Source organism: Carassius carassius, chromosome 49 (assembly GCF_963082965.1).
Source record: "Carassius carassius chromosome 49, fCarCar2.1, whole genome shotgun sequence".
NCBI lineage: Eukaryota > Metazoa > Chordata > Actinopteri > Cypriniformes > Cyprinidae > Carassius > Carassius carassius.
In genome coordinates, this window is record NC_081803.1 from 15,099,020 (window position 1) to 15,221,968 (window position 122,949).

At 37.0% G+C, this 122,949-nt stretch overlaps 9 protein-coding genes and 1 pseudogene across 11 annotated transcripts in view; 3 read left to right on the forward strand and 7 right to left on the reverse strand.

The window, feature by feature from the left end:
- Positions 1 to 17,071, reverse strand: part of LOC132132194 (protein EURL homolog) — a 17,548-nt gene extending 477 nt beyond the window's left edge. Inside the window, exons 1-4 of one of the 2 annotated variants that reach the window (XM_059544508.1) lie at positions 16,933 to 17,071; positions 14,835 to 14,968; positions 1,094 to 1,591; positions 149 to 211 (exon numbers count right to left, since the gene is read on the reverse strand). In XM_059544508.1, coding sequence (XP_059400491.1) covers positions 149 to 211; positions 1,094 to 1,591; positions 14,835 to 14,961 — 688 coding nt within the window. In that variant the 5' untranslated portion in view covers positions 14,962 to 14,968; positions 16,933 to 17,071. Of the gene's footprint in view, positions 1 to 148; positions 212 to 1,093; positions 1,592 to 14,834; positions 14,969 to 16,877 lie in introns of both variants that reach the window. The other variant, XM_059544507.1, reaches the window with a different exon arrangement.
- Positions 17,072 to 22,083: 5,012 nt separating this feature from the next.
- LOC132132268 (receptor-interacting serine/threonine-protein kinase 4-like) lies at positions 22,084 to 34,169 on the reverse strand. The gene is made up of 9 exons (XM_059544642.1): positions 34,074 to 34,169; positions 31,438 to 31,813; positions 27,799 to 28,090; positions 26,321 to 26,469; positions 26,148 to 26,197; positions 25,219 to 25,377; positions 24,881 to 24,993; positions 24,156 to 24,399; positions 22,084 to 23,775 (listed from the first exon to the last, which is right to left on the reverse strand). The coding sequence occupies exons 2-9, from the start codon at positions 31,617 to 31,619 to the stop codon at positions 22,505 to 22,507; spliced, it is 2,460 nt and encodes an 819-aa protein (XP_059400625.1). The 5' UTR covers positions 31,620 to 31,813; positions 34,074 to 34,169; the 3' UTR covers positions 22,084 to 22,504.
- Positions 34,170 to 52,895: 18,726 nt separating this feature from the next.
- Positions 52,896 to 63,718, reverse strand: LOC132132715 (nuclear envelope pore membrane protein POM 121-like). The gene is made up of 13 exons (XM_059545213.1): positions 63,104 to 63,718; positions 61,958 to 62,167; positions 61,658 to 61,822; positions 61,426 to 61,506; positions 61,151 to 61,325; positions 60,881 to 60,972; positions 60,543 to 60,622; positions 59,684 to 59,808; positions 59,500 to 59,599; positions 59,022 to 59,411; positions 57,292 to 58,689; positions 55,351 to 55,452; positions 52,896 to 55,252 (listed from the first exon to the last, which is right to left on the reverse strand). Exons 1-13 carry the CDS (start codon positions 63,655 to 63,657, stop codon positions 55,158 to 55,160), a joined length of 3,567 nt encoding a protein of 1,188 aa, XP_059401196.1. The 5' UTR covers positions 63,658 to 63,718; the 3' UTR covers positions 52,896 to 55,157.
- A 7,392-nt stretch (positions 63,719 to 71,110) lies between these two features.
- On the reverse strand, positions 71,111 to 86,336 carry LOC132132433 (protein yippee-like 1). The gene is made up of 5 exons (XM_059544801.1): positions 85,862 to 86,336; positions 80,870 to 81,109; positions 73,656 to 73,699; positions 73,462 to 73,570; positions 71,111 to 72,236 (listed from the first exon to the last, which is right to left on the reverse strand). Exons 2-5 carry the CDS (start codon positions 80,975 to 80,977, stop codon positions 72,147 to 72,149), a joined length of 351 nt encoding a protein of 116 aa, XP_059400784.1. The 5' UTR covers positions 80,978 to 81,109; positions 85,862 to 86,336; the 3' UTR covers positions 71,111 to 72,146.
- Positions 86,337 to 86,526: 190 nt separating this feature from the next.
- On the reverse strand, positions 86,527 to 90,023 carry LOC132132249 (nonsense-mediated mRNA decay factor SMG8-like). Its single transcript, XM_059544601.1, has 4 exons — positions 88,460 to 90,023; positions 88,186 to 88,331; positions 87,227 to 88,096; positions 86,527 to 87,115 (listed from the first exon to the last, which is right to left on the reverse strand). The coding sequence occupies exons 1-4, from the start codon at positions 89,982 to 89,984 to the stop codon at positions 86,903 to 86,905; spliced, it is 2,754 nt and encodes a 917-aa protein (XP_059400584.1). The 5' UTR covers positions 89,985 to 90,023; the 3' UTR covers positions 86,527 to 86,902.
- Positions 90,024 to 90,681: 658 nt separating this feature from the next.
- LOC132132548 (proline-rich protein 11-like) lies at positions 90,682 to 93,706 on the reverse strand. 2 transcript variants are annotated; one of them, XM_059544966.1, is made up of 10 exons: positions 93,504 to 93,706; positions 93,320 to 93,429; positions 92,793 to 92,934; positions 92,599 to 92,721; positions 92,310 to 92,507; positions 92,122 to 92,202; positions 91,929 to 92,038; positions 91,792 to 91,851; positions 91,604 to 91,688; positions 90,682 to 91,451 (listed from the first exon to the last, which is right to left on the reverse strand). In XM_059544966.1, the coding sequence occupies exons 1-10, from the start codon at positions 93,516 to 93,518 to the stop codon at positions 91,410 to 91,412; spliced, it is 966 nt and encodes a 321-aa protein (XP_059400949.1). In that variant the 5' UTR covers positions 93,519 to 93,706; the 3' UTR covers positions 90,682 to 91,409. The 2 variants fall into 2 exon arrangements, with proteins under 2 accessions (XP_059400949.1, XP_059400948.1); XM_059544965.1 differs by having other exon boundaries at positions 92,304 to 92,507.
- A 19-nt stretch (positions 93,707 to 93,725) lies between these two features.
- On the forward strand, positions 93,726 to 95,560 carry LOC132132549 (serine/threonine/tyrosine-interacting-like protein 1). Its single transcript, XM_059544967.1, has 8 exons — positions 93,726 to 94,034; positions 94,153 to 94,214; positions 94,328 to 94,427; positions 94,488 to 94,621; positions 94,706 to 94,851; positions 94,977 to 95,074; positions 95,176 to 95,288; positions 95,383 to 95,560. The coding sequence occupies exons 1-8, from the start codon at positions 93,932 to 93,934 to the stop codon at positions 95,512 to 95,514; spliced, it is 888 nt and encodes a 295-aa protein (XP_059400950.1). The 5' UTR covers positions 93,726 to 93,931; the 3' UTR covers positions 95,515 to 95,560.
- A 3,635-nt stretch (positions 95,561 to 99,195) lies between these two features.
- On the forward strand, positions 99,196 to 103,005 carry LOC132132767 (ion channel TACAN-like). Its single transcript, XM_059545289.1, has 12 exons — positions 99,196 to 99,437; positions 99,591 to 99,709; positions 99,792 to 99,908; positions 100,147 to 100,206; positions 100,367 to 100,462; positions 100,660 to 100,749; positions 101,172 to 101,237; positions 101,499 to 101,560; positions 101,665 to 101,757; positions 101,849 to 101,913; positions 102,167 to 102,235; positions 102,634 to 103,005. The coding sequence occupies exons 1-12, from the start codon at positions 99,360 to 99,362 to the stop codon at positions 102,742 to 102,744; spliced, it is 1,026 nt and encodes a 341-aa protein (XP_059401272.1). The 5' UTR covers positions 99,196 to 99,359; the 3' UTR covers positions 102,745 to 103,005.
- Positions 103,006 to 104,535: 1,530 nt separating this feature from the next.
- LOC132132366 (NADPH--cytochrome P450 reductase-like) lies at positions 104,536 to 111,090 on the forward strand (annotated as a pseudogene).
- Positions 111,091 to 113,776: 2,686 nt separating this feature from the next.
- On the reverse strand, positions 113,777 to 117,432 carry LOC132132653 (rhomboid domain-containing protein 2-like). Its single transcript, XM_059545114.1, has 4 exons — positions 117,145 to 117,432; positions 115,305 to 115,709; positions 115,008 to 115,158; positions 113,777 to 114,397 (listed from the first exon to the last, which is right to left on the reverse strand). Exons 1-4 carry the CDS (start codon positions 117,323 to 117,325, stop codon positions 113,977 to 113,979), a joined length of 1,158 nt encoding a protein of 385 aa, XP_059401097.1. The 5' UTR covers positions 117,326 to 117,432; the 3' UTR covers positions 113,777 to 113,976.
- Positions 117,433 to 122,949: the final 5,517 nt, after the last annotated feature.

Here is a 122,949-nt window from a genome sequence, read left to right on the forward strand (position 1 = left end):
GGGAGCTCAACATGAAGATGGCCAGCTGGCCAAAGCATAGATCTGTTGCTTGCCCTATATCTTACATTTTGACATTTACATGTACCTGCATTTTTATACCTCACAAACTTGGTGAAATGTCCCTTTTAAGTTTGAAGATGAGACTCACTTTGTATCTGTAGCAGTAGCTGCTCGTTCAGCTGATGAAGCTCCTCCACACTCATCCTCACCACTGAAAGAGAAAAGCAAACAAAATGTTATAAAGTGGGTATGAAAATCATTCTCTAGCCATCCTTTTCAATAAAGTGAAAACTGACAAACACATCTCCTTTCACAGTTGAAAGCAAATGCCTTCATAACAGTCCTTAAGACCCTGATGACACATCTGTTTTTAACAGAAGCCATTTCACTGGGTGAGATAAAGAGCTGTGAGAGAAATCAAAGTCTAGATTGTGACCTCAAACCTTTATTGGTGCTTTGTGGAATATATTGATGGGAAAGATGCTGAGATACAAAGCCCTAATGGTGGGGATATTGATTTCTGTCCTTCACTTTGTCTAAGATATTTCTGTGGGAATTACACCGAGATAATAAAATAAAAATCAAAGCAAATACCACCATTCAAAAGTTAGGGGGCAGTCGGATTTATTTCATGTTTTTGAAAGAAGTCTCTTATGCTCACCAAGGCTCCATTCACTGTATTTCAAAAGTACAGTAAAAACCATAATATTGTGGAATATTATTACAACTTATAATAGTTTTATATTTTAATGTATTGAATGTAATTTATTCCTGTCACACAAAGCTGAATTTTCAACAGCTGTTACTCCAGTCGTCAGTGTCACATGACGCTTCAGAATGCGTTCTAATATGACGATTGATTTAATGCTCAAGATATACTTTTGTATTATTATTAATATTAAACACCATTTATTTTTTGTTGATTTCAGGATTCTTAAATGAATAGAAAGAAAAACATTTTGATCATTATAAAAGTCTTTACGGTCCCGTTGAATCATTTGAATGCCTCCTTGCTGAATAAAAACAAATTTCTAGAAAAAAAGATAAGATGACCCCACACTTTTGAAGGCTAATGTAGATCATGAATACTCACGCTCTTCTCGCCTGTGTCCTGTGTGTCTCCTCTGCTCTCGGTTCTGCTGTTCTTGTGGGTGGTGTCTCTCTCCAGCCCACAGTCCCTGGCGTGAGCCCTGCAGCAGGCCGAGACCAAGCTCCTCTGCAGAATGGCAGTCCAGCATGGTTTTCCCATACTCTGACTCCACCATCGACGCCTCCTCTGCCCACCGTGGGGCGTAACGGGGAACTTGGGCATCGGACTGAGGCACGAGCTTCCTTCCGCCCTGCTGAGTGTGACACAGAATCTGTTTGGCCCCCCAGCGTCCAGGTGTCTCAGCGGTTACAGAGTCTCTGTTCTGGGCGTATTGTAAGATGCGGTTGATTCGCTGGCTCAGAGCCCGCTTCACGCCCTCATACCTGCTGTGGGAGGCCTTGGCGCGGGAGAGCTTCTGGTTGGCGATGAGATGGTACTTTTCAAAGCAGTCTCTATGCCCACGTAGAGATTTGGAGTGCAGCAGGGTGGCACTGGATACACCTGATATAAAACACAAAGGAGTAGACATTTTGATATTTGCAATTCACTGTTTGCTGTGAGCCAGAAGTACAATCAAATACAAGGTCAAAGGTCAAGTAGCAAATGGTCTTGTTTTTATTCTTTCTGATATTGCATATGACTTTTTTAATGAAAAGACATCTTTATGATCATGACAGAGGTGAAACAAATACACAGAAGACATAAATAATGTCTAAGTACAACAACAAAACTATGTAGATTCGACTGAGTGGCCTAAATAAATCTATCATCTAAAAGATTACATAAAATATACATTACATTTCCAAATCTCAACTTTATTTCAAGCGAAAACTCTTAACATCTTCTAGAATATGAAAAATGAGGAAAGCTCAGACACTGCTCAAATTTTTAAAGATTCGTGTGAAACAAGTGAAAGCAAAGAAATAAGTGGAAGACTCTTCATACTGTTATTAGGGGAGAGTGAGTGTGCCACATTTTACTTCATCCTTTAGGCAAGGACAAATGAGGCCGGTAAAATTAATATACCTAAATATATTTCAGGACGTCTGCTATTAAGTAAAATGAGAAGGACACAGCTTAGCCCTAATGTGGGGCATGTTGAGGGGTAAGGTGAATTATAGCGTAATATGTGAAAGACCTGCATCTTTAATAAAAATATGACAATAAATGAGAAACATTAAATTTAATAATGCAGATTCCCATTATTACTTTGCTGTGCATTAGTCACATTTTCATAATCTAGCCAGTAAAAAGTTTAAAATGTAGAATATTTTAATATAGTGAAATAATTGAACATTTTATAATATTCATCATCACTCTAACTATTAGTGGAACCACTGACACAGCTTAAGACCGACAAATCAGTCATTTTATTCCCCTTTTTTTTTTTCTTTTTTTTTTTTAAGTCTGATAATCAGCCAATTAATTTACATTTACATATTTTATATACTTTGTTTGAGGTCTGTAAGATTTTTTTAATTTGATAAAAAAATAATTTTCTTAGGACAGCGATATTGTGAAAAATGATTACAATTTAAAACAACTGTTCTCTATTTCAGTATATTTTGAATTGTCCCTTATTCCTGTGATGGCAAAACAACATTTTCCACAACCATTACTCCAGTGTTACATGATCCTTTGAAATCATTCTAATACGCTGATATAGCATTGTTATTATTAACGTCACAGTTGTGCTGCTTAAAGTTTTTTTTCCTCTCAGGATTCTTTGAGAAGAAAATTCAAAAGAACAACATTTATTTGAAACAATATTCTGTAATATCATTTTAGTGACCCCAAACTTTAGTGCTTTGACAAAATACATTTTACCTGCAATAAGTGAATTAATGTATAAAACATACTTTTAAATGCTTAAAATGGTCAAAAATGTGATTATTCAGTGTTATATCATGGGCCGTTTCCAAATATAGTCTATATAAATACATAGTGACCCATCTTAACCCCTACAAATTTAATCTGATCCAAAATCAGCTTTCCATCCTTAACTGGACCTTCAACCCTGAACAATATTGTAAACCTGAACTCTGACAAGCTTTAAACAGTTGCCAGTATAAATTACTCGATCTCTGAGCAAATCAGCACATGAAAACATCACTTCCTGTCTTGGGTCCTTATCGAGCAGAGTAAATCACATCTCTGCCTGTAACTCAAAGTAGGCCAAGAACAAATAAAACACACAGACACAGACCGAGTGCAGCTGGGCGCCTCTGTGTGTTGGTTTTGTGTTAGGGTGTGCCTTTTATGTCAGATCTCAATTTTGTTCAAACATGTTTTAAGTTCAAATCATGACACACAGCAGCAGCCAGCACTGTTGAGAGAGAGAGAGAGACAGACAGACCGACAGACAGACAGAGACACTTATTTGCCTCTTAAAAGGAAAAGCTGAAAATTCTGCCATTATTTACAATTCAATTCAATTGTTCCAAACTTTCTAACTAACTTTCTTCAGTGAAAAAATAAATTGGGGTTCAACATTAAGGATTGCCTTAGCAAAAAGAGTGAGGTGATAAAGACGATGGTGGAAGATTTTGTTTCGTAATGCAAAAGCGCCTGTTTGCCAATATTTTAGATTTTGAAAAGCCTGTTGACCATTTATTATGTTTAAGATTTGTATCTTATTTATTTGGTTCCACTGTGTTTGCAGATTTATTCGTTACTTGAACTTTGTGTAATTAATTAATTTTATTTTACATCAAGGTGTATGCCGTGCCTCAGAGGTTTCTTATTCTTTTCTGCTAATAAACAAGGTTTCTTATTAAAAAAAATGAAAACAATAAATATTTAAACTTTGTGTAAGTTATTTGTTAGTTTATATTAGGCCTATAGCATGGTGTATTTTTTATTTGTTTTGTTAATAAAAGTTCTGTGTTTAATAAGTGAGTTTGTCATTGTACTGTTTTGTCCAAATGTTGCATGTGCTAATGGAGCGAACAGCAATCAAAATCATGCAACAGAATTGAAGAACCACTGCTTTATTCTTTTAAATGGATACATTAATAGTGTTTAATATATATATATATATATATATATATATATATATATATATATATATATATATATATATATATATATATATATATATATATATACATACTTTTTATTGAATTAGAAATCAGTTTACCAAATAATAAACTTGACTGACTGCTTCACTTCCACTTTAAAGGGATATTTGTGTTGTTTATTTTTATTTATACTATTTATAAATAACTTTTGTACAATTACTTGTCAGTTTAGTTTGTGGCAAAACCTTCTGCAGTGTTTACATTATGTTTATTACTGCATAAAATTAATTAAAATAGATGCTTAATTTCATAAAGTTGATTTCAAAAAGCACTAGGGATATGCCGGTATCAAATTTTCCTGTTGCGATTAATTGCTCATGCTTTTATCACGGTAAACGGTATTATCACGGTATTGAAATTTAGTTTTTAAAAAAGTGCTCATAATACAGTTTAACAGGTTAAAAAACTGTTTCTCTTATAACAAAAATAACTGAACATTTAAATACAATAAAGCAACACAGAAAAATAAAGTTAAAAGTTTTGCACCGATTAAAGTGCAAAAGAACTATAAAGACCCATAGGTATCATCAAAAAATCAAAACACTTTCAAACAATTTCTATGTCATGTTGTAGTCCAGATTACAATAGCCTATTAAGATTTAATACTTAAGTATTTGGCACTGTGATGAACATCATAGCAAATACACAAATCTGATTGGCTATTTAAAATTATTAAATATGTTTTAGAAAGTAGGGCAGCTGGTTTATTTGTGGTGTTTCAAGGGTAAGGACTGCATTTTCTGCAGTTTAGCGCCATCTGCTGTCAGAGCGTGAATGTGCTTTCATTCAGTGCGTCTCTCACTGTTCCTCCATGTGCTTCTCTTACATGCTTGTTTACATCAGAGCGCACAGAGTCTTTCAAGCAGCATACAGCAGTGTTGTGCATTTTGACCAGTTGATGGGAATAGTATTCTTAAAATGCATTCCATATCTGAATAATTTGTAATATATAATTATTCACAGTATTTCAAAGTGCCCACGATAACAATATTGTGCATATTCATTACCGTGATATAACGCATTACCGAATACCGGCACCTGTGAACCCAAACTCGTGTCTCATTTCGTGGGATAAGGATCTCCTCACACCCCTATGATTTGCTGTATTGTGTAGAAAACCATACAAGTTTAGAACGACATGAGGGCGAGTAAATGACTGATTTTCATTTGCGAATGAACTTTCCTCTTCAAGAACACACCGATATGAAGCAGCATTAAACAGAGGATTAGTCAGCACTGGTGGTTTTATTTTCCTTCAAATAGCTTCAAGGTTATTGTGAAATGAGAAGCCCTCACCACATACACAGCTTGTTTCCAGTAACATCTGCACACAATGTACCACTAAACTCAAAACTTTGGGTATCTGATTGAGCTTGACTCAATGTGCTTTTCTTAACCGAAGCAGCTCACAGCTGAGAAAAGGCAAAAGCCAAATTCATTCACTGTCTTACGATAAACCAATTTCCTGCACTTTACAGCAAAGTCTGAATAACAGGAAAGCACACTGTAGAGTGCGATTATAAATAGAGGTACTGAAGGTTAGAACAGCACACGCACACACAAGACTGTCTCTGACAGTGAAATGTGTGCACAAAGAGTTCGGAGCACTTTAACTACACTTTTCTGAATGTAATGCCTCCAAGGATTACCATAAACCAATATGACCCATAAATCAAATAATCACTCTGGGATACCAAGAGCCAAACAAATGTAAAACCCTGAAAAAGGGTGTGACTTATAAATAGAGAGATTTTAAATGCAACTTTCTCACATTTCATTTTCTCTGTCATCATTGGACTGTTTCAAGCCTCCATTATAAAAAAGATTTTGAGCCAGACCAAGCTAGTCAAAACATGAAATCTGTGTCAGCTTGCAAATAACTGATTTGCATTTCTAGCTCATGTCTGAAAGCAGAAGAAGCACTGTTCTCAAACACTGCAGTGATGAAATACTCAATGGGGCTTGTGTAACTCAGGCCTCAGCAACAAGCACGTGGCTCTTGATAAGAACAACAAGAATAGAGATTGAAATGAGAAAAGAAATGTAATCCATGTTCTACTGTGGTGAAAACAGCACCACAGAGATTGGGTGTACGTGGAAGTCGCTGTCATGGACATGGTAATCTTATCAAGTGCAATCTATGTCATTTGACTTTCCTTCCATTAAATCGTCATTGAAAACTACATGGTATGCATGTTGGAACAAAACTCTGCAGGGCTCCGGCCCTGAATTGAGTTTGACACCCCTAGCGTAGCCTATGTACAATTCGCTAAGGGCAGAAACTATAGCAATGAAGGGCTGTTAATCAAAAAATTAAAAAATGAGGAGTGGGTGGATTTTTATCATTGTAGGGTGGTTGTGCTCACACTGCCAACACACATTTATGTCCAAACACGTTAGAGTGGATTTTGCATAATAGGTGCCCTTTAAAACAACTATTTGTGCTGCATCTGCTTTTGTGTCCTTACATGCAGTAAGGACACTGGATCCTTGACACACTTCAGTGTGTGTGTGTTTGGATATACTGGGAATGAGAACGTGGGGTAAAAGAAGGACCGCTATGCCCAAAACAGCACGTCATGGTTAAAACAGAAGACATGCTTTAAATGTCACCCACAGCAAATAAATATAGCTGTCCATATAAACCCACTCATACAGAAAAAATCAACCAGAACTGATCAGAACAGAGTTAAAAAATATCCCTTGGATTAGGATTCAAATGCTCTTCCAGGCTCAAGCAGAAAAATTTAAAGTAGGGCCTTGTAATTTCACGATGCAAAAACGCAGACAGAAACACTGAATTGAGTCATGAATATGTTGTTTACAGTTTGACATTTTGGATGAATAAATCAAAATGGCTGCTATTTAATATGAAATCTGCATGTTCTCTGTGTCTCTGTGTGAACGAGCCCTGCAATACTCAAGCATGCATGACGCTTGCGGTGTTTTCAGTAACTGCTGTCTCACTATAACGTGGACATAAAGTTTTCACTGTTACATTAAAAGATGTATTTGATTACCACTTTATTTTTCTGATAATTAATTAGTAGGGGTGTAACGGTACGTGTATTCGTACCGGACCTTTTCGATTAGGGGTGTGCACAGATAGTCGAACTTTCGAATATTCGTTCTGCTCTAATTATTCGATAAATAAAAATGATATTCGAATTTCGCTATATTTTTGCTTGCCATAAAAAAAGATTATAAAAAAAAAAGTCCACAATAAAACCTAATTCGGTCACTTTCTGTGATTCTCCACGGCATATTTGAAGATGTATGCAAGCAAAAAATAATTAATGAATGAATAAGAACTGCGGTCTTCTACAGTACTTCAAATATGCCGTGGAGAATCACAGAAAGTGACCGAATTCAAGAACATTGTTGCGGCGTCTCTCAAGCAACGAATAAACACCGCTAACTTGGAGAATGCAGTGAAAACTCCTCTTCTCGCGTCCGCCCTAGACCCTCGGCACAAACATCTCAGGTTTCTCGATGAAAACATGAGAGAAGTAAGAAAAAAAACTTTTTTGAACATTATCAGAACATTTTCCTTGATGCGAGTGGTGCGGATGCAGCCGTCACCAACGATGAAGAGGATGCAATGCCCACTCGTCAGAAAAGGCTGAGCCAGTTCTTCAGCGATGATTACAGAGAGTCCAGCCGAGGCGAGTGGGAACAGTTCATATATTCCACCAGATGAGGATCCCATTCAGTGGTGAAACGAAAACACGAAGCGCTTCACAAAACTTATTCGCTTAGCACACCGTTATTTGTGAGTCCCGCCAACATCTGTGCCGTCAGAGCGTGTTTTCTTCACGGTCGGCCTTATTGTTAACAGACTAAGGAGCCGACTTTCCCCTGATCACTTTAACATGCCTGTGTTTCTTAACAAGAACATGTGAAACAATAGAAAAAAAAAAGCAAAAAAGATTTGCTGACAGTTTAAAAGTTTCAAAGTTAAGTGTAGGCTACGTTCTACAATAGCCTAATTGCTGCAGGCTGCTTTACGTTTTTTCTTTGTTCAAATTTTTTTTTTTTTGCTTTTAATCTGTACTTTTGTTTGTTTGCACGCATTGTTAAAGGTTTTCAGCTACAAAACACGATGTGTAATGTTCAAGCTTATTGTGTGTAAGCTTGTTCAAAAATGACGGAAACAATAAATGTTGCTGAAAAATAACGTCTGTCTCATTAAACTTAATTTAAATAAACGAATATTCGTTTTTTGTGAGCTCAAATATTCGAATGTGATATTTGCTGAAAACGCCCATCCCTAGTTTCGATACAGGGCTTTCGGTACGGTGCACGTGTGTACCGAATGACCGAATGCAATATTTTGTGTGCGGAACATAGGTACATTTTCGTGTTTCCAAACGAACATATTAAGTGGCGGAAGTCTCCGCGTTCAGCGCAAATCCCGCCCTGCAGCTGATTCTAAGGCCGGTGACACACGCTGCGTGGCGTGAGCATGGCGTTTCTGCTGCGTGTCAGTTGTGTGACGGCTGTTTCGCGTTTTCTGTTTCTTTACACACCAGAATCATGCCTGACGCGGCGCTGGCACGCTGCTGCTACTTTAGGTGACATAGAGGCAGGCCGCCGACAGACCAGGATCTTGTCTTCACGACAACAATATCTATACTTCATGTTGAGCATAAATATAAAGCCTACTGATAAAGGACACCGTCAACAGTATTTATGGCAAAATAGACTATGTTTGACAGGTGCAATATGCCAGTGTGTCACCAGCCTAAGGTTTTCAAAAGACATCACACGAGTGTGAACATCACTTCAACTAGGAAAAAATTATTGTAATTCAAACGCAGCTCCCGTCGGCATTTAAACAGACCTTTGCTCTTAAATCCGATCGGTCCAACGCAATAACGAAATCTGAGCAGGTCTAAAAACTGAAACTGTTGATGCTGCACTTTACACTTTGGAAAAGTTATATATATTTTTTAAATATGAGCAGGCATACAAGCTGGGATTGGTAATGCTGCACTGTAATCATATTTATATATATATATATATATATATATATATATATATATATATATATATATATATATATATATATATATATATAAACACACATATAAACAACAGTGATTTGGGGGGGGGGGCACAACACAAGTAAGGGCATTACAAAGAACACAAAGGTTGAGTTTAATAGTGAACTTTACATTGATAAATTAATTTTATGAAAGTAGACCAACCAGCATGCAAACAAGAGCAGTGTAAAACATTCTCCCATGTGCATATCCTAGAATAAACCTGCTGTGAGGCAATTTATGAAGGTAATACAGCGTGATACTGAGACACTGCATTATCTGGAAAACAAGCCTTCATTTCAAAAGGACAGAAATATTGCTGAAAGCCTCCAGTTCTTTTGGAGCATGGAGATGCATTACTGAAATGGAAAGCTTGCTGGGCAAGGGAAGCACAGTCAGCAAATCTGCCCTCATCTACCACACAGACTGCATTCACTGATTATCAGAGAGCCTTGCACCTGCAGGGTCAAAAGTTCACACTAGTGTACTATATTACATCCATCACTTCAGAGAGTCAAAATAAATAAATGAGAGCACCTGAAAAAATAGTAACATCTCGAGCACAGAAGTACATAGTGATTGGGCACACTGAGGTTCAGCATTATATTCGTGCTGCACTCCAATTACTCGGTTATCCAGCTATTCACTCGGCTGATGTACGCAAGCTCACATTCCACTGCTCTTACGTAAGAGGATGAGAGACGGCCTGTGTCTGCTGCGGGGAAACTGTTTGTCCAGCGTAAGTGTGCTCCGCAGGGCAAGAAACCAGCCAGCCGTCAAGGTCTTTCAGGGCCAGTGGAAATGAAGAGTGGACAGAGTCTAATGCAAAAGTGTGATAAAAAGTAAAACCATTAAATGGAATGGCCTTGACAACATAAAAATTATTCTTTAAATTAAACAGCTTGTTGAGGAGAGGCATGTTATGAATTGGCTTTGCAATCCAACAACAGACCTGGTGAGAAAAAACAAATCTCATAGACTCTCATTAACGGTGGAAACAGAGGACTTTTTGCACTTAGCCAATATCCAACACCTTCACAGCCACCCTGAACACACTAGCTACTAGAAATTCTATAATATCTATACTAAATAATTTTTGAATTATTTTATCTGTATTCTATTATTTTTGTATTGCCAGAACTGCATCTGCCAGTGCCAAATCATCCTCTGTTGATTTTTTCCTTTTAAACTTTCTATTCATCAAACAATCCTGAAATAATAATAAGAAATATTTCTTAAGCAACAAATCAGCATATAAAGAATGATATCTGAAGAATCATGTGACACTTAAGACTGGAGAAACGATGCTGAAAATTCAGCTTTGCCATCACAAGAATAAACTAAATTTTAAAAAAGTTCGTAATAAAATGGTTTTCAATTGCAATAATATTTCTAAATATTAATTTAAATCAAATAAAAGCAGCCTTGATGAGAATAAAAATGTAAAAAAAAATCTTACAGAACCCAATCTTTTAAATACTAAATATAACGTAGGAATTTGCATTTGTGTAAAGCTGCTTTGTAACGATTTGCATCGTGAAAAAGTGCTATGTAAATAAACTTGAATTGAATATGTAAATCAGACCATAAAGGCGTACATTCCCGGTACAGCTTTTGCTAATTGTGTAATAAAACATAATATAACTAAAACTAAAGCAAACACAAGGAACACTTCATATCATGCAATAAACCGGATGAAATGTCACTGTAATTCAAAACAAGCAAGTGACGTTCAGAAGCCCCACACATTTCCAAAGCTATTCCATCAGCTCTATACAGCATGAATCAAAGTGTTGTTAAAATAAGTAACTGGCTGCTGCAATCATTTCTTACATAAGGGGGAAAAATGCAGCATCAATTTTGAAACAACACAACCATCCAAGAAGTAAACTTTCAAGTGTACAGTCGTGGCCAAAAGTTTTGAGAATTACATAAATATTAGTTTTCAAAAAGTTTGCTGCTAAACTGCTTTTAGATCTTTGTTTCAGTTGTTTCTGTGATGTACTGAAATATAATTACAAGCACTTCATACGTTTCAAAGGCTTTTATCGACAATTACATGACATTTATGCAAAGAGTCAGTATTTGCAGTGTTGGCCCTTCTTTTTCAGGACCTCTGCAATTCGACTGGGCATGCTCTCAATCAACTTCTGGGCCAAATCCTGACTGTTAGCAACCCATTCTTTCATAATCACTTCTTGGAGTTTGTCAGAATTAGTGGATTTTTGTTTGTCCACCCGCCTCTTGAGGATTGACCACAATTTCTCAATGGGATTAAGATCTGGGGAGTTTCCAGGCCATGGACCCAAAATTTCAACATTCTGGTCCCCGAGCCACTTAGTTATCACTTTTGCCTTATTGCACGGTGCTCCATCGTGCTGGAAAATGCATTGTTCTTCACCAAACTGTTGTTGGATTGTTGGAAGAAGTTGCTGTTGGAGGGTGTTTTGGTACCATTCTTTATTCATGGCTGTGTTTTTGGGCAGAATTGTGAGTGAGCCCACTCCCTTGGATGAGAAGCAACCCCACACATGAATGGTGTCAGGATGCTTTACTGTTGGCATGACACAGGACTGATGGTAGCGCTCACCTTTTCTTCTCCGGACAAGCCTTTTTCCAGATGCCCCAAACAATCAAAAAGGGGCTTCATCTGAGAATATGACTTTACCGCAGTCCATTCACTATACTTTCTGCAGAAGATCAATCTGTCCCTGATGCTTTTTTTGGAGAGGGGTGGCTTCTTTGCTGCCCTTCTTGACACCAGGCCATCTTCCAAAAGTCTTGGCCTCACTGTGCGTGCAGATGCGCTCACACCTGCCTGCTGCCATTCCTGAGCAAGCTCTGCACTGATGGCACTCCGATCCCGCAGCTGAATCCTCTTTAGGAGACTATCCTGGCGCTTGCTGGACTTTCTTGGATGCCCTGAAGCCTTCTTTACAAGAATTGAACCTCTTTCCTTGAAGTTCTTGATGATCCTATAAATTGTTGATTTAGGTGCAATCTTAGTAGCCACAATATCCTTGCCTGTGAAGCCATTTTTATGCAACGCAATGATGGCTGCACGCGTTTTTTTGCAGGTCACCATGGTTAACAATGGAAGAACAATGATTTCAAGCATCACCCTCCTTTTAACATGTCAAGTCTGCCATTCTAACCCAATCAGCCTGACATAATGATCTCCAGCCTTGTGCTCATCAACATTCTCGCCTGAGTTAACAAGACGATTACTGAAATGATCTCAGCAGATCCTTTAATGACAGCAATGAAATGCAGTGGAAATGTTTTTTTGGGATTAAGTTAATTTTCATGGCAAAGAAGGACTATGCAATTCATCTGACCACTCTTCATAACATTCTGGAGTATATGCAAATTGCTATTATAAAAACTTAAGCAGCAACTTTTCCAATTTCCAATATTTATGTAATTCTCAAACCTTTTGGCCACGACTGTACATTCTTTTGAGCATGCATTTATTTTAACATTTCTCTTGGCTTCTTTGAGTGCTGGAGGACATATTTAACACTGCAAGTGACTTCCTGTGTGTTCTCAACATGCGTGCAGCAGAACCGCCCAGCATGGGATACATATGATAAAAATAGCCACTGCAAGTACCTCTTTCTGCTACAAACACAAAACATTTAAACCAAAAGACCTCAAATATCATCAGTTGGCCTGTGCAAAGAAAACTAGAGGTGGACGAATGGAACTACTTTGACTAAATGAAAAAAATATGTGGGTGACGAATGAACGAATTCTGTTACTTTCAGTTCCTTCCAAAGACACAATGTTTTTTGAGGGAATGCAGGTGTGGGCAACTGAGCATTCAGGTCTAAACAAGCACAGTCAGCTTGTTCTTGGTTACCCACGCTGAAAAGGTTGGAGTGTATTGTCAGTGGGAAGAGAGTGTAACTCGGTGAACACAGGCAATCAGCAGAGGAAAGACCTGTGAGCGAGCTTGTCAATGCCCCCTCACAGGGCCACAAGTGCTGTTGTGCAACACTCCAGCATTTAGGTTGAGTGCTGTGGTGAATCACTCGTGACAGAGGTGCCTGGGCGACTGTGGGCTGCCTGGACAGATGTCTCATGCATTCTTCTGTTAAATATTCAAGAGCGGCAACCTTCTATCGCACGCATGAATATTTAGTGTGTCTAATTTGTTAATTCTAATTAAGTCTAATTAATTAGTCTAATTAAGCTCTTCACTGGAGTCATGAATGCTTTCTTCTCCAGCTCAAATCCAGACGATGTATAAACTGAGATTGAAAATCATCCAAACTGTGCAGGCAAAAATTCAGCTTTGCTTTTGAAGGTCAAGGTAGAGGAATGCAAAAATAAACCGAATCAATAGAGGAAGGGAGGTACAGGAAAAAAAAGAATGATGCTTTTTGTTTTTCAAGTGCCATGTGACATCCTCAGGGGTCAATGCTAATATGCCACACTGTGTTACACAATTTAAAAAAGTGAAAATTTAAAAAAGGGAATTTAGGAATCACGACATAATGAAAGTGAAAGAGACATTCAGCCAAAAACTGATATTCAATACTTTGATTTTTATGCTAATAATTATACCTAGTTGTTATTCTTCTAAATTTTTCAAAGGGCCCCTAAAGGTTCATGGCAATGGGAAACAAATAAAGATGAGAGATGAGGAAAACTGCTTTTGCCTTCACTTCCATGTTATATTTTTTCCATCCCAATATCTCCTTAGGCTGGATATGGTGAAACTTGCAAATCCATTTCTACAATTATGAATTTCTTGTTTACAAATTTATTCACAACCTTGAAACCTGAAAATCATACAACTGAAACTGACACAGAATAAAAAAGCAAAAGTAGAAATGCACAATAATTCATAATCCATTATTATTATTATTATGCATAATTATTTTCAACTTACGGCCTATAACCAATATATGGAATACATTCTAAATAAATAATAAAAAACATTATAATAGAGAGCATGAAAAGAAGATATTCATTTAGTTAAAGATTACATTTACAGTCTTATTCAAGTATCAGTGTTTTTAAAAATAAACTTGAAGTGTTAGATGATGGAAGAGTAATATATATGCAAAACAAATAAGTCGCACAATTAAACATCCAATACTGACCCATATGGGGGGGAAAAAATTATATATTTCCAATAGATCTCTAAACAGATTTGCATTTTAAGTTCTAATTAATGTCCGATTGTGCTCCCAAACCTCAGAATCCTCATCTACAACAGAAAACTTCCTTTTTAGCCAATCCTTCCAAACTATGAAACCTGAAAATCACATAACTGAAACGAACGCCACAGAAAATTCCAGACAAAGGCATGGGATTCCAGAGAAAACTCTTTACACACAAGATGCGTACTTTCTGCCATGATGATATAAAACCATTTGAGATAAGCTGATAATAAGCTGAACGTTAATTAGATGCCAAAGTGGCACTTCAAATGCTCCAGTTCATATTTTGAGCAGCACATGAAGCGGAGGAACAGAGCACTTGCTAATACATGAATGGGAGGAGGGAGAAAGAGGTTTTATTAATTTATAATTAGCATAATCTGACCCCGAACTGGCAAGCTGAGGACATTAAAATACTTTTACCTGAGAGAAAAAATATATTTCTTACCCTCTATGCTCAGTTCAAAGCACACATGGCAAAAGGAAAGCGTTCCTGTGTCCGTCTCTAGTTTACAGATGCTGCAGATGTTGTCATCATTCAGGTCTATGTTCACAAAGTGCTCCTCTTCCTCCATGGTGTTTCTGCAAATTAAGGAAACAGAACAAAAACACAGTTATTCAATACATTTTAATCTCACTGTGGTTTCTATTTATATTGATACATATGCAACGGACAATCAATCACTATCAACCAGATCCCTTAACCATGTTTCAATCATTACATTTTTGCTTTTGTATAAATGTGTGATTCAGCATTAATTTCTCAGGAAAAGATTAACATAAAAGTAAGAATGCAGAGAGGGTTTTTCATTTGATACAAACATAATGCAATATCAAGATAAGGGGGGGGGGGACATGCACAAACACAATCAGATTAACAAGACAGATAAGAAAACATTCAGAACTCAATGGCTGTTTGAAGCTGCTGTGCTTCTGCAATTTATTATGCCCAGTTTTACAAGTCTCTTTCATGGGACCCACTTGGATTCTAGTGAAGCCAAAGGACCTTTGTGTGTTTACACAACCTATTTACCTTTGCTCAAGCCTTACATAAACCCAATTGAGTGGCCAAATTCAGCTACAATCTGGAGATAATCATGACTGCTCTGTCCATCACAGCCAAACCTCTATCTGTAATTGCACAAAACTATTTCGTACTGTAAACAATAAGAAAAAAACTTGAAAAAAAGTATATAAAATGTAAAATCTGTGTGTGTGTGTGTGTGTGTGTGTGTGTATGCAAATAAATGCAAGGTATAATTTACTTAAAAGTAAATATATAATAATATAAAATATATTTTGGAAAGTTTATAAAAAAAAAAAAAAAAAGTAATTGAAACTTTTTCAAAACATTCCAAATTTACATATCACAATTTTGACCTTTTTTCATAGTAGCAAGTTTATTAGTTTTTAATTGTAAGTTTTTTGGGGGGCAGAATTGCAAGAAATGTCAGAATTGTGAGATAAATCCACAACTAGCTGTTTTATTTAGTTATTTTATTTGGTAGGGGAAACAGGCTTCCATACATTTTAGTAATATTTATTAAAATAAAAGTTTAGAGCATAACATGATAAGAAAGATCATTTTAGACATTTCCAACTTCAACTTTTATTATTTATTAATCTCATATGACTTTTCCCAAGCTTTTGAAACTCCCCGGTATTTTTCCTTACATTGGGAAGCTTGTATAAACAAATGTATCTGCTCTTCAAAATACTTTAGTTTATTCCAACAGTTCGAAGTCTGTGTCAGGCTTGGGCTCATGTTAAACTCCATTTGATTATGAAGACTACTTTGCACAATAACATAAAGACAAGATGGTGTGTCTGCGTCCCAAAACCTGGTGTGCTGCCTAGTCAGCTAAAAAGTACTGTACGTGCAAATGACCATCACAAATGTTGTCTAGGTAGTCAGCATACTAGGTAATGAGACAGAGCCAAAAATGATTATTTACTTAAAGTAACTGGTCCATGTTGTCCTAAACTTACAAAACACTTTGTGAATATGTGTTTGCATTCATGTCATTTGTTAATTGCTGCAAGTAAACGTTACACATTACTTAAACTGACAACCAACATATTAGTTGGACCAAGCTATCAAAAAATTCCGGGTGGATTTCATACCAGTTTAACCTTTAGAAGTTAACTTTATTTGGAAAGAAAGAGCATCATAACCAGATTAAAGCTAACCACACAACAACAACAAAGCTTGAGGATTTACTACTTTTCCTTATTAAAAACACACATTTTGAAATAACTGTTGACCTAAAGCCTCATTAACACAATATTAGAAGACAAAAGACTTAAAATACCAGTTTTCAAGACATTTCGTGTTGAGATATAACGACGCCACCAGCCGAGAGAACAGCGTAACGTTACCCGTTATCTATCTGTGTAACGTACCTATTTCTCATAATAATAAAAAATCCCCTGAAAACGTCGCCTTCTCGATAAACAAACAACACCTACAGACGTTATCGACGTTTATTACCTTATTCGTTACGTGTCAAGACAATCCAGAGAGAAACAGAGGGAAATCGGCTGACCTTTGAGGTAAGCCACGCTCGCACAGCGGCGGTTGTTGTTATTGAAGCGGACGGCAATCACCTACAAGTACATCAACGACAAAGAACGCGATAACAGACGCCAGTCAAGCCACTCTAGTAATCCCGCCATATTCGATCACGTGCTGTGAATTCGCGTCTATGATTGGTTCTGTGATTTTGATTGCGCTCGGCTGGCCACCAAAGCAGAGTGGACAGGCTAGTCATTACGTTCACTCGTGTAGATAGGGTGGGCGATGGTAACGTTTCAGCACAAAGCATTACTTTTATGAGGGGAATACAATTTTTTCACACATATCGACTTTTGATATATGTTAATTACCTATTCGATTTTGCACAAAATAGACTTATGTACAGCTTTTACTTGAGAGTGAGTTCCTGCTCAATTAAAATTTAAATAATATAATTTAAATTGTATAACTATTATACAATAATATGCTATTTATCATATAAATATTAGACCATTGTATGCCAGAGACGCCAAGTGGCAGCAGAGCGAGGATTAGAAATCTCAGTGGCTACGCTCCACTTTTACGGTGTTTTAGATCAGATTGCTCAGTTTCTGCCAAGCTCGATGCTTTAGCGTCTTTTGAAAGTATTTTTTTGGTCAACAGAATTTCACTATTAATTAATTGTTTTTAGAACTTTAGAATATTTTTTTTCACCCATCCAACCATTTCCCAAAATCAATTTTCCTTTGTAGGGTCACGTTGTTGTTTTAATGTATTCTATTCTATTCTATTCTATTCTATTCTATTCTATTCTATTCTATTCTATTCTATTCTAGGATAGTCTAGTCTAGTCTATTCTATTTTTAGTTGTTTTATTTTACCACATTATTATTCTCGTTGATGAAGAACGCGATCACATTGCCTCGAGCATTTGCTCAAGCGATGAATTCCAGAAAGGAATGTGTGGGTGAAGCCAGGGGCTGCGGATCACTCCAGACTACTTGCCAGTTCATTGATGTAAATGTTAAATAATGAGCTTAAGCAGCAGCCCTGTCTCACTCCACACTCCTGGGAAAGATGCCTTGTTTGTTTGGTGCTGATTTTTATGCCACATTTACTTTCCGTGTACATTGATTTGAAAAGGTCATAGGTTTTACCTCCTATGACACTTTCAATAAGTTTGTAAAATAGTCCTTGGTGCCAAATTGAGTCAAAATATTTGTTAAAGTCAATAAAGCATGCATATATTTTACCTTTATCTTGGTTAACATGTTTTTCCATTAGAGTATGTAATGTATGTGGTCAGATTTGCCAATTTGCCTTCTGCTTAGTACATTGTGTGTGGTGATGAAGTCTAATAGTCAAGCATTTGTTATGCTACAGAATAACTTTCTCAGGTTGCTGCTCACACAGATGCGTGTGTAGTTGTTAGGATCAAATTTATCTCTGTTTTTAAAGATGGGTGTTATCAAGCCTTGATTCCAGATGTCAGGGAAATGACCTACATTTAGAATCACACTGAATAGTTTTAGAATGGCTAATTGGAATTTACTCCTTGTGTGTTTTATCATTTCATTTAATCTCCCATCAGGTCCAGATTCTTTTTTGAGTTGGAGGTTTTTGATTTTTTTTTAAGTTCTTCATCAGTTATTGGGAAAATTTAATGGGTTTTGGTTATCTTTGATTGCTAATTCTAGTTTCCCCAATTGGTTAATTGTTTGATTTTGTTTACAATTTGTGTCTGTTTGTAATTTATTAAACAATGTTTAGAAATAACTCTCCCATATTTCTCCATTTTGGATGGCCAATTCTCCCTCTCTCTCTCTCTCTCTCTCTCTCTCTCTCTCTCTCTCTCTATCTCTCTCTCTCTATCTCTCTCTCTCTCTCTCTCTCTCTCTCTCTCTCTCTCTGTCTCTCTCTCTCTCACTGTCTCTCTCTCCCACCACATCATGTCAAAGTGACTAGATTCTATTGCTTTCGATTCTCCGCCGAAGTCTGTGAAGTTAAATCCTTACAGAACTGAAATGGCTCTCGAAACAGCACTACACATGCCTTTATGAATGTCTAATCAAAATAGCTATTCGTCTGAGTATCCAGTTATTGTCACTCTATTCTGCTTTGATATAAAAAGAAATGGCTTGTGCTTTCATCATGTGCCAGTTTCCATGGGTCCTCATTTGCACTCAGCATCTCTGTCATCCTCATAGACAGACTGTCTGTGAGAGAGTGAGTGAGTGCTCAGGCCAAAATCCCCTGCTGCATTCAGTCTCTTGCCATGTGCAGAAAAGAACTGTTAATGGAACCATGCTGGCAAATCATTTGAACAATACAACTATTAGGAGCACATTTAAAAGATAAAAGATAGAGAGATACTTAATTTTCATGTATCCACTTTCCACATTTTTTTCTCTTGATCAAGGTACACTCACTTCAGCCTAATACAAAATATGACAGATTCATAATTCTATTTGTCTATGTTGTCCATTTAATTTGTTTGTTTATTCATTCATTACAGATTTCCTTTTTTGAAAAACGTTAAGTTTTGTTTTCCTTACTGTTCTAATCGTTTCTGTTTTCTTAATAAAATTAAATGTAACCACCTCCTGCAGTCATAAACAGAGCTTGAGCTCCAACATCTGGCCAGATAAGATACTGCAACTTTTACTGCTATTACTCAACCTTTTTCACATACAGTAGCCTAGACTGTAATCTGGCAGCTGACATTACACGTGACCGGAGCATATTTCCTATTCGGTATTTAATATTCGGTAACATGTGACAGTATGTCTTGCAGAATTACATGCTATATCTTTTTTTTTTTTATGTCTTCTCCTTTCATTATTTTTATGCATGCTATTTTATGACTCCATGTTAATTAAGAGACTATATTTGAACTTAATCAATATAATTTTAACGCCACACCACCATTAAAGTAAATTGCAATAAAAGGGCATTGATAATGGTGAAAAGCCTCTGATTAGTTGAAAGCCATATGATGCTGTGAGGAAAACCCGCAAATTTTCACAACCAACAACTTTGAAATCTGGAGATTTTATCTACTGAACTAATAAACTACTTCTGTGCTGCAGCCTTGTAAACATTCATGCCAAAAAAATTATATATCTTAAGAACAGCACCTAAAATATGCACATTCCTTGTATATTGATATTTTATGTAAAAAAATAAATAAAAAAAATTTAAGTTAATTTTTTGTTTGCAGCAGTTCTTCAAGTCACATAAAAAGCTTTCGAAGCAGAAAGAATTAAATTAGTAATCGATGATCGCAAAAAATAACTTATTACTCTTACGAACAGAACTATTTAATCCGACAGGATAGCATTTCAAAATGCATAAACTGCAAAGCCTAAAGGAAAACAGAATGGTCTTATGGAGTTGCATATTTACTTCTATTTTTCCACAAGGTGGGGCATTTGAATGGGAGAGGAGAGCATCAGGTTGATTCGTGTATTCTAGAAAGAAGAATGCAGTTCAAGTCAGATCTTGCACATAAGATATCCTCAAGGAAACACCTGTATGTTCAAGGCGTCACAGTCTATTACTCACCCTGACATCACCCATTTCAGAAGCTTGTTTTAACAGTTTGCTTTTTATACTTGAATTGAATTCTATCACTTCTCTTGTATATATGATGGAGAACAAAATGACCCCTTGGAGGAATTTCAAAGAGCAATGAAGTCTTGTTTTAAACAATTTTGACCTTTTCTCATGCTTAATTTGACACCTTGCTCCAAATCTGATGAAATCTCAGTTACAGTTTTATGCAACACGTTGGATCTGTACAACAAAAAGTAGCAGATATAGATTAGGGGAACAGACTGTATTCAGTTCTTTCCTGTTCTGAGACCCAGTCAACGTGTAACTTTCCATGATCGCAACTGAGTACAACAATGAGTGTGTCGCATATGTCTGACTGGCACCACTTCTAAATAATTGAATTCATCAGCTTTCCGCAAGCACTGGTTCTGCTATCTGCCGAGTGATGTTTGTACATGTCCATGTGTGTATGCAAGCATGTTCGAGCCTGTGGCTGTGCTTTAAAACATCATCATCTCACAGCCTGTCAGACGAGTCCTACCAGTTTTAAAGAAAAAAGTGGAAGAGGCTCTATATCTCGGCCCCACCGCTGTCTTCTTAAGATAATTAGGTGGTGGCAGTGTGTGTCACACACTTCTGAACAGTAAGCCATTGTCTTAGGTCTGTTGTTTTTGCTGTGATGGATGTTGTCAGGCTTCCTGACATTAAACCAAGTCCATTCTCTCTCTCTCTCTCTCTCTCTCTCTCTCTCTCTCTCTCTCTCTCTCTCTCTCTCTCTCTATATATATATATATATATACACATACTGAATACATTCAGTTAATTAAAATAAAGGTCACAAGTAATTAATTATAAGCTATTTAAATAATTAAAGCTGACTTAGTAAATATTGCTAGTAGAATCAGTATTTACATGAATATATTCAACAATAATATTTTAGTATCAAAAAATGCAACAACAGATGACAGATACTTTATAAATGTGATGCACTTTAATTTTTCATAAAATATAAAAGTGTGCAAATATGTGCAAACACTATGGATAAATGAGACATCTTTTTTGTATACAAAAAGGAAATAACAAGGCAGCTTTATCAACTAATTACAAAAAGTCAAGGTAAAACCTAAAAAAGGTGTTGGCATTGGATTACTGACTGGTTTGCTACAGAAGATTTCATTTATACAAATGCATGGATTCTAACAACAACATCATCATAGAATCACATCTAAAAGACTCAAAAGAGTTCAACAGCAGTTTAAAGACCTAGCAATTACAAGGCTGTCTGTTCCAGACAGTGAAGGGTAATGACGGCTATGCCCCCCTTGGCATAAAATAGGGCTTGGCGCAATGGTTTTACAGAGTGATGAAAAGATAAAGTGGTCTCAGGAATGAGCCAATGGCCTGAACATGAGGGTACATGGGATACAGTCCTCCCCCCTACACTGTCTACCCACACCTGTGATCCTCCTGAGGGCATGTTCCCATGAAACCAGCCAAATGGCTCTATAAATGCACATCTCTATTTGAGTGAACCATTTTAATTACATAACTGGCACCACAGTGTTGTCATTTCTGTTTAAATTATAGCTCTTAAGTGCAATATTAAGCTGATATAGGGTAAGCTAAACAATTTTGGGGTTGCTTTCATTGCATCAATCACTCGGGTAACAAGAAGCAGCAAACGATGAAATCAAAGACATACATCAACAACAGCAAGGGATAAACATGGCATGGAAATGAAAGGAAGTTAAAGGTAGAACAAGATCCAGGCTCTATCTACAGTACAGATATATATATATACATAAATGCCTTTCCAATTACAAAATAACTCTATTATTAAGGGGGAAAGCCAACAAGAGCCCAAACCCTGGAGAAAATGTCAATATTTCGATAACAGAGTAATTACAACATGTACATTAAGTCCCTCTTTTTCAGCATCTGTCAGTTTTTATAAAGTAGAAATTTAAAAAAGGAGGGAGAAAGTGTCTATGAGCATACTGGCAAAGGTTTGTTCCTGGAGTCCATGAGTTCAAACCACAGTAGGACCCTCAACAAAGTGCCGATTCACCAGGGACCAGTGAGCTGTCAGTGTTTTTGTGGCTGGTGAGTTTCAGAACGACCACTTTCCTCTGGAGTTTTGTGGGGGTGAAAGGATTCGGGCTCTCCGGCTCAGATTCCGAGGTGTAGTCAAACGTATGTTCTCCAGCGGGCTGCGGGGACAGCGGTGCAGCATCAGCACCACGTTTGAGCAGGACGCAGATGGCGTCTTTGTAGCCACCGCGTACAGCCAGGTGAAGCGGAGTGAATCCATTCCGGTCTTGAGTACTGGCAATGTCAGGGCAGCTCTGCAGAAGCTCTTTGAGGACCTCGCAGTGGCCGTTCTCAGCGGCCAGGTGACATGCCGTGCGAAGACCGTGGTTAACGCTCTCAGGGTCAGCACCCTCTCCCAGAAGCATTTTAACTGTTGGCAGATGGCCTTTCTGTGCGGCCAGGTGCAATGCGGTGCAGCCGCTGGCTGTTAGGCTGTGAATATCGGCGCCGTGTTTCACAAGCAGCCTTGAAGTGCTGGTGTGGCCGGTTTCCGCAGCCACGTGAAGCGGACTGTGGAGGCCATCAGAGGTCAGGTGCACGTTAGCGCCGAGCTCCACCAGGATCCGTGCCACCCGGTACTGGCCTCTTTGAGATGCCAGATGGAGCGGAGTGCGCCCGTCCGATGTCTGACCATCAACATCTGCACCGGCCTGCTTCACCAGGAGCTTCACTATTCCCAAATGGCCTTTCCAGGCAGCAAGGTGTAGCGCTGTCCAGTCATCTTTACCTTTCACATGGACGTCAGCTCCACGACTTAACAAAACCCTCACCACATTCTCCTGTCCGTGGTGGCAGGCGATATGCGCCGGCGTCCGGCCCTGAGCGTCTATTTCGTTAATGAAAGCATATCGGTCTAGGAGTAAGCGGGTTAGGGCTTCGTCACCGTTCTGTGCTGCAAAGTGAAGAGGTGTGTACTGGTCCTCATCCTTGGCGTTGACATTTGTCGTCTTGCGGCTCAGGAGAATCTCAGACACTCCCTTCAGCCGCTTTTCGGCAGCCAAATGGAGGGGCGTGGCTCCGTGAATATTGGGCAAATTAGGGTTGCAGTTGCTAAGCAGCAGAAACTTTACTGCCTCCTCATTGGCCAAGCTCACTGCGAAGTGGAGAAGGTTGCTGCCGCCCTCCAAGAGCAAGTCAACATCTTGAGGCTGGAGGATCTTCATCAGCTTGGCGATGTCCTCAGTGCGAATGGCTTCACAAAGTTTCTTCCTCTGTAACTCACTGGATTCTAAGTTGTACACAAACACAGTGAACAACAATAAAAATGAGTGAAAATTATTTTATGACACCCTAATTAGACTTTTACGATTGTCAGATTCATCAAGTAACCCCTCAACATATCTCTGATGATTGGTAATATTTGCAAAACCAAATCCAAAACGGGTAAAAAAACAAAACAACTCAAAATAAAACAAAAAACTAAATAATAAAAAACACTCAAACAAAATCAAAGCACAACAAAAAGAACAAAATGAATAAACCTAACAACAAAAAAACTAATAAAAGCAAAACAAAAAGCAACAAAACAAAAAACAAATAACCTTATGCATAGAGTACAACAACAAAAAACAAAATAGGTGGCAAGATGCTACTGTGGTTTTCTCTTACCATTTACAGCATTTTCTTTCTCAAAGGACAATGTAATCGAGCCTTGGGATGAGAAAGCAGAGTCCACAGAGGAGATGCCTGACAGTCTCTTGCTGGTATTGTCTTTACTCTCAAGGGACTCTTCTTTGACATTGCTAAAACTGCGAGACAAGCCGGAGTCAATCTGACACAGCAGCTCGGACAGGCTGTAGTCTTTCTCAGGTAACATGGCTGACTTCGGCCTCACTGGCATTTGGTTGTTTGTCTGTATGTGAAGTAGAACAGACTATAAGAAAACATTCATCAACAATGACGATTAGCAACCACGTTTCAATATTTTAGAAGCAATGGAGGAAGCCATATAAATGAATAAATCACTGACTGTAGATGCAAAGATTTAATTCAAATAAGTAACATTCTGACAGATGAAGGACAGTGTATTCTTCCTAAAATAAACTGTTATACGCTCTCACAGAAAATGACAAAAGGGTTCTGTTAAAGCAATGCAGTTTGGTGGCATTCTCTCTTACTGATGAAAGACTGTCATCTTGGTAAAACATTTACACTATGTACTTAGACTAAAACAAACAAATACCAAAGAGTTGCCTAATAACTGACGGACAGGAAGTCTAAACCTCACTGGAGGTCAATCTAAATGAATCATATGAACATAACTTGTTGGAAAAAGCATGATAACGGAACAAGATTAGTTAAGATTCATGCCTAGCGATGCATAGTGATATTACCTGTTCACTGGAGGCTGGGGCAGGGCAAGGGGAACAGTCTGGTTCTGAAGAAATAGAAGCTCTGGACTCATCATGAGGTTTGGTGCAGAGCTCCTCAGCTTCCGACGTGATCTCTGCCGGAGCAAGTGATCAATGTTTCAATGAACACTTTTTTTTTTAAGGAAACTCTGGTATTTATAGAAATAGTTCCTGAAATGCACTGAAGAACAGTAAAGGCTAATTGTGTCTTTATTGTTCTGGTTGCCTGGGATATGCTGTCATATCAATGTCGAATGCAACTCTGGTTCTTGTGACTCAGCACATTCATTAGTGGTTTGATCGAAGTGAGAGACACTTACCTTGAAAACTTGGTCGGGCTTCAGGGGAATGTGCCCAGCATTTCTGCATAAGGTACAGGAACCCTGAGCAGGCCTGGGGACGACTGCGGGGAATGAGGCTGAGATCTGGGCGAACGCCCTTTACTACCTTAACCATTATGTGCAGGATGTTATTCTCTCCTGTGAAACCAAATAAAGAGCAAATAAATAACATTAGTTTATTTGCCATGCAACAAAAAACAAAACAGAGTTTCCAAATTAAACAGACTGAAACACACAAAGTCATATTTTACCGTAAAATGTTTCGTAAAAAATTTTTTTTGTGCATTTCCCTTAAATCAACAGACCTGAAATGTAATTCTACAGTGATGTGTAAGTACTGCAATTTAAATGATATACTGATATTTTTTATAACATTATATTAAACTGTACTAGTAAACATGGAGAGTACCTTAACTGAAAATTTTTATTTTCTTTATAAAACATTTTTGGGAGAGGTATACGAAATGGAAGAAAAAAAAAATCAACAAGATCCTGAAAATATAATTTACATTAAACCAGAAAAAAAAAAATTATATATTTCATATACTGTGATTTCAACTTTCGTTGTAAATCAGGATATTATTTACATTCCTTTTGGAAGGTTTGTTTGGTAGCCGATTGATTCCATTCACTGATTCCAAACATAACTATTGTTGTCTTGACAATAAAAATAGTTTTTCCATTCTTTCACACTGAATTCTTGTAACTGCTGGTTACTTGAAAAAAAAAAAAACACATTTACCTGGAAATCACAACCAGATAACCACAGAGACACTCCTTCAGTAAGATTGAAATGAATGCCAAAAAAAAAAAACATGTTTACGGGATCTGATCCCACCCATGAAGATAAACAAAAATAAGAGTTTCCAGAAACAATTTCCAGAGTCAGCTTTGACTTCTTGTCTTACCTTGATATGGCTTCTTCTGAGCGAGGATTCCCCAGATAACAATGGAAAAACTGAAACAACACATATGCATTAGACAACATTGACTTAACCAATAAAACGTGGTTTAGACAACTCATATTTCAATTTGATCGGAGTTACAATTTACACAATGACAGCAATCCAAAATGCCTGACCTGTACACATCGTGTTTAGTGTCAGAGATTCTGTCTTTTTCAATGATCCTTTCTGGAGGAAGGTAGGCGATGGTGCCACAAAACCCGTCACGGCTAATATCGTCGTTCCTAGCAAAGCCATTCCACCTCGCCAGACCGAAGTCAGAAATCTAAAATGAAAAACACAAAGTATTTAGCAAAGGTTCATTCTTCATATTTTAATGTTATCACTTTTTAAAACCATGTTAGGACTTATGCAAGCATTATTTACAGTGATTTTTCCAGAAAATCATATTCAATGTCGCCTACAGTTAGGTGGGGAAGCCCTGATTTTACTGTAAATGTGTGCACGCATATGAAGGCGTGTGTGTGCCAGCCCTTCATTAACACTGCCTTGCTTTAGCTTGCTCAGACTGGTCCAGATGCGTGTTTACATCCAGCCTTTTCAATCCGACACGACGATTCCCACCCATCCCTCGTGACACCTGCTTACTCATCTATGGGAAGGCTGGATATAAATGGGATAAAGCATGGGAAAGCTTTTCAACCCTCAGGGAATTTTCTGGAAAAGTATGTGGGGACTGTAAAAAGAAAATGAAAGGTGTGCCCTTCCCCCCATTACTTTTGAAATCCATACGAATTTTCATGATCTGACACGGTCGTCAACACACGAGATCAGGATTAAATCCATCACGCTGACGGGATGTTTTTCTGAACGTGAAACACATAATCTAGACAAATGTAGCTGTTTTCTTTTCTTTTAATTTGATCCAAACATGATAATTGTTCCTTTATGACGTTTAGAACTCCATAAAACAGTTTAAAATAAATGTTAAGGGTTCACTAATTAAACTCTACTAATAAATTAATTTGAAACTGAAATAAAACATTTTAAAATGAAACCATTGTGGGGGGGGGGGGGGGGGGGGGTTGGGAAAAACATTTTTTTGTTTACCTGCAGTGAAACAGGATCATTAATTAATTTTTTATTAATTAAATTAATTAAATATTAATTTATAATCTCTTTATCAAAGGGTTTCAGCTTAACTCCTAATAAATAAATAAATCCATCCAAACAAAACAAATCAATTAATTTTTAAAAAGCAATACATTTAATGAATGAAATGAATTAAAGAACACAAAAAAACAATGTTTTTGGGGAAAAGAATGCAAATTAAATATGCCATTAAGTCATTTTTATTTTTTTTCTGTGTTCCACAGAAAAAAGAAAGTTTGGAACAACATGAGGGTTTGTATTGTAGATAACGGACATGTAAAGGTGCAAAAAACTCGTGGGTGTTTTGTTATTACTGGATCAAATCAGGGCAGTTTACTCAGGTAGTGATGAATCACTTGTACTGAAGCTTTAATGCAATAAATCAGCTGTGATTGATTCCTTGGAAATTCTAAACTATGAGTAATAAAGTCACCACCTTTTTAGTATAACAGCAAAGGAGTCGAGGCCTCATCATGACCAGACGTGGCTCGCTCTGGCTCACCTTGATGTGGTAGTGCGCGTCCAGCAGGATGTTGGCAGGTTTAAGGTCAAGATGAAGGAGGGGCGGGTTCATGCAGTGCAGGAAGTTCATCCCCACCGATGTCTCGTGGATGATACGGAAACGCAGCTCCCAGGGCAGCGGCTCCGAGGCCAGCAGAGTTTCCAGAGAGCCTGTCTCCATGTATTCCATCACCAGTCCCTGCGGATCGCTGCAGATGCCGTATACGGGGAGGATGTAGTGGAACTTAGCTGCCTCCATCTTTTTGGCCTCCTCTAAAAGTTCGGCACGCTCCCTAAATGAAAAAAAAAAATCTAATCAGTTATAATGTCACACCTGTCGTGGATTGCAAATGTCATTTATTTTGTAAGGAATGTAATAACATGGGAGGGATCCAGTTGGATTTCAGCTGGATAGCTAGCAACACACCCCATTAATTAAAAAGAGCAAGAAATCACAGAAAGACGCTTCTACACAAACAAGGGAAGGTACTAAAACCCGTTGGACCTGAGCACATGCTGACTCATTCATATTGTCTGGAAGCATTTTCTGAGCAATAACACAATGTTTTTTAGCTATGGGCTAAATTTCCTTTAGGAAATATAGACGGGGCATCTGAAGCAGCGTTCACGCACTCACAAACAGGTTTATGAGTTTTTCATAATGCTGTTTACAGTATATTTATCTGACTTAATCTTTTTAATGACATTCCAGTCTTTAAACACTGATAGATATGGGATTGTATGAATGGCTCTTTTGTAGTTTGTTCTTACACAAACCCTTTTAATAGTAACTAATCAGACAGAAGTCAGTCATGGAGGTCACATTTTTTAAATAAACTTACCAAGTTTACGATCCGTTTGCTTAGTTAACAGCACCAAGAAAAGGCCAAAAGATCTCTCAAGCATGTCACTCAAGAAATCAAGCAGAAATATAAAAAACTGGCAATATCAAAAAGTCTGCTTTATTAGTCAAATGATTTTTATTACTCATGTGATGGCAACACTTAAGCCAAAGTGGCCACACTGTTCTCCAACTATTTTAGCATGCTCTAAATAAAAGATATTTTCAAGAATATAAATAAAATGCATTTTAATATGCTTTATATTATCTACTGAAAGAAAACTAGTTTTAATAAAGCTGAGGGAAAGCATAACTCCTAATAAATAATGCACATGTAAATTATATATATATATATATATATATATATATATAAACAGTAAATTATAAATAAAATTTTGGTATACTTACTGTTCACATAGAAGATCAATTCAAAATACACAGGGAATGCAAAACTTCTAATAAATAATCAGTCCTAATGCCCCCCCCCCCCTCCCCCCCAGTAATCAGTACTGGTTTTACCCCCAGTCCGACGCCCTGATAACAACATAAAACATTAAATGAGTAAATAATAACATTAATACACTTAATTATCAAACAGAAAATCAATTGAAAAATACTCATAGTGTTGATATTTTCTACTAAAAAAGCATAACTCTAAACAAAAAAAAAAGAGTAAATAATAAAATTTTAATACACATGGTGTTTAAATAAATCAGTTTTAAGCAGGCTGAGGGGAAAGCATAATTCCTAATAGTGTGTGGTAAGAAACAGTGCAGCAATTTCCACAAGGATGGACACGTGGGAGGCAAGCAGTGGGAAGATTTACAGGGAGTTCGGAGGTAAATGTTTAAAACTACCCATTCTACTGCTCCACACTGATCTGTTCTGCCACCCCTTTGAGCTCAACAAAAGCTGTTCTTTTCTATTAAAAAAGGACTGATCCAGTTCGACCGGTTCGGCAACTCTGCAAAAAAAAGCAGAGGCCTGATGGAGCGCAGGAGGACAAAGCCTGCTTTTAAGTCTGCGTCCTGTTTAAATGGGGGAGGCAAATTAGAATTCTTGTACCTTCAGATCTTAGCTGCTGATAACCTCCCGGGCTTGTGAGGGTCACATGGAACAACATTCACTGGATTTCTATCAGATTCTTTTCTTTTTTCCTCCTCAAGCTTGGTGACGTAAAGTGACATCTGCATGAAGAGTTCAAAAGCAAGTTTTGCAGGAGGACGTGCTAGATTACAGCTGTCTGTCACACTTGATGTGACCCTGATAACCATGCCTGATCAAATCTTTCAGCATTAACGACCTGTTGACATATCCCTAAGTCCCATTACATATCAAAGTGCTAATATCAATAGTGCCTATTCTACATTATAGGGCCAGAAAAGACACGCATAATACAATTAGCCTGGGAAAAGAATACATGCACTTGTATTCATTCTTATCCAAAGCCACTGAAACATTTACGGTCAAAGAAAATCAAATAAATTAAAAAACTAAAGCAATTATGTGTGCTTATTACTAGGCTGACTATTGACTAAGACCTCAGCATCGTCAACGACTCTGGAACATAAGTAATTTTAAATTAATTTAACAGACTTTCAATATTAAGGTGAATGAGGAAGAATGGAAAAGGTAACATAAGGTTATATAGTTGTTCATGATTAAAATATGAGGGTGAATTTATATACGTGTACACACTCTACCATTCAAAAGTGTGTCGTCAGTGAGATCTGTCTTTTCTTTTTTCTCAAAGAAATCATTTTTAAAAAATTGTAATAAATGAATCCTGAGAATCCTGAGATGGTTTCCACATAATTATTAAGCAGCACAACTGTTTTCAACAATGTTAATAATAATAAATGTTTCTTGAGCACTAAATCAGCATATGAATGATTTCTGAAGGATCATGTGACACTGAAGCCTGGGGTAATGATGCTGAAAATTCAGCTTTGCCATCACAGAAGTAAATTACATTTAAAATAGATTAAAATGAAAAACAGTTTTTATAGACTGTTTAATTTTTAAATCACAGTATCATTAAGTGGCCTAAATGAATAAATAAATAAATAACATTTCATCATCATAAAAAATATCTGAAATATTCTACATGTCGATCACCCTATATAAATATAACCAGTAGTAAAATGTTACGCGTGTGACTGCAACATCTGTGTGCATGCCAAAGTTCTGGTTATTTCTGTGTAAGGAAGGTTACTGGGAAACAGGCTCACATACAGTCACTCCTTATCATGCCAGGACAGAGTTAAAGTGTAAAATGCTTTAGCGTAAACGTAAGTCTTTATGTTGAGCAATATTCAAGTCTTAATGTGTTTGTGTGTGTATTCAGTGAGGTGGGGGTCATAATCATAGCTTGAGGCAGTATATTATTGTTGTTTCCAGACAACATGTTGAGGGGCAGCGTCTTTTTGCGTACAAGCATAACTTATGTTAATGTAAACAAAATAGAGACTTAGTCCCATGAACATTAACAGACACGCACCTAAAATACATGCACATGGACATAAACGGTTATACTGTATATCAGTTTTGATTTAAAGTAAATCATGGATTTTAAAATAAATCATGGATAAACAAACCAGTGGATATCAATGTCATAACTTATCGTAAAGCATATTCTCAAGACGACAGGATGACATTCTCAAATTAGGGATTTCATGTCACAAAAACACAATTCTCTTGCCATTCAGGCGACTGTGGGTGACAAACACACACACTAAGACACTTTAAACACACTTCCAAGAAGGCTGAAAAGGTAAAATACTCCAAAAATTAACTTACTTGTCATCTGAATGAAGGCTAGGAGGGCACTTGATCGCCAACCATGTTTTCCACTGCATATGTCGTACTTTGTACACCTGTCCGAAGCCGCCGGAGCCAATCTTTTCCCAACTCCCAAACTCTGAAGCTTCAAAAGTTTTCAGAAGTCCCATAATCCCTGGGGAATTTTCTGGGACGTCCATTTTTTAAAGTTGTTTAATAAGATCCTGTACAATCTGGATTCTCGTTTTCACATAAAAATGTTTTCCGTCAAAGACAAACAGGTTGTGAACAGTTCCTTTTTTTTTTCTTCTGTCTGTACAGACAGCTTCAGTCTGGCCCTACCCCTCTGTTCAGGTGAGGGGTGGGAGGGGCCTAATGACATCATTTCCTGAGCCTGGAACACACAAGGTGGCATAGAGTCAATTGGCCAATCTAGTCCTATGACACATGTACCCGTTTGTAAGCTAAAGGACATTGGTGACACCCCTAAAGCACTGTTTGTCCACTGTTTCAACTTCTCTGCATCTAATATAGTGCCAGAAGTTACAAACTTCTCAACTTTCTGCTCATAAAGCCTGGGAACTGTATTTGACACGGTTATCCAAGCTTAAGGAATGCTGGTTATCACCCAACACCTTTATAACCTGAGATCACAAGAATGTTAAAATAGTCTCTTAACCCCCCTGGAGAAATACACAATTCTCTAGGATTACTCAACAATGTCCTAGTTATGTGATACAGCTAAAATGAAAAAAAGGAAAACAATTTCATCAAACTTATTCATAGACAAACCAACGGTTCAAGCATGCGTGAACTCAATTTACGTTAATCTACACATAATAGTTTAGCTGTAGCTTCAGGGTAACATAAACTCATTTTACATGGACTTCACATTTCACTGATGGTTATATATGCTCTATATAATTGTGTATGTGACGAAAAGAAAAATCTTGAATCTATAATCTTGAACTTGTTTGAATTTGCATCCACCAGACCTTCAAAATCACCTTAAACTACAATGTTCCCATGCAATGTCCACATAAAAGTGAGTCACATCGCGTACTTTTCAGATCCATTATGACTCTATGGATTATGAGGTAAATAATTTTACAATAAATATAATACATTTCTCCCTTCAGGTTTTTAAAAGCCATGTAGGTGGTATTTCTGTGATGGAAATATATTTTTTTAATATTTGTGACCCTGGAGTACAAAACCAGTCTCTGTCGCTGGGGTCTATTTTTAGCAATAATCAAAAAAACATTGTAAGGGTCAAAATTATCGATTTTTCTTTTATGCCAAAAATCATTAGGACATTAAGTAAAGATCATGTTCCATGAAGATATTTAGTAAATTTCCTACCATTAATATATCAAAACTTAATTTTTGATTAGTTATATGCATTGCTAAGAACTTCATTTGGACAACTTTAAAGGCGATTTTCTCAGTATTTTGATTTTTTTGCACCGTCAGATTCCAGATTTTCAATAGTTGTATCTCGGTCAAAAATGATCCTAATAAATCATACATCAATGGAAAGCTTATTTATTCAACTTTCAGGTGCCGTATAAATCTCAATTTCAAAAAACTGATTTGTGTTGTGCTCCAGGGTCACATTTGACTTATAAAGTCTGCTGTATCATATTTGATACATGCATTTGTAAGGCCTCTAAATTATCAACATTATCAAAACTTTGCTGAAAAACCTGTCGCACGCAATCTACTACATGCTTTCTGTCATCTGATTAATGGTTCATACTTTTTAGTAAGTAAAATTATTTTTAGTATATAATTCTACATATATCCACCTTCTTTTTGCTGTGAGATCATTAATGATTTTTATAAAGGAATATTTTTTATATTGTTAGTAATAATTCAAAATAAACATTTGGGAGACTAAACCAACCTTCTTTGTTTTGGCCTATCAATTAATCATTTTTTAGAAAAACCTCGATGATCGATGGGTTTCTGTGCGTCTGGAATGGATGCATAAGAAAGGGTCAGGTTTGTAGTAATTTGAATGTGTTTAGGTGGAGATGAAAAATTCTAAATAAAATAAACAGGAAAAACTGCATGGTTCAGATTGGAGACAGTTTCTAGAATATCATATCTTTATATCTTACTAATCACATTTATGAATCACATTAGATTCACTCTTATGATTTTGCAAATAACAATAATTTGTTAAAAAAGTGCATTTGGCTCACCCTAGTGGACATTTATTAGTACTACAGTTATCGTAAGACGTTCTATGATGAGAAAAAACGTTGAGAAAACTAACCAGGCCTAGATGAAAAACGTGGGTAGTGCATTTATTCCATAAGAGTTTGAGAAATTGACTTGTTATGGGTATTAGAGTTAGTTATATGCACATGTTTGAAGTGATCATTTATATCATGGAACTTTACATGAAAGCAGCAGAAGTTGCAAAGTGGAGCTGAAAAAAAAGGTGCAGTGAAAACTGGTTGATGAGAGGAAATTTCAAGTAAGTTAAGTGCTGATATATTTGTACCTCATTGTTCTATAATTAAATCACATAAGGTGTAACTGGGTGTTTACATAACAAATATAGCGTAATTTAACAAAATTCCATCTTAAGCTGCGTACAGTAAAATACAGGTATAAAATACAGTAGTTTTACAAGTGATATGTACCTCGTTTTCTTCACACCTGTCTGTCTCGTGTTCACCTGAAAGACTTAGGTTCGATTAAACTGTTGGGACCAGGTGGAAATGACGTCACGTTTACGACACGATCCGTTCCACCTGCACGATCCGCTCTACGCATGCGTAGTAGACTCTTTAGAAAACGCACATGCGCAAATGATAATTCTGTTTTGTGATGATTTACGACGCTGCACGATACGTTCCACGCATGCGCATATTTGTACCGCCAGACTTTAATTCCCTCACAGCGAAATAAAATGGAGTTCAGCGGAAGAAATAAGAAGTTTGCCCTTTACAAAGCCGTTAGGCAGTATTTGGTTGACGGGTTAGTGGATACGGCGTTAAAGAAGAAGGTCTCACGAATGGCTGCAAATTTCGTAATAAGAGGTAAGTGAGTGTGGGAATTTGAAATAATATTAGCTAGGGCTGGGTACCGAGTTCGATACTTTTTAGATACCGACCGAATTGCCTCAATACTATCGAAAAAATGACTTCTTGTTTGGTATCAGATTCCGATACCTAAAGATTTAACTCGTCAACGTCAGTGCTTAAAAAAATACGTAAGAAATGCACAACGACACACCTAAAACATACTCCTATGAGGCGCACACACACACACACACACACACACTAAAGATGTGGAAAAGTCTATCAAAGGTGTGGCTACATTTCTCCATGCTCGATGCCAACAGCGCGCGATGCAGTTTTTGCAGTAAAATAATTACTCCAAAGACTGAGAGGGGGTAAAATCTTTGCGTGGCCGGGGCAGCTACCACTGAGACCTGTCACTCGACCCGTCACCGCTAGTGGCAGCTGCCACTCGACCTGTCACCGCTATGTGCGCCTGTCACTCAACCCGTCACCACTATACGCGCCTGTCACTCGACCCGTCACTGCTATACGCGCCTGTCACTCGACCCGTCACTGCTGTACGCGCCTGTCACTCGACCCGTCACTGCTGTACGCGCCTGTCACTCGACCCGTCACTGCTATACGCGCCTGTCACTCGACCCGTCACTGCTATACGCGCCTGTCACTCGACCCGTCACTGCTATACGCGCCTGTCACTCGACCCGTCACTGCTATACGCGCCTGTCACTCGACCCGTCACTGCTATACGCGCCTGTCACTCGACCCGTCACTGCTATACGCGCCTGTCACTCGACCCGTCACTGCTGTACGCGCCTGTCACTCGACCCGTCACTGCTGTACGCGCCTGTCACTCGACCCGTCACTGCTATACGCGCCTGTCACTCGACCCGTCACTGCTATACGCGCCTGTCACTCGACCCGTCACTGCTGTACGCGCCTGTCACTCGACCCGTCACTGCTATACGCGCCTGTCACTCGACCCGTCACTGCTATACGCGCCTGTCACTCGACCCGTCACTGCTATACGCGCCTGTCACTCGTCCCGTCACGGCTATACTCGCCGGTCACTCGATCCGTCACTGCTATATATGGCGCTCGCTTTGTGTCATTTCTTTCCTAACCAAGCTTAAAGACGTGATAACGTGCGTGTGGAGAACGTCTGCCCGTCTGAACGTCTGCACGTCTGCCCGTTTGAACGCAAAACGTGCCTTGGCTAATTTAAAAATAGCGCACGTACTTTTATGCAGCTACTTGTTGGATTAATAAATGACTGACTAACTAACTGTATTTTTATATGTACATTTCTGAAATGCATTTTCTGTAAAGCTGTTTTGAAACTATATGTTTTGTGAAAAGCGCTGTAGCCAACAACTAAATTTGAATTGAATTGAATTGAATTGAATTGAATTGAATTGAATGGACTTGTCTTATTTGAGACACTGTTCGAACAGTGTGGGCTAGAAGATTTGAAGATATATAATATATAATTAGAAGATATATATAATATATGAATGAAGAGTTCAGATACAAAAGCCATCTGAATTTTTTTTCTAGAACGATCATTTTTATCAAGCTCATATGTTTAAGTTCAGTGATTTCACTTAAATGATAATTAATAGGTAATTTTCATTGCCATTTAAGTGAATTTCCTGAACTTAAACATACGAGCTTGATAAAAATTATCATTCTAGAAGAACATTTCAGATGGCTTTTGTATCTGAACTACACACACACACACACACACACACACACACACACACACACACACACACACACACACACACATATATATATATATATATATATATATATATATATATATATATATATATATATATATATATACACACACACACACACACACACACACACACACACACACACACACACACACACACACACACACACACACACATGTCATTGTGATATAAAGAATATAAATGTAAATCGTAGCCATAGGTTAAATCTGAAAATAGTGAACACTGTTATATTGACAGCATGACTAATCATTTTGACTCTTGTTTGTGAACAATGACACAAGGACTATTCATTCTGATGGCACTATATGTTCATTGACATAAATACATGACTTTTGAGAGATGAACTAAAGATTTTGAGCAGGTTACAGGCTTTTGCAGGTAATCCATTGTGTGGTGTTACTATGAATTATTTTGAGAAAAGCATTTACTGGTTTGCTAATCTTAAGGATTATTCAAGAAATCTACCAAAGTGACTGAGAGAAACTGTAAAAGGACATTCAGGGCAAACAGCAGGCTATGTGCAAGGGGATTTAGTAAATGTAACATCTCAGAATCCACATCCTTTTTGATCATGGAGCAACATTCCAAGAAGATTTGAGGAATATACAGTTAATAGCAATTTCAGACTATAACCATGGGAGCCTAAGCTCCAAGTCAATAAACAAACCACAGACAACAGCCATCACATCTTTATTATTTTTTTAACACATAGAATTGTCTTTCAAATGACTTGATAACTTGTATGTTTATCTGTGCTGACAGGTAAATTCCAGTTTAGATCTTCTGGTGAATTTTGTGCAATTCCTTAGTTGGAGTGTTAATATTTGAAACTATTTGTAAAACATGAAAACGTAATGCGGGATCGATAAATAAATAATTAGATTTTTAATACCTGGGGTCTGTTTCAGAAAGAAGGTTAAGTGAAAACTCTTGAGTATGTTAACCCTGAAATGAGTGAAACTTTTTTTTTTTTTTGTTTCCTGGACACCTGTGAGATCCATCAAAGAGGAGATTCACTCGAGTGCATGTCAGTGGTGGAGAAATCGATTTAAATGAGGCTAATCTGATTCACTTGATAACATCTTGCTGTGACCTCTGAAAGTAACCTAATTACTAAAAATTGCATAAAATCCTGTGTTTGTTCTGATCTACCGATCTTGATGGAAATTTAAAGAAGCCAAGTGAATGACAACTTTATTAGCCAAGTAGGCCTAAGCATTCTTTTTTAAACAATATTTTGTATCTATTCTGTGTCTTAAGTAGCCTACAATAAAACATTAGCCAATATAGTCTATAGCTTAGTAAAATTACTATGGTAAATCGATAAAAAAAGAAAAGATTAAAGTTAGCATTTAATATTTATTTAATATGGCCGAATCATTCTCCTAAATCTTACAGTACTGCGCATGCTCAGACCACCTGAATCGTCTACTACACCAATGAGATTGCTAGGCAATTCCCTTTTACGGTTGTTTTAAGCATAGACAGTAGGCTATATAAACGTCTCGCCCGACAGTAAATGAAAGGATGTGGCCTCACAAAATGGCGGCGCTATATCGTTTACGTCCCAGAATGCACTGCGCAGTGACGTCGGTTGCCAGGCAATTCGGGCTGGCAATTCAAATGTGTCGCCCCGCCCATAGACTAAAAAATAGGCCCCGCCCCATCGTCCAGACTGCACTCTGGGATATGCCTACTATTTTTTCCATGAACCACCCACAGATATCATATAAAGGCTAGATGTCTTAAGGCGGAGTCACTTCCGGCATCACCGGCGGCCATCTTACCACAGGGCTCTGTGAATTAAGGTGAGTGAGCAGCACGCACACAAATCCTCTTATCTCGCTGAAATCTGGACGGATTTACAAACGGTTTGGTTTCTTACAAACGTTATTAACGTGGCTATAATTCTGAATGCTTAAACATTTTGAACATAATTATTCATATGTATGCAGTATAATAGCTACATCTCTGACGTTTATAACAAACCAAACCGTTTGAAAATCAGTAAAAAATTGAGCAAGTTATGGTTATTTAAAAGTACATGCACCATGTTATGAGTGCGTGGACAAAATATGGTAGTAGGGAAAGAACAACTGCAGTTTTTACTGGAACAACGTTTTCGAGTGCATGAAATCGCAAGGATGTATGGAGTATCCTATTCAACCATTAGGAGGTGGATGAAGGCATACAAAAAGGCGTCCTGTTGTTGTTGTTGTTGTTTTTACGTTGTTTATACTATGTATTGTGTATTGTTTGCTTGTGTTAAAGTAATAATCATATAAATATTACTTTGTATGCCCTAAACCTTGACTGTCTTTTATTCTTTATACCTTATTTATTTTAGTATGACATGATAAAAATAAATCATTACATTTATATAGCGCTTTTCTAGGAACTCAAATCGCTTTTACATATGGAAGGGGGGTAATCACCTCCACCACCAATGTGCAGGTCATTGGTTTTTAATGACCACAGAGAGTCAGGACCTCAGTTTAACGTCTCATCCGAAGGACGGTGCTCTTTGACAGTATAGTGTCCCCGTCACTACACTGAGGCATTAGGACCCACACAGACCACAGGGTGAGCGCCCCCTACTGGCCTCACTAACACCTCTTCCAGCAGTGACCTAGTTTTCCCAGGAGTCTCTCATCCAGGTACTAACCAGACTCAACCCTGCTGAGCTTCAGTGGGCAACCAGTCTTAGGCTACAGGGTGATATGGCTGCTTTTGGATATTGGATAATATTGGTTAATCATATAAGTAATATAAACATGATTATGCCATAGCATTTAGTCAGTTTTATACAATATAACTGCAGTGTTGACTACTAATTTGACTTTTAATTGATGTCAATCTGCTCTTACAAGAATTCCAGTGATGACAATACAGATTGTGCAAATGGAGCAATATGGAATGAAAAACATGTACTTCAATAACTGCAAAATTGTTAAGAAAATGCTTTTTACTGTTATTCTTATTTATGTAACAAACTTTATTTCCCATGATTTAAAGATTTAGTGTTGCATTTATGATTATTGTGTGTGCTTAAGAGCAGGGTAAAGGTATGGGTATCTCGTGTATCAATAAGTAGACAGGAATAGGACCAGCATGCAGACAATACCACAGAATAAATCAGTCATACTCTGACCATTTAAGTCTATTATTCTGTTATTAAAAGATGCTACAAATTACATTACAAACGCCTCGTTTTGACATAAAAATAAATTAAAAAAATCATTCAGTCATACATTTCACTCATTAATTATCTTGTGTTAGTGGAATATAACTTTTCCAAAGACGCAGAACCCCCATACAATACAAATCTGTAAGACATTTAAAGCACTGAAAATATTTTAGAAAAGCAAATGTATACTATATCGAACATTGCTCCTTTATGAAATTGTTAATGCACTGAGCCCTTAATGTACAGGAATAAATGACCCAAAACTTACTGAAACTTCCTTACAAATAGATCAAGGAGTGGACATGGCTAATGAGCAGATAAGTGTCCCTCTGCTGCCACCTACTGACTTTAGTGGTCATTTACTGTCATTTTTGTTTTAACTGTTTGTTTTTCCTGCAGGTGAAAACAAGATGCATCCGTTTAAGCCTGTTACAGTTTATTTATCAGGGCTCTTAACATAGTAGTAAAAAATGTGCAGTATGACTAGGCTCAATTTAATAGAGTGCTAGGCTTTATATTTAGTGTAGCTCTATTAAATAGTATTTATGTTAAATGATTTTAAATTGAATGATTGATAATTTATTTTAGTTTAAAATCCAATACGTTTCTGAATGGTTAATTAAAACTAAATGCAGCATCTATGAATGAACTTGAGGCATGCAGACCGGCTGCTGCAGGGCTTTAACAAATCTTAAACAAACAAATAATGATATGACCCACTTTTTCTGAATTTTACTAGCCCATTTTATTTGTCTCTCATAAGATCGTATATACATGACAATAGACTTGTATATCATTGGGATACCAAATGTATGTAGTCTACTTAACATTCAGCATTATAAAAATAAATAAATCCAATGTAGTTCTAAGTAAACTGCCAAAATAAGATTATCTAGAATGTCTATAACAATAAAAGTATGAGAAAATAAGGAAAATTAGGCGGGCAGACGTTAAGACGTGCAGACGTACAGACGGGCAGACGTTAAGACGGGCAGACGTACAGACGTTAAGACGTACAGACGTAATCCACACGTTAACTTCTAACGTGACTCCGCCGTCACGTCTGTAAAAATCAACAGCTACACGTTATTGACGTGTCTACGTGACGTGATATTTGCGTGTACGTCTCCATATAAAACAAATGGAGACGTACACGCACGTATACACGTGTGTTATCTGTCGTGCTTGTCAGGCTCGTCGCCGAATGACACAAAGCGAGCGCCATACTATACGCACCTGTCACTCGACCCGTCACTGCTATACGCGCCTGTCACTCGACCCGTCACCGCTATACACGCCGGTCACTCGATCCGTCACCGCTATACGCGCCTGTCACTCGACCCGTCACCGCTATACACGCCGGTCACTCGATCCGTCACCGCTATACGCACCTGTCACTCGATCCGTCACTGCTATACGCGCCTGTCACTCGACCCGTCACGGCTATACACGCCGGTCACTCGATCCGTCACTGCTATACGCGCCTGTCACTCGACCCGTCACGGCTATACACGCCGGTCACTCGATCCGTAACTGCTATACGCGCCTGTCACTCGATCCGTCACTGCTATACGCGCCTGTCACTCGACCTGTCACTGCTATTCGCGCACCTGTCACTGCTATACGCGCCTGTCACGGATACCCAGGGGAAAAAAAGTACACTTCTATAATGTATTTAAATTGCTCTGTTTTCGCGCGCTTATTTCGTTCTTTACATAAGCGTGGTAAAGTTAGTTTTAGGTTTGATATTCGCTGGATATTCGCCTAGGCTGCTTTAGGGACCGTCTGCAAATTTACCTCTCAGTACAAAACGAAGTCCAATAATTAATACAAATTATATTTACAATGCAATAGTAAATTTCTTGTGGGCAAACTGACAGAAAATATTTAACCAATATGTCGCTACAGACAATATCTCCCTTATTGTATGTACAGTACACACAAAGTATTTTTTTTTTTATGTTCCAAAGGTTGTGCCAGGACTCGATTAAAAAAATTAATCTAATTAATTAGAGGCTTTCTAATTAATTAATCAAAATTAAATCGCATTTTAATCGCATATAAATATTTGACCTGAGAACAGTGAGAAGTAATTTTTCTTTTAACATGGATTTATAGTTTACCATTGAATAATGACTGAATAAGCTTAAGCAACAAAATATTGCAATTTTAAGTGCAATTTTTGCCATTAAGTGTAGCAATAGCATATTTAGAAACAATTTAGAGGCTCCATGTGCTGCGGTGATATGCAAATTCCTTGTTGCATAGCTTGCACACAACCATGCTCTTTAGCTTCCGTCCGTTCGTTTTTTATAACAAAATATCCCCTCCAAGGGGCCAACCAAAGTGGTCTTGTCTGCTTCTTCATTCATGTTCACTGTTGTGGTTTGTTGTTGTCTGAAGTCATGAACGCTAGTTGGTGCTCCAGTATAATCGGTCCGCCGAAACTCATCCAGTGAATAAGTTATTAAAAATTCGGAATTTTTTTTGTGTAATTAATTAATCTTAATTAACGCATTCTTTTTTGTGTAATTAATTAATCTCAATTAACGCGTTCAAGTCCCGGCCCTAGTTGTAGGACATTTTTAGTTACAAGACTGACTTCCTACAGGTGAAGTTTTGCCAATATCTCCATTACTGTACATACAGTACATAATTATTGTTAGAAAACAATTACTGTAATTCATCAAAAAAGGTTTTTATGTTCTAAAGATTGTAGTACATTCCTAGTGGCGAGACTGAGTTACTACAGGTGAACGTTTGCCAATATCACCCTTACTGTATAGTACATAATTAATTATCGAATACATATACTGTATTTGACCAAAAGGGTTTTTTATGTTCCAAAGGTTAATTATTCTTAGAAAAAAATACTGAAATTCACCAAAAGTGTTTTTTTTTTTCCAAAGGTTGTTGTACATTCCTAATGACCAGACTGTCTTACTACAGGTTACATTTTCACAATAACAGCCTTACTGCTTGTATGGCACTCACATATTTTCATTAAAAACTAATTCACCAAAATTCACCTAATTCACATTTTTCATGTCCTTAAGGTTGTAGTACGCTCATAGTGGCTTTTGGTTCTACAGCAGATTATTTATATTCATATTCGTTAATTTTTTTATTTTTTTATTTTTGTGTTATATATGGTTTATGAGGACACAAATGTGTATAATGTCATGGGTACTACAACATAATCATGGTTTATGAGGACACTTCCTGTGCCCCAGTAAATCTAATGGCAACATTTGAATTTCAGAAAAAAACTTGTTTGTTTTTTAAGCCTTTTAAAAAACAAACAAAACAGTTTTTTCTGAAATTCAAATGTTGCCATTAGTTTTCTGTGAAGGGTAGGTTTAGGTGTAGGGTGATAGAAAATACAGTTTATATAGTATAAAAACTATTACACCTATTGAGAGTCCCCGCAAACCACAAATGCAAGAGTGTGTGTGTGTGTGTGTCTGTGTACAGTGCATTCATACATTTTAGGCAAGTTGGTATTCAGATCATAATTTTAAACCAAGCACATTTTACAAATTCCAAACCACATCAATCTTAATTACTTTTTTTCCTCATTTTATTGTTAAAAGAAAATCTACCTAATAATTATGCACACCTTGATATATGAATGTTTTCACTTCCAGGCTTCATGGACAATTATATATCACTAATAAATTATTAAATATAAAATTAATTGTAGTTATTAATATTAATGTGTTGTGGAATTTGTTAAATGTGCTTGTTAAAATAAAAACTATGATCAGAATATCAACTTGTCTAATAATTAGGCATGCACAATACATACAAACACAAGTGCACACACGCCCACATACATCCATACATAAATGAATATTAATAATTTGCTATTAAATCCAAGGCCATTAGGAGAGTACTACAACTTTTAGAAGATGAAAAAAAGGTTGTAGGTGAATTAGTTTTTAATAAAATAAAATAGTTGTGTGCTGTACAAACATTAAGGGTGTTATTGTAAAAATGTCACCTGTAGAAAGTCAGTCTGTTCACTACGAACATACTGAAACCTTTGGAAAACAAAAAACCCATTTGTTGAATTACAGTAGTTGTTTTTGAATATGAATGACGTACTGCATGTACAGTAAGGGAGATATTGGCAAAATTTCACCTGTAGTAAATCAGTCTTGTAACTACAAACATATGACAGCCTTATGTACTGAAAAAAAAAACTTTTTGGTGAACCACAGTATTTTTTTCTAAGAATTATTATGTAGGCCTACTGTACGTGCAGTAAGGAAGATATTGGCAAAATCGCACCTGTAGTAAGTCAGCATCATAACTACAAATGTATTACAGCCTTTGGAACATGAGAAAATCCTTTAGGTCAATTACAGTTTTTGTAAAGATGAATTATGTACTGCATGTACAGTAAGGTTGATATTTGCTAAATTTAAACTGTAGTGAGTTAGTCTCACCACTAGAAACATATTACAACCTTTTAGAACATAAAAAAAACTTTGTGGTGAATTACAGCAATTTTTTTTAAGAATAATTATGTACTGTATGTACTGTAAGGTTTATATTTGCAAAATTTCAGCTGTATTAACTCCGTCTGGACACTAGGAATGTACTATAACATTTGGAACATAAAAAACCCATTTGTTGAATTACAGTAATTGTTTTCTTAGAATAATTATGTACTGTATGTACAGTAAAAATTTTACCTGTAATAAGTCTGAAATGTACTACAATGTACAAATGTACTAAAAAACATTTGTTGAATTAAAGTAATTTTTTTCATAAATTTGTGTACTATACATACAGTAAGGAAGATATAGCAAAATGTAACCTGTAGAAAGTCAGCCTTGTATGTACAAACATTCTACAGCCTTTAGAATACCGAAAAAAGCGGGACTACTAAAAATTAAAAATATAAATTTACTTGGCCCGTGTTCCATCAAACCTTCTGTCAAAGTCACCAATAAATGTGTTTGGCTTGCCTTCAGCTTTGAATATGTATGCTAATTGGATATTGCCAGAAGGCCTTACTGCTTTTTTTATTGTAGCAAATTCCTTAAGTATGTATACACAATAGCAAATCGAAGTAGTTGGCTAGCCTATAGTCTAGTAGTAGTACTTTTTCAGGATTTAATTATTAATAGAAAGTTAAAAAGAAGAGCGTTTATACAAAATATAAATCTTTTCTAACAATGTAAGTGTTAACTGTCACTTTTCCTCAATTTAAAACATCTTTGCTGCATAAAGGTATTACTTTCTTTCAAAAAAATAAAGGAAAAATTACCGACCCCAACTTTTGAACAGTAGTGTATATTGTTACAAAATAGTTCCGTTTTAAATAAATGCTGTAATTTTTTACTTTTTATTTATTAAAAGAATCCTGACAAATTGATTTATGTTAAGCAGCACAACATTTTTCAACATTAATAATAAATCAGCTTATTGATTCCTGAAGGATCATGTGACACTGAAGACTGGAGTAATGATGCTGAAAATTCGACTTGGATCACAGTAATAAATTACACTTTAAAGTGTATTATGTGTGTGTGTGTGTGTGTGTGTGTATGTATATATATATATATAAACCTATAAACCCATTATTACACTAACCATTATTTTAAATTGTAATAATATTTGACAATAGTACTGTTTTTTTTTTCTTTGAATTTTTTATAAAACAAAAACAAAATGCATGCTAAATGGGCATAAAATACTTATTTTAAAAACATTACAAATAGCAATGCGTGTAAACTTTTGACCAGTACTGTAAATATTTATACACACACACGCACATTATATATATATATATATATATATATATATATATATATATATATATATATATATATATATATATATATATATATATATATATATATATATATAATTTTTTTTTTTTTTTTTTTTTTTATAAAATGTATGTAAATAACAATTATTTCTTAGAATGCTTGCAAATTGCAATAGTGCACATTTTGGAAGTTTTAGCACAACAAATTGTTGGTGAAATACTTCAACTTTAATAAACATTCTTTTTATATACATGTATTGCATTTTTGTGTGATTTTATTATAATTATTTTATTTTAGGTTACTGTTGTATAACCTGGTTTTAAAGCTACATCAGTGTGTATTTCAGATTAATGAACCTGGACTCCTGGAGTGTCATAATTTACACTGTCAATATTGTCAAATCTTGCCCAAACATTGTTAGACTTTAATAACAAAACAGGCCTTTAAAATAAGAATTAGTTTTCCTAGTCATCTTTTATTACGAAGCAGTTACTTAAGAAAATATAACTATAACGGGTTACGTGACAGGTATACGGTGGTAAGAGAGGCGCAAGGCAGATTAATTCAGCAGTGACAGTTCCAGTGCCAGGTGCGTTTATCTGTTGCAGGTCGCGGGGCAGTTGCGTATAGCAGTTACGGGTCGAGTGACAGGCGCGTATAGCCGTAACCGGTCGAGTGACAGGCGCGTATAGCAGTGACGGATCGAGTGACAGGCGCGTATAGCAGTGACGGGTCGAGTGACAGGCGCGTATAGCCGTGACCGGTCGAGTGACAGGCGCGTATAGCAGTGACGAATCGAGTGACAGGCGCGTATAGCAGTGACGGGTCGAGTGACAGGCGCGTATAGCAGTTACGGATCGAGTGACAGGCGCGTATAGCAGTGACGGGTCGAGTGACAGGTGCGTATAGCAGTTACGGATCGAGTGACAGGCGCGTATAGCAGTGACGGGTCGAGTGACAGGCGCGTATAGCAGTGACGGGTCGAGTGACAGGCGCGTATAGCAGTGACGGGTCGAGTGACAGGCGCGTATAGCAGTGACGGGTCGAGTGACAGGCGCGTATAGCAGTGACGGGTCGAGTGACAGGCGCGTATAGCAGTGACGGGTCGAGTGACAGGTGCGTATAGCAGTTACGGATCGAGTGACAGGCGCGTATAGCAGTGACGGGTCGAGTGACAGGCGCGTACAGCAGTGACGGGTCGAGTGACAGGCGCGTACAGCAGTGACGGGTCGAGTGACAGGCGCGTATAGCAGTGACGGATCGAGTGACAGGCGCGTATAGCAGTGACGGGTCGAGTGACAGGCGCGTATAGCAGTGACGGGTCGAGTGACAGGCGCGTATAGAAGTGACGGGTCGAGTGACAGGCGCGTATAGCAGTGACGGGTCGAGTGACAGGCGCGTATAGTGGTGACGGGTCGAGTGACAGGCGCGTATAGCAGTGACGGGTCGAGTGACAGGCGCGTATAGCAGTGACGGGTCGAGTGACCGGCGTGTATAGCAGTGACGGGTCGAGTGACAGGCGCGTATAGCCGTGACGGGTCGAGTGGCAGCTGCCACTAGCGGTGACGGGTCGAGTGACAGGTCTCAGTGGCAGCTGCCCCTGCCACGCAAAGATTTTACCCCTACTGCAAAGACTGGAACCACGACAGATATGATGAAGACCTTGACAGTGCACGGAGTAAACATAAGAGCAGAAAGTTGTTCCGTCTCCGACTGGTAAATGAAGAGATAGCTTGTTGATCACGCTGACAGTGTTTATATTGCAATAATTCAAAAATGTGTTGGTTAGTCAGATGTTTTTTTTTCCCAGTAAGGAAAAGTGATCAAAATTGTGAACTTAACGTGTAATGTTATAAATGATTTGTTTCAACTGTATATTACTTTTCAGCCATTTCCAGTTCAGTCAGATGGACAGAGCTGTGGGATATTCATGCTGATGGTAAACTTATAGAATTTCTACTTGTTTTTTACTGCTTGATTACTAAACCTCCGTAATCATTATTTTTCTCTTTAACAGTATGCCCTCTGCATCTGTACTGGTGCCATGTTTAACTTTTTGGATGTAAGTTGTAATTCATGGAATGTATGTATCCAAGAATGTTAAGAAACAAACAATGCAAGACTCCAATATTACATGTGTATTACAGACTGACATCCCATCTATTCGTAAGTGGTGGTGTATCCAGATTCTGGAGAAATTCTCGATTGCAAGGTAGGACACATTTCAAGCAGAGAAACACTGCTCTGTTTTACAATTATGCTACATTAAAAGTACCATACTTTTGAATAGGCATGGGCAGAACTTTGGGCAGCGCTTTGCTTTCTGGACAGAGGAGGCAGAACAGCTGATGGCAGGCACCCTACCACCTATTTATAGGATTTATCGACCCCAAATAGTCAAGGTATGGCCAAACTAACCAGACAACCATTTTTACGTATGCATTCTATATAGGTAGGTCAAAAAAAATTGAATATTGTGCAAAAGTGTGTGAATTACTGAATTAAAGGGTTAGTTCACCCAGATAGCAAATTTATGTAATTAATAACTTACCCTCATGTTGTTTCAAACCTGTAAAACCTCCGTTTATCTTCTGAACACAGTTTAAGATATTTTAGATGTAGTCCGAGAGCTCGCAGTCCCTCCATTGAAGCTGTGTGTACGGTCTACTGTCCATGTCCAGAAAGGTAAGAAAAACATCATCAAAGTAGTCCATGTGACATCAGAGGGTCAGTTAGAATTTGTTGAAGAATCGAAAATACATTTTGGTCCAAAAATAGCAAAAACGACGACTTTATTCAGCATTGTCTTCTCTTCCGTGTTTGTTGTGAGAGAGAGTTCAAATCAAAGCAGTCTGGATATCCGGTTCGCGAACGAATCATTCAGTTCACCAAATCGAACGGAATCGAACTCCCTCTGAGTTCAAACAAACCAATATCCCGGAGTAATTCATGCACTCAAACAGTACACTGACTGAACTGCTGTGAAGAGAGAACTGAAAATGAACACCGAGCCGAGCCAGATAACGAACAACAGACTGACTCGTTCTCGAGTCAAGAACCGTTTCTGTCAGACGTGTCCGATTCGTGAACCCTCTGATGTCACATGGATTATTTTGATGATGTTTTTCTTACCTTTCTGGACATGGACAGTAGACCGTACACACAGCTTCAATGGAGGGACTGCGAGCTCTCGGACTAAATCTAAAATATCTTAAACTGTGTTCATAAGAAAAACGGAGGTTTTACGGGTTTGAAACAACATGAGGGTAAGTTATTAATTACATAAATTTGCTATCTGGGTGAACTAACCCTTTAAATGTACAACTTGAAACCGATACATTATATAGATTTATACAACATGTTACATCATATGATATATTCAAAAATAGAAGATCATAACAAACAGTTCAAGTCAAGGTGGGTCAGATGTACACCAATAATGCGATTCTTTCCAATGATCAGAGTAAGGAGTTAATCGCAGTAAGATGTTTACATGACTGGAGCAAACCTCTTCACTTCTACATGCAGTTTTTATTTTCTGATTATTCACACATAGCCTAATGCAGAGCACAAATGATGAACTCCTGTACTGTCCACTGTTTTAATTTATGTATATTAAATAACAAACGGGTTCTTATGGATGTATTTTGTTATTCTGTGACGTGATGAAGACCGAAATATTATGTCGGTGCCTGTAACCGTTTTATACACTGCTGTCACATTATCTGAGCTGTTTCTGGATGAAGGCAGACTGCTGACAGCGAGTCGTGTTGACAGAGTTCAGGGAAAACTTCTTAATTTCTGTATTAAAATTTTTGTTTTTTATTGGTTGTGATATTCTAATTTTGTGAGATACTGATTTTGAGTTTTCTTTAGATATAAGCTGTAGTAATCAAAATTAACACACCTAATAGAAATATTTCACACAGTGACTAATAAATCTATATAATGTATGAGATTCATGTTTTACATTTGAATCATTGAAATTGACAAACTTCCATAATATTCTAATTATGTGAGACCTACCTGTATTTACTTTGTGCAAGTTATGGTTTAAATGAGTTAGCAGATGCTTTTGTCCAAAGTGGCTTACAAATAATAACAGTACAAAGGTTCGCAATTAATAGCCTAATGAAAATACAATAATAATATACAACCATAACTCATAATAACTATTTAATTTAGGCTGAAAAGATGTCTTTAGGCCCCTTTTGAAAGAAACAAAACATCTTATGTTGTAGTGTAGTCTTAATTTTTGATATTTTATTTTATCATAGGAGGAACAGGTAGAAGTGGAGGAGCTGCCCCTCACATTGAAACATATGTACGAGGCAGAATACATTGTGAGGAACAGTGTTGGGCTTTTCACTGGCCAGATGCAAGAGCCAACATACATGTTCATGGATCATGATGACCGAAGGGAAGCATGGAGGGTGCTGGAGTCAATGCAGTGCGATGCTATGGAGCCCTTCACATTCATTTTTGAAAAAATCAAGGACATGGAAACCTTTATGATTATTTGCAAAGACACCCTCAACCTGAGAGTAAATGCTGGAGTTGGCCTGCACAGTGACCCACACTCTGTGTGAGTGTGTGTGAGAGGGTGTGTGTGTGTGTGTGTGTGAGAGAGAGAGGGGGGGGGGGTGTGTATGTGAGAGAGAGGGAGGGTAGAACAGTGTGTGTGTGTGTGTGAGACAGAGAGTGTGTGTGTGTGGGAGAGAGAGGAAGGGTAGGAGAGTGTGTGTGTGTGTGGGAGAGAGAGGAAGGGTAGGAGAGTGTGTGTGTGTGTGAGAGAGAGAGAGAGAGAGTGAGTGTGTGTTTGTGTGTGTGTGAGAGAGAGAGAGAGTGTGTGTATGTGTGAGGGAGAGTGTGTGAGAGAGAGGGGGAGGGAGTGTGTGGGTGGGTGAGAGAGTGAGTGTGTGTGTGTGTGTGTGTGTGTGTGTTTGTGTGTGTGAGAGAGTGAGAGTGTTTGTGTGTGTGAGAGAGAAAGCGAGAGATAATTTTTACTCTTAAATAAAACTTCTGTGTGCACATGCTTCTTTCAAGTCATTTCCATTGTCAGTTTGAAATACTCTATAACGTTTCCCCACACTTGTTTGTAGTTCTTCATGTAAGTGCAGATAGTCTTGGCAGAAATGCATTATGTTCCTTGTTGTCTTCTGTAAACAACATTGAAGGGATTATTTTCCTCACTTCGATATATATATATATATATATATATATATATATATTAGTCTATATAGACCCATACTAATACAAAATTACTAACTTAAAGGTTAACTATTAGTCAAGTCTGCTTTATTGTCAATTCTTCCACATGTACAGTACATACATACAGAGAATTGAAGACCCCCGGTGCATACAGATAACATTAACAGTGCAGCCTAAAAATCTAGGTCAAATATAAAATGTAGATACAACTATACAATAAGGGAATGTAAAAAAGACATAATAAAATTAAAAATCAAGTTAAATAAAGCGGCACAAGGCAGATCGAGTGCAAATCAGTGAAGTGAACAAACAGTGCAGATAAAAGATTTTTAGTGCAAAAAGAAGCTTTTTCAGTCTGATTAAATTGACAAAGGGCTCAAGAGCTGTTATTTTATTTAACTGACTGATGAGGTAGTAGAATGACGCCAGTTCGATTAGCAGCTTTTAATAAATAAACTACATAAACGGCCTTTGACAATACTACTGACCTAAGACCAAAACATGGCAAGTTAAGTAAATTAAGCCTAATACCAGTAATGAATCGCAAAGTATGGAGGAAAGTGATCATGTATTTTCATGTAACGACTCGCAAATCCTTTATTATTTTGGATTGGCAACCAAGTAAACACATAGTAATACATAGCGTAAGCTACATTTAAAAGCATCAAACTAGACCCGCTGTTAAATGTTAAACACAATACAACTAACGTTACACAAATATGCCGCAAGTTGTGCCGCCTTGCCGTCAAGTGTTTTAGTAGGTACCGATAGTGTAGGAAAACAGTGACGTTTTCTACTACGTAATAACGCGCATGCGTAGAACGGATCGTGCAGGTGGAACGGATCGTGTACCGACATCGCCCTTAAGAAAACATTTTACAACTGTTTCCAACATTGATATAAATCAGCATATTAGAATTGATTTCTGAAGTATCGTGTGACACTGAAGTCTGGAGTAATGATGCTGAAAATTTAATTTGCATCACAGGAATAAATTACATTTAAAATTATATTAAAATAGAAAACCGTTATTTTTAATGGTAATAATATTTAACAATATTATTGGGCTTTTTTCTATATTTTTGGTCAAATAAATTCAGCCTTGGTGAGCAGAAGAGACGTCTTTAAAACACAATAAAGGTCTTACTGATCCAGAACCTTTGAACAGCAGTGTTTATATTAAGACCGTTGTAAATTCTGCTACTGGTAGATTCTGGAAAGGTTCATTTTTATGTTCTATCTCTTTAGATGATGCAATTCCAAAACAACTCTTGATGAGGTCATCGACAACGATCATCAATGTCATCGATCACATCGATCTCAAAAGATAGGGATTTTTATATCAAGGAACAGCAAGTTGGTAAGATGTCCTCTGCACGTCACAAGACATTTTGAGTAACTTCTCCAGTGAATAGCTTTAGAATGGCATGAAGGAAAGGAGATGACTGAATGTTGCCTGAACTATTTCTTTAACAGTGCACTAAAAGTGATTTTTTTATATATATATTTTTAACCATTATTTCCCATTTCTTCGTCTCTGACTTGAGAATCTCAATTTTCTGTCTGGGAAGGCATTTCTGTGTGATCTTCAACTCCAAGATCTTCTGGTTTTCAGTGCAGAAACAGACTTTCACAATCACTTCCTTTATAAAGCAGGACACATTATATTGCAGGACAAGGTAGAACATTATACTAGACCTACCTACAGTTTGCAAAACATGACATGAGTCGAACCTCATTTTATCTTGCTCCCTTGATCTTGATGCCAAACGTCTGTACACCATGAGCACTCTTCTCCTTCATGCCAGGGTCACATGTCATCAGCTGGCCAATCAGGATTTTCTGAAAGTAGATCCACGGAGCTCAGAGTACAAGGAAGTCCAGCATATTCTTCCGCACCCCTCCTGCAGTGGATCAGGTAATTGTTGTGTATTAAGGAATCATTACATCAACAATGCTTTTTTTGTCTAGACTGAACCTTATATATAATATATATTATTTAAATAACATCTTTTTTCACATTATGTAAGAATTTCTGAATTGTCCTGAAAATGTTACAATTAAAATATTGTCCTAAATATTTTAATACCAGATTTTTTTTAAGTAATTATTTTTTGATTAAAGATTAAATGTTGTTATTTTGGTTATTTTAACTGGTTTTGTTATTGTCACAGCAGAATGTTGGCATCTGGCGGTGAGGAAAAGCAGGACATGCATCAATCTGGTCCCATCTGATGAGGAACAAGAGAACACAGAGACTGCAATCGATCAACTGACAAATCCAAGCTCAAAGAAAAGGAAGAGAAACAGAAAGAAGCACAAGAAGCAAGGGATCAAAAATCATCTCTTCTCAGCTAACCCACCTCGGACACCTGCTTTTATTGAACTGTGATGAATGATATATTTTAAACCAGACATCAAATTCATTATTTAGAAATGTGTGAGTTGTCTGTCATGCACTGAATGCCAGATGAGCAGAATTAAGATCCACAGCAAGTCAACTTTACATTTTTATTGGAAACCAGCATGTCATTATCAGAGCATTAAGCAGACAACACAATCGGTGTGCCGCTTCATTCAGAACTCCATTCACGCTTTGAGGGTTAGTGGGTATGGTTTACACACAAACTGAGCATTCACTAACAGCAACATCTGAAAAACATACAACTAGGTACAACAGCTCTCAAACATTCACAGCTTGAGAAATTCAGCTCTCATCTCAACATACATCTCATCTTCTCAACAGTCTTCACAACTCGCTTGTATTTGGTACAGCTTTCTAATAAACAGAAAGCCTGGGCATATGCCTCCTTGCATCAGTCTGGGCATGAGTATACTTTGAAAATGTCATTAATTACAAATCAAATTATCTCGTTAAGACTGAAGTGAGAAATGCCATGCAAGGGTGGACAGAGATGGCTACATCATTGTAAAAACATTTGCTGTCCCAAATTCAGCTTTTTCAGGTCAAAGAATACGAGGGGAGTAAAAAAACAACAACTAAAAATCAATGTCATTTTTGTGCTTCCATATTTGTGCATTTGAGTAATAATAAAATCCAGTGTTTTATGGATCTAAAACATTGTATATTGAAAAAACACATCATACACAACTCTTTCACGTAACAGACCTGAGAACATGTTAAGACTTAAAATCTTCAGGTATCGGCGGTCTACATAATGCCTTGACTGCATTTCCCAACGGATGCTGATTCAGGAACGTTCTAAAGACATGCTGTTTCAATCGCAGCTTGAGTATTTGCTATATCTTGGTATTTTAAAACACATCACAAGCATGCACAAACCATAAAATTCCTACAAAGCCAGGAATGGTTCATACAAAAATTCAGTAATGGTTTACATACACATTAAAAAGAGAAAGAAAGAAATTACAAATCTCAAGGTTAAATCAAATCTGAATAAGCAGATTTATTTTTAAACCAACAGCAAAGCAAAGCCACATCCTCTATGCTCCTGAAATTCACACATTTTGTGGGCACTTTAGAGTGATTTTTTAAACTTATTTCAATTGATCACTCAGTCAAATGTTTATTTCCAAAGAATATTCAAACGCAAGTTTGCACTTTTACAGAGACTGAAATTAGACTTTTTAGTAACTAATCAAAAATAATTGAAGTTGAGATCATATTCTTTTGAAATCATCTAAATCCTCTTAAGCATTATGGAAAAACAGGCATCCATGTCTCAAAGAGTACAAATCTGACATCATCCATAATACGTAACCAGAAGCAAAACACACTAAGGCACACACATGAATGGGTAAAAGATAAAATGAGAGCTACATCCAGTGCCTGACAGTCAAATACACATTGATGGCAAATGCAACAGCTATAAAATCGTGGTTTTACCTAAATGTTTGCGCTAATTGCTGACTTTAATAACTAGAGTATAATTAACAGTACATCAAATGAGGCAGACTGCAGTAAAACACCTCAGCTGGGACACAGATGCACTTTTAAAATGGAGAGGTAGTAAAACGGGCATGGTGTGACTAAGAGGTGTGCGTGTTGCACTAAAAATCAACTTTGGTTTTAGACGGACACGTCCAACGTATGATCAACTAATACAGGAAAACAGACACGTAAACTTTGCTTACAGAAAAAGCAATGTAAATTTGGATTGTTTATTATGCAGCTCAAAAAAAAGAAAACCAAAACATTTTTTGTAAATGAAACGGGTAAAATATTCACGTTTTGAAGGCTTAACAAAATAAAGATTCTGCTAAGCATGATGGAAAAGCATGACAAATCTACACTAATTTGCAAGGGGAAAAAAAGGTGTATTCCCTGGATCTAAAATAAAGCGAATCTGATTACTCAAACAAAAAGAGTCAAAAATAAGATCGGTTTCTTTCAACAGGACTGGACTGAATTCATGTGTGAGTCCAGATTTGAAAGTCTCTTTTTCTTTCAAGTATAATTCGCTCCTGTTCGCCATCCTTACCAGCCGTCCTCATCAGACATTTACTGACTCCATTAGCAAGGTTGTGATGAGTCTCGGTGGGCGAAACCAACCGCAGAGATGGGGCTGCCCGGTACTCTAAATTCAACATCCCATGAGCCTTGATCCTACACGCCTGACCAGCCCTGACAGTCTGGAGGGTTGTAGAGATGAGGTCTGACTGAGAGCCTTGTTGTGTTTGGACCAGCAGCAGTTTCTGGGGCAGGTGGGACAGCCTGAAGAGTATTTGCAGAGTCCAGACGACAACAATGAAATGGACAGGACTCGCATCAGCCATGTTACTTCTTCCTCGGGTGCTGTCTGCGTGTTTGTAACCGACGAGCCCCAGAGGATTTGGAGCCTGTTCCGATAGAGAAGGTGGCTGGTGAAGAACCTAAAAAGGGATTAAAACATATATATTTATATAAAAGGAAAAAAACGGATACAACTATTATATAATATTTTTAAAAACCAGTAGTGACTGTATTTTACCAAACGGTGAGGCGCCCATTGCTCCAAATCCTGGGGTTCCAGGGCTGCCAAAGGGCATCGACATTCCTGCAGATGCCTGGCCAAAAGCAGGAGTCGATGTTCCTAAGGCAACACCGAACAAACAAGGAGAATGTCAGATGACCGCTTTACTAGGTTTAGTGCAAATCGTTAAATAACTCATCCACTTACTGCTAACCAAGTCTAAATACAAGATACTAAGCACTTGCACACTGTTCTAATATGCTGTAATACTTTGAGTGAAACTGGTTGTGGAATCTTTTTAAGTAGTGTCATTTAGAATTATTTATGCACTATTGTAGTATTTAAGGTTTTGAATTAGCTTTTATTTTCATACTTTTTCCATTTTAAGTTTATATTTTAGTAATTTGATTTTAATAAAATAGTTTTCCATGATCATTTCTATTTCTAATTATATTTCTATTTATCTTATTTTAGTCATTTTATTAATAGTAATTTATTTGTATTGCCATGTTAGCATCTAAGTAGGGTTGGGTACCAAAACCCGGTGCCAATGTCACCAGTACCTAGTAACCAGTATGCACTAGAACTGAATCAGAACGCAGATTTCGGTGCCACGTTTCAGTGCAAGAGCGATCGATTTAAACATCTGTCCTGGTTCTCCGATCTGGATGTAAGAAACATGGGTGTCGCTAGGCCAATTCTAGCGGGGCTATATCGATTAGCTACATAAACTGTACACAACTTCGTGATGGCCTCAGAGTCAGTGCACTTTAAATTTCATATGAAACGGCGGCAGACCTCGTCTCCTCAGTCTTTCAGCGCACTCTTCAAATCGGCAGACCGTGGCGGAGCAGCACGAACGACTCGAACAGAAACAGAGGACACAAGGTGCTTATTTATTGAAAGATTACTATAATATCTGTATCTGTGCAGTTGTCATAAATAGAGTTTACAAAAGGTCACGAGTTAGAAATCGTTTTCCAATCTAACTTACTGTAAAGTTTGCTGCGTTCACCGCTCATCACACCGCAGCAGTTTCCACCAGCGAAAATATAATTCATTCTTTATAAAACAATCATGGTTGCTACTTTTATTTAAAAATTTAAATATTTAATATAAAACATAACAGTGCATGTGACATACCATACAGGTATTCTTGACTTGACGTGACATTTAGCCAAGTATGGTGACCCATACTCAGAATTTGTGCTCTGCTTTTAACCCATCCAAAGTGCACACACACAGCAGTGAACACACACAAACCGTGAACACACACCCGGAGCAGTGGGCAGTCATTTATGCTTCGGCGCCCGGGGAGCAGTTGGGGCACCTCAGTCGTGGTATTGCCTGCATGAGACTCGAACCCACAACCCTAGGGTTAGGAGTCAAACTCTAATCACTAGGCCACAACTTCCCCTTAACAGAACTGAATTAAGACAGTGACAGACAGCACTCCATCAATGCACTAATTTTAACTAAATATCAGAGTGACTGACAGAGATAAGACTACAGTAGAAATGTCACTGGGCTCCAGACTGTGACAGACTATTCTTTCTGCCTGTGCGACTAAATTTTGTGTGCGGTCACTGTTGTTCAACCCATAAGCGCTTTCATTTTTGTTGCATATGAGAAACGGCAAACGCTACTGAAAGCATAACAAAATACAAGCCAAACAGAAATAACCATGATACTTAAATCACAAAATATCTATTATGTAATTTATTTTCAGTTTTATCAGCTTTTACTGTGTTGTGGATGCATTTTGCTGCATAAAACGGAAGTCTTAATATTCTCTTACCATTACTAAACTGTAATTGTTTACAAGATGCATATATATAATTTTTTTTCTTTTACGGTAAATACTGATATGTGAGAGAGCATATACATGTATCATCAGCCACTACAATCTCTCAATGTCAAATACAACCTTTTGACCTTTCTCAATAAAAAAAGACTTACCAAAAGCAGGCTTGTTATCGGTGTTGTTGGCTCCAAAAGAGAACCCTGGCGTTTGAGCGGCAGGTGTAGGGGTTCCAAACGCTGCTGCTGAGAGTGACGTCCCAAAGTTAAACCCTCCAGAGGCAGGAGGCGCAGGAGTACTCGGAGCAGGGTTCTGAGTGGCTGCTGACACCCCACCAAAAGTGAACGTAGGAGCTGAGGCAGGGAGAGGGGCCACAGACTGTGTGGAGGTACCAAAGATGGGAGCTGCAGAAGGGGTGGTGGTGTTTCCAAAAGAGAAGCCAGCTCCACCAAACGTAGGCTGACTGTTAGTCCCAAACGCAGGTGCTCCTGTGCTGGCAGCGGCTCCAAACAGAAATGGTGATGTGCCGCTACCTCCACTGCCAGCCCCAAATGGGAAAGGCTTTGGAGCAGCAGGGGTCTGCTGTGTGGATGCTGGGAAGGTCGATGATGCAGTGAAGGTTGAGCTCCCGAAAGTGGTTTGTGTTGTGGGTGTTTCTGAGGAAGTGGTGGCACTGCTGTTCATGCCAAACCCACCAAACGGAGTGGATGTGGAGTTCTGGTTTGCCGAAACCTGGCCAAAAGTGAATGTGTTTTGGGCCTGTGGGGCAGGGGCAGGGGCAGGTGTAGGCTTTGCTGCTCCGAACTGAAAAGCAGGGGCGGTGCTGCTAGCATTAGTGGTGTTGGTGTTCAGCGTAGGGGCAGCTGTTGTGGTTGATGTGGCTCCAAACTGGAATGTGGTGTTTGTGGCAGGAGCGGACGTGACTGTTGCAGTCCAGCTTCCAAAGAGAGATGGGGAAGGAGTTTGTGTAATTGGGACGGAAGATGATGCGGATACTGTCACTGGTCGGGTACTGGTTAGTCCACCAAATAACATCCCACTGTTCTGTGAAACCGAAGCAGCAGGGGTTGATGTTGTTGGTGTAGCTGTCTGCCCGAAGGTATTAATGCCACTTCCTGTGCCAAATAAAGGCTTAAAGGTTGGCTGGGTGGGTTTGACCTCTGCTGTGGAAGAAGGAGTGGTGCTTGCTGCACCAAAAATGGGCTTAAACCCAGACGACAGGGGGTTGCTAATGCTACTGACTGATGCGACTGTGGTTGTAAGTGCAGTGACTGTAGATTTAGGAAGCTCAGATGCAGCAGTGGCCACAGGTTTAATTAAACTGAACAGGCTGCCTCCTCCGCCCAGGGATGGCATGCTTGATGGGGGTTGAAGAGGTTGGGCCAAGATCTGAGCAAAGGCAGAGGGCATAGAGGTGGCAGGCTTGTAGGCAGGTGATGATATGGAGGATGGGGCAGAGAATGAAGACTGCAGAGCGGCAGGGCCTGATTCAGATTTGACAACTCCGCTGCTCGAGTTTGTGGTAGAAACAGGTGTAGAAAATCTGGACACAGACACTGTTGGAGTTGTACAGAGTGACAAAGACATACAAGGTCATGTTAAAGGTCATGATCAAGTGTACCACAGTACCAAAAATACAATATTAGTATTAAAAGAGCCTTTAGAATATTTATAAAACATAAATTATATATATTTTAAACAAATACTGATCAAATGTTTGGAATCATTAAGATTATTATTAATAGTAGTTTTATTAAAAGATGACACTTAAAAAAATTTAAATGATGATGGATGTGCCATTTTGAACTTTCCATTCAACAAACAATTCTAAATAATAATATTAACAACCACCCCAAATCTGTAAAAACAGTGTAAAAGTTTTACAAACCTGCAGTGGTAGTGCCCATTAGAGTTGGAGCATTGAGAAGCGGATTATTCTTCATGTTTTTCAGAGACTCCAGCAGAGGGTTTGAGATGATTGAAGGAGCAGCAGTTGGGGCAGCTGGGGTGGTAGTGATAGAGGGGGCTGAGGTGAGAGTCAGGTGTGCAGTACTAGCCACACTGGGTGCAGTGATGGTGAGGTCGATAGTTGGAGCAGGAGTTGAAGTAATGGCTGGTGTGCTCTCAGACACTGGTATGGAGAGAGAAATCAGAGAGGGAGCAGAGCTCACAGCAGGTGCAGTCCCAGATGAAGAGGCTGGTGCTGGCTGAGAGAACAGGGTTAAAGAGGGAACCAGAGCTGGGGTGGGTTCAGAAGCAGGAGGAGGGATCTCTGGCTCTGGAAAAAAATAAGATATAACATGGAATTAGATTAAAGAATTTCATTGTGTTTATAGCCAATCCATGTGAGAGTGAAGACAACATACCAGGCTCCTCCAGGACCTTTTGTATCTGGCTGAGAGCTGCTTTTTTCTCCATATCTAGATCTTTCACTGTGATAGTATAGCCAAGTTCAGGAGGTGGTGGCTGCAGACCCAATGTGACATTGATGAAAATTCTTTATGAAAATGTCTGGAAGAAATGTATATCAACAGCAGCCTCATTACTTACCAAAGAAATCTGATCTCCTCTCTTTGTGGTGACCAGCTGGATTTTGCGCTTGCGTTTGCAGCTGCTTCCTCCAGAGTCAGATGTCGATGTTGCAACAGGTGCCTCAGATTTTGGAGTAAGTTTAGCTGGTACAAAAAAAAACTTAAAATTACATATTTGTAAGCATTGCTGGTATAAAGCTTTAAATCTTTAATTTGCACTTATACCACTAAACAATGCTATATTATGTAAAGTAGGGCTGCACGATTAACCTTTATCGCATCGATATTGAGGTTTTAACTCCCGCAATAACCTAACCTCAGGAGTCTGAGGTTTTTTCCCCCGCCTGACATTTGAGTGACAAACCTATTAGCCAATCAAAATGGTCGAATCTCGCGTTCCTGGCTTGCTGGCCAATTAGAAATGGCAATGGAAAAACAAGGTTGTATGCAGTGCATCGGCTTTCTGTCAGCAGAAAAGCAGCTAACACACAACGTTTACCTCGAATTGTGCCAGAAAAAGCTTGTGTAACTGCGCAGAAATGGCCAAAGGCACTTCTTCGGTGACGGGAGAGGAAGCGGGGGAGCACTTGGTTAACAAGAAGGGTGGTACTTCAGCTGTTTGGACTTATTTTGGATTCGCGAAGAACGACGTGGAGCAAAAGAGTGCTAAATGTAAAATATGTCGACGTGCCGTGGCCAGATCCAGATCCGGTTTTAGGCACTTAAAAGTATTGAACGCAAAAATCGAATCGCAATCGCAATATTTGTCAGAAAAACCGCAATTAGGTTTTTTCTCAAAATCGTGCACCCCTAATGTAAAGTCACACTGAACTAAAAAAAAAAAAAAAACATATGACCGAGCTAATATGTTTCCTCACTTGTAGCAGGCACAGGGTCAGTTGCCACCTTATCCGTTTTCATAAAGGATGTAGAACCTGGTGAGGTAGCATCTTCCTCCCTACAGCACACAAAACAGTTTAGGAACATGAGTTACACGAGAAGGTCTTAAATGGACCCTGTATAATCAATAGTTATGTGCTCATCTAACCTTGATCAGACATTTTGCAGTTGTTTACATAGCACAACATAACTCAACCTGCTTTTTTTTCTTTTTCTTTACAATAACAGTATAAAAAATAAAAAAACAAAAACTTCCAATGCCGCCTTGATGAACACACACTTCTTTCCAACACCAGTGAATGATAGTGATGGTTACCTTGCTTTCTTGGCAGCTCGCTCTGGAGTCTGACACCGAGATCCTCCGGGGCTTGTGAAAGGAGAAAGACTGAGACTGGATGCTGCTCTTCTCTGGAAATACAAAATGTAAGGAATTGAAGCAAAAGAATACAAAACACAACAGTACAAAAATTTTTTAAACTAACAATCAATATGTTCACTAGCTACCAATTTTAATAATTTATCATTGCATTCCCTCATTTTCTAAATCTTTCTATCCTCCCTATAAGAAAAGAGTCAAATGAAATACCTGTGGATAACCCTGTGAAGAGCTGTAGGAACTGCGAATGGGATTGCGGACAGATCCAGGCACCCCACTGGGAACAGGAGCACCACTTACAGAGCTGATGGAGGAAGTGCGGGAACACTTCATTATGGACTCTTCATTGAGAGAGGAGTTCATCCCTCTCTTCAGACTGCCAGGTCTAAGGAGAAGAGGAAACATAATCAGAGATAATGTGATGAAACTCAACGTTTAACAAATGTAGAGGCAGATACTACAATGGAAGGTGTACAATCTCCTACTTTGGCACAAGCTGAGATGGAGCTCCATTTGCAAGAAGTGGCTCAAAAGCTGACTGAGAACTTCCACTGCTGTCGTGTCGCCTGATGAGAACAAGACAATTATTTGGTGAAATTACAAAAACCAACAGCAAATCTTCTAAATTGTACATAAGGAAAGTTACAACCTAACTAACTTAAAGAGGACAAGATTGTTTGATGACTTTCATTTGGTCACTTTTTGTCCATTACATACCTCCTTTTGCTCTTCTGCCCAGAGGAAGCACTCCTGTCCTCCTCATCAACCTCCCTCTTCCTGCTCTCTCGGAGCACACTCAGAACTGCCTCTCTGGAGCAGGGGTCTGCCTGAGCTCCAATACCTGGGGATTTGACCGCTCCAGGAGAGTTCAGGTGATTGAAGCTAGAAACAATGTAGTGTTGACATATGAGCAAAGCAAAAAAACTGTGGCAGCTATAGACAAGGTTTTAGGAGAGAAATAACCCTATTTTAATGCTGGTGCATTTAAACCACTTTACAGAATTTGAAGCGACTCACAATGATGATCGTGTGGGGTCTGGTCTGGCGATCTTCACTGTGACCGGACTTTGAACAGCAGGTGAATTGCGTTGGGTGAGAACGTTCTTCTTACAGAATCCATCCCATTTTGCAGGTGGCATCACTCCGATGGGAGATGTTCCCGTCTGCTGAAGGGGGTAATGTCTTTGGGGGGTGATGGTGAACCGACTTGAAGTGCCCACAGGGTCCCTGATGACATTGAAACATCAACAGGTTAGATCTGTTGTCAAAAATGTAAACACCCTCATAAAAAATAAAATTGCCTTACTAATGATTTTATGTTTTTAAAAGAGGTTTGTTATACTCACTTATTGGATAAAAAATAATAGGATGAAAAATAAAGTTTAAGTAGCAAAATTGTAAGATATAACAAATGTAAATAAATTTTTACAATACTGATTTAGTGCTAAAAAAAAATACTATCAATGTTGAAAACTCTTGATCTGCTCAGTAATATGCTTGTGGAAACGGTGATTTGAAAATGTATTTTTAAAAAAAGTAATACTTTTATTAAGGATGCAATAAAAGACATTTATGTTACAACATATGGCTATTTCAAATAAATGCGGTTCTTTTAAACGCTTTTTTATTTCACTCAAAATTATTAAAGCAACAAAAAAAAATTTCAATATTAATAAGAAAAGTGAATGGCCCACCAAATCAATATATTAGAACGATTTCTGAAGGATCATGTGAAAATTCTAATTTGTCATCACTTGAATTCAGAAAATAACTCCATTGTGTTTCCAATTTCAAGTATTAGCCAACATAATACATTCACGAGGCAAGTGTGACAACAAAGCTGTCAAAATGCAGTTTTAGGTTATGTGGAAAGCTTTTTGCATCCCTACACGTGTAGTGTCAGGCGTCCAAACTGGTGTTGGAGGCGCAGTGCGCCTGACCAGCTCCAGGAACTCCCACATTTTCAAATCATGGAGGGAAAACTGGGACAACGTACGTGTTAGAACAACCGAGAAAGCCAAACGTGTACAACCACAATCCTGATCGACGCTAGATGTGTTATATTAGAGCGTAACCAATAGAATCTCTGATGCATCCCAATTAAAAGACGTGAGCTTAAATAGAGAATGCAGGCACAGTGACAAGACAGCATTTTGTGTTTACCCGAATGACAGTCTTCTGTTAGGAGTGTGCACGGCATAATTTGGTCGGGCGAGTCTCTCCCGGAGTTGATCTCTGGGGTGCATGAAAGCACCCAATCCTCCAGCGGGCCTCACCGCTGCAGAGGGGCTTTCTTCGGTCTTGACGAGGTAACTTCCCATGAGTATATCCCGAGGGCTGAACACCGACTCACTAAGCGTGTGGTCTCTTCTATAATACGAGCCCGCAAAGTGTCTATCGATGGGTGACGCGAAGGAATTTCTAGCATCACTTTTACGTATATTGTTTCTTCCGGCGGCCGGGACTCTGCTCAAAGTCCTGCCCGGTAACCAGCGCAGCAGAGCCGACGGGACGCTCAGTCCACGGCGAGGATTGAGGCCTAATCTTTCGAAGAGCTGCAACTCCTCCGCTTTGTGAAAATAAACGACATAAGACACCACACAGATAAAAAGTATGTACAAATAAGCTGGTATGTAGCTCAACACGAGTAAAAGTAGGAATAAAGAGAACACCACAGCGGACAAAACGATTAGCCGCCGTTTATCTTCAGGAGACATGGCGGCACCGCGCCGCTGAGGGAAGATATCCCATAATTCCCCGCGTCCGCGCACGTTGTTTACGTCTCGATGATGTTCGTCATGTTCGTCAGTTCCTGACTGCACGCGTTAATATTAAATCGATTAGTTCTCTAATTTCAGCAACAGGCTGGTTATGTGCACAACTTTTCTCCCTACAAATAAGTTATTTGGAATAATTCGAATATTTTGATCCATGGACAATATTTATTTATTGACAAGTAGTATGACAGAGATATTGTTTTTGTTTGGGATTTATTTAAAAATCATGGTACTATACTGAATTTATGACTTTGTTTAGTCTTCCTTTGACGGCTAGATCGTTTAATTATGTCATCAAAAGCTTGTCTCTAAGTTATGTGCATTTATTTAAAGCATAACTTTGCTTTAATGAGAAAATTATTTTGCCCAAACTTTTTTTGGATGGAGTTTGTCTTCTTGATAAATGTTTTTAACAGCAAACATATAAAGAGAGTGTTACATTATTTAGTATATACATACCCTATATGTACACTTTTCTGGATCAATTTATTTGATAGGCTATCATTGGAAGAAAGCATGGTTACTCCCTGAAAAATTTGTATTTCTAATAAAATTTGAGGTACATTCTGCATAATGTCTATCCATCCAATTCCCAAATTGTTTCTCTCTAATTTGTATTCTGCAAAATTGAGGAAGAATCTTTACTTCATATATTCTATCATTGCAATCAGGTTAAATCTATTTGTGATAGTGACATTTGTCTTCTTTTCTTAAATATAATTTAAAATGTTCACCGAAATATATATTTCTCTGGCAATGACCATGCTATCAATCTTGTTAATTCTTTTGTTTTGTATTGTAAATTTTTTATTCACAAAAACAAAATTTCTCAAGAGTTTACCTAGATTTTGTGTCTTTCTTGCTGAGATTTTGCTTATTCATAAATCTCTTAAACTCATTGATAACAGTAAGAATAACAAGTTTCTTAAGGCTTAATGCAGTGCTGTTTGTTGTTGCTCTTTTGTTCTCTTACAAGAAAAAAATATTAGCTTGATTACAGTATTTTACCACACACTTGTGTTGTAATGTAAAACAACACTACATTTCTGTTTATAACATATTTACATATACAAAGACTAATACTCACTGTATGATAGTTTGTTTTTAGTCACCATTTTCACCCCTGATAATGTGAATTACAAAAAAAAAGAAGAAGAAGAAGATAGATTGAGCATCAAATCAGCATATCAGTATGAATTCTGAAGCATCATGTGACACTGAAGACTATATGCTGCTGAAAATTCAGCTTTCCATCACAGGAATAAACTACATTTGAAAACACACACACACACACACACACACACACACACATATATATATATATATATATACAGTCGTGGCCAAAAGTTTTGAGAATTACATAAATATTAGTTTTCAAAAAGTTTGCTGCTAAACTGCTTTTATATCTTTGTTTCAGTTGTTTCTGTGATGTACTGAAATATAATTACAAGCACTTCATACGTTTCAAAGGCTTTTATCGACAATTACATGACATTTATGCAAAGAGTCAGTATTTATAGTGTTGGCCCTTCTTTTTCAGGACCTCTGCAATTCGACTGGGCATGCTCTCAATCAACTTCTGGGCCAAATCCTGACTGATAGCAACCCATTCTTTCATAATCACTTCTTGGAGTTTGTCAGAATTAGTGGATTTTTGTTTGTCCACCCGCCTCTTGAGGATTGACCACAATTTCTCAATGGGATTAAGATCTGGGGAGTTTCCAGGCCATGGACCCAAAATTTCAACATTCTGGTCCCCGAGCCACTTAGTTATCACTTTTGCCTTATGGCACGGTGCTCCATCGTGCTGGAAAATGCATTGTTCTTCACCAAACTGTTGTTGGATTGTTGGAAGAAGTTGCTGTTGGAGGGTGTTTTGGTACCATTCTTTATTCATGGCTGTGTTTTGGGCAGAATTGTGAGTGAGCCCACTCCCTTGGATGAGAAGCAACCCCACACATTAATGGTGTCAGGATGCTTTACTGTTGGCATGACACAGGACTGATGGTAGCGCTCACCTTTTCTTCTCCGGACAAGCCTTTTTCCAGATGCCCCAAACAACCAGAAAGGGGCTTCATCGGAGAAAATGACTTTGCCCCAGTCCTCAGCAGTCCATTCACTATACTTTCTGCAGAAGATCAATCTGTCCCTGATGCTTTTTTTGGAGAGAAGTGGCTTCTTTGCTGCCCTTCTTGACACCAGGCCATCTTCCAAAAGTCTTGGCCTCACTGTGCGTGCAGATGCGCTCACACCTGCCTGCTGCCATTCCTGAGCAAGCTCTGCACTGGTGGCACTCCGATCCCGCAGCTGAATCCTCTTTAGGAGACTATCCTGGCGCTTGCTGGACTTTCTTGGACGCCCTGAAGGCTTCTTTACAAGAATTGAACCTCTTTCCTTGAAGTTCTTGATGATCCTATAAATTGTTGATTTAGGTGCAATCTTAGTAGCCACAATATCCTTGCCTGTGAAGCCATTTTTATGCAACGCAATGATGGCTGCACGCGTTTCTTTGCAGGTCACCATGGTTAACAATGGAAGAACAATGAATTCAAGCATCACCCTCCTTTTAACATGTCAAGTCTGCCATTCTAACCCAATCAGCCTGACATAATGATCTCCAGCCTTGTGCTCATCAACATTCTCGCCTGAGTTAACAAGACGATTACTGAAATGATCTCAGCAGATCCTTTAATGACAGCAATGAAATGCAGTGGAAAGGTTTTTTTTGGGATTAAGTTAATTTTCATGGCAAAGAAGGACTATGCAATTCATCTGATCACTCTTCATAACATTCTGGAGTATATGCAAATTGCTATTATAAAAACTTAAGCAGCAACTTTTCCAATTTCCAATATTTATGTAATTCTCAAAACTTTTGGCCACGACTGTATATATATATATATATATATATATATATATATATATATATATATATATATATATATACATACACACACACACACACACACACACAGTATTAGCCTACTGTTATTTTATTTTTTATCATTCAAACTACACACACAGAGAGAGACCTCAGGTGACAGACCTCTTCCAGACCAGTACAATTGGATTTGATCTTCTTTAATGACTACTAGATGGCGCAAACCGATCAAAATACATGTAAGCCTACAACCTCAGTACACATGGCTACATTTTACGTCTACATTTATTCGTTTAGCAGACGCTTTAATCAAAAACGACTCACAAATACTCAAGCGAGTCACCTTAAGGCGGCAATAACATGAGATGATCTAGCAATACAAAGTTTTAAAGATCAACCAGAATAGTACAAACTAGAACAGTGCGAGAATAGAAAAAGATGAATAATAATAATAATCATGATAAAAAAAGTTGACACGTTGGAAGCCTACACATATTGTGTCGTAAAACACGACAATTTCACTGTAAACTAAACCATTCAAATCAACAAATCTTTAACATGAGTATGAGATTCTTAAAAAACTTATACATGTTTAAATAGTAACAAACCCCACATATTTTACTATCTAAACTCCAAATGTGTTTGAAAATCCTGATTAGATTCTCTCAGACAGCCTGGAAAGGTGATGCACCTGCAGTGTCTTCATTTACAATGGCCTTTCTCGACGCTTGGCACCTTGTTGCTATGGTAGATTAAAAAGTGCATGGGTAAAGTCTGCACCGCAGGTGGCCTGCTGATGATATCAGCTTAGCATTTGGATAAGCAGCACAGTGGTGTCCCAGCTGCTCCAACATTTTAAAAGGGCAGGTGTGTTACCCAGAGCCTAAAAAGCTCATTTCCATTCAGCATGCTTCAGCTGTTTGTTTCGGACAGTGCGTGTGTGGCTGTTTGCCAGGAGGAGGGTCTGAATCTATTGCACCCCCTCAATTCTCTTCATTGGCCTTATTCTGTTATGAGCTCAGTGCAGATGGTGCAGACCTTCTGTTTGTCTAATGGTTTTAACCTGGCTTGGCTGACTTTCAATAGTGTACTCTCTTGACCTTATTTATAATGTGATGAATGCATTGCTTCATGCATTTTTGCTGATAAATAGAAATATGTGTATATGTATATATATATAATTATGTTTGGTTTTTAAATGATTAAACCAAATTGTATCCAAAAACAGTTTATGTTGGATGTTTTCTCAAGTTCACACAAGTGTCATAGTAGATAAATGTATAGGTGTAGTTAATCAGATCACAGATAGTGCTCAAATATTTTTTTCCCCATCTTAAATAATAATAATGATAATGATAAAATATATAGAACAATAAATGATGATATAAAAAAAAAAAAATAAATAAAAAAAAAAATATATATATATATATATATATATATATATGATCTATTATTCAAAACATTTATAAATTATATATTTATGTAATGTTTTTAATGTATATATTTATGATGTAAAACATAATAAATATAATACACAAAACAATCAATAACTATATATTACTATATATTGTTAGCTCTCTCTCTTTCTCTCTATGTATTTTGTAACATGTTACACTAACATCTGAAGGCCACAAAGTGTCCAAATACATTTTTTTCAAAATTTGAACAGTAATTCCATTTGTGATAAGTTTTGCTTGAAATGTGCAGTCTTTCATTAAAATAAATGACCAAGCAAGTGCCCAAAAACATGATTTGGGACCCCTGTATGTATCCCTACTAATAAAACACATGCCAACTGACAATAAAAGGGTCACAGCCAGGTTTGGATTTTATACGGTGTTCCCATGTTGACAAACAAATGATCTCAAATTTGTAGTGAAATGGTCTGAACTGTTTAAAAGAGGGTGTTTTGGTCATTCGCTGTTTTGAACAAATATTGAGATAAATGGAATAAGACCAATGAAGAGAATGGAGGGGGTGCAATAGATTCAGACCCTCCTCCTGGCTTTTTTTTGTGCGACTTCATGCAACAAATAATGTAATGTAATCTTAGAGTATTGCTCTATTTGGTGGTTTGCTTTGGGTTTGAATGTATATTTGCTTTACAGAGGAGCTGTGTCTCTCATTTATCTCTGTCTCTCTCTTTCTATCTATCAAACAGACACTCACTCACTCTGGATATCACATTTATTTTTAAAAACAAGAAGCTTTGTATACATCATGTGGCTGAGGCAGGCAGCTTTGAGGAGGGGTCGAGAGAGGCAAAAAGGAAGACCTCCAGCCTATTCCACAATATAATGACAATTTCAATGTAAAACAAATGTTTAATTTAAATTGTATGTATAGGCCTTTATATCCGGGAGTATAATGAATTCTCTAACATCAGCTGACAGTTTAATTTGTTTATTCATGACAATTCGATGTGTTTTTTTTTATATCCTGAGAAAATTGCTTAACATCTGAATAAAAACTTTTGCATGAATTTGCTTTTTTGTATCTATTTAATGGAAAGCAGTCTCTTTCCATATTGTGAAGCTGTTGTAATCGATGTAACAGGGTGTTAATTCCCATTGGGAGCTTGAATAAAACAATGGATTCACAGTATTAGTGCTGCCTGGGGGAGAAAAACACAATGTTTGTTACTCACATGGCTACTCCTAGTATCATGGTTATGAGAGGCTGCCCACTATCTGCTGCTGTAAACAATGTTTCTTGGCTCTGCCGCCCTCTCACATACTCACTGCATCCAGAGACAGCGTGCAAGGTTCAGCATAGACAGGCCTTAGGGAACATTTAAACTCTGCTCTCAAAATTCATATCCTAAATATTTGCAGAAACCCATGATTTACTTAAGGCATAAATGTAAAAATAGGAATGAAAGATAACAGTGTTCCTTATTTAAATGCACACTACTGTTGAATCTCTGCACACTAAATTGATCAGAAATGACAGTTAAGACTTTTAAATTGATACAAAAGATAGATATTTTAAACTATTTAATTTTAACTCTTCTTTTGAGCTATTTAATTTGCTCCACAAATGTGTTACTGAACACTGGAGAAATGGCTGCTATTTCATAAAATATTGAGGTTAAAATGTATTTTTATTTTTTTAATTACTTAACATTACTTTTTTTTTTTTTTTTACTATATTTTTGATCAAATAAATGCAGCCTTGGTGAGCATAAGAGACTTCCTTATAAAACATTCAAAATCTTACCAACCCCAAACGTTTGAACAGTGAATAATGCATTCTTTAAAAGATCAATGTTAAAAGGACATTCATAAAATGAGAGCTTTATTGATAACAGATTAAAATATACTGATCCCAAATGATCTCACACATACTTTTGTCCTAAACAAAAAAAGATTTTAAAATTATTAAAAAAATCAAACAAATGCTGGAATAAGTGGAGCATCCCCACAGAATAAGAAATACACTGATGTAAGATTGAGTGCTAAAATATGTGATAACTGATACATACATACATACATAAATACATACTCAAAATAAGACATTACACCTAAATCGAAAATCGACTTGTTCTACACAAAACAATTCATCTGAACCAAATGACACACAATGATGCAACTAAAGGTCCGTTCACACCAAAAACGATAAGAATAATGAAAATATTAGTCCACAGCAGCCAATGCTAATTTCTGTTCATTACAAGCATGCACTGCATTTATGTTGTCTGTCACTTTAAATGCTCATGCTCGTCAACTCGAGTGCTTTCTGATTGGCTGTCAATGTTTTTATTGTTCACCAGCTGCAAAAAAAATAAATAATAATTTGTGAAAGTGATTCCAATAATATCGTTCCTCTGTGTCGTTATTGTTACAGTTGTGGAATCTACTATTCTCATAGAATTACAATGATTTTTACAACTTTATATTTATTCTTACTGTTATTGTCCTTAGCATGAACAGGCTTTAAAGGAACACTCTTTAAAAAAAAAAGTTTTACTGTTTTCGAATCCATTCAGCTGATCTCCGGGTCTGGCGGTAGCTCTTTTAGCTTAGCTTAGCATAGATAATTGAATCTGATTAGACCGTTAGCATCTCGCTCAAAAATGACCAAATAGTTTCTATATTTTTCCTATTTAAGATTTGAAACTCCTGTGACACTCCTTTTCTGATGGAAAATGAGAAGTTGAGATTTTCTAGGCTGATATGGCTAGAAACTATACTCTCATTCTGGCTTAATAATCAGGGAACTTTACTGCCGTACCACAGGTGCAGCAGGCGCAATGACATTATGCAGCGACTGAAAATAAGCTTATTGGAAGTTACCTAGCTGGGACTATTTTCAGGAGCTGCGTAATATCATTGCGGCTGCTGCACTCGGGGTTAACTCTTTGGTCGTTTTTGAGCGAGATGCTAATGGTCTAATCAGATTCAATGATCTATGCTAAGCTAAAAGTGTTATCACCAGACCCGAAGATCGTCTGAATGGATTCAAAAACTATTTAACTTTAGGGGAGTTGTAAAATGAGCCTATTTTAAAAAAAAAGTGGAGTGTTCCTTTAAATCAGAAATCAAACTCAGTTTGGTCAGCGTAGGTGATGAAAGAGTCTTTGGTTGTGCCAAGGCTTTTTATTTATGAGCCCCATCTGGATTATCTCGCTCAGCAGCCACATTTACTAGCTGTCAATTACTTTCTTCCAGAAAACACGTGGTGAGAAACTCTGGTTTATCACTTGATTTGCGATTTAATGGAGGGAACTAATGAGAGTGAAGGAAACATCACGGGTTGTGAAAAAGCCTCAGTTCTTTTTCTGACAGCTGCTTTTCTCAGCTGTTTCTGGGGCTAAAGACTTGGCTCTAGCTAATGTACGCGACCTGTGCCCTATAAATGGCATACGAACGCCTCATTTACTCCATAATCACATTCAAAAAGAGATCACAATCTGGAGAGGAAGTGTACATTGCTACTTCTGCTATACAAGGTCAAAGTAAGACCAGTGTGATTGCTACGGTTCACCATAAACGTAACGTCCCAAAACAAACAGATCAAATAAACAGATCAATAAATACATGTATTAATAAACAACATGCAAGTGAAAAAGAAAAAATAAAGACACAAAAGAAAAAGGGAAACAAATGGATGCCACTTCTGTTTTAGTACGTTTTCACCTCAGATGAGCTAAATGGGTTCGTCCTTCACCCTTCATTACCATGGATCCAGCCATTAGTTAAACCTGAGTGTGGGAGAAAACTGTGACCTTGGCCAGCACAGAGTAAAGCAAATGTCGTTTTGTGCCTTGATTTGCACACACACATACACACACAGACACACACACTCTTGAACTGAATTGAATAGGAAAATACTCACACATAATAGAAACACTTAGCTGGCACACATTTGTTCATACACACAGGAAATTTGTAGCGCTGCTGTTATGAACCTCACACCCTCAAGGTTTAGAGGTGTGTGTCAGCTAGATAGATTTCCAAGGGAGGAAGTTACAGCCAGGTAATGAAACTAATTATTCATATGCTGCATGTCTCTTTCCAGCTTTATGGGTGTGGGTAGATCAGGGTTTTCAGTCCCACCCATTGTCCTTGATCATGTGGGCCATCTCGATGATGAATTTGCCCTCCTTGTACTTCTGACTGCTTTCGAAGGCATGCTCCTGAGGGAAAGAAGAAGAGGGAGGGAGAGAGAAAAAGAGAAACAGTCAAGAGAACGAGCTTGTGGTCACCTCAAAGTCAAGATCCGCTGATCCAAAAATAATGGACAGCTGTTGGGAAGCTTTTCTGGATATGTAATATATGGTAAACCTTGCAAATGTAAGGGTAGTTTAACCAAACTGCAGGAAGCCATTCAGTTGCTATGACAAAAAAAATATAATAGGAAATTATATCTTAGAGCATACCCTGCCTGAAGTCCTTCATGATTTATGACATATTTCTTAAAAATATTTTTTATGATACTGAAAGATGAATTAAGGTTGTCATATATCAAAATGTAATGATTCATTTATGATTCAAAAACCCTTACTACAACATTTTAATAAACATTTTTTAAAAATAAACTACACGTAAAAACACTGATCTGTATTTAAAGTGTTAGGAAAATATAACACAATTATTATTTATATAATATAATATAATATTCGATTATTTTATTTTATTTTAATATTGTATTTTATAATAAACATTACTGTTCAAATGTTTGTGGTCAGGTTTTAATGTTTTTGAAACATGTCTCTTATGTATTTATTTAAGCACAAATACTGAATATTATTACAATAATATTACAAAAACTTTTATATTTTAATATATATTAAAATTCAATTTATAGCTACATTTTGTAATAACATTTCTTATTAATATCAGTGCTATTAATATCATGTTGCTTAATATATTTGTGGAAACAGGCTTTTTTCGGGATTGTTTGATAAACAGAAAGTTGAAAAGCATTTATTTGAAAAATAAATATTTTCTAGAATTGTATATATATATATATATATATATATATATATATATATATATATATATATATATATATATATATATATCACATTGTATGTCTTTTTAAAAATTTATTTAATGCAGCCTTACTGAATAAAAGTATTCACATCTGTTTAAATTTTTTTACTGAGCCCACATTTTTAAACAATAAAGTAAATACTGCATTTTACCTGATGGTTTCTCCATCTGACTTTAAGTAGAGAGATCACTTAGGTTTTTCAAAAGTGACAAGATTTCAAGATTTTCTGAAGTGCTTTTCACTTCTACCAGTCTGTTACAACAAGAAAATTTAAACTGTTTGTTCTTGGAAAGCATAAGGTACTCAAAGGCAGTCAGCAGTAGATTAGTGACCATAGTGTGTGTCCATAGTGATCCAGAACGTACGTATTTCCAGCCCAGAGTGGTTTTACAGTTCTCACAGTAGATATCGGCCACTGCGTGAAGACCGGTCAGCAGAACCCTCTCCTCTGCCGGGCCACACCCCACATTCACCCTGATTGATAAAAAGATGATGTCAAAATGTAAAAAAGAAAACCGTTCTTTTTTTTTGCATGGCTAAGATAAACCAGAGGACTTACACTGAGTTGAAGAGGTAGGCCCTGCCTTGACTCCCTTGAAAAGACTGCAAAGGAAATAAAACAGGAAAGATTACATTTCAAAATTGCCCCAAAACCCCCACATCCTAATAAACCCTGAATTGGCTGACATGTTTTACATATTCACATCAGAGTAATTCAACCTCATTTACTTGTATTGTGACTGCACAATCAGGTAATCTTTAGGAAAAATCGATTTTCCTTCACTGCTTGGCGGATAGGATTTCCCAGGTGTGATGTGAAACAGGGGCAGAGTCTTAATTCCGGTGTTTAAAAACAGGCGTGGATCAAAAGATCATTAAGGTGGTTTCATTTTGGTTGTGCTATACTGGATAGTGATGAAGGTGTATCTTAAGGCTAAATAACCTACAAGACCTGATTGAAACCATGACAACAATGGCTAAACAATACATTAAACATATGAACATAATGATAAACGCTTGTTAATTCGTTTTCTGTGAATCAGTTCAAAGTGCCTGTTTCAATCAATCAGTTCAAAATGGATTAAATGATTCTGTCAGATTCAGATTTAATGATTCTGATTCAGGGATTTAAAAAAAAATTATAAAAAAATAATTCTTCCTTGCCTCAAATATCTCACATTGATTTTTACATGAAACACTGGATCTATTTATTTGAATCTATTATTTTATCTATAAGTGTGTGTTTTAAATAAATTATTTTTTGTATTTAAGAGCTGCCAAAGTAACATGAAAACAGTAACATTTAATTCATTTAAATGTTATCTAAAAAAAAGTTGTAACATTTTTAAAAAACAAATAAGACGTATACATGAAAACTCTCAAATATATTTAAAATGTAAGGAAAATATATAAATATTATTATCAATTTATATTATTATATCAAACACACTACCTTTCAAATGTTGCGAGTTGGTAATATTTGAATGTTTTTGAAATAAGTTTCAATGACCACAAGGCTGCATTTGTTTTATAATAAAATAGTTAAAAGAGTAGTATTGTGAAATGTTATTATAAATTATAACATTTTTATATATTTTAAAATGTTTTCTTCTTTTCTTCTTTGATAGCATAGCCGAATTTTTAATTGAATTTCAATGATTTATTCAATGATTTAAATGAAAATGATTAAATATAATTCTTCCTTGCCTCAATTATCTTAAACAGATATGTTGCTACTTTTGGCTTGCATGAAACACTGAATGTATTTGGCTATGATAATGATGGTTCCTTACATATTTTTAGTGTTTTCAATTTTATTTTTGAATACATTCTTTTTGTATTTAAGAGCTGCCAACATGTTTATAAATATATTGAAAATGTGGTATTTCCATTTTGAATGAAGGCAGGTTACAGAGATTTTTAAAGCTACTCAAATGCTGGATCAAGCTTTTTTTTTAACAAGTTTCACTACCTGAAAGTTAAATCAAAATCACGAGCCTCTTATTGTGCAGAACTCTATTAACCTACTTTCAAGTGATTACAATTATTATGTTCCATTCTGACCTTTATTTAGTTCAGAGGGATTCGAACTAATTGAAATCTACTTATCATTTCAACCTCAACTCCACCCCAGAACCGCCCTCGGTGCTCTCGCTCCCCCTGAAACTCAAGTAAGCCTTGTCAGCTTGGATACCACTGGCTTTATTTTGCAAACACAGTATGTGAACAACTAATGAATGAAGCAAAGACAATCTTTTCTAATCTAAACACAGTGCATTGAAAACCCTGTCTGAGACAATCATGATATCAGACGACCAAAACCCATTGTGCAGACTTTAGTGTAGCATTATGGGTATATGTGGGTGTCCTGGATCATTTGCATTTACTACAAAGACGTGTTTACTCTACAAATTACTCTCAGTTCTTTGGCACACAAAAGCTCAAATGATAACCTGCTTCCCTTGATTGTGTGGCATGAACGTCAGGAAGCTAAGTGTCCCACATTTTGCTCGCACACACAATCCATGCACAGATAACTCACAAGCACATAGTTCACATTATGAATTAAAGATGTTATAAATAATCCTTCACACATATTTTTCCAGGCACGCAATTCATAGCACACACCTCATAAAAAGGCCACATACTGTATGGTGTTTTAAAAGTGTACCATTGGAGCAGTCGGTGGACAAGTTGTACAATTAATTTGGATTTATATGGTTTCATATATGGTTCATAAACTCAGTTTTTATCAAAATCCCTTTAAGACAAGTCATTTCACTCAGGGGCCATTTTTGAAATGCATCTCGGGCATGCCCCTCACGATTAGAATGCTCTGCAAAACATTGTCAAACTAGATAAACGAATTCCAACTTCATCCTTCAAAACTAGTATACCTGTTCACGGACAAATGCAGTTGCTTCACTACATAATTATCTAAGGTTTTTATTATTATTATTTTTTAATTATTATTTTTTTTTTATACAGTAAATAGATTGATGATGTTTGATGTTTTAATATGTATTTATGTAAATGCTAACCTGTGTTTCTAATGTTCTGTATTTATTTTAGCCCTAATTCCCTTTCCCTAAGTGGTCATTCCACTTGTCAGGCCGCCATTGTAAATAAGAACTAACAGTTACTAAATGGGTACACTGAATGGATAAAGTGCAAAAGATTGATAGATGCAAGTGAGTCAGTTGGATGTTACTATGGACTAAATCTTATGGAAATATAAACTGAAGTTTCCTGAAGGGGTAATAAGGTAAACCTTATCCTAGATTCAACAAATAAATCAAGATTATTTGTTATTAACTGACATCAGTTATATAAAATCTAATGCAAATGAGATCATCATAAACTGACAATACACACTAATGCCAGCGGTGTCTGGAAAGAAGTTTGGAAAGAGCCTGAGCTTAAGGTCCACATTTAGAACAGTGTCTTTAATTTTTTTTCTATGCATAATTTACTTTCCAAATCAGCTGCAGATTAACCTACACAATGTGCTGAAAATATGAAGATTGGTTATGCATTCATATATACAGTATTGAGCTTAATAGGTACGGTTGCATACATTGCTGTGTTACAAAAAGCACTCATTAAGTATTTACAGTTCTGTAAATGGATATGAAGAAGGTTTAATTGACATTGTGTCCTTTTTATGTTGATGCATGTGAAGATTGTGTCCAGGGCCGTCCTTAGGGGTGTGCAACTGGTGCGGCTCCACCAACTTCAATATTCCCCCTTGGTGACTGAACCAATACCATTTATGATTAATTTGTGTTACAGCTCCATTACTTTTGTCGTGTAGCTGGATAAACATAGAAGGTTGCTGGTTTGATCTCTGCAGCCACCACCACCAGTGTGTCCTTGAGCAAGGGTCTTTACTCAAGGTTGCTCCAAGGGAACTGGGGGTCCCTGTAAAAAGAGCACTGTAAGTCGCTTTCGGATAAAAGTGTCTGCCAAATGCACAAATGTAAATGTAAATAAATGTAAATGTGATTTTTGTAAAACCTTTTTTGTAAGTGTCTTGGCACAAATGCTCAATAAAGCTATATTTAACTATATTAATAAACTATAATATAAATGTGTAAGGATGAAAGAACCTGAATAACTTTGATCTCCCAAGAAATAGACAATACAAACATACACGTGCATCTTCGAGACACCCCACAGAGTGCAGGAGACCTCCTTCCCATCTGTCCATTTGTTTCATTTTAAATCCCTTTACCCATGCTTCCTTCTACTCAATCTGCTCAAAATGATTACATGAAAATGTCAATGCAAGTGAACTAACAGTCATGCCTGGTATCATTTGAAATGTCTCAGTGCAACTGGTACAATGGTCTCAATCTTACAAAAGTACACTAAAAGATAATACAGATCATAAGAATTAAGAGTCAGTTTAAGTCAGTCAATTAATGGAGTCAGATTAAATAATAAAATGGAGTCAGATTTGAGTTTAGCCTAAAATGAACAACACTACGTGCTGAAAAGACCGAACACGCAGGAAACCTTCATCCAGCACCGGATACCTTCCTTGGACCTAGTGCATGGACTTTACAAATGCATAAATATATTTCATACAATTTTAAAGGGCTAGTTCACCCAAACATATAAATTCAGTCATTATTTACTCGCCTCCACACGGTTCAATCCCGTTTTTTTTTTCTGAACACAAAATGTGATTTTGGTCAAGTTTGTCCTGGTGGTTGCTGGTTTCTGTTTATACAGTATCAGTCAATGGAGCCTGACTTTCAGAAGCTTCATGACATTTTTTGATGATGCTTTTGAAGCTTCTGAAATTTGGGCTTAGAAACCTGACCAAAATCACGTCCTCAATGTCTTTTGGTCTTTCTTTAGATGCTCTCGCTGGCTCAGATGGGCAGGTGTAGTGTTGGAGCGTCTCATCCATGGCACTAGACCATTTCCAGGATGCTGCTGTGGACTCCCCATCCTCAGTGCACACACCAATCTGTGGACATTTCAGATCCTAACATAATACAAAACAGTATCAAGAAGAAAAGAAGTAACAAAATGATCTTACTTTATATTTTTGTTTCAGGTTTTCCTCTTCTTTTTCCCCACAAATGCCGCCGTCACCTTTCCTTGCAGGCCCTGCTCCACCACAAAAGCTCTGCAGCAACAGCACAGAAATCAAGAAATTACAATAATTAAAATAAACTACAACTCAAGATTTAAAAAGAGGTTTTATTAATTTCTGTAGTATACTCACTCAAAGCCTTTGATGGCAGCCTTCCTTCATAAGTCACTCTGCACCGGGTCTCATCTGTGCCTGTAATATCCAGAAAAGACCTCTGTGTTTTATCGGCTCAATACTACATTTACATGTTGAGGTAGTTGCTGAAGTATTAACTCACTTTTTATCCAACTCAAATGCTCCTCAATTTATCAACTGTACTTATAGGCAAATGAAATAGATAACTCCTGTTTAAATACTTATGGTTATTTACATCACTTACATTCAGCTAAAGCAGTGTTGACAACAGTGAATTCTACTACATAATTGCACACATACATCACTTAGATGTCTATTTCATGACTATTAGATGTACTCATCTGCAATTCTTATCAAACATTCTCATGTTAAATAGACATTAAGTAAGGGTCTTTAAGATGTATATGGTGTTTTTGGTTTTTTATACTCACATTTGAAAACACCCGCATCGCTGTTCTCCATCCTTTGCAATTTTGAAGTATCCTCTCCTGTGGCCTACCGGGATAGAAAAGTGTCCATCGGACGAGCACTTCAGAACCTGGGCTGAAGCAGTGGGACATCCATGGATTTCTAGCCTACTCTTTTATGAATACTGAGGTTTCGGACATGATACTCTTTTCACATACTCTTTTTCTTCTACTATATAGTAGCTAAGTAGGCATATTCGAATGCAACTTAAGTATACGCATGTCCGAATCTCATGAGAAATAGTACACTACGCAGGTAATTCTCACCTACTCTACTATGAATACTAAGGATGAGGAAATACTTATTCGTTCGCCTATTTGCCTACTTTATAGTAGGGAAGTATGTGGTTTCAAACACAGCGCACATCTTTATGAATAGGTTACTGAATCAATGACTCGATCCGTTCAAAAACATGAATTCATTCATTAACAAAACACTATGTTGCTGGGAGGAACACAATAGCTCTGCTGTGACTATTTTTGTTTGCGAAGTTGAGCAGAAGTAGTCAATATTGTAAGTCACTTAATTTTGACTTCTTGATTATTGAATACTATTGAATAAAATCAGTGTAACATTGAGATCATGTTGACATTTGGGGAAACATCTTAGTCGTGTAATGTTGCTTACTTATAATTTTTTTTTTCTACCGCAGTGAGCATTTATAACTTTGTGAGTTACTTTGTGTGTGCTGTTGCTCTCATTTGTTTTTTATTTCTGCATAAGTCTCTCTTTATCTCACTTGCAAGCCTCATCTAACACAACATAAACACATTATCAATCGCCGTTTACAATGAATGCGATAAAATCAGAATCATTCTCGTGCAAAAAATTAAAAGGTGTCAGTGCTTCCTGAGTAATGTTTGTTATTAAGGTGTTAATAAGGCTTCTTGTCAGGTCAGGCAAGTAATATTCTCTCTCACTGGTCTTTAAAAAACTACTTGTTCCAGACAAGCATTAATCGAGCCCTGTGGCTCCCCACTTTTTAATTTGGCCCTACAGGTATAACAAATTGCAAACTTTGTGTTTTCTTCACGCACAGTGAAGAACTTCCACACCGACAACATAAACATTTCGCATGTGGATGTGTAACAAAAATGACCGGTTTGGAATCGGCAGATAGACCTTACTTGAAATATAAATCTTTTGAAACATTAAAAATTGTTTTACTTTCGCTTTAGATCAATTTAGTGAGTCCTTACTGAATAAAAGTATTCATTTCTAAAAAAAAAAACTTGAACTGTATACAAAATACATACATAAAATGTAATATACATAAAGGTGATGAATTTAGGATTGACACAGAGTGGTTGAACTAGTTATTGCAGTCCAAATTCAAAATATTGGAGAGGGGTTTTTTCACCCAGCCCCTCCTACTCAGACTTTACACACACACAGGTAGCCAGACTGATGACGCACTTGATGATGAATGAAATTAAATATGCTGTGTTTTCCAGCCAACTGGCAACCCGGGGTGCTGTAATACAATTGGGTAAACTGGCAGTGGGCGGGTTTCACAAACCGAAACAAAGACAGACATTCTGGCCCGGGACGCACATTTTCAAAGGAGAATAACTGACTGTACCATTGTTTTTCAGATAAACAAATATGTTAACTTAGCATGTTTCTTAAATATCTGCAAACATATTATGGTATTTTTATGCTTTAGTAGAGTTAAAATCTTATATACAGCACCTTTAAGCTCATTTTGCAGATACATTTTGACAGTTACAACTGAAACTGTCAAATCTGAAAAACCCAGTGTTCACATAGTGTTTCATAACCCTTTAACCCTTTAAGAAGTCCATTAAAATAGATTGTAAAGAACAGTTTTTACAGAACATACCGATTGTTTAGCTGACAAAACATCTTACAGAAGACTTTCAATTGACCAAAATCCATAAAACAGTTAAAAAAATTACTAGGACCTTTATATAGTGCATGCAAGTGTATAAAATTCAATCTCTCACGGCCTCGTTTCAGCTGCGTAAAATATTATGCGGTGTCTAACCTGATTATGGTCTATGATTAAGTTAAAGGAGCCTAAAATAGACACTACTGCTTACCTTTGAGATGAGCTCATCATGGTTGGCCAGGTGCGCTCGGCAGTGAATGCAGCTGTAGGTGCGATGACAGTTGGGCAGGTAGGCCTGAAAGGTTTTAGAGCGCGTCATGGCGACCGTGGCTGGAGAGACAGAGTGGGGGCGGAGCAGAAGGGGCCGCTCGGCCCAGGACAACTCACAGGAGAAACAGTGGAGCACGCAGGTGAGGGCCGTGGTGAAGCTTCAGGACAGATGAGAGCACACCTGTGCAGAACACACACAATTATTTAGGAAGATAACTAAAAAAAACATTGGTCACTTCTTCTGAATTGTACTAATATTTCACAGCATGAATTTTTTTACCATACTTCTTATCAAATAAATGTTATCGGTTCAAAAACCTAAAAAAAACTTTTGACCAGCAGTGTAGGTAATTCAGAAATCATCATATGCATGACACCGCTACCATAAGAACATTAACATATAACCGCATGCATTTACATATCAAAACACGACATATTGAATTCACACATTGTAGTCTTTAAAACGCAGCTTCAAAAACAGTCAGTTTAACTCTTAAGTACCAAAGAGAGAAAACCGTCATGATTTTTTTTTCTTTTACAAAACAAGCTAGACATGTTGTAGCTAAGTAAAAGAATGTATGAAGATATAAAAGGACGAATAAATATTCAATAAATCATACAGTGTATTCATACATTTTTGGTGTCAAATGATGCAGATTGATGTGAAATGATGTTGAAAATGGAGTGTACGTCAGCGAGACACAAGAACACAGCAGACGTCATTCACAAGAACACGGTGCAAATGCAAGCAAGCAGGCATGAATCAGAGCATCTGTGAGCTGTTGTCTGACAGCTAACTGGTACTGCGTTCATCCTGCCCTCGGGTTAGAAGGGGGGTGCGCTGTATGACAGGCGGCTTTTTAATGCAGAGAACTGGATACCTGCCAATGATGTGGGCTCAAACACAGAGACAGCTAGACAACCAAACTTTTAGAGCTGGTCTTTGCTTGATGGATTCATCCCTAAAAAAAAATGTGGTTAGATTATAAAACAAATCCATATAGACAAAATATTGAGCTGTTCATGCATTATATTTCAAGGCATAATTTCATTTCTGTGAAAACGAGACCAAACTTTAGATCATCGTACACTTTTATTCATATTTTCCCTATATTGCTGTGCTACAATCTTATAGTTTAGGTCAAATTAACTACTTTTATGGTGCTTTGTTGTGTTTTTTTTTTTATTAACAGCCTCTGGTCATCCTATTTGCTTTCATTTTATGGAAAAGACAGTGTGAACATTCTAAAAATCTAATTTTTCAGATGTCACCTGAACTCAGTGAACTCAGCAAATTGAATTAGACAACTCATAAAAGGCTGTAACAAGTAAGGTATCCTGGGAAGCTTTTTGCGATTCTGTGATTATATTTGCTTTGGCACAGATGCAGATACAGAGAGTATTCTAGTCACCAACGTGAGGCTTAAATTTGGACTCTCCTTGGCATAATTAAGCATCATTGTGTTCACTCTGACATTAGAAAAATGCAGTAGAATTTGGCCAAATGATAGAGCAGCATTATTTTCAACATAATTTCCTCATGCAATTTCAAACACAATTATACATGATCGACAAAGGACAGATACGTCACTGGTATAAGGCTAATTAAAGGTAAAACAATTATGGGGGAAATTTATGGAAGATGCAAAGGTTGGAATTCATTTGGATCTCGACAGATGAGATGAAGATAAACGGTTGCCGCCAGTACTGAAGCCATAATCACAGAAAGTGGGCCCAATTTGTCTGTCTGCTTTGTGTTTACCATTTCAAATGAATCTGGAGCAGACCAAACACACACATAATGAAGAGATCTCATTCATCTAATGTCCAAACATGGCTGGTCTTCCTTCTTCTGACCTCACAGTGGACGACTTGACAAACAAATCTAATACAGACTGTATCTAACAAAACCAAGACTGCAATTATGGCCGGATATCAGGAGAAATGCATTTCCCTTAAAGGAATAGTTCAGGCTAAGGTCATCACTCTGCAGTGAATGGGTGCTTCAAGCTGAAAGTAGCAAGAGGGCATTTAAACAGACAAGGAACCCCGGACAGGTGGCGAATAGCCCCTCGTTCCCCCCAGTCCCTCACATAATACACAGCAGGCAGCTCCCATGTTAGAATTTCTTTTGCCGTCCTTTGAAATCTGTCAGCACAAATTAAACAGCTCCTGTTGCGTACACACATATGCTGTGATATAAATACCCATGAATGGGCAAAGCTACTTAAGGCAACGGTGTTGGAAACGGAGTAGGTCAGATGGAGAGACGATGGATCCAGGTCAGACAAGTATGTGTGGGTGTCAGTAAACCAGCTTCTATGTAGGCCATAGTAGATGCCACCAGACTGAGAGTGCAGATGGCAGCACCAGCTCAGCACCTCTGTCAATCATATCCTTGAAAACACCAACAGCTAAACCAAGGCAGAAAATGACAACAAGCCTGTGTCACTGGCTAACTTTTTGATAACAAAACAGAACACAATATAAATACAGCATGAAAATACATGAATACATGAAATAGCCACACTTTAATTTAAGTGATGTAGCCCTCTGAGAACACTTGCCTATGCATAGCATGTTTCATAAAAATGAGCAATAATGTAAGTGTATTTTAGGGCTGCAACTAACGATTATTTTGATAATCGATTAATCTGTCGATTATTTTTACGATTAATCGGTTTATGTACTTATATTTTAGTTTTTTCCATTTTTTCCCCCCAAGTAAATTATTAATAAATGGTCTTTATCCTTCAGCATAGATTTTTAAGAGATTTTAACCATTTTGCACTGTCATATCCTAATCAAAAATATACCTGGAGTTGTTTTATTGTGTTAGTAATCCTTTGTCGAACTCTTCTGCAATCAGAACCCTGACCCATACTCTAGCAAATTTCACAAGGAGATTTAAAATAATGTTTTCACCATGGCAGTCCTTAGAGCTCCTAAAGTAGTTTAACATCCCGAACGAAGCTTATTAAGGAATCTTTCAGAACATATTTTCACGAAGAATAAGGATAAAACAGAATAAAATTGCAGTGCATTGTATTTTATTATTTACTGGGAAACAGCTTTATAGCTTTTGCTGTGAAATTGTAAACAATCCTTCGAATAAAGTGCCAGTGGCATGAAACCTGAATGGAAATCACAATTTAAAGTAAAATTTATCAGAAGGTTGTCCAGAAAAAAAAATTGGACAGTCACACACAAAAAACCTGCTGTGTGAAAAAGAGCAGTGAATACTTAGAAAAAAAGTGCATTTCAAATATCTTTAAACATTTACCTCTCTCATTCAGTCATAATTAGGCTGCACGACTGAATTTTGAACTGGTAAACTACAAACTGATCACAGAACATGTTTGTAAAGCTTTAAATGTTAACTGTTAAAAAGCAATGTTATCAGCTTTTACGACTAAACATTTGCAAACAACATTGTACTGGAGAATCTGCACAAATAAAAATCTTAGGGGCCGTTCACATATCGTGCCTAAAAACGCGTGGAAAACGCTAGGCGCGCCGCTTTCTCCTCCTTTCCAAAGCGCTCGTGCAGAAGCGCCCCTGAGGCGTCTGCCTTTGATAAGCAACCATGACGTGCTCTCTCCTTGAAGACGCGGAAATTTCAGCAAAGGATAAATGGATTTGCAGCTCAAAAAATCGCTTGCAGTAGCTCTGCTACTAAATTTATTTTAAAATGGAAATCCATATACAACTATGATCAGCTGTTACTTTCATCTTGACTGAGCTTTTAACGTTGTTACGGGAAAGGATGAAGCTGATTGGTTAGTTCTTGTCACATGACCCGCGATGCGCTTGCAGCATTCTGAAAAGTTGAGATGTTTTTAACTCGACGCGGTGCGGTGTTGGAAATAACGAACTTGAGCGCGCAAAAGACGCGATATGTGAACATCCCCTTAAACAGTTCAGTAGTGCAGAGTTTACAGGTTACTCTTCTTTTTTGAAGGCTCAAAGTAAAGTACTCCCAGTCTCCCACATCCCGCTAAATGCTGCAGAGACGCTGTTCGGGAAGCACGTGACATAAAACAAGGCCAGCTATTGGCTATTCGCTACTTCTCCTGCTGTACTGGCTGAGTAAAACCTCCGGTGGCTCATTACTGCCACACTTTGGTCACCGCAGATTTGAAATATGCACGAAATGAGCCGCTTATGGCAAATAAAAGTTATTTAGCAACGAATCGATGACTAAATTAGTTGACAACTATTTTAATAATCGATTTTTATCGATTAAATCGATTCGTTGTTTCAGCTCTAGTGTATTTGTGCAAGTGCTGAATAACATAAAATGCACAATAACCAATGATCTTTTGGAGCCGCTTGCAATGTAAATGTTAATTAAATGGTTTATTATGCAATATGAGCAGCATGAAAGCCTTCTCACTATTTTGTAAGCCATTTTCATGCTTTTTCATGCAAAAAAACATGTATTTGAAAATGAAAAGTTTGCTTTAATTTGCAAAATATAAATGCACTTTTGCCTTAAAAAAAAAAAAAATCATAGTTAAATTCCTAAAATAAAATAAAAAAAACCTGACAACATACAACTTGTGCTCAAAACAGATTTTTTCCCCCTTCTTTCTTCTCTTAATGTACCAACATTTGCTGGTATTGTGTTAGTGGCATATAATTCTATAATAGTCTAGATTTAAAGCAACACTTTCGGAACAGTTCTAATTGTTTACATTTTAACTATGCAATGATGCATTCTGTATATATAAAGTTTAAAATCCAGATTAGGATCTATCACTGGCACTGAGATCCAATCTACTACTAAAATATACATCCTCAGAATTTACCAGGTTAATTTTTAGTGCGCGGTCATATATTGGAAGATAATAAATAACAAACGCAATGTTTTAAGAAGACAAACTTCCTATAAAAGGTTGCACTAAAACTATTATAACTGAACTGATGTTACCTTAGAATGGAAAGGTATCGCGCTGGGTCAAGCCGTCTCCCTCTTTAAAACTGCAACTTGATGCAAAACAGCAGGCGACCATTCCTCACAAAAACAAAGTTTTCAGGTATCTTCAGCAGCCACGCTCCTTGAGAGCAGCGCTCTGTAAATAATACAGTCCAGTTGCGCATCTGGCCTCGCCATACAAGTTCCCAATATGATTGACAGCCAGGCCAGCAAATAGATGAGACAAAACGGCCTAGCAACAATAAGCTGATTGGCCAACCTAAAAAGTGGAGGAACCAATGAGCGAGCGCTGAGGATATGCAGGCAAAAAACATAAAAAAATAACAATGTTTTATGTTTGTGATGTTCTAGTTGGATAAGTAATAAAAACTAAAAGGGAAAGCAAGTCTTAAATGACTTTACATTTAAAAAATATGAAATACCTATAAAATATTAGAGTTGTCACTCTGTATTTTCTCACTTGAGAATGTCAAAGATATACCAATTCATAATCACTAAACAGCGCCTCTCTGTGTCGTTTTTAAGAGCAATTTTATGTAAAAAACATAAAAACAAACTGTAATAGACTGATATCTAAAACCACAAAAATAATAGATTGTTATTTTTTTACAATCTTTCTTAAAAAAAAAGAAAAAAAAGAGTTTAAGCATTTTATGAGATCTCATTTTATTTTACTCAGGTAAAATAATTTATAACATCAACTTCAAAAAGTCAACAGCTAACTGAAAATCTAGAGTGGACACTTTTGCATACACATTTAAAAAGTAAATTAAGTTTAAAATATAGTTTTATAATGACATTATTCACTGCCAGGTTTTTTTTCCTCAATGCAGGTATTTATTTACCATAAACACAACATTCCTTAATTTGATAGCTTGTATTTACAGCCATAGATATTTCTAGAATTTGGTTAAAAAAAGAACAGGCACAAAAAAATGAAAACAAGCATGGTGACACCAAAATGATGCTTAATATGCTTAATGTCCTTGTCCTACAGATATATTAACAGTGCTTTCAAGTGCAGAGTGTTTTTTGTTACTGTGGAGTTGAACTAGTCGAGTTGGCACGCAGAATGCCTCTCAGCACCCTGAAGTTTGCCAGTGGCTGGTTCTCCTTCGGAGGGTAGCATGGTCCACGATCTGTCACGTAGGCATAAGGGAAGCGTAACACCCAGAGTCCATCAGGGGGCAACACCATCTCAGGCTGCTCCGGATAGAAGATAGGACAGGGAGGGGGACCTGGCTGGACCTAGTAGAGAACAGAAGCACAAAACAGTCAACTTTAATGGACAAAATGTGGGTAGCAATCATTTAATCAGATTACAAATTGACTGATGTTGCATTTTGTAACATATTATACCTGTGGGTTTAGGACAATCTCAAGAGGAGCATCAGGGATGACAACAAAAAGGCGAGCCAGCTGAGCATAGTGTGGCTTGATCCCTCGTCCTTGAGCTGGAGAGTGAATGTATAAAGGCATATCAGAATTCAAGCATCTAGTTGCTGGCTCCTTTGGTCCACCTTGCCCAAGCACTTTGACTACTTTATCAGGGCCAGAACTAAGGAAGCGGCGCCCTCTGCTGTCCTCATACTCAAAACCAACAAAAGCACGAGCTACATCATCACGTCTCCGCGCTCGTCCGATTCCTCCAGCGCTGCCTCGCTTTCCAGCGTATGCTTTATTCGGTGCCGGCCAAGAGGCTGGTCCTCCCTCCAGAGGCTCAAGCGATCCTACATCTTCCTCTGATCGGCTTCGAATGACAACATCCCAGGGCAAGAGGAATGCAGAGCCCGGGAGGAATCCAGGTTGCTCTAAACCAGTGAGGCTGTTGTAGGCCTTAGCTGGACCAAGTTTAACAAGAGACCAACTCGAGAACTTGGGCAACAGTCCCTTCGGGCATCCAGAATGAAGCATCCCGGGGAGATACTCCACTGTGGAGGGCTGTCTGTCCACCAAGCTTGGCCTCTTCTCTTGTCCTTCTGCTCCATCAGCATATGTTCCAAGGCTGTCAGTTGACTGGCCAAAGCTAAGAGCGAGACTCAAACTTGTGCTATCACCAGGTGTGTGAGTGCTAGTCTCTTTTTCCTTTAGACGATCAGCTTCCCCTGGTGGAGGAAGCTCTCCAGGTCTGGGCACCTCATCAATGGCAGGAGCAGGGTCGGGTGTGCTGGCTTGGAACACTGGGAAATTGATCCTGTCCAACTTTCCACAGCATTTCTCTTCAAGCACCTGAGAATGAAAGACAGAATGACAAAGAACAGATTTAAAGTTTGTGTAGTGAATATTTACGGTGGAAAAAAAAACTTTTAGCTACTGACTTGATAGAAGTCATAGTTGGCAGCCTGGATGTCAAACGGATCTTCTCTTGGAGACTGCTTCCTACCACAGTTACAGGAGCTTGTAGAGCGTCCCCTGCTGTTGTGGTATAGAACTGGCGGGTTGTGGTCCATTTCTGGCTTCTCTCCTGCAATGTGAAGAAAAACAGATTTAAGTTAGAAAGAAGTACATTTTCGTCAATATACCATGGAAAACAATTACTCTTCACATAGAAAAAAACGATCTGTATAGATCTTTTAAAACACGGATCTTTACCTTGCTTTGGCAGCAGATGAAACTTGTGCACGCAGTGCTGATCCGTAAGGCTGCGCTCCTCGCAGAGCTGATGCCCGTTACTCCAGAACTTGTAGCAATCCTCGTGGAGCTGTAAGGCGTATCTTTGAAAGGCGACTCCCCTCGCGTGCTGGCTGTACACTCGCAGTGCCTGCACCAGCTGATTCTTGTGCACTGTGGTGGTGTAATTATGGGGAAGGTTTGACTGGTACGCACTGTGAGCCAGTGGCAAGGCTTTCTGACACCGGTTTTCCGAGAATTTTGCATCTGCATCAAGGAACCCCTCTAGCACTTTGAGCTGACCCTGCACCTTGAGGGAAATCTCGGCTGCGTCATCCTCACAGTTCTCTATCATGACCTGATAAAGTCTGTGCGCCACATGCACCCATTTGGAATAAGTAGGCAACTCGAAGTGTGATGGTTGCGGATTGCGACCTACACTGTCATCAAACCCTTTCTTGGTCAATACGAGTTCGATGTGCTGCCAAAGGAACTCTTTTAAAGTGCAGTCCACCAGCTGCCCTCCCGAGGAAAGACTGCTTTCTACATTGAAAGAGGGCTGTCTATTGGAGTACCTCATCTGTTGGTACCGCCTTTGCCTGGGCACAGGTGTGCCGCCTTCACTTTCTCGCAGGACGCAGTTGGACCGCAGGTGCCCCAGAAGAGAGCCGATGGGGTCCTCATCTGGTCCTGGCACTACATATACAAAAGCTTGGTTAGCAGGCACTGTAAAGAGACAATTACTACTCTGATTGGTCAAAACACGACTTTTCCTGAATATCCTATATATCTGATCTTCCAGAGCATGCTGCAGCCGCCTTCTAGGGGAGTGTTTTTTGGGTTTTTCCCCTCCAGAGCAATCAGTCCCATTCCCACCCGTGCCAGAGGAGCCCACTCTGAGCGCTCCGTTCATCTGGAACACGAACAGCAGACGTGGAGGGCACGGCCGACAGTTTAACTTCCATTCTTTAGACACTGGCAAATCTTTAATCGCAGCGCGCATCAGTGGAAGGGCTTTCTGACGTAGCGCGTCCAAAGCGCGGAACATTCTATCGTACGTGACGTCGAACGAACATGTGGGATGAACCAGCAAAAGAACATGGCACAGCGAGAAGAGATACAGCAGCTGTAAACAGTGATCCTTCTCTGCTACTTTCAAAAACTCATGCGCTTCTGCGTGACCCAAACCCGCCGTCAATGATTCGCACGCGCGAATAAGTTGGCGGTTGTCAAAAACAGATGTTAGTACTAGATACAGCACGCGGTTCTCCAGATTATAATACGCATGAATCGATGTTCCCCCACCCGGACTGTCAGTGTCGTCGCTCCCAAAGAGAGTGAAGACGTGTTTATCTGCTAAGGTGTTTATGATAGAGTCTTTGGCTGATCCCTGTTGCATTGCGCTTTTCCCAAATATGCCCAATACGCAAACACCCTCATCTTTGTCCACGGTGTCTTCGATTATTTCTGACTGTAGCAGTGCACCGATATTCATGGGCATCGCCATCTTTGCTGGACAGAAACAAATGGGCGGGGCTTTGATGAACGCATTTCTCTGAGCGCCAAAGAAGAGTCCGGGTGGATACATTAATCTGCAATTTAATGTCCGGACAAAGTGCATGGGAAAATGTATATGTAAATAGGAATGGTCTTATAAGTCTGCGGTGTTTTTATTGTTCTCCAAACCAAAAACTGTAAAAAAAGAGAAAAAAAAAATTCGGAAATTAAAATAAAATATGATTATTAGATCATTTAATTATGATTTAATTTAATTAGATGATTTAGTTACCTTGGCAGAAAAATAAAATTAGGTTGAAATATTAAAATTACTAAAAGCTAAATAGAAATATTATATATATATAAATGCACATAAAATTACTTAATCTTAAATTAGGCTGAAAACACAATATAGGAATAAATGCCAATTCCAAATATCGGTGAATGCTATAATATAATGCAATAATAGTAAAAAATAAAAATTAGATAAAATATAAAAGGAAAATGAGAAATGCTGCCAGTTTAAGCTGAAGTTATAATGACTAAAAATGAAAAGTTAAACAGAATTAATAAAAATGACAAAAGCACATACCAAATTACTAAAACATATTAATAAATACTTTAATATTATATGAATGATGACCTAACATTTGTCTTCATCTAAATGCACTTATTTTGTACTAAAAAAAAACAGCAAGTAGTACACATTTTCTGTAGATCCAATATTTATTAAAAGTTTGCTATTCATTGCATTTTTTTTTTTTTTACATACAAATAAAAGTGGCTTTAGACAAATATTGCAAAAGACCCTTAAAATATAAAACATTAAGACATAGTAAAATGTACTTGGGTGTTAGACCTCAAGCTCACCAGTAAACATACAGTAAAACCTGGAAATAAAACATCCAGAGTCTCACAATAACAGGTCTAGTTATTATCAGTCACTGTGCTATATGTTTTACCACACACACCTAAGTTATCAATGGCTTATTGAATGTACAGATCAATAACTGACATGTCTCACCCCTGTACAGACTTCAACACTGTATCAAGTACTATATTTCACAGCAGAGTTAGTTTGCAGATTCCACAGTCATATTCAGTAATGCACGTTCAGTTATGTAGTTCTACTAATTATACGGTTAACCATATTGACCACATGCTGATGTGCATTTCATTTTTTTTATACATTCTGCATTTGTAATTACCACGTCTTAAAAGGCAGTTCTGATATAAAAAGGAACAAGAAGCACAATTCACATGCAACAAGTATATAAAATAAAGCAGCAAGTAACATCAAAACACAGTCCTTTCACTAAAATAGTTACTACAGTAACATGATAGTATAGGAGCCAAAGCTATTAGCAGTGTCACAACATGCATATAAAAATAAGCCAAAATACAATGTGCTATAACAAACAGTAATTTTCTTTGTTTAAACAGCCTTGAGTGATGATAGCTCTTTTGTTAAAGCACTCTAAAAGAATTAAAAAAAAAAAAACAGGCCATAAATTCATGAGTTATTTGTTAAATAAAATTATCTTTCGTTCAAATGAAACTAGCGGTCTCAAAGAAAACCTTAAAAGACTAAATTCCGTGATTTATTTTGGGATAAAGCGATTTACATACCAGGTACTGGTTTCCTAACCCTCTGGCCATGTTAGGATCCAGGCTTGAATTCTCTTTGTTAAAAAGCGGTGTGCCACCAGGACTCCTAAGAATACAGCAAATTAGAAGTATTAAGCTATATGTGATGTCTGTAGTTTTAGGCATGTCTTGACTCTATTTCCAACAATACAAAGTAAAAGTGATCTTGCCTCATTAAGTTGACTTTTCGAAGCTGTACCTGAAGATTCATGGGATTTTTGGTTGGTGTCCTAAAGAGAAGATCATAAATGATGAAGCATGAATGTATCACTTTAAAGAATAATAATTACATTTATGCAAGATTTACCTGCCAAGGTTTGATCTAGACTTTAAGGGGATGTCAGAATTAGAGCGTCGCAAGCAGACTTTCTGCAAGTCTGCAAGTGTGACCAGTGGCGATCTTCTCGCTGGAGACACCTGTGAACAAATATGCTATCATAAATATCGAACCCAATGCAGGATACATTGGAAACGTTTTGAGGACACAATCTTTCACTCACCTGAGTTTTTTGGCCTACAGTCACTTTTCTTAGTCGTACTGCTTGAAGATCTTGAAGAGTCAAAGCAACATTTTTCTTCTCCTATTATGGGACAGGTGAAAATTTGTGAAAAACCTAAAATAGTGCAAACCTTCATCACTTGTCTTCTCAACAAGCAAAGTGAAGTGAATAGAAAAATAAACGTTTACCTTCACAGAGGTAGTTTTGGCAGTTTTTAGGGGAACTGAGGCCACTTTCGGAGCAGCAAGTGTCAACAGAATTTGGGGAGGAGGAGGAGGAAGAGGAGGAGGAGGTGGAGGTGGAAGGGAGACAGGCGGAGGTGTAGAGTGCTGAACACCATCAGGAATTTCACACTGACCGCCTGCAGTCTTGGCTTCTTGATACAGCTATAAAGTAATATTTTATATAGTTTACAAGCACTGGAATTTGGAAAATAATTAAAGAACATTCTTTTCAGAACAGCTGATATATTCTAACCTTCAAATTGGAATGCAATAGTGCTATTTCCCTTTGCAGCTCCTCTACTTTTTGGTGAAGGGACTCCAATCTTTCTGAATAGCCTCTCCAGAAAAAGAAGACATTCAGGAGTCCATAACAGGTCTAAAAAAATAAGCTGGTCAGACACTGGAAATCTCTCTCTTTTGAATGCTAATAAAATAAGAAGAACTTACTTGATTAATTGTCTTTCCAAATTTTTGCACAAAACATCCAAATGCAGAAAACAGAGCTCCAATGCTTAGTGTTAAAGACATCTGTTTAGTGGTTTGAACACTCGTCTCCTCCATAGTGTCCACCTTTGTTTTGTTGTCTGGACTGGGTGAAAGCATTACCAGAAAGTAAAGTATATATATACAGTAGACACAGTTAGCTTATAAGCCTTTTATTTTCAAAGTCTTAAAGGGATAGTTTACCCATATTTTGAGAAATGCCTCAGTTTTTATAATGGATGTCAATTTGCAGCAAAACTGTTTGGTCACCAACATTATTCTTCAAATATCTCATTTTCTATTTTACAGAATAAAGTCATAAAGATTTGGAACAACATGAGGGTGAGGGAATGATGAAGAATTGTCATTTTGGGTCAAGAATCCCTTAAAGTCTTAAAAATAAGGATAAAAAGTGTTCATGCTTTACAGCATTTTTCTTATGATTATATGTTAATATCTAGTATGAGTATTAAAATGATGCAGTCACTCACACAGGGGCCGTTGGTATGGCAGGAGTCCCAAGTGGCTTCTTGCTCTTTATGGCCCAGCGTCGACTGCTGCCCTTTCTCTTCCTCCGCCATAGAAAAGAATCGCCGAGGCCCTGAAAAAAACGAATTACACATTGCTTAATGATTGATGATTTACCGATTTAAGTAGCTAATAGTAACAACATACCCTTAATCTAGGCATATCCGCAGCTGCTGACAGCTGTAAACCTGATTTTCAAATTAGTTCCTTATTGTTTACCCTCCAATAGGAGCGCAGCTGAAGCGCGGTGAGGCGGGTTTTAACTTTTGATTGGTTAAGGAAGAAGGAAAGGGATTGCGTCTGGAGCGGAACGCGTTCAACCAATCACTGCAGCGTTTTGTTTGTTACCATAGCAGGAGAATAAACAATCACCAGTGAGCTGTAGAGCGTGTTATTTGAGCATAAGCAATAACAATAAATAAGTCTAGTTTGGTTTAAGAAACTCTTCGGGGCAGTAATATTTCAAAACGCCAAGTAAAATAAGTATCAAGCCAACTTGTAATTTTTAGTAAAACATTTTTTTTGTGAAGAAACATTACAGACAGCCACATTTTTTTGTGCTCAAGCAGTAACTAATGGCTGGAAAGGTTCTCTGTGAGGCTTCAAAACTGTACAACATCCTAAATCAATACACTCATCTTCCAAGACTTGCAGAAAGCAACTATCTTTGTCTGATTGGTAAGAATTAAGAAGTTATTTCTTATAACTGAAACACCGGCTGTACATTAACTGTACTAATTTAAATACTAACAAATTAAAGTGGAAGTATAATAGTTACCATAATCCTATTTTTCAGATGCTCGTGCAGCAGAATCATATAACTTCAGCCACATCATTACCGCCGGAAATGCAAAATGGGTATGTTTCAATTCAATTTTATTTCTTTCCTAAAGTTTATTCTTATATCATGTTTTGCAACATTGTAGAATATAAAAACACAACCTTTCATTAGCCTTTCTTGCTTTTCAAAGGATTCTGATGGGAAGTTTATTATGCCCTTGGATGTTGAGGTTGAAAGTATGAAGCATATCATTGTTTATGACAGTAGTACACATTCTCTGTCAGATTCAGGTAAGACACTACCTTTTCTAATATTCTGAACTACCTCCTAACTGAATGTTTTTCTTATAGGTCCAGCTATAGACTGTGCAGACAGCATAGAAAAAGCGAGCCAATTTCCAGTTCAGATTCTTAGTGGAGGCTATGAGAAGTTTTCTGCACTCTACCCTTTCCTAAGAACGCAAAATATTATTTACACTATTAAGGTATTGTTCGTAATAGATCATAAATTAAGCATTTTTTTGCTCTTTATAAATATATTTAAAGATCATGAATACATATATTCATAGGAATTGGAGAGCTTGAATCCCTATCCTGTGGAAATCTTGCCAGGCAAACTTTACATGGGTGATTACAGGCAGGCCACAAACCTGCAAATCCTTAAAGATCTGAAGATCAATGCACTTGTCAATCTCTCTGATGAATGCAGTCTAGTGTGAGCCAACCCACCATCTCATATATATTCAGATATTGTATAAAATCATAGTATTTAAAAAAAGAAAATCCATTGTCATGTCCTGAAAACCTGAATTAATCTATAAACTGAACTTTGCAAACTAGGTTTAAAAAGGCAAACTGCACTGTCTTACACATCCGAATTGCAGATTCTTCAGAGGCAGATTTGATCGCTTCATTTGAGAGAATGTGCATTTTTATTGGTAGGTACTAGGATTTTTTTTTCAGCTGATGAACAATAACTCAAAGAAAAAAGAAAAAATCTGATGTTCAGCTATGATTATGTGTCTTTTAAACATTTCAGGTTCACATCTCAATACTTCTAGTTCTGTTCTGATATTCTCTACTCTTGGAGTAAGCCGATGCAGTGCTGTAACAATGGCATATATTATGCATCACCTTAAATACACACTAAAGGTAATGTTTTTACTTTTGCATTTGCAGTTTGCATTGATGTTATTGACAGATGCTTTTTTAAATATATGCCACATGTCATTTCTAATTATTTTAGGAGGCATGGAATCATATTCAGCAGTGCAAAGCCAACATGAGGCCAAATCGAGGATTTGTACAGCAACTTTCTGACTGGGAACTTCAGACTGTTGGGAAGAGAATGACAGATATATCTGAACCCAACTACTGACAATAACAAAATTTAACAGAAACATCATGTGCACATTCATATTCAATGACTTTCTACATTATTTAATATTAATATATTACAATTATATTAAAAAAACATTCCCGTAAACACACTATAGACAATATTCGAATGTACAAAATAGGGTAACACTTTACAACAAGGTTCCATTAGTTCGTGTTAGTTAATGCATTCACTAGCATGAACAAACAGTTCATTATTAATCTTTGTTAATATTAACCCTTTCATGCATAGTGGTCACTACAGTGGACAGCCATTAAAAAAGCATTTTCTTGAATTTGCATGGGTTTTTATGGCAAAGTTGCACAGCAGCCTCTTCATTGGACCCTGGTGCATCATCCTATAAATTGCAACCAAGTGGCAAGCTGTTGTGTTTCGATTTTTCCCCCTCCAAATCAAGATGGCCAAGGGTCACACTCAGACATGCCATGTTGCTCCGGAATATCCACCCATTCCTTCTATCCTAGGAGACTCTTGTAGGTAAAAAAATATTGCAGCATCAAGCAATATCTAATGAGTCATAGCACAGTAAAATTTTCCAAGTTTTGATTTTAGATTGAGAGAAAACTGATTAATCACATGTCCACTGTAGTGGACATCATGCATTAATTGCTATATTTCAGCTACAATTCATAATTATAATGTGAATATTGTTTTTGAAATTTAAAAACTTAATCTGCAGTGACTTTTTTACTGTAAATAAATGTATTTGTATTATTAGAATGTAATTTGCATTGACATCGAAAGTCATGTGATTACATAATGTATGACACTTGTAATGCATTACTTTACTTGTTAGATCAAAAAGTAATCTGATTTCGTAATGCACGTTATTGTAATGTGTTTTTTTACTCATAACATCAAAAAGTAATCTGATTACATTATGCATGTTACTTGTAATACATTTCTTTACTCAACATCAAAAAGTAATCTGATTACGTAATGCATGTTACTTGTAATGCGTTTCCGTACTCATAACATCAAAAAGTAATCTGATTATGTAATGTGCGTTATTGTAATGTGTTTCTTTACTCATAACATCAAAAAGTAATCTGATTGCGTAATGCATGTTACTTGTAATGTGTTTCTTTACTCGTGACGTCAAAAAGTAATCTGATTAGGTAATGCACATTACTTGTAGTTAATTACTTGTTAGATCAAAAAGTAATCTGATTAGGTAATGCATGTTACTTGTAACACATTACTTTACTTGTAGCATCAAAAAAGTAATCTGAATGCGTTATACATGTTACTTGTAATGCATTACCCCCAACACTTATAATTTCAGATGAGATTGAAAAAATGTATGGATAGGTTTTCACAGAGGAGGGCTATGATAGAAATGTACATGTCCATCTTGAACATAATCAGAATTATCAGCTAATAAGGGTAAATATCCATACTCTGGTGCACTGGAGGGAGCATCTGAGTGGTTTCCACAGTTGTACCTTGACAGGCTTTAGAAAATTCTGATGGAATCATGTCCTCATGTTCTAATATCAAAGATATGCAAAGTGCAACTTGTATGAAGTTGTATGAAGCCTTTGCAATATTTCGCATTTATATTTTTTGCATATATTTTATAGTTTTCACATGATTTGATATAATTGTATTGATTAGTTGGTTAAATTCACATACTTTATCTGTTTGATTATTGTCTTATATTTAATATAGTATATCTTCAGTTTAAACCATAACTGCATGCTTTCCACTCAAGTGGACATCTGAAGATATCTTTGAAAAATAAAATAAAAATCAATTCTTGTTTTTCATGCCCTAACAGCAATAAAAAAACAGGAAAAAAATCATTTCAAATTCATGCATGAAAGGGTTAATAAAAATTCATTATTAGTTCATGTTAATTCACAGTGCATTAACTAATCGTCCCCTTGGAATTATAAGGTTCTTTATCTGACATTTTTGTCAAAATTAGTTATTCCCATATTGTTATTCTATGACAACTTATTTACATTATCTGATAGATTTTTTATGTTGTATACATTATGGGATTTTTATTTAAAAAACAATAAGGTTTTATCTACACAGTTGAATGGAATGCAAAAACTTTGAAGCTCAATATCTCAAAACTACTCGCAATGCAGATAGAACCTTATAATTCCAAGGGGACTTAATGTTAAAAAGCACAACTTTTGATTTTAATAATGCATTAGTAAGTGTTAACATTAACTAAGATTAATAAATGCTGTAGAAGTATTGTTCATGCTAAGTTCATGTTAATTAAAGTAGTTAACTAATGTACCTTATTGTAAAGTGTTACCCAAAATAGTTAATATACAGATTTATTATATACCACTAAAAAGAGCAGTTTATGTCATAAGATCAATGATAAGTCAGGAGGGCTACTGGTCTGCATTTTCGTCAACTTTGCCGTATATGTTGCTTCAACACATATACTATTTATAATAAAAATGTTGTAATTACATTACATTACATTTATTCATTTAGCAGACGCTTTTATCCAAAGCGACTTACAGATGAGGACAGTGGAAGCAATCAAAAACAACAAAAAGAGCAATGATATAAGTGCTATAACAAGTCTCAGTTAGGTTAACACAGTACACATAGCATGGGATTTTAAATATAATAAATAAAAAGAAACGGATAGAATAAAAAAAAGAATAGAGCAAGCTAGTGTTAGAGGTCTTTACACACACACACACACACACACACATACAATTGCATAATAAATGAAAAGAAAATAGAATACAAAAAGATTAGAAAGGTAGTTAGATTATTTTTTTTAAAGAATAGAATTAGAATAGTGAGTGTTAAAGTTAGAGGGTCAAATAAAGATGGAAGAGATGTGTTTTAAGCTGATTCTTGACGATGGCGCTCAGATTGAGTTGGGGAGGTCATTCCACCAGGGGAACATTTAATTTAAAAGTCTGTAAAAGTGACTTTGTGCTTCTTTGGGATGGCACAATCAAGCGACGTTCACTTGCAGAACGCAAGCATCTAGAGGGCACATAAGTCTGAAGTAACAAATTTAGGTAAATGGGTGCAGAGCCAGTGGTAGTTTTGTAGGCAAACTTCAATGCCTTGAATTTTATGCGAGCAGCTATTGGAAGCCAGTGCAAATTGATAAACAGAGGTGTGACGTGTATTCTTTTTGGTTCATTAAAAATTAATCTTGCTGCCGCGTTCTGAATTAATGGTTTGATAGAACTGGATGGAAGACCTGCCAAGAGAGCATTGCAATAGTCCAGCCTGGACAGAACAAGAGCTTGAACAAGGAATTGTGCAGCATGTTCCGAAAGAAAGGGCTTGATCTTCTTGATGTTGAATGAAGCAAATCTGCAGGATCGGACAGTTTTAGCAATGTGGTCTGAGAAAGTCAGCTGATCATCAATCATAAATCCAAGGCTTCTAGCTGTTTTTGAAGGAGTTATGGTTGATGTGCCTAACTTGAAATAATGATGAAATAATTAATGAAATAAATAATAATTGTAATAAACCTTTTTAAAATTTTCTGCAAATACATTATTCCAATGACCTATTAAGAGGTTCTGTCTACATTTTAAACACTAACCCTGAACTTTGGTTATTCAAAGTTGCTATATTCCTTTTGGCTGAGGAACGTAGCTGTCTTGTCTTGAAAGCGCTCATTGGTCAGATTACGTGGAGGGGCGTTTCATTATGACGCGGGGTTCTTCTCTGATTGGCTAAGCTTGTTGTGAAGCTGCGTTCAGATGACAGACGTGTGTTAAAAAAAGATAGCGAGGTGATCCGACAACGGTAGAACAGACCCTTTATTCTCTTCACTCTTATCTGGGAAAACTACCTTTCATCAAATACACTCTGTGGAAATGTTATTTAACCCGACTGGCTTGAAAGAATGTTTACAAGAATGGGAGGATCTGAAAAAAGACTATCAACAAGTTCAGGTGTGGAGTCTTTCTTTCTCTAGTGCTAATCAGATAACGTTAACAGGACAGCTCTGAAATATCAGACCTTACTCTTCTATATTTAAATGTTTTATATGCATCATAATTGTTGTGACCAACTGCAAATGTCTAATGTCAGTATTTGTTACTTAGGAGACACATCGACTTTACAAACAAAAGCTGGAGGAGGTTTCGAAACTGCAGGACAGCTGTTCTTCTTCAATCGCACGCCAGAGGAAAAAGTTAAAGGATCTCAACGAATCCCTGCAGGAGTCAGTTAGGAGTTATATAAGCTTTGGTCAAAAATAAATGTTGTCGTTCTGTATCTTATACTCATTCTTTTTTCTCTCGTAGATGCAGAGCGGTAGCGAATTCAGAAGATGTAAATAAAATAGATGAGATCCAAGATTCTATAAAGGAGAGATCAAACGTCTTTTTTGAGATGGAGGCCTTCCTGCCAAAGAAAAATGAGTAATACACATTAAATGCATTTACAATTCAAAGCAGGTCATACAGCTCTATATTTGCCTGTTACTAATTCAGTGACCTTAAAGTATTGTAGACTAAAGGTGTGTGTGGTATATATTTTAATAATGATTGACAGTGGTGTGTGGATTTGTAATTTGCCTTGTTCAAACACTTTCAATGATTCTGCAAGCACCAGGTTATTACATGAAATATACTGATGCTAACTCTGTTCTTGTTCCAGGTTATACCTCAGTCTTGTGCTTGGAAATGTTAACGTCACACTTCTTAACAAGCAGTCCAAGTAAGCATCTCAAACAGTCCTGTCTGAATTAAATGTTCAGAAAAAATCTAACACCACAATAACTTGTGATCATCATCTTTAAACAATGTGGTGTCATGAAAAGCAGTCATGTTGATGAGTCATGTGATTTGTTTGACTCTTGCCTGTTTCTCCACTACAGGTTTGCCTATAAAGATGAGTACGAGAAGTTCAAACTATACTTGACTGTGCTTCTCTTGTTCTTCTCATTCACCTGTTGGTTTTTGTTCAGCTACAGGTACATGTTTATTCCAACTAAATATGAACATTTTTGGCTTAGCCTAATAGTGCTTTTAAGAGTGGAAAAGTGTATTTTTTTTAATATCATGTATCAACAGCCATTTTTTAATCAGTGATCATATGTAATTCTGCATGTTTCACTAATACATAACCAGATTAATGTATGTGTTTGTCTTTGCCCTTGTGTTCTGACAGGGTTGTAGATGCACTTTTCAACTTCCTGTTGGTGTGGTATTATTGTACATTGACGATAAGAGAGAGCATCCTCATTAATAACGGCTCCAAGTAAGAATAATCCTATGATTATACTCTTAAAAATAAAGGTTCTTTTAACTGTGTAACATTGACTTCTAATAAAGGATAAAGGTTGACTAAATTAAGAAAGAAAGAAATATTTTTTATTGACATCTATGGTTCCATGAAGAGCCTTAAAGATCTGTGGAACCTTTCCATAGTCCTCTCACAAAAGGTTCTTTATAGTGGAAAAAAGGTTCTTTAGACTATTAAAATGTTCTTTTATGAGAATTGTTAACTGGGAGGATTTTTGGGGAACTTAAAGTGATTCTTATATGGCATCACTGCGAAAACCTCCTGTTGAACCTTTAATTTTAATTTTTTACATTGTATGTAATACACAATTCTTGCCATGTATTAATGCAGTACTACAGACTCTACTGTAAAGTTTCAATACTTGCCTTGTGTTTTAGGATCAAGGGCTGGTGGGTGTTTCAACACTATGTCTCAACATTTCTCTCTGGAGTAATGCTGACCTGGTAAGAACAATGTAACTCTTTAACACAGTTAGATATTACACAATTAAATCTTTGAAACTTTGGCCCTTTAATAAAGAGTATTTAATTATGTATTAGTTTAATCAGATTCATTTATTCTGATTAAATGCTTGAAATGTGTTCAAGTAGGATGGCACACGTTATAGTAATTTTTGAGGGTTAGTAGAACAGAATTAGTGTGAGAAAGCGCGAGAGATAATGTGTGAATATCAGATTTGTGTCAACTGTTCATTTGTCTCACAGGCCTGATGGTGAGCTCTACCAGATGTTCAGAAATCAGTTCCTGTCCTACTCCATGTATATAAGTGAGAACTGCTGCCTTACAGTATTAGTAACACGTTCAGTGTATTAATGATTTATTCATTGTCTTATTTAATCACTTATTTTTCTTGTTTTGTTCTCCATTCAGATTTTGTTCAGTTTCTCCAGTACTATTACCAGAGTGGCTGCTTATATAGACTTAGAGCTCTTGGAGAAAGACACAACATGGACCTCACAGTTGGTGGGTTGTGTGTTCTTTTCTCGTCTTTTTTTCCCCTTATTCTATTGCAGATTTATCTGCTAACACGTTTTCACATGTGCTTTATGATCAGAGGGGTTTCAGTCCTGGATGTGGAGGGGTCTGACCTTTCTCCTGCCTTTCCTTTTCTTGGGCCATGTAAGTTTGATACTATGTTTGTTAATTTTGTAATCATCATAGTAAAGGCTTCTTCTGGTGGCACAGAGGGCAATATGTCAGGTTAAAGGTGTAACATAGTTAGAGACGATGTAACCATTATATTTACATGTACCTGAATGACAGTACCAGACAAAACAAGTTATTAAAATAGTGAAGTGAAACGTTGACAAGTTCTGATGTAATTCTATTGTTGTTATGCTGTGGTTCTAACCATCTTATTATGTATATACAGTTTTTCCAGCTTCATAATGCAGTTACACTCTTCCAAATGACTCAGCATCCAGTATGGAAAGAGTGGCAGGTCAGTTTTTCAAAATAGTTTTGTTTACATCATGTGCTTACACGTATTAGCTAAATAAAATAGTAAAATAAAGATCCACAAGTTATATTTACTATTCAAGGTGTGTATATTGCTTCAATCCAAAAGCATTTATAATATATATCTTACATTATATATATATATATATATATATATATATATATATACACATAATTTTATTATATGCACACACATATATATATATATATATGTATATATATATATATATATATATATATATATATATATATATATATATATATATATATATATATATATAATATATATATATACATATATATACATATATATAATTTTTTATGTTTGATGTTGAAATAATTTGTATTCTAATTTAAATTTTTTTTTACAATTTTTCTTAGGTTCTCATGTGTGCCTCTACTTTGCTTGTTTTGTTCATGGGGAATTTCTTCACCACTCTTGGAGTTGTTTACCACAAATACATGGATCACGACAGAGCCAAAGCTTTATAAATGACCAGCACAAAGACTGCTGAACTCTTTATTAAAAGAAGTTATGTTTTATATTAATGTTTTTTAAATGTCATTTAAATGTCATTCATATTTTTTGATTAAATGTTTTCAAAAAATGTTTTTTTCGGTTTTTTGTTCAACTTGGCTAAGTTATGATTTTTGCAAATGTGTCACAAAGCATTAGGGATAAAATGTATTTTCCCTAAACCTAAAATATTTAATATATATGTTTTTTTTTTTTTAAATTAAAGGACTAAGTGTCATGATGTTTTGCACACCATATGCCAAAGAAAGTCATGACATCAAAATATGATAACAGTTTGTTGTTTTCTTTTTCCACATTTCTAAAACACCTCTGGCCTATAGTTAAAGTTGATAAGAATGGGCAAGTTAATGATTGTTCAAGAGAACTCAAACAGAAGCTAGAAGACATTTATGGAAATCATTTGCTATCAGTGGCGTTGTTCCACAATGTCAACACATTTTGACTTTACCATCACCTTCATGTGCAGATGCATGTGCAGTCAGTTAAATGTTAGGGAAAACTGAATGACTTTTTCAACATTTTCAAGAATTGATTGAGGAAGCCCTGTCAGACAGAAATGGTAAATGAAAATATCCCTCAAGTGCTTTCAGCAGAACTTTAGGTCCAAGGTTTTTATTAATATTGTAAAGACATCTCATCCACTTCCATTTTAAACCAAGATTTAAAGTAAAGAATTGACCTAATTGACCATAACAGTTTTTTTTATTCCCTTATTTTCTTATTTAAATTCAACTGTCATAGCATATATAATTGCCAAATAATCCTACGCTGAGAGACAGGTCAGTTCTAAGTGGGGGAAATTTGCTGCAGTGGGGAAAAAAAAAGAAATGAAAAATCTATAAACATTCTAAGAACACGTTAACGCATTCTAAACATTACAACAAAGCAAAAAGGTAGCATCTGTTCGAAATGGTATATTTGAACTTGGGCCTGGCAACCCGGCGTTTCACTGTGACGTAAGCTCGTGCTGTGCTCCTTGCTCCAGCTAACCGGTCCGGAGGTATGTGTTTTTCTAGTGTGTGTTTTGTTGTGTAACTGTTGAATTATAACAATATCCATCCCTGTTAGTGTATTGTCAGTCCCTTTGTGAAGTCATAAACAAAAAGTGAATATTTGGTGTACATACGCGTAAGTGGTCTGCCCTTACAAAAATACTATGGCAATGATAGAGTGGTAGTAGTATGAGATGGTACACAATGTAACTTTACTACGCGATATTAACATATTCGTGTATGTACGTCAAAGTATTTCAACAAAGCCATACATGTCCAAAAACACGTCAGTACAACAGCCTTCTGCTTTTTAAGAGATGAGGGGTGTTTTGTAACACGTCATAGCTGATATTTAACGATAAAAGTTTCTATGTAAGCAAACGAGGTGAGGAAAATGATATTAATTAGAAATGTACGTCCTTCAAAACAAAGTGTGTTTTGTAACTTGTCATTATTGTGTAATTACATTGAGTCTTCAAAAGAGGGCACAGCGAGACAACTCACCAATTCTATTGTTTTTCAACGTCAACTATATATGGCTCAAACTAAAGTTTTAATCTATACTATCTTTAGATACTGTCAATCTATAGCATTTATCATATTATTATTATTTTTTTTAAATTTTAAATATGATTAATAAATTATATGTAAATATAAATTGTCTGCGTGTGTGTGTGTTTCAGAGTTGATGAAAGCAAGTGATGAAAACAAATCTGTTTTTACAGACATATCTGTTCACTGAATTATGTGAAAATGGAGGACAGTGAATCCCAGCTGCTCTCCGATGAGGATCAGACTCCGGAGCCTCTCCTAGGCTCTCTGGACACCTTTGTCTTCTCTCTAATCGCAGGACTGCTTATCTACTGGTTCTTCTTCCAGAAAAAATCAGAGCCTGTTCTGGATTTGAAGACATTTCCTGCAGTGTGAGTGCCTCATTTTAACTCCCCTTCCCCCTTCATTTGTCCTCAATAGAGAAATATTACACCAACACAAATTGTTCTGCACAACAAAAATGTTGATCAGAGCCTTGAAAGAGTGAAACACAAGCACAATATATATGTGTTCTTCCACCCCACAATAGTGAATGAATGAGGCATTTATATAGCGCTGTAGTGTGTATTGCTGTACACTCAAAGCACTTCACAATCATATGGGGGATCTCTCCTCAGCCACCAGTGTAAATGCAAATAATAAAGGTACAAAATGAGCTTTACAGTCCATGGCAGAAACTGTGTTATAGGGCTCAAATTTGCAATAATATTTTATTGGACGGCCTGTTTATAGTTTTTCTCCCCATAGACCTTTGGGCTTGTTCGAACAAAGCATCGTTTCTCCACCATGGTTCGTTCCTAAAGCACTTTGTGGTCATGGACTCCAACATTGCAAAATGTTGACGTAATGGGATTGAGAGAATGTGTGTACGTTACATTCTGTCTCAGGGTTATGGTCTGCAGTAGCTGAGACACAGTTCATATACACAGTGGTTATGTGTAATTGTGAATGCCAACAGCTACTTCTTTGTCCATAAATTTTCATACATGTCAAGTTGGTAAAAGTTCATTTCCTGTTCAGTTTTCACAATTCCGAACAGACACATTAGTGACTCAGCTGTTGATATCAAACATTAAAGTGAGCCGTGCAGTAAAAAGAAGGATTGCATGAGGTTGAAAATGAGCTATTTGTTCAGATGGAGTCACAGGATGTTATTGTTCCTGAATGTGCCTCATAATCCTTGTTAGTCAGCTGTAGGGTTTTGTGTTAAACTTGTGACCTATACTCACCCTTTAAAACAATGAAAGGCCTGATGACTTAAGCACCAACACCAAGCCAGTCCAAGCCATCAACAACTCCACTAGTCTTTCTTTTTTAGTTGTTCTAATCAAATGCATTTCTTATTTGGAGTCTGCAGTGAAACACATTGCAAAGCGTTTTAAAAATTAATTAAAAATTTAGATGGGCTTTTGTTTTAGTGTTCTCTTGTATTTTATTAGGCTGGGAAAAGGAGGGAATGGACTCCTTGTGTTTGCGTTGGCAGGGGCATTCGAGTATTTTCCATGTCTATGTGCATGTGCATTTAGGATGATGTGAGGATTCAGTAACAGCATTTTGCTGCAGAGATCCATGGGAAATGTTGTATATTCCTGTTGCTTTGCAACCGCTGTGCTCTGGCCAGATGGCAGGAGAGAGACCGAGAGAGACCGGGAGAATGAGCATGCATGGGAGCCCGTCTCAGACCCTCGCCTGCCTCACACCTTTTTTCCTTCACTGAAGAGTGATGTGTTTTCTACAGATTCTCCTAATGATCTTTTACACAGCCCAAAGGACTTTCTCAGGCTGTATGAGGGCTTGATCCAAACCTCTTAGAGACGAAAGTGCTCTGTATGCCGAACCCTAAAGGACAGAGTTCTCTTTGCCTCAGGACAGACTGGCCGCTGCAGAGAGGTTTCATCTGTTGTAATTTGTAATCACTTTTGCTCTTAGGAATTGCTTATTGTCTTAACAGTGCAATGCATTGATGTATGAGTGGTGTGTAGAAACTTTCTAATTTTCATTTGCACAAAGCAATGACTATTTTGCTGAATGTCTTGTGAAATGCTGCGTGGATACTCTATGAGAAGGGGATCATTTTTTTCTTTACTTTGGGGTTATAAACAATATATAGGGGAAGAATTTATTGTTTTGCCAGTGCAATGATGGTTGGGTTTAGTAATTTAATAGTCTGATTATATACAGTATATACCCTAACTGTGATATATGTTTTTGAAAGAAGCCTCTTTTACTCACCAGGGTGTTAATTTAAATAAAAAATGCAGTAAAAACTGTGATATTGTGAATATCATTACAATATAAAAATACTGTTTTCTGTTTTAATTGTATTTTAAATGTACTGTAGTGTATTCCTGTGATGGCAAAGCTGCATTTTCATTCTAATATGCGGATTTGATTTTTTTTTCAGGATTTCTGATGAATAGAAAGTAAAAAAAAAAAAAACTTTTTTAAAAGAGTAGAGAAACTAAGGTTATTGTATTAAACTTACAATGTTCAAGTAATGTTTTTTTAACTTAGCAGACTGCCTTCTGTTCTTTGTTGAATTAAAATGAAAATATATGGTTTCATTAGTAGAACAATGACTGAAAGCAGACGTGTTCTAATGCTGTGGTGCTCTCAGAGGGGTTGTAACGACTGGGTGAAGGAGTGGCAGGAAGCAAGTGCGAGATTTAACGGTTTAATGATGACAATGATACAAGACGAAAATGATACAAAGATGAAGCTGAGAGCAATACATTGTCCAGGATGGTGCCGGTGGGTGAAGTATCCGGTTGACGGAGGTGAGTTGGCAGCAGGAGAGGGTGACAGGAACTGCGGGGAAGTGAGCGGAAGGTAAGTGATGTTGCTTGGTGGTGGTATGCGTGGACGGGGTTCCGGGGAGACACGGACATCCAACGCAGAAACACACAAGAAAGCAACGCATAGGTCACAAACATGAAACAACGCTCTCACGAACACAAGACGCTAGACAAGCCAATTTATAGGGTTGAGTAATGAGTGACAGCTGTTGCTGATGACAATTAGCGGAGACGCCCACAAACTAATCAGTGCTGACGCGTAATACACAGACTTCAACCACAAAGTGCAAAACCCAGAGATCTAGGTTTACCAACCGTGACAGGGGTGTGAACTTCAGGAAGTTCTCCTGAAGCTGAACAAAGGAGGAAACCGGCACTTGATACACATCAAGTTAGATATCATGGATTCTAAAATCAGGTATGCATTACAATTGACTCGTTGGGTGGATCTCACGAAAACATTTCTAGGTCACATTGTACCCTTTAAACAAAAAGGAGAAACAAATTTAGAAAGGGAAATTAAGCTTGGTTTCATTTTTTTATTTAAAAATTATATTCTATTACGTAATATAAATAAAATTTTATTAAATACAAATGAATTTTTTCTACTTTAATTATAATTTCTTATAAATAGAATTTCACTATTGAGTATATATTCATGCCGTGTCCAGAGTGTTTTTTTTTTATATCCTCATATTAATCAGTTGATGCCAAACTTGACAGATATGATGCTGGAGACTATGTTGCCATTTACCCCACAAATGATGCAGTGGTGGTCAACAGAATAGGAGAGAGACTTTGAATATTGGAGATCTTGATACTGCAATCTCACTCAAAAATCTGTATGGTATGTACTAATATCTGAAATTCTTATTGTGTAATTAAACATATCAGAATGTTTTCATTCATAATGTAACATGCTGTGGTTGATAATGGTATTTCAATTCTGCAGAGGAATCTAATAAAAAGCATCCGTTCCCCTGTCCAATCACATACCACACAGAACTGAGCCATTACCTTGATATCAACAACACACCACTACAGTAAAACGTGAATATTTTTATTCCCCATCTGATTGGTCCTTTAAGGATTTGTATCAGTATTACATTTTTTTTTTTTTTTTTTTTTTTTACATTTTTCAGTGTTGGGTTTTGGATTCTGAGAGGAACATATTGGCTATTTTAGAGGATCTACCTTCCCTGAACACTTTAGACCACCTGTGTGAGCTCCTTCAACTTCAGGCTCGATACTATTCCATCGCCTCCTCCAGCAAGGTAAAACCCTGCAGTTTTCGATATTATACCTTGAATTAAAAACTTTGAGGTTGTTATTTTCTAAATATTTAACTACTTGAATTAATCCAAATCCTGATAACGATATGCTACTTTTGTTAACTTTCTGGGTGTTCAGTGGTTATATTTTGTTTCTGTTCATTTTATTTCTTTTTCTTAAAAAAAAAAAAAAAAAAGGGCATGGAGACAAAACAAGTAATGTCCTTGAAAATATTTGCCATATTTGTCTTTTTTTCTCTCTCTTTCTTTCTTTCTTTTTTTAACAAACATGACTGTAGAATCACAACTTGACAAATGTGCTTTGTACCGTCTCATATCCTTTTAATAAAAACACAATGTCAAAAAAAAAAAAAAAACTTTGAGGTTGACGCAGACTTTGTTTGCCCTCATTTCAGGTGCATCCTACCTCTATCCACGTCTGTGCTGTGGTGATTGAGTACACCACAGAACTGGCTTAAGAACAAATAAATGAGCGAGAACGGCCACAAGCACACCGTTCCTATGTATGTTAGGAGATCCCAATTCCCCCTACCATTCAAACCCAGTAATCCTGTAATCATGATTGGGCCTGGCACTGGCATCGCCCCCTTCATGGGCTTCATCCATGAGAGAGCTTGGCAGAAAGAACAAGGTGAAGCTTGAAACTTGCTTTGACACAACTTGTGAATAATAATATAGTGAAGGTATCTCACTCAGTCTTTGATCGTTTTTGCAGGGAAGGATGTTGGTGAGACGATACTTTACTTTGGTTGTCGCCATAAGAATGAGGACTTCCTGTACCAGCAGGAACTGGAGGGGTTTGAGAGGGCGGGTGTGCTGAAACACAGCTTAATGTTGCCTTTTCCAGAGACCAGGAGCAGAAGGTGAGTGACTTAGGGATGCACTGAAATTCCAATTCTGGCCACCAACTAAATTACTTTCATGTTATGGCTGCCAAATTAATTATATTAAAATTACATACTATATTGGCAAAAAAAAGAAATCTATAAAATTATTTGTTTATATTGCATTCATTTTGAGACTTGCTAAATGTTATGTTGAACCGTGTTATTAAATTATTAGTGTTTTAAAAAGTTAACTTGAGTGTGACAGAAGACGGCAAATCTAATGCAAATTGAAAAAATAGGAATTACACATTTTAAAAATCCATATATACTTTTATATATTATTTTTATTCAGCTAGGATGCAGTAAATTTAGTCTCGCGTAGCCAGACCTTCAGACTGATGGTAGAAGGTCTGGGATGGCTGCTTTGAATGGCCAAGGCCCGTCCAAGAGGCCATGATTGACAGATAAATCAACCAATCACATTTCGTGTTGTGATGAATCATGTTTAGGGGTGTGGAATTGTCCCCACAGTAACAGACCAGTGTGTAAAATTTTGGATGTATTTTAAAGATTCTGTCGCAAACTTTAAATATTTCACATACTTTTGAAAATGCAGTGTTTAATAGATCCTGATAAGCTCTCATCGTTACAACTGAAAACACTACAGCTTTTTTCTGCCATGACAGGGTTTGGCATCATTGCATCTTTGTTTCCAGGTGGAACGTTAAAGAATACAATGCACACATCTCCATGAAATCCTGTATAATTCAACCAATCTGATGACGACTTTGAAACTCCTAAAGTGTTTCCAAATTTGTTTGCTGTATGCATCAGACGTTCAGCCAGCGGTCCGTGGGCATGAAGTCTGAGGCTGAGACTACATTGAATTAAACAAAAGGCATTACAGATGTTTATGATGTTACAAAAGATTTCAAACAAATGTTGTTCTTTTGAGTTTTTATATTCATCAAAGATTACTGAAAAATAAATTTATATTATGATTTCTGAAGAAGAATGTCACAATGAAGATGAGTAATGGCTCCTGAAAATTAGGAATAAATTACTTTTAAAAATATATTAAAATCATATTTCACAATATTACAGTTTTTACTATAAATAAATTCTGTCAAAAATCTTACCATATTGGAAAACAAGATTTTTTTTTTTTTAAAAATCCAAATTTAAAGATTCATATTATTATTATTATTAATAAGATGCATAATATTACTATTATTTTTTCCCCACTTATCTTAAACCAATATGAATGGTCTTATTATCACAATAATAGTTTTCACAATATTAAAGATTTCCATTTTTAAGAGTAATTCCTTGGACCGTGCTGTTTTTATTGATCTATGTGCAAAATCTTCTGAAGAAAAACAAGGAGCAGTTGTGGAAGCTCATTCATTCAAATAATGCCCACATCTATGTTTGTGGGTAAGAACCAGAAGTTTATTCTATCACAGATGAATAGCATTCTTTGAACACAGTCTGCACCTAGTTAACTGGCAGGATTTCAGTAGAACAATAAACCGCTTGAAATAATTATAGTGCTTCCATATAGTTATATGATTTTGCTTGCATAAAGTGGTCAATCCTGCCATTCACCAGTATCATATTTTGTCTTTAAAGACCACAGCATCTCTTTCAAACAGCATTTTTGCTTGCCTGTGTAATGAGAATATGTGTCCTTGCAGAGATGCACGTAACATGGCTCGGGATGTGCACACAGCCTTCTATGAGATTGCAGAGGAGGTGGGCGGCCTGACGCACACTCAAGCTGTAGACTATTTCAAGAAGCTGATGACCAAGGGCCAGTACTCGCAGGACGTTTGGAGCTAAGCTAACTGATAAACCAATGTTTACCCACTTTACCTCAAACTACAACCCGAATTCTGGAAAAGTTGGGACGTTTTTTAAATTTTAATAAAATGAAAACTAAAAGACTTTCAAATCACATGAGCCAATATTTTATTCACAATAGAACATAGATAACATAGCAAATGTTTAAACTGAGAAAGTTTACAATTTTATGCACAAAATGAGCTCATTTCAATTTTGATTTCTGCTACAGGTCTCAAAATAGTTGGGACGGGGCATGTTTACCATGGTGTAGCATCTCCTTTTCTTTTCGAAACAGTTTGAAGACGTCTGGGCATTGAGGCTATGAGTTGCTGGAGTTTTGCTGTTGGAATTTGGTCCCATTCTTGCCTTATATAGATTTCCAGCTGCTGAAGAGTTCGTGGTCGTCTTTGACGTATTTTTCGTTTAATGATGCGCCAAATGTTCTCTATAGGTGAAAGATCTGGACTGCAGGCAGGCAAGGTTAGCACCCGGACTCTTCTACGACGAAGCCATGCTGTTGTTATAGCTGCAGTATGTGGTTTTGCATTGTCCTGCTGAAATAAACAAGGCCTTCCCTGAAATAGACGTTGTTTGGAGGGAAGCATATGTTGCTCTAAAACCTTTATATACCTTTCTGCATTCACAGAGCCTTCCAAAACATGCAAGCTGCCCATACCGTATGCACTTATGCACCCCCATACCATCAGAGATGCAGGCTTTTGAACTGAACGCTGATAACATGCTGGAAGGTCTCCCTCCTCTTTAGCCCGGAGGACACGGCGTCCGTGATTTCCAACAAGAATGTCAAATTTGGACTCGTCTGACCATAAAACACTATTCCACTTTGAAATAGTCCATTTTAAATGAGCCTTGGCCCACAGGACACGACGACGCTTCTGGACCATGTTCACATATGGCTTCCTTTTTGCATGATAGAGCTTTAGTTGGCATCTGCTGATGGCACGGCGGATTGTGTTTACCGACAGTGGTTTCTGAAAGTATTCCTGGGCCCATTTAGTAATGTCATTGACACAATCATGCCGATGAGTGATGCAGTGTCGTCTGAGAGCCCGAAGACCACGGGCATCCAATAAAGGTCTCCAGCCTTGTCCCTTACGCACAGAGATTTCTCCAGTTTCTCTGAATCTTTTGATGATGTTATGCACTGTAGATGATGAGATTTGCAAAGCCTTTGCAATTTGACGTTGAGGAACATTGTTTTTAAAGTTTTCCACAATTTTTTTACGCAGTCTTTCACAGATTGGAGAGCCTCTGCCCATCTTTACTTCTGAGAGACTCTGCTTCTCTAAGACAAAGCTTTTATAGCTAATCATGTTACAGACCTGATATCAATTAACTTAATTAATCACTAGATGTTCTCCCAGCTGAATCTTTTCAAAACTGCTTGCTTTTTTAGCCATTTGTTGCCCCCGTGCCAATTTTTTTGAGACCTGTAGCAGGCATTAAATTTTAAATGAGCTAATTAAGTGGATAAAAGTGTAAAATTTCTCAGTTTAAACATTTGCTACGTTATCTATGTTCTATTGTGAATAAAATATTGGCTCATGTGATTTGAAATTCCTTTAGTTTTCATTTTATTAAAATTTAAAAAACGTCCCAACTTTTCCGGAATTCGGGTTGTATCATTTTTCCAAATGCTAGAGCTAAAAAATTAATCAATAATTTGTCTGGACTGATTTATAGAATTTTGATGAAAGCTACTGCCCTCCCAAAATCATAGAAAAGAATGGTTAATTTTTTTTCCTTTAGATGAGTTTGATATTCAACTTACTGCAACAGGAAACTGTTATGAGTGAATTTGAACCCTAAGCTGTATTGAATGTTTATGTATATGCAAATGTAGGTCAAAGATGCAAAATTCTTATTTTTTGAGTGAGACCTTATAAAGAATAATTCATATAAATTTGTCATACTCTTTCTATTGTTTTATCTCTATGTGAAAAGACTGGAAGTATCACTTTGTGATGTACTGTAAATCTTAAGATTTAGTTTTTGTGACACTGTGTATCAAAACATCCTATAATCTGTTACAGGAAATTAACATTTTAGGTCAGTTATGTTTTTTTGATCATGTGATGTTTGTTCATTCTTATTTCTTGTTGTTACAAGATGTTCTGCCACTCTTTTTATGCATTGTTTTTCACTAATGTTAAGTAGCAGTTGAATGAGTAATTATGCACTTCCCACAGGTGAAGTGTTACATTCTGTTAGTCAATTTTTTTTTTACTTTTAGCAAACTGGTCAGGTGTTAATGGTCATAGGAATATATTTAATATATGTATTTTTCTAACATTTTAAAAGGTGCATTTATTAAAAGAAAAGTAATTTCCTCTCTCATTTTCTTAGGATTTTCTTGATCGGTATGTCTGATACACCTTTTTTATACTTATGAATATAGAATTGACTCCTCAATTCATCCCCCTAGTGAGCCAAAGCTGCAATTGCATAAAAATGCTCAGCATTGTGGTTTTAAAATGAAACAAACCTGCATTTGTTTAATTTTAAAACTTAGTTAATTAATATTACTTGGGAAGAGAAATGTCATTGTGATGTCAGATGATTAGTGCAACATTATGATCTGATGCATTTAATGTTTTACAAATATATTGGCAAAAATACTACAGTATGTAAAACAGATAAGGAATTTACTAAAACAAAAATGTTTCACTCAATTCAGTTTTTAATTTAAGGTACAAAATGTTCTGTAGCAAAACAGCAACTGTATAAAATTAAAGACATGTTAAACGTTACCCAGGATGCAAAATTACACATCTGGAGCAGTTTGAATTCTAGGAACAAGACATGAGGTATCAGAAGAATGAACAAAAAAAAAAAAATCCCTGCAGATTAGCCATCAAATCTCTAGGATGACAAAGGCACAGAGGCTTCTGGAGGAGTTGTGGGAAAGGCAGGGACTCCAGAGTTTGGCTGTGAGATCAGAGGTGTGAATGGTACTCCTGGCTGAGGTAGTTTAGTGAAGGGCTGCCCTGTCAGGTTAACTGGAGGCCTGAAATGATGCTGAGTGTATGGGGACATGGGCATCCACGGGCTGCCGGTGTGATGGCTGTGACCATGACTATGACTGTGATCGTGACCGTGACCATGACTGTGATTGTGACCAATGCCGACTCCAGCGTAAGGCAAAGTAAATGAGTATTGCTGTTGAGGATACAGTAAAACCGGCCAACCATCGAATGTGTTGGGAAGACGTCCTGTAACTTGACCATTAGCAGCATTCACTGGAGCGTAGGCCTGGACAGGGTACGACCCTGGTGGAGCGTCTCTGGAATTACAGATATTTTTAAAGTCAGAAAATACACTGAGAAAAAAACCTAAAATTGGTTTTAGGGATAGTCCACCCAAAAATGACAATTCTATTATCATTTACTCACCCTCATGTCTTTTCAAAACTTCTTCGGAGGAACATAAAAAAAGATTTGGGAATGCTGGGAACCAAACAGTTTGGATTCCCACTGATTTAAGTTGGACAAAAATTGCAATGGAAACAAATCTGTTTGATTACCAACATTATTCAAAATCATGTCATTTTGACTTTTGTCATGACTTTTCTTAAGACCTGCATAAATCAAATCAATAACCTCCATATAGATCCGATTGACAGAATCTCAAAATAAATGTTTCTCAAATTCATATAAACAGTCTGTTAAACAGGCTTTTAATAATTAAACGGGCTGTGGCACAAACTCAACAAAGATATAATGCTAAATTGATACCAATAATAACCAACAAAAAAAGCCTGAAATGCATCATCCAGTTGCTCAAGATGAGGAAGATAAATGATGCACTCTTAACAACCTTCTTTATATTGCAATATTAACACAATAATGTGAACAATAGGGCGACCATATGTCATTGTGGCAATGATCACTCACGTGAGGTCAAGTGGCTTTTTGCGCTCTTCGGTCGATGCAGGGATGAATTGGACACCAGGTATTTGCTTTAGCAAGCAAAAAGGGAACTTCTTCTCCAAGACAGAAGCTCTAGATTCGGACATCTCTAATAATGAAAACCACCCATTTCCATCTAAAAGTGTTAAGTTAAGGAATAGATTAAAAAAGACTCTATACACTGATTAAACTACATCAAAGGATTGTCAGCTTCAAAATCCAGGTCTGTATTATAAAAAAAAAAAAACCTGATGTATTCTATACATTTAAGACTAAGGATACATAAAATCCCAGTAACAATGGCCAGGACATTGCAAAGGAAGACAGTGTTTGGAAAGAACAGGGTTATAATTATTAGAATTATCCAGGGGAGAGATGCAGTAGGCACACTGACACCCATTATATACGCCTTCCTCATAGCAGAATTGATGGTCATCATTCCCAGGACAGACAGAGTTAATGGGACGAGCCCTTTTACTGAGCTCCTATTGGATGGGGAGAAGAGCAGTGATTCCAGCAGCACATGAAGGAGTCCACTGATGGAGGACAGCAGCAGTGACTGGTAGAGGAATCTGACCGATCCGATCCCTCGCTCCAGCCCGCTACAGGGAAGCCCCATCAGGACGGCACTCAGGAACAAAAGCATCATATTCTTGTGATAGAGGAAATAGGTGAAGAGTTTGTAGACTGTGAAGAGAGGGGACAAAATTAAGTAACACAAGAAAAAAAAAAGTATATTTACTTATTTTAATGTACAATAACATAAAATAGCAAACAGGACGTGCTACCAAATGCAGTAAACATTAGAGACTTTAAAGGAAAAACTTGTTAGAAAATCAAAAAAAAAATTATTTAATTAGAAAAAGTATGACAAAATAAAAATTATGGCTTAATAGAAAACTATTGATGTTGATTATGTATATTGAAACAGTATATTTAACAAAATACGTAAATAATTTTGTAGTTTACAGCATAAGCCCCTTTCACACTGCCATTCCGGCAAATACACGGGTAAAGTGTTCCAGCAATTGTTCCCGGGTCGCTAGATTGTGCACTTTCACACTGCCAGTCATTATTACGGGATATGTGCGTGCTTTCACACACAACCCATAAAGATCCCGTAATGACACGTGACATCAGGGCGTGACGTGTAATGTACGAGTCGAAAAAGTTAGGCACGTTATACTTTCACTGAAGCAAGCGAACGATCTCGGAGTCAGCGCGGAAAGTGAGGAACAAACTGATCTCTGCTTCATTACAGTTTGCACATATTTTTTCGTCGTGAACGTTGATCTTCCTTCAAAACAGCCGGTAAAAGAGTCGCGCAATAACGCGCGTCATCACTTCGACACACGGCATTAGATCTGGCTTTTGTTCACACAGCACTCGTCCCGGGTTGAACCCGGCAATGTTACTAGGTCCCCGACCCGGGTTCAATGCCGGAATCAATCCCGGGACGTGGTTGCTTTCACACAGAAGGCGACCCGGCAATGTTCCGGCAATATGCCCGGTCCGATGTGCAGTGTGAAAGGGGCTATAGAGAGGTTGACTTGATTATGTAGGAGTGTGTGGGAACTAAAGTTCTTCTGACAGGGTTTGCTTGACTGTTGTTTCCAAACAGGTTTCTCAAACCCCCCCCCCCCCCCCTTCCAGCTGATCCCACCCTGATTGGCTAAAATACGTGAAAATAGAGGCAGGGTGAATCGAAGGACTCTTTGTTTAAATAGCCAATAAACTTCGGTTGTGGGTGGTATTGGACGTGGGACATTCTCATTCTAGCACTTTTATTGGTCAGAAATATTTTAACAATATTGTTGGTCCGTTTTCCCAAAGAGAGACTATATTTTAAATGTACTAAAGTGCATTGTATCAGAGTTTAGGAGTTTATTAGCATATAGCTGGCACCAGAGGTAAAATTACATGGATGACAAACCACAAAACTGTAATTTTGAGGAGTTTAAGGTATGTCCTGCCCAACATAATGTGATTGAAATATTCATTAAGACTGTAGTTGGGGGTCAGAGGCTACATCAGTCAACATACATTATTTATTTATTTGTGAAAGGACAAAGCGAGCTGATGGAGTCATCTCTGTGATTTACAAGATGTAAACAACTCTCACCATGGCCGCTGATGACAGCACTGGACTCCAGACTGAAAAAGTGAGCTGAAATATCAAAGTAATACGGTATTACACTAAAAACACATGACAGCACGATCACAGTCACTACCGCACAGGTCAACTCTATATGCGGGACGAAATCTGCAAACGCCTTCTTCCAGTTTTTCAAAGTGCTATACATTTTCAGGATAGAGAATGTGCATCATTTACAAGACACTCTAAAAAAAAAAAAAACAATGATTCACGGAGAGCGGATCCCTTTCGCGTTTCAGCTCCCAGCACTCAAACCGCGACTTCCGCGTTAGCGGAAATTTAATCAAGGGGATCAAAATGCGCAGGCTTTGCGCAGTGATGAGCAAACGCTATCCATTTTTCAGCCTCATACGGGTATCATGCGCATATTACTTAAAACAGAGCGATTTTCAGTGAAATTTCTTAACTATATTACAAAGTTTTCAGTCGTAACTTATGATTAAAATAAATAGTCCCCTTTTTGTACCAAACAAAGTATGCTCGCAAGTAAGTTTCTTAGCGAAGCTTCCATTAAACAGATAATAATAATAATAATAATAATAATAATAATAATAATAATAATAATAATAATAATGGGAGATATGAGATATTCTGTGTGTGCTGCATATTGGGGAAACACCAGATCCAAATTAGGCAAAATTAGGAATCAGTACGAATTTAAATTGCATTATACATTTTCATAAATATCATAAAACTTATCTTTTGCATATTCACTAAAATGTGATATGATTCACTCATACAGTAAATCGGTTTGATGGGAAACAAATTAATGTGGTGACTTAATGCTTCTTAAAATCAGTTGGGCCTGCCCTGTAATATCCTATTGTTTTGCTAATATGGACTTCCTTTTTCTTAAATCTTATATTGGGGCATTGGCTAATTGCCCAGGTTATTGCCAATTTTATTGCTGTGTAATAAGTGAAAAGGGAATGTACTCTCCTCTATGGGTCAAATGAGAATTTGGAGTTGATAGGAGGAAAAGAATAACAACAGAGGGAGATTACGGACAGATACAGTAATGCTACAAAATAAACACGTCAAATGTTTAAACCTACAGAGAATAAATCTTGCTCTTATGGATACAGGATATACAGCCAGAAACAAAATATGGGAAAGGTGTTGTCAGGTGCAAACCTCACCTGCTCTTTGTTCAGTAAAAGACAGTTATACAAAGTAACGAGTATGATGAAAGTATGGGTGGAACTACTTAAACTCATGCAAAACCCAAAGTGGTTATTATATTTCATTGAAATAAAAGCTCCGCCTGTTTAAAGCAGCTTGACCTGTTAGTCAATGAAACTGATTTATTAGAGGTAAATGAAACAGTAGCCACAATAAAATAACTATGTAAAAAGTTTACCAATGTGTTTTAAGCTATTGCTTATTTCTCAAAAACATTTGTTTTAAATTCACTCATTTTAAAATATCTCTTAATTTTCTCTGCAGTTCTCTGAGGCTCCAAAGTTAACCCAATATGCTTGAAGTGTGCATAACATATAAAGGTATATACTGAAAAACAGGATTATTATAATGATTTATTTGATTTACAGTTCATTTTAGCTTTGCTGGAGGGGAAGCACACTACCTGTGCATGCTTTGGAGGCTGGGTGTGTGTTGAAGTTTTGGGTTAAGAGGGGTGGTGCACATAACATAAGTCTTCCCTGAAACGTTTCATAAGACAGATAAACCTAAGCATATTTTAAGTTACCAAGAATCTTTTGTCTGTTTTAGGTGTTTCTGAAGTCTGGAAGGACACATTCTGGTAGGTGAGTTCCTGTTATTCTGTGGGAAAGCAGGCTGCGGCTGTCAACAGAGACACATTTTTGTGTGAGAGAAGAAAATATCCATGGTTTGGTGCGTCTGTACAGATCATGATGTGAAGCACAGCAGGTTGTCTAAGCAAGTGTCCACAAGGTATGTGGTGTAAATTGAATTTATATTGTCAATGAATAAATAGATATTTAATGGGTTTTTTTATGATTAAAATTTAGCCATGCACTTAAAAAAAAAACCTAAAAATAAAACCTTTTGACTGTACAATTGTTACTTTTTTATCTATTAGTTTGGTAATGTTTTATGGACTGATGCATGTTATTTATTTGTTTTGAGTTTATTTGATACTATTTATTGTTAATTACAGGGGTAGGTGGTACCATTTTTTAATTCAGTTATACATTATAACTAAATTGTTATATAAATGAATTATACTGAATATATAATTTATTATATATTTAATTATATATACTGAAACATTACTTTCAAGTAAAATAAATAAATATTATTTAGTTAAATCACTGGTACCTTATCAAATAACCAAAATACTGTCTAAACTATAACAGCTTATATATGGGATTCAGTATATACTCCTTATTTGAAATAAATTAATACCTTTATTCAGCAGGAAAAAAGTTACAGTAAATACATTTGTGTTACAAAATTTCTATTCTGTTTCAAATAAATGCTGCTCTATTAAACTTTCTATTTATTTATATGATTCAAAAAAAAAATTAAGCAAAACTAAATTTCAACAATGATAAAAATGAGAAATGTTAGTTAAGCACCAAACCAGAATATTAGAATGATTTCTGAAGGATCATGTGACACTGGAGTAATGGCTGCTAAAAATATAGTTTTGAAAAATTAATATAACAGAATACTTTAAATCTTAATATTTCACAATATGTGTCACAGTTTTTTTAATAAGCCTTTTTGAGCAGAAAAGACTTTCAAAAACATTTAAAAATCATATATTTTTTTAAATGGGAACTGCAAAAAATTGAAAATGGGAAAATATGAAGCTATTTAATATTGTAAAATTTCCTTTAAAAATGATATACATTCAAAACAGTGAATTAAAAAAAATATTTAGCATTATTTTTCACTATTTTAGAGCAATATTTTTAACTTTTTTTCACATATTATTTGTTTTATTCTGCCTAATAACTCATATTTTTTTCATTATATCAGTTGTATTTGTTAGAAATGCACACTCACTATGGATTTTCCATCGAAAGCTCTTGACAATCCAGTCTACAGGTTAAGTAAATGTTTGTGAATATTCTGTAGGTTCAGCCTTATGCATTTCTGATGTGTTAAGTTAGGTATTAAGTTATCCATTTTAAAGTGACTAAATAAAATATGAATTGAGTTGTACCAGGAAGCGGATGTGTTGAAACTTCATGAAATTAATTGCGTTACCTGTTCCAGTCTTTTGTTTGGGATTCACGTCATGGCCAGTGTATTGACTGGTCTAATCACTACAGGGGTGTGACAATCACTGCAGTTAGATGTTGGAAAGTTTTTTTACTTATTACTTTGATACTTTTGGCACTGTTTTAAAGTGGGTTTCATTTCTGTATCTTTTAGAGGGATGGCAACCAACCGATTGGGTAGATGGGGTTTTGGATTCTGGAGCCATCTGTATTATGTGTTTTTCCTAGTCCTGCTCCTGCTGTGCCTTCCAGGCGAGTTCTGCTGTTTATATAACTGTGATCATTATACAGCTCTATTTAATTTTAGGGATTGTCCTCCTGTTTGCTCACCTATTATGCCACATTTGAGTTTACAGAATAAAGGTAGACGATGAAAATATTACGTCTATTTGCACAATGGCTTGTGTAACTTTTTTGGAGATCCAGAGGTCTTCAGTATCCTGTACATTGCATCTGGACATATAATGATAGACTGCTATTTAAAACACTTATTTGTTGCATTTATCTAACTTTGTTTTTTAATGTTTCTAATTTATCTATTTTTAAGTTTTTCCATTAAAATTATGCAATCAAGTTATGTGATAAACTATAAAAATGTCACAAGTTTGTGTAAAACCTGGTGATCATGCGATTTTGTTTTGTCTCAGTGGAAGAAATGGGACCTTTCATACAAAATTTCTTCACATGATCAATGTCACAAATCTGTCCAGCGACCTAGAAATAGTGCAGAATCATATTTACATTTTTTAATTCTGACATTTTCACTTTATTTCCAGGTTTACTCAAGTGTATATTAACTTATTTCCCATATTCTTTATATTTAGGCCCATATACAAACCCGATTCCAAAAAAGTTGGGACACTGTACAAATTGTGAATAAAGACAGAATGCAATGATGTGGAAGTTTCAAATTTCACTATTTTTTTCAGAATACAACATAGATGACATATCAAATGTTTAAACTGACAAAATGTTTCATTTTAAGGGAAAAATAAGTTGATTTTAAATTTCATGGCATCAACACATCTCAAAAAAGTTGGGACAAGGCCATGTTTACCACTGTGTGGCATCCCCTCTTCTTTTTATAACAGTCTGCTAATGTCTGGGGACTGAGGAGACAAGTTCCTCAAGTTTAGGAATAGGAATGTTGTTCCATTCCTGTCTAATACAGACTTCTAGTTGCTCAACTGTCTTAGGTCTTCTTTGTCGCATCTTCCTCTTTATGATGCGCCAAATGTTTTCTATGGGTGAGAGCCATTTCAGTACCCGGATCCTTCTTCTACGCAGCCATGATGTTATAATTGATGCAGTATGTGGTCTGGTATTGTCATGTTGGAAAATGCAAGGTCTTCCCTGAAAGAGACGACGTCTGGATGGGAGCATATGTTGTTCTAGAACTTGGATATACCTTTCAACTAGGGTTGTCATTTTCCTCTTTAGTCCGGATGACATGGTGTCCTAGTTTTCCAAAAAGAACTTCAAATTTTGATTCGTCTAACCACAGAACAGTTTTTCACTTTGCCACAGTCTATTTTAAATGAGCCTTGGCCCAGAGAAAACGCCTGTGCTACTGGATCATGTTTAGATATGGCTTCTTTTTTTACATATAGAGGTTTAGCCAGCAACGGTGAATGGCACGGTGGATTGTGTTCACCGACAATGTTTTCTTGAAGTATTCCTGATCCCATGTTGTTATTTCCATTACAGTAGCATTCCTGTAATGTGATGCAGAGCCGTCTAAGGGCCCAAAGTTCACGGGCATGCAGTATGGTTTTCTGGCCTTGACCCTTACGCACAGAGATTGTTCCAGATTCTCTGAATCTTTGGATGATATTATGCACTGTAGATGATGATAACTTCAAGCTATTTGCAATTTTTCTCTGAGAAATTGCTTTATGATATTGTTCCACTATTTTTCGCTGCAGCATTGGTGGGAATTGGTGATCCTTTGCCCATCTTGACTTCTGAGAGACACTGCCACTCTGAGAGGCCCTTTTTATACCCAATCATGTTGCCAATTGACCTAATAAGGTGCAAATTGGTCCTCCAGCTGTTCCTTATGTGTACATTTAACTTCTCCAGCCTCTTATTGCTACCTCTCCCAACCTTTTTTGGAATGTGTAGTTCTCATGAAATCCAAAATGAGCCAATATTTGGCATGACATTTCAAAATGTCTCACTTTCAACAATTGATATGTTATCTATATTCTATTGTGAATAAAATATAAGTTTATGAGATTTGTAATTTATTCCATTCCTTTTTTACTCACAATTTGTACAGTGTCCCAACTTTTTTGAAATCGGGTTTGTATATGAGCAGTAAATGTGTATTTGTATGCATTTCTCTCCTAGCGTAAAGAGGAACATCTCAGTATTATTTTAATAGGAGTGTATCTGAGTCATAGAAAACATGGGCTGTGATCACTCTGAAACACAATAGCTTCACTGAATCGACCATACAATTACAGCGCAGTCAACCTGCTGGACATGTTTTAGTCTGTCACAAAACAAAAGCCAATCTACTTACGCTTATGAATCAGCTAAATGGGCAGACAAAAAG

Excerpts from the sequence above, each read along its gene's own strand:
- LOC132132268 (XM_059544642.1), bottom strand. The coding sequence starts at position 31,619 with ATGGACGTCCCAGAAAATTCCCCAGGGATTATGGGACTTCTGAAAACT. Across the intron at positions 28,091-31,437 it reads AGCCTTCATTCAGATGACAA|GGAGCGTGCCGAACTTTTAG; the intron begins GTAAGTTAATTT and ends TTTTTCATTTAG. Across the intron at positions 25,378-26,147 it reads TCAGAAGAAGCCATATCAAG|GAGAGAATAACATCCTGCAC; the intron begins GTAAGACAAGAA and ends TTGGTTTCACAG.
- LOC132132715 (XM_059545213.1), bottom strand. The coding sequence starts at position 63,657 with ATGTCTCCTGAAGATAAACGGCGGCTAATCGTTTTGTCCGCTGTGGTG. Across the intron at positions 61,507-61,657 it reads GGGCAGAAGAGCAAAAGGAG|GCGACACGACAGCAGTGGAA; the intron begins GTATGTAATGGA and ends TGTTCTCATCAG. Across the intron at positions 58,690-59,021 it reads AATGGGCACTACCACTGCAG|TGTCTGTGTCCAGATTTTCT; the intron begins GTTTGTAAAACT and ends CAACTCCAACAG.
- LOC132132433 (XM_059544801.1), bottom strand. The coding sequence starts at position 80,977 with ATGACGCGCTCTAAAACCTTTCAGGCCTACCTGCCCAACTGTCATCGC. Across the intron at positions 73,700-80,869 it reads ATGATGAGCTCATCTCAAAG|TCTTTTCAAGGGAGTCAAGG; the intron begins GTAAGCAGTAGT and ends TTTCCTTTGCAG. Across the intron at positions 73,571-73,655 it reads GCCTACCTCTTCAACTCAGT|GGTGAATGTGGGGTGTGGCC; the intron begins GTAAGTCCTCTG and ends TTTATCAATCAG.
- LOC132132249 (XM_059544601.1), bottom strand. The coding sequence starts at position 89,984 with ATGGCGATGCCCATGAATATCGGTGCACTGCTACAGTCAGAAATAATC. Across the intron at positions 88,332-88,459 it reads TCATCTGCTGCCAAAGCAAG|GAGAGAAGCCAGAAATGGAC; the intron begins GTAAAGATCCGT and ends TTCACATTGCAG. Across the intron at positions 87,116-87,226 it reads AGATTGTCCTAAACCCACAG|GTCCAGCCAGGTCCCCCTCC; the intron begins GTATAATATGTT and ends GTTCTCTACTAG.
- LOC132132548 (XM_059544965.1), bottom strand. Across the intron at positions 92,935-93,319 it reads GCCATACCAACGGCCCCTGT|TCCAGACAACAAAACAAAGG; the intron begins GTGAGTGACTGC and ends GCTTTCACCCAG. Across the intron at positions 91,452-91,603 it reads GGTTAGGAAACCAGTACCTG|AGTGCTTTAACAAAAGAGCT; the intron begins GTATGTAAATCG and ends TAATTCTTTTAG.
- LOC132132549 (XM_059544967.1), top strand. The coding sequence starts at position 93,932 with ATGGCTGGAAAGGTTCTCTGTGAGGCTTCAAAACTGTACAACATCCTA. Across the intron at positions 95,075-95,175 it reads GAGAATGTGCATTTTTATTG|GTTCACATCTCAATACTTCT; the intron begins GTAGGTACTAGG and ends TAAACATTTCAG. Across the intron at positions 95,289-95,382 it reads ACCTTAAATACACACTAAAG|GAGGCATGGAATCATATTCA; the intron begins GTAATGTTTTTA and ends TAATTATTTTAG.
- LOC132132767 (XM_059545289.1), top strand. The coding sequence starts at position 99,360 with ATGTTATTTAACCCGACTGGCTTGAAAGAATGTTTACAAGAATGGGAG. Across the intron at positions 100,207-100,366 it reads CTTCTTAACAAGCAGTCCAA|GTTTGCCTATAAAGATGAGT; the intron begins GTAAGCATCTCA and ends TCTCCACTACAG. Across the intron at positions 101,758-101,848 it reads CAACATGGACCTCACAGTTG|AGGGGTTTCAGTCCTGGATG; the intron begins GTGGGTTGTGTG and ends CTTTATGATCAG.
- LOC132132653 (XM_059545114.1), bottom strand. The coding sequence starts at position 117,325 with ATGTATAGCACTTTGAAAAACTGGAAGAAGGCGTTTGCAGATTTCGTC. Across the intron at positions 115,710-117,144 it reads TGCTGTCATCAGCGGCCATG|TCTACAAACTCTTCACCTAT; the intron begins GTGAGAGTTGTT and ends CTCTCTTCACAG. Across the intron at positions 114,398-115,007 it reads AAAAAGCCACTTGACCTCAC|AGACGCTCCACCAGGGTCGT; the intron begins GTGAGTGATCAT and ends CTGTAATTCCAG.